This window comes from Pyxicephalus adspersus, chromosome 2 (assembly GCF_032062135.1).
Source record: "Pyxicephalus adspersus chromosome 2, UCB_Pads_2.0, whole genome shotgun sequence".
NCBI classification, from domain to species: Eukaryota; Metazoa; Chordata; class Amphibia; order Anura; family Pyxicephalidae; genus Pyxicephalus; species Pyxicephalus adspersus.
Window position 1 is genome coordinate 31515469 of NC_092859.1, and position 127329 is coordinate 31642797.

The 127329-nt window shown below is 37.8% G+C and overlaps 2 protein-coding genes across 3 annotated transcripts in view; one reads left to right on the forward strand and one right to left on the reverse strand.

Moving 5' to 3' along the window:
- The first annotated feature begins 7539 nt into the window (after positions 1-7539).
- On the forward strand, positions 7540-83426 carry PHF21B (PHD finger protein 21B). 2 transcript variants are annotated; one of them, XM_072400281.1, is made up of 13 exons: positions 7540-8011; positions 41006-41290; positions 54609-54701; positions 60425-60769; positions 60876-60998; positions 61555-61606; positions 67446-67522; positions 69191-69242; positions 71660-71682; positions 74942-75100; positions 75979-76051; positions 77159-77262; positions 78394-83426. In XM_072400281.1, the coding sequence occupies exons 1-13, from the start codon at positions 7958-7960 to the stop codon at positions 78622-78624; spliced, it is 1671 nt and encodes a 556-aa protein (XP_072256382.1). In that variant the 5' UTR covers positions 7540-7957; the 3' UTR covers positions 78625-83426. The 2 variants fall into 2 exon arrangements, with proteins under 2 accessions (XP_072256382.1, XP_072256383.1); XM_072400282.1 differs by lacking the exons at positions 69191-69242; positions 71660-71682.
- A 15377-nt stretch (positions 83427-98803) lies between these two features.
- ARHGAP8 (Rho GTPase activating protein 8) overlaps positions 98804-127329 on the reverse strand; it is a gene marked incomplete in the record, with an annotated part of 39847 nt that continues 11321 nt past the window's right edge. Inside the window, 9 exon segments of the mRNA XM_072400285.1 lie at positions 98804-100009; positions 103068-103171; positions 103634-103762; positions 105074-105151; positions 109759-109832; positions 115000-115110; positions 115895-115993; positions 117652-117738; positions 120199-120329. Coding sequence (XP_072256386.1) covers positions 99812-100009; positions 103068-103171; positions 103634-103762; positions 105074-105151; positions 109759-109832; positions 115000-115110; positions 115895-115993; positions 117652-117738; positions 120199-120329 — 1011 coding nt within the window.

The following is a 127329-nucleotide window of genomic DNA, read 5'->3' on the forward strand; positions in this document are numbered from 1 at the left end:
TATCTATCTATCTATCTATCTTTCTATCTATCTATCTTTCTATCTATTTGAAGCCTATATAATATATGTCTAGCTTTGGCTCATATAGGAAATTGACACCTTATTACTAGAACTTTTCAAGTATGCAGGAATTAATAACTGATTTTAGTAAGATAATTAGCAGTCAGGTAGAAGAAATGGACAAGCAATGTCTTCTGCAATAAAGCATACTTACCTGCTTGTTCTCTTTGGTCTTATAAAAAATGCTAAGCTGTCAATGTTTAGCTCAGTGTGTGATGCTTGGATGAAATGAGCAGGAGCTATGTAATCCCTGCCTGCCCAATCAAGATGTTCAAAGATCTGATACCCAGAAGAGAAGAAAAAGAAGATGACTATGACAGAACATGTTGTGTTCTGTGTGCATTTAAAAAATTGCTACCAGTCAGGTATGTTTATTTTATTACAGAAGGATATTGCCGGTCTGCAGGGAGCTGGTGGTTGCAGTTTTTCAATTTTCAGCTTCCACTTTAACATGCATGTGCATAATTTGCACAAATCTCTCTGTTGCTAGGTGTACTTTTTGATTGACAGATGTACAGTACTTATGCATGGGCACACAAGAGCTTCTTGCATCTGTGGTTGCATGCCCGCACTGCATCTGTGATTTTCTCCAAGAGAGCTTCAGCTTTATTAGGAGTTTACGTGGTGTGATTTTCCATTATAAACAATAATGTTGTATTTGTATATTTTTTATCTTTTTCGGGGTTAGCCTTCTTAGTATCAATTACAAATTTATTCAATACTGACTCATAATTTGCTTTAGCAAGATCTATTTTTCTAGAATAATATTATATTATTTTTGTCATAGAGAAAAAAATAATTATACATATATGAATGTGTATGGTGTAAGCAGCCTTAACCTTTTCTTCCATATGACAACTTTGCCTACACATCCACTTAAAATGCACCCCAGCCAGGTTTTTGGTAGTTTTGATCCCAGTCAATTGCTACCTAAGGCTCCAATGCAGTGGTCTCTCCCCAACATACTGTCATAGTGAAAACAGTTTTAAGAAACAGGAAATAAGGCAAAGAATGTGTATATGTTAATATAGTGATGTACTTTCTGCCTGAAAAAGCTCCACCTTCCACATGAATACCAATCCTTGGAGCGGCATCAGAGCTCTGCCCAGCTAGGTTCTCTCTAAGTTTGCCAACCTAGGCACTGGCCCGACTTGGTATTTTTTTCTTTTATTTATTCTTCTGAATTCTTCTGTATAGTTTTACTAACTGCTTCTGCCAATAAATCTGTTATTTTATTAGTTTTATTTTTTTGTCCTGTAACAGCCCAAGTTGATCAGCATAAGTGACAATTACAAGGATTGGGACAAACCATACAACACCAATGGTAAGCTTTTATGTATAGCAAATAGTTTATACCCATTTTCCAAAAGAAAAAACTGCTGCTATAACAGTTTAAAGTGGATTTCACACTAAAATAAAATGCCTACTTCACTGGTTGGGCCACCTCAGTCCCCAAATCACCCATTACATGCTTGTGAAAAATCTGTATCAACCTGTAATGAATAAAAATTTAGGGTTATACTTACATTACCTCTGACTTTACTGTACCTCCAGGCTGAACTCTTCGGAGCACAAAGCAGGTAAAATCTTTAGGACATCCCTATCCATTATATGAGATTTCAACTGAATTTTGCTCCACTACTAGGGAAGAAGGTGAATTCATCCTTGAATATGTGTCTGTGGCTAGACGATGAGGGTTCAGATAAGTACAATTTTTATTTACTCCTATAGAGGTACATATAGTAGGTGATTTAAGGGTAGGTGGTCTTTCCAATTCACCAAATGATAGGCTTAAATACATCTCTTACCCATTACCCAAGGTCCATTTAAAACCACATGTCTATATGTCTATATATTTGCAATGTACTACAGTACAGACAGAGTTGTCACATTGCTATAGAAAGTATAAAAATAATTAAATCTACTGGGTGAATTAACAGGTAATAAAACTATATGTACTTCTTCATGATCTGTAGGCCCCTCACACTCATATGAATCACATGCATATTGCTTGTCGGTTTGCTTTTGGGCAAAAGCAGTGATGTCATTTTCCTGCTAAAAATATCAGCAATGTGTGTAAAATGACAGTGTGGATGTGTGTCATGGTATTCACACTAATTTTTCTTGTCTTTTATCTGTAACATATCACTCATTTGTAATATGTCATTAACTAAAATTTACTCAGCCATGAAGATATGTGACTTACATAGAATGTAAGGAGTAGGCTGCTTCCTCTTCTCCTCTTTTTTAATCTATTCGGATTGTTAGCAGGGTTACACTACCCAAGAGTTGAATGAAGGAGGTTTTCATCACTTGACGATATATATCATTTCACCAACCCTGAAACAAGAGTTAACACACAACAAACAAAACACATGTTCTGATCGGGGAAAAAGAGAAACATGGTACTCAGAGGAACAGCTTGGCAGCATTTAGATTTGGCTGAGATCATGTGCAGCAGTGGGAAGGATGATATCTTTAAAGATGTATTACCTGGACTGAATTCACCTAAGAATTAAACTTTTGCTCATGTTTGCCCATTCTTTCATATTTCTTGTGTCTAGTAATTAAACTTTATTTCAAATTAAAGCAGACTTTGCACTAAAAGGAATTGTCTGCTTATACTGTATGCACCCCTGTCTGAAAAGAAAAAGATTTTTTTCACACTTACTTGCAGTGCACAAGTGGGAATAGTGTTAACATCATTATGAAAAACTTCCTGGGAAATACGGAGCTGATAAAATGTTTTGAAAAGTCTATTTTGCATGAGATTGTATTTGTTCTGCACTCACCAGGAATCTGGTCACTATTGGAAGGATGGTAAAGTCACTGCTAGTGTGTTAAGTTGCACTAGTGAGGGAATACATTATATGTGTATTTTATGATTTTGTCCATAGTTCCACTTTATGTGACTATCAGTACCATGGACAGTACTTGTATACCAAATCACTGCTTTCTGGACGTTTTATTGCTTGTGATATTGTTCTTATTTACTGCCTAAAAGTCATAATTCACCCTGCTCAATGCTACCAATTTCTATCCTGAATGTTTATTGTTTTTCAGATACTACAATAAAATATATCTATTTTCAGTCTGAGCTGCCATGCCGTCACTTGCCTTTCCTTTACTACATGTACAGTACATGTTGCTAGGATTTCAGCACAAACTTTCCATTTTGTGTAATTCACATTTAATTTCTGATGTTGTGACTTCTCCCAGTAAGATTTGCTGTCCTGCGCACTGCAGTATAAATTACCTTGGTACGTCTTTCCCAGCAATAAAAATCACAAATCTTAAGTGAATTAATAATTGAACAAGAGTTTGGTGCCGACTGATTTGCAGTAAATATTATCTATCTCTCCCAGAACTCAATGACATCAGTCAAACTTGTCACAAGCCTCCTTGAAGTATGCTGTGTCTCTTAGCAACATGTATTAAAGAAATAAAAAGTGGTGGTGTATACAGGCAAGAAACACCTTCACGTCAAATCACGGAATGGGAAAGTGTTTTCATTTTAAGGCAGAATAAATAAAAAAACTAATGCAGTACATCTCTGCAATACATGCTATTTTCCAAGTTCTTAAAATGTGAGAGAGATACTTGTTGATCTGCCAAAACCAGTAAGTTTCTACCTTTGTGTGTAGGCTGACTAAGTGGTGACGTGACTGAGCTGAAATCCCCAAAAGTTTTGGACTTAAAAAGTAAAAATGTTTAGATAAATATAATCATTTTTCTCTACAAAAGTAATGTTACTACCTTGGCTCCAGAGCTTGATCACACAATGGGTCTGATTTATTAAAGCTCTCCAAGACTGGAGAAGAAAAACTTTCATCAGTGAACTTGGGTGATCTAGCAAACCTGGAATGGATCCGGTCCAGGAATAAAAACATTTGCTATCAAATATCAAATTACTTTTATGAAATCCATTCCAAGTTTGCTGGATCTCCCAGGTTCACTGTTGAAAGTATATCTTCTGCAGTCTTGGAGAGCTTTAATAAATCAGACCTACTGTGTATAAAGGGCTCTTAGAAGATGTAGTTCTGGAGGATGAGACCATGATAAAGCAGACCTAACCTAAAAAAACAAACACCACTAGGTAGTACTATTTGACAAAAGAGACATGCAGGCGCAGTGGTTATATTATACATTCAGTGAGGAGAAACGTCTGATCCACGGAAGTCTGCTGTGGATATGGCAGTGAGGATGACGGTTCCCATCCCTAAATGTTGCAAATATTCTGGTACAATGAACCCCAATGACAGCAGAAAGCAATGGTGATGATAATCATGATTGCTTTACAACAAAGCTGTGCACACTAAGATTAAAATCCCCGCCTGACACAGACCTGGCCTACAAAAGTTTTCAGTAGTATTCAGTAAGTACAATACCATCCTCTCAAACATCCCATCTCTAACTATTTCAACAGCAAACTTTTGATCAAGTATCAACATTTTTTGATTCTTGCAGAACCGAACAGAACAACCAATTTTGTGCTCAAAATTGACTTAAACCTGAATCCCAACAACAACAATCTTTGATTCATCTGTTCCCATCAGGTTATTTCAGGAGTCATTTTTACCAATACGTTCAGTGGCAAAGGGTAGTCATGTTAAAATATTCTTTTTGCTATGCAAGTTAACTTGATATAGTCTCTAACTGTAAATTACACCAACTGTAAGTGTTTTCTTCAGATCATCCCATTATATTTTGGGGTCTTGGATATTCCTTTTAATATTTTTGGCTAAATTTGCAAGGACGGCCAGTCCTAGACAAATAGGCAGTCATTTAAATTCACTTTTTTGATCTTGACAGGTCCGATCTACTGACTTCCTAAGAAGGTTCCTATCATTAGCACCTAATCGGGAACACCTACATTCTATCCTTAGGGTTTTGAAGTGGTGGTAATTGTAGGAGTGTATTTACTTTTTCCATGTGACAAATCTTCATTCTTGTTAACTTAGATTTGGAGAATGAAAACACCATGTAAATTTTCTGAGTCTTTTGTTAAAGAATTTCATTTGGAGGCACTGCTTAAATGTAGACATTTACCTTCAATGCAGATCTGTCCACCAGGAAAGGTTATTATTGCCAAGAGATTGCTAGACCCTGTCTACCTAAGCTAAGCCCAGTGTAGTAAGTATAAGTAACACTATAAACAGTACAACTTTCTCTAAATTGTTCAAATGCCTTTAAACAAATCTGTTGGGTATAAATTGAAACACGTAGTGTCAGTACAATCAATGAAGTCTTTTTTAACTGGAACTAAACCCCACATTACTCACCTGTCCCCGTTCCTTCTTTCTTCGCTTCCTCCTTGCAATCTTTGACCATCTTGATTGGCCAGCTCAGTATTAACATTATTACTACTATACAAGAATTAATATAGTGCTGACATGTTACGCAGCGCTTTACAAAGTACATAATCATGTCACTAGCTGTCCCTCAAAGGGGCTCACAATCTAATGTCCTTTCCATAGTCATATGCCTTTAATACAGTCTAAGGTCAATTTTAGGAGAAGCCAATAAACCCAACTACATGATTATGGAATGTGGGTGGAAACCAGAATACATGGAGGAAACCCACACAAGCCACTGAGCCACTGTGCAGTTTCTGAATTTTGCCATTTTTTTAATCAAGGTGTGTGGAACTTGTTGGTGTGTGTAACTCATTTTTACTCTAAAACTTTATTTTTTAAATGTATACAGTTAATTTTTTAAGGTGTTCTTAAAAAAATTGTGGAAAGATTGGAACTTATGTATGTTTTTTTGCTGTTAATGCCCTACTGCCACAGTGAGCCTTTCTTGAAGAGGAAGGGGCAGAATTTTTCTCAGTGGGGTCACATTTAGAAATAAAGCATTTATAAAGTAAATAATTATAAAAGGCATTTTTAATCACAACCAAAAAATCCTCCAATCACAGAAGTTCGCTTAAAAAGGGATTGTATTATTAAAAAGTAGCTGTGGTCTGACTTATCCAATATACCTGGAAGCTTTCAACACGTATTGAGCATACGCAACAATGAACTTGTCCTGGGATGTTTACTTTCTAATCTCATACCTAATACATGATTATTGATATTTTATGTCACATTACGTCATGCAACAAGGTTTTTTTTTTTGCTTTCATGATGAAGTGCGTATGTATGAAGTGCCTTGAAAGCTTAGGCGTATATTTAAAGGGGAACTGTCACAAAGAAAAAACACTTATCTTACAGGTGGGATACTATTGATCCCTCAAGGATTCTGGAAAAATTGGTCCCATGCCTTCCCATCTTCGTCTTGGCGTGGGCTGGACACCGGGTACTGCCATCTTTTTCCTATGTCACCCAATCTTGCACTGTGCAGGCCTGAGGATGGGTGACTCGTTTCTGGAAAAAAAAGTACCAAGACGTATGGATCCCTGGGGGCTCTGGGCCTTTGCTTTACTTCTGCATTGGTAAGGACTAAATGGGAAATTCAGTCTTTACCATTGCAGAAGTAAAGACAAAAGGGAAGGGGCCTTCCTTCTGTTAAAAAAAAAACAATTTTTACCTTCTATAAAAAAAGTTATTTACACTGTTATAAAAATTGAAATGTACTAATAGGTGCTTTTTAGGTGAACTTTTGTGATTGGAGGATTTTTTGGTTTTGATCACAAAGTGCCTTTTGTGATTATGTTTTAAAAACAATTTGTTTTCCTGATTTTTTTCTTTTTGACCATTTTGATTGTGTAACTTGTTTTTTTTTTTAACAATATTGCATATTTTATTTATTAAAAAAAATAATTTGTTTTGTTTGTATATAACACATTTAAGTCTCTTGCTGCTTTGATAATTTGTGTTGATTTTCTGCTTGCCCATTGCACTCAGTGGTTCTTCCCATTCCTGGTCATCACAGGACAAGTATGTAGTAGGGGTCAGCTCTATATAAATGCAAGGTAATTTATAAGCATTTTGATAAATGGGGTTCAAGGGGAGAACCATGATGGGCTATGGTGACCTGGAATCCCCGGTGGAGTAAATATTATTTACTAAGTAAATAAGTACATTTTTGCAACCTTCATAGCAGAGCGCCATTTAATAATTTCATGTTAGTGTCACAAAATATTAACACTGTATGCTATCTTCATTGATACAAAGTAACTTTATTCTGTGCCTGGACCTGAGGAGTCTCTGAGCTGACATTTGTTCCTTTCTCTTCCTTTTTCTGCACCATTCTGGCCGAAGTCTTAAGAAATGAGCCCAACTCACACACAGCATCTCCATCCCTGGGTACCACCCCTCCCAGCATCTTCATCACTTTGACTGAGAATAGACACTGCGCCTGCGCACGGCATCCCACTCCTCGACCAAGCCCCCTCACCATCACGTCACATTCAGCTCCAATACAAAACATAGGGAGCGGGTTGTGTGCGCGCTCCCGTGCACGCCCCTTCTTCTGCTCCTCCGCATCCGGGCATCGCTCGCGCGCGCGCCTCGCTACCAACTTTTCTTCTCTCAGCAGCTTGAAAAAAAAAAGCTTTGCCCCTAGCTCTGAGTATCCTTCCGCGTGCTACGGTCCAGAAAAGTAGTCCCCGCGTCTCCGAGCGTTCTTCAAAACTTCGGCGAACAAGACGGGAAAGAGGGTCTGGCGGAACGAGGGGAGTCGCCTCAGCTGAAGAAAAGCTCTTTGGGGAAGTAGAAAGAAGACGGCTGAGGAAAAGGGGCGACTCCGAGTGGGGGGTAGTGAGCGGATGAGTGCGAAGTGATGAGTCCGCTCCCCTCACAACTTGCTCACAGCGAGTAGTTCTCCGCGGACAGGAGCTCACTCAGCGCCCCGGCTTCACCGGACTCCACCGAGGAGCCCCTGACACGAAGAGACCCCGAGTAGGGAGGGGTGACAAAACTTCTCGGGTGGGACTGACAAGGGGCGGACGGTCATGGAAGTGCAGAGCTTGCAGGAGGCCATCCAAGTGGAGATCCAGTGTCACCAGGTAATGACCCCCAACCTGGGGGGAAGGGAGGGGGGGCTCCCCAGGCTGCTCCCATCATGCACCTCGCCTGGGGGTACTTTGACAACTACTTTATTAGAAATGACTTGTGTGGAAGCGTTGTCACCTGCTCTATTGTTGTCACAGAGAACTCCCTGCACCCCCCTGCAGGTGTAAGTCACCATACTTGCCCCCCAACTTTATTACTCCTTCTTCTTCAGTCCTGTCATTCATAGTTATTAGTTGGCTCTTACTATCAATACTTCTATCCACTCCCCTGGCCTTTTTAAAATACAAGAAAAAATTGTAGGTGACACCCTTTGTAAAAGTTCACCTTCACCCCTCTTTGGATAATATTCTTGAACAAGTTTGAAGGATTCACACAACTTTCACCCAGTGTGGACTACCACCTTTTTTTTTAATATTATTGTTTTCTTGTATCTGTTCAGTTGCTTCCTGTCTGTATGCACATACTCCATAGGTTGCTGCATGTTGTCTCTGTGCTTCGGTGACCAAAGCAGCTCCTGATGGAACCATTCGAACCATCATTCGAACCTTCATGGCATGATGTCAAAGAGATGAAAAAACAACTTAATATTAATAATAAGCAGGATTTATATAGTGCCACCATATTACGCAGCGCTGTACAATAAATAGGTTGCAAATGACAGATACAGGGGACCCTGGCCCGAAGAGCTTACAATCTAGGAGGTGGGGGAAGTATCACACAACAGGAAGGAATAAATAGGGGACTTCTATGATATCATTGTCGTGTTGGAGTTTGTGAGATTTTAGGGATGGGGTTTCAGCTACTCTTAGCTTGATGTACAGCCTAAAATGTAAAAAGAGTTTTTATCTTTATAGTAAGGCCCAAGTGAATTATATTCTAAGAACCTGGCCTCTGCAATAAACTTCACTTGGCGCACACTTTTCACAGACATTGAGCCCTTTCCTTCTGTTCTCATTCCTTTCTAATCTCTATTTATCATCATTTCCTAATAGACTTTATGGAGTGTTCTCTGCCCCTCCTTTATATTAAAGATGTATTTTACTTCCACATCATAATATATTTAATCCTCTGGTCACATTTTGTTGCTTTTTTTTTAACTTTTTTTTTTTCTTAGAAGATTCCTCAATGGTCCCTCCATAGATGCGAATCCTGGTGTTTTCTATCTAGATACACTTTTTTTTATATAAGGCGTTTTGTTGCCTTTTTTTTTCTCTTTAACTTTTTTTTTGGTATCAGAAGGTTCCTCAATGGTCTCTCCATAGATGCGAGCTGCCATTTCACGCGATGTACTCCGGGCTATTCACTTGTTCCACTCTGCATCATTTCATCACTTTACTTGATGGTGTTTACTCTCCGCCTCTGATTTCTGTGCTGTTTTTCTCTGACAACTTCATACACAAAGTCTTCCATTTCCCTGGTCTACTTTTTCTCTTATTCACCTTTCACTACTATAGCCATTTACTTTCTCCCCCTTTTCTTACTCTCCCCCTCCTGTCTTTACTCATCCCCATCCTTCACCCCCTCCCTACTCTTCTTTGCACTCACCCCTCCTTCCCCCTACTCTTCCCCTTGTTCCTATTTCCCCCTCCCCTTCTCCCCACTCTTCTTCCCCCCTCCTCTCCTTTTTTTTTTTTCAACCCCCTCTCCATCTTTCTCACTACTTCTTCTTCCTCCCCTCCCTCCTCTCCCCGCCCCCTCCCTCCCTTGTCTTTTGCTGGAGCAAGCAACAAGGATTTGGAAGTAATATTGCGGTGCTGCTGCGTGGAGATTAGGACGAGACCTGAATATTTATGAGCTGGCTTGGGGGAAACTGCCTGACACACGCACTGTGTGTGTTTACTTGCCTCTTTGTTCCTCCCCATTTCCATCAAACTTGAAACACTTTCTCATTCCTCCTCCTCCGACACTCTTTTTTCTTTTTCTATCTAGATACACTTTTTTTTTTTTTATAAGGCATCCTAGGTTTTATTTTCTTTCTTCCTTAGAAACTAGTTGCACGGATGAAGCAGGAGCCACAGGTAATTGCAGATTTTTAAACATTTAAGCTATTTTTGTGTCCTTCGGATTTGTTGTTTGTGCTGGAGTACAGTGGGAGGATGACAAACTTTATCGGCTCCCATCGTTTAAAAGAGATCATTCCAGTGTAAAGGAAGAGACTTCTGTTATTTTTTTTTAATGGATATTTAAAATAAAAGGTGTCTGGAAATGGCTATGGAGATGAAATGATTACTTGACCCCTTCTTATGTTACACAAGACAAATCACATGAAAATTCTTTTGCACAATATGTTGACTTTGTAGCTACAACAAAGTGCTTCCTTTTATCCTTAAAGTTACAAGTTATCTGTGCAAGACAAATAATGATAGATGTGGTGATGGGACATCAGAATGATGATTTTCTCTACACGCCATACTTTGTAAGTGTTTTATTTTACATGGACAATCATCAGTGTGCAGCATTCACCTCCATGAAATCACACATACACGCACGGACACTTGTCACTTGTAGTTACATGGATTTTTTTTATGTTTTGCAAGGCCTCCATCTTGAGCAGATCATCTTGTTAAAAAAAAAAAGACTCTTGGAGTGAGTTTGTGATGTTGATGTGCTGTAGGGGGATGAGGGGGATGAGGATACAGCAGATGGATGTTGTTGGAGTGTTCTTTGTTGCAGATTGCTGCAGCAGGCATCCATTGAACACTTTCTCCTCTGGCTTTATTGAGACACTTTCACTCTCTTCTTCTTTCTTGGCATCACAAAGTTAACTCTGTGTTTGCCACGAGTGCAGTGACTAGGGGAGGAGGGGGTCCTTACCTTCTCCCATGGCTGTGCCGGAAATGAAAGAAGGGGGGAGGCAGTATGTGTTATGTGCTTGAGCTCCTTTCAGTACCATGGACAGATGCCATTGAAAGCCTTTCCTTCCCCCAGTGTAGTGAAATGCGCAGAACTTTCATGTATGCTGGCTGCTTTTAGGGCTCTGGGTGCTGCTTCCTAGGTTGAATGTGAGCAGTTTGCTTTTCTCTCCTCCCCCCATTTCAATGAATCGATTGCCCTTCCTTAGGAATGCAGCAGCTTTTCAGCACCAAACTTGGAACAGCTCCTTTATCAAGCAACTGATCACAATCCTTTCCTTGTGCAAAGCATTGGGTGATTTCTGCTGTTACTTCTGCTTGAGTTTGGAAGCCTTGTCATGTTAATGAGGGTTTGTCAGCACTCTCAGTTTGGTAGTGGAAGCTTCCATTTTGTGAGGAAGGGGTGTTGGTTTCTTCCTAACATGGAGAAAAGTCTGCAGAGTTTGAGATGGGGGATGGGCCCCATTCATGCTCAACATTACCATTTTGATTGCTTTGATGCCATTTTTGGAGGGGGAGGGGATCAAATCACCCCTTTTACTCGTGCAGAAACACACAAAGATGTTTAATCACTGTACAGAATCAGAAATCAGATACTTTTCTTTTAGCCAAGCAAAGCCTTTCCATACCTAAAGACTGTTAGACCTTTAAATAGGAGTAAAACAGACAAGCGGTTCTTTTTCAAGGATGCAGATTTTTTTTTTTTTTTATCTTTACTGCATTAATGCACTTCTAGGACCAATGTGTCCTTTAAAGAGCATCTGCAGGGATATTCACTGCATCAAAAATAACTACATCACTTGAAACGTTACGATGTTTATGAGGTTTTTACCATTGACGTTTAGCACTTGTACACATATTGCAATCATTTTAGTAACTGGTGCAGTCTGAAGTTTTACAAATATATTCAAGTTAAATATCAGAGTTATAACTCGAAGATGTCAGTTTACAATTGTAACCTTTTTTTTTATAAGACTTGCAGAGTACTAGCTACTAGGACTTTGATGACGTGATTCAAATTTGATCATTTTCAGATTTAAAAGAGTTTAAAGATTATATTTCTGCAATGTGGGGATATTGTATCAGATTTGTGTATGAAAGATAAGCACCTTTTGCATAAGTTCAGCCATGTTTGCTAAATGAAAAGCATGCTGTACACACACTTGGCCAGTACGTCCTTTGAATCTGGTCATTTAATTAAAGGTTGTAGTGTGTAAATATCTAAATTGTGCATTATACCGAGTGCTGCATGGATGATGCAACAAGCTTTAATACTTTCTACAACCCGGTATGATCGTGTTCACTCAGCTGTGCTTGTTTACAAATAATATAGTTTTTATTATTTCCTTTCTCACATTCCCCTTTTGCTTTTGTGCTAATTATCCAGTTTATACGTCGGCTGTATCATTATCTTTTCCAGTTTATGAAACTGCTTCATAAACTGTACTTTAAGGGAGTGATTTATCACAACACATTATCATTCGGTTCATTGCTTCATTTTTATCATTGCTCTATAAATCTTATTGGCTAAGGTCTAATAATCTGATATGTGTTGTCATCTCATCCCAGCACGGACTTAATTCTTGTCACACAACACGCACTGTTTAAATATGGAGCTCGGGAAGAAAAAAAAAAAAAGAGCAAGCACTGCAGCGATCTGGGGGGATTTGGACCCCAGCTGCTTGTTTGCATTAGATTTTGCTTCAATTGTCTTCCATTCTCTTTGATTTGCAAGAACACACATTTGTCTATGTAGGCTAGAATAGTTTAGCAGTTCTAACCATCGAAAGCATTCGGCAACTTAGAAGCTTCCAAGTTTATGAAAACATTGCTAGGCAATGCACTCACTTGTAACAGCCAAACGGCAATCATCTTTCATTGTTCTGATTGTGTTAAGTTCATAGAAGCTAAAATATGCTGGTTGCAGTGAGGAGCTGAGATTCATCGCTTTTTACACGTTGTGATAAGCCGTAACATTAAGAATTGTAGAGGTAGCTTAGTGTTTGTTGGTGCCCATGTTGTGCAATAAAATGTTGCGCAGAGTTCAGGAGCCAGTCAGTCCAATCTAGGAACCAGAGAGCACTTTTAAGAAGCACTCCAGTCAGGCCTAAAAAGTTTACAGACAAATCTTTTAAACTGATCTGGCTTGCTTGCCCTTGTTACACATCTCTTTCTTTTCTTTGCTAAAATTCCTCTGTCTTTTGGTTTATTTAATACTGAATGGTCGTGAATTCTGTTCCATGAACTGAGAAGTTTTTTTTGTTTTTAGCACCACCACGTGTATTTACATAGTAAGTCAGGTTGAAAAAAGACATAAGTCCATCAATTTCAACCACTGTACCTGTCCATCAGTACCTTTTTACAGCAAATATTAAGCCAACAAATGAGGTAAATCTTCTGTCAGATCTAGTTCGTTGTTTTAATCTGTGCAATGGAATTGTGGTATAGGAAGCTGTAGAGTGAAGTGGTGCCGATTTCATGACTTGCAGCATGTTTAATTTAAACAAGGCCAGCAGTTTGATGAACTATGTTGCTGTAGCTCCGTTAACAAGCTTCAGCATATTGTCTTTGGTGTAAAGCCAACCAAAATGGCTGCTGCCTGTGGCCTTCTCTCAACAACTGCTAATTAATATCAGAAATCATAACAGCTTGATAAAAGAATTGCTATTATGGACAGTTCATTATAAATTATAGCCAACAGGCTAAACAGTAGCAAGTAAAGTTTTTGTAGCTAAATAAATACAAGCCTGGTGTTGTTGTTTCTAATAATATTGCTAGAAGCATAAGATTCCAGGAGTCAGCTACCAATAAAAGGCAAATGAGAGTTCTCTAGCTTTTTAAACTGATATATCCCATCATTCCTATCCTACTATACAGCTTAAAGGATCTCTCCTCCCAAAATTCACATTACAGTTTTTGGTAGCTAAACCACATATTGGCTTTTTACATTATTTAGGTACTCTTATAGCAATATTTCTGTGGTGGAATTCCAAGGTCTGTGCACTTACTATGAGAGGATCCCGGCCTGTTTTCCTAGCTGGATTGCACATTGATGTGATAGAGAAAGTAGAGAAGCAGAAACAGCTGAAGGTGCAAGGAGCTTAGTTCATATCCCATCTGATCGTTTTACGTGTGGTGCATTGCACAGTTTTTACCATTGAACTTTGGGTATTACAATAATTATTGGAAATTGTATGAATGATGCAGTGAGCAGGTCTTTTTCTTACTCATTGAACCTTCCCTGCCTAATTACCAGATGAAAATGGTGCAAGAAAATATCACCACTGAGGGTCTTAGTAGATATAGTCTAGGAAAGAAAGGGGGTAGTTCATTCCAGAAGATTCCACCTACTAGTGAGATATCTTATTGGTGAGCTGACTCTTTAAAGGCCATCTCAATCTCTCAATACAATCGGCAGAAGCTGAATAATGTCATGCTATGTTGGGGACAGGCATGTTAAAATAGTAGCCATGGAACAGGTATAGAACATGTAGGCAAGGTACCAGTTATGGTTTTTTTTAGGGTTACCTGTTACCTCAGGGATCTGTTACCCCAGGGATCTGTTTAGCTTGTCACTTTGTGCACATTTTGATATTCTGTCCTTGCACTCAAGGCTGCAGCTCAGCTGTCAGCGGCTGGGGTCACATTTCCCATCAAACAGTGAATGGGAGTGGAACCACTGTTGTACCAGACCGTATGCAATAGCTAGCAAATGTTTAAAACCACAAAAGCAGGATGCTGTCAAAGTTATCCATTTTCTGATATGGACCCAAAACTCTGTGAAACTTCCTTATTTTCAGTCTGGGCAATTAGAAATAAATGCAGACTCTGGATATGGATGATTTATTCTAAATCATATTACTTTCAACTTTTCTTATGGCTTGTAGCTTAGGCCTGGCTAAACTACAGGATTTTAGCAAGAGGTGTTTTGCTTAGTTACCAGTTTCTGATCATTTTCTTATTACAGTGTGACAGTTGATCTAAAGCCTAAAAAATGACAATACAATGTAGCAGATGGTGAATTGTATCAATTTATGCAGGGGTTTGTTTATCAGATGCTTAGTGGATGCTACCATATGTCTAAGAAAGCCCATCTCATGGCTGAAATAAATGCGCCTATGTGCATGAATGATGAAGGAAATGTTACCCATAGCAACCACATTCCTTGACAGAAAAGAAATAAGTTTGGGTTTCTTTAATTAAAATAAAAATGTACATTGAGTGCTATATTAAAAGTGTACTATTAGGCCCCTATCACACTTTGGGTTGCATACCGCGCAGTAAGCTCCTGCCAGGTGCATAAAAAACTGCTGTGCCCAGGAGTGGCAAACTGCACTGTAGGTGAACTGATTTGCACTCATTGCCCTTGTGTTTGCAGACTGTTTTTTCTTTCAGAGAAGGAAGAGCTACTGCAAAGCCATAAGCAACATTCTCTTTCAGGAACTGCAATTCAGTGCAACCGCATACAAATGTTTGCACAAGATGCTTAAATGGGAGAAATTGGGAACTGTGATTGATCACAGCACAATGGTGAAATGGGCCTCACTTTTTCTTGGTACTTGATATGACCACTCATTTTTTTAAATTCAGAATTTTTATCAAGCTGGGTGGGAAGAAATTGTGGGTTGGTGACCTAACTTATCAGTAACCACCCACAAACAGCCGGGTGGTTACTGAAAAGTGCCGGGTGGTGCGCCCAGCTAAAAGGGGCTGGGGAGAACACTGCCACTGACCAACTCAATGTGCCAGTTGTTGCCAAAGATATGTGTGGTTGCACATTGTCATGACGAATGCAGATAGTTTTTATGATCCTTAAAACTTCTCTAAGCTTATTGAGTGTCTCAGTGTACCTCTTGCTGCTCATCAAAGTAATGTTGGAAAGGTCATGGCTTTTTGTGCTGATTACTGACCCCTGAAAGTTTTCAAGCTTGGAAAAAGTTTTACACCCTTGCATGGATTGATTCTTTGTTTCTGGATCATGTAGATTCCAAGGTACCCACTTTTCACTTTTGGATACTCACCTTTATCTGCGTGGGATTGTGTCCACAGTCCAGTTGTGCAGCAAGCCAATGTATGGTGACTTCTTTGTCTTTGTGAATCAATTCATCCACTTGCTGACCATTCATGTCAGTGGTTGCAGTTGATGATCTCCCACTGCTTGGTTTGTCTTCAGTGCTAGTTTCTCCTTCTTCATCCTTGTTTGTCCATTGCTTTGGTCAGTGGTATCAATGTAAATATTCTGTAGCCTCATGTGGATGTCGGACAGCCTGAACTCCTCCTTCATCAAGAACTAAATGACGGAAAGTAACTTTTGTAATATTCATCTGTTAAGAAAAGAAAAAGATTCTAAAAAACCTATATAAGGGAAGAGTTATTCTACCAACATGTGCAATTTGAATGACTTATATTGGTTAATGAAACAGAAAAATGTTGCTCACTTTGCATTACTTTCTGTACAACTCCCTGTGTTTGCTGCACTGATACACACAACACCAATAATCTACTGAAACATGGTTGCTTTTTAGCTTTTGTGAACCAAAAACTTTTAGCAACTGAGACAGAAAAGGTTTGCAAGTAAAGATTGCTGACTTTTCCCAGATTTTTGTGATCTGTATGCTTATACTGGGTCAGTGACTTCTGTCCTAAAACTAGATACTCAAAAGCCAGGTAAGCAGCATTATCACTAAACATAGAGACAATTGTAAGTTTAATTTAAATAGAGGTTTATGATGACATCATAGATAATAAAACTCTTTGAGAGATAATCTCAAGAGATGATTTTTTGGAATTGTGTCACCATGGAAAGCAATATTTTCCAGCAGGCTGCTGACCTTCTATTTAGTACAGCCTTAGAAAACTCCTAGTCCTTTTTCTGTATATCACAATGCCATTTAGAGGATTTAGTTTTACAGCAAAGGCACAGGGAAGTCAATTATCTCATAGGTGGGGGTACTTTGACATACAATCGTGTGAATCTTAATGGTAGCGCTTTGGTATCATACAAACAATATAGTTTTGGGTTTAGTTGTTTTTTTTAGATTTTAATATTTGTGTTGGAGGAAGTAATGTTTGAGTAAATAAGTTTGTTTTAGCAGTTTTTTACAAGCATTGTAGTTATGAGTGATATGTTGAAACATAAATCACACTTTTTGACTAGTTACCGGTATATCAAAGATTACAAATGAGCAATTGTTGGTGCCATCTACATGGCTGACATGGCTGCTAGCATTGAGCATCTGGTTTGAAAAGAAAAAAATTGCACTAATGCCAACTATCTATATTGTTGCACAGATGGGGGGACATCCATAGTTTTGTAGTTAGTAGTTCTTTAAAGTAATGTAAACGTTGTAATAAGTACAATTACTCTTTCCATCTTCTGAAAGCCATAAGCTGTGTAAGTTAACTATGAGACCTCCAATGTAGATGAATAAAATATTTTACCACTGAGGCTTTCCCAGAGCCGTGAAACTAATCTCCTATACTTAGGTTAGTGGTGGTTCTGAGGATGAAAGGTTACTTTAATGCCTATTACACATCTTATAACTGCTATAGACATCCTTCACTAATAATGTCTATTGATCAGATTTTGATATTTTTCATGCATTCACCACTGATTGATGACAAGCAGTATCCTGATTTATAGATTAAGTGAAGCACTGCATTTCATTGTAAATGATTTAAACCCAGCCCTGTCCCACAAATGCTATGTACACACATGCAACATTTATCGATGGAAACAAACGATTAACGACCGATCGTCCAATAATCGTTAACAAAAAAAGTGAACAACAACGTTGATAAAAGAGAAATGTCGCTGAAAACAAACGACTGTCCCGGCGGATCTGATTGAATGACGATCGTTCGCTATCTATTGTGTGTATGGTCATTCAGTGATCGTGGATTGTTCTGCAGTACACTTTCCCTGGTACAGGTCACTTCCTGCATTGTTCATATGATCATATCTAGTGTATGTACAATATAGGTGGATTATTTTTGAACATACATATCGTTACAGCATGTACAGAATCGTGCCCTATACAATCGTTCAAAATAATCGTGAATATTCGTTGATTGGTCGTTAATCGTTCGTTTTCTAGAGAAAATTATTGCACATATATACGTAGCCTTACACTTTCCAGACACCTTTGTGAGGTTTGCATTGTTTACCAGACTTATCCGCAAGGAAGCGTAGTTATTATATTATGTCGTACCTGCTGCAAGAGAGGAGTAAAATTTTGGGCCTGTAGCAGAAAATAAAGCGACTGACAATAATCTGCTTTTGTGTGTTTAGTCGATAAAATGTATTGATTGCAAGCATCCACATATGTAATTTGTAGCATTCTGTTTCCATGTATGGCTGCAGTTTACAGACAAAAAGAAAAAGCAGGTGAAACCTGATATTTAAGTTTGCTGATGCTTTTAGCCTGACTACAGTTCTGCTTTCCATGATCTATATGTAGGGATATGTATTTTTATGTTCCTTTAGGAGTTGCTTCTGAGTGTAGTTTTTTTCATTAGACTGTGTTACGCCATCTCATAAGAGATTCCTCTAAATGTCTTAAACCTGATTCACTCTTGTGTCTTAAATCACTTCTGATTTGATGAGTTCAGCATGGAGTAACGCAGCGTGGAGGGACATGATCTTATGTATGCTGAAAATATTCTACGATGACTCCATGCACAGTGCAGTTATTTTCATAGCCTAGAACTTCCTGTGCAGATTGTTCTATTGCTAGAGTACATTTTGTACACTGACAAACACAGAGGAATCTTACACATGCAACGCTCACACAGATACCCAGATCAGGTGCAGCGTGTATATATATATATTTATATATATATATATATATATATATATATATATATATACATTTATTTAGATTTATTTTTTAAAACAGAAATGTTTATTGGTATTGTTTATATTTTCTTTTATTTATTATAATCAAGTCTAAACAGAAATACAAATAGCATTTTTAGATTAGGCAGCGACAAAATACCACATGGTACAAGGTTTCTCTAACTAGATGGAGAGCTGCAGGTCTTTTTTCTATGCAGGTGGTGGTGGTGTAGGGGAGGGGGATCAAGATGTGATGAACTAGGAATGCCAAAATGTATCTCCTAAAGTGCACTAGGAGATTTATCTACACTGATTCTGCATTAGATGTAATCTCAACCAACGTGATATTGAGTAGAGCATAAGCACAGATGCATAGTTTGTTAGGGTGTCGAGTATTTAGTTTTTTGCTAAGGAAAATTAGTAAAAAATGTTTTTGTTATTTAATCCTTACTTTCAGTTGTTAGTCATGTATACAGCTATCCAGTGGACTCCATAGTGCTCCACACTGTGGAAGAAGAAGTTGTGATTGGAGGGGAGGCTAGTCACATGACTGGGCCCTTGCCACTTTTCTGTTCTTTTTACTTTTACAGTGCTTTGGTATTTGTTGTTATTACAATAAACTATGTTGTGTTGTGTAATCTCATACTGTGGAGTTCACAGACTAAAAAGACACCTGAAATCAGTTGCTGTAAACAAATTTTCCAAAAAGGAGGTAAAACATTTTAGTTGAGCGTATCTTCTAATCAGATTTCGCTGGATGGATGCTGCACTCTGAAGCCTTCACCTCTGTAAGCCTAACTCTGATTTTCAGATCTCTTTAATGATGACTTTTTTCTAATTCACCATTCCTGTGCTGGAATCCTCGAAGACAAGTTCTTCCCTTATCTAAATGGGTAAATCATCCATTGTTTATTTATTAGGTGCATGTTGGTATCCTCTGAAGGGGCCTTTTTGTCCTCATAGTATTCCGATTCCCTGTGTAATGTGTTTAATTGCTGTGTGTGCAAATCCAGTGTCTTCCGATTAGCCTTGCACAGCAGTCCCTTCTCTCTGGGTACTATGTTGTGCTTCATCCACTCAAGGGGTCTGACTCCGATTCTTTGATCTATAGGCAGAGTGAAATTTATTAGCCTTAGAGAAACCATACAGAGGCAACAACTACAGCTGCACCATAGAGGCCAGAACTTCACCACAGGCAAAAAAGCTTTGTGCATAAGTTCATATTTAAAAAATTTACTAAGTAACAACTGCTTTATAACATCAGAATATAATCACTGACTGTACGAATACTAATGATAATGTCATGAGGAGTTAGATCATACCTTTATAGAAGGCTGCTATTGCCTGGTAATCAGCTGAGGAAAACAAAATGTGTTGTTTTTCCTTTAAAGCAGACTTATAGTCTGATCCTAAGGCTAAAGTTCCGTATAAGTATACCGAAAACATGATATTGTCATATTAACAGTTGTTTTTATTAATTTTTTATACTTTAAAACCTGCTGACAGCAACAATACTTGTACTTGTTTTGATTCTTCATGTTGTAGGGTGTCTCTGATTGTTGATTAGTTTGGCTCCTGTGTTGTCACATGGGGTTCCAGTTGTGATCACATTGTTGAAGTGTACATAGAAAGGCTGCGACATCAGTGAATCAGTTTATTAAAAGGATGAAATACATTAAAGAAAATGCCAAATTTCTAAACTTAATGAATGTTGTCATGTCTGTTAACAAGGAGCCTTTTTGTCAGCACAGATCATGTGACAAAATGCCTAGGCTTTTTTTGAGCAGTGTGGTGGCTCAGTGGTTAGCACTCTGGCTTTTGCAACACTGGGTTCCAGGTTCGAATCTCAGCCATCACATTATCTACATGGAGTTTGCAGGTTCCCCTGCAGGCTTCCTCTCACATTCCAAAAAACATGTAGGTTAATTGGTTTCCCCCCATAATTGACCTTAGATTGTAATAAAGACATATAACTATGGTAGGGACATTAGACTGTGCGCTTCTTTGAGGGACAGCTAGTAACATGACTATGAACTTTGTACAGCGCTGTGTAATATGTTGGCGCTATATAAATACTGTGTAATATTAATCCCAGCGCTACTGGAAGCCTGGAAAGGCTTTTCCATGAGAAGTATTTATTCAGCCTCTCTTGTTTCTCTTTATTCGTCACTGCTAGAACATCAGACTCTGTCTTAATTTTGCAGTGTAACAATTCACACTGTATGCAGCTATTTAAATAGTTATCTGCAGCATTCAGGCGCTCTTAACACCATGCTGTTTTATGCTATGAATTTGGAAATGTAAATAGAAGAAGCCAAACTCCTGATTTCCTATTTCTGGTTCCCTTACATGAATAAAAAATAAAAGTGATTTTTACAGAGTTTCGGTGTGCTCTACAACACTGATTCTGCTTCACGCATGAGAGTTTTTCTTCGAGTGTTTAACCTCAAACAGAAGTCATGTTACAGTAGGGAGCTTTTAACGCTTTGTGCCTGAGCGGTGCAGATAATTGTTCAAAATGCCAACTCTTATATTGAATTTACCATGACATTATAAAATGAACCTGGGTGCTTCCAGTTTTGCAGTATCATGTGATTGTAACTAACAAGGGAATTGTTACCTGCAAAAGTGAATGTTTTTATTAGGGACACATTCCTTTAATGCATATATTGCCATGTTTTCTATTCTGAGCCCATGACTGGTGGGGGTCGATGGTATGTGTGATTCCTTTTCTGCTAAGGCCTGCATCTGCTCTCTCAGCTTCATTACAAACGGCGGTGAATATTCCGCTGTTCTGATTGGCTGAACCCCAGTGAATGGAAATGGCTTTCTTGTGAGTAGAGGTGCAGCTACTGGTAACTCAGGCGAGCATTTTGCTAGCTTTGTTATGTAGTTACAATGGTCTGATGCTTCCTGAGAAAATACAAGGGCAACTGAAAGTGCCTTTATCCTTAACACATTTAGCAGGGAGCTGTGTAATGAGCAGGTTTACGCTTTTTAAAAAAAATAAAGACGGCCTTTTATTTCCTTACATTTACTGTTGCATTTTGGGTACTTTCTTGAAGTAATGTTACATTATGTTATAATATGTCACTATTTTATTTATGTATGTGCCTTAAAGCATGTCATACGCACAGTTAAATGGCATTGTGCTGGCCTTGCTTGTGTAGGGTTGTGCAGGATAAATACCCTTCAGCCTGTGTGCTGTACAGTACCGCACATGCTTAGTACTTGCCTAGTACTTTGCTTTGCACAGAGTGACAGAAAAGCCGCCATTCTTTATGACTGATGTCTAAATTGTTAATCTTCCCTGTACTAGTATTTTTATTCTGGTTACGTGCGGCACGAGGATTCGAGGCGTTGTCAGATAAATGGCTTGTTACACCCCGTATTGATAATAACAGGAGGAGTTGGGGTCCTTCTGCAGCCTTCATATAGATAAAAAAAGAACCTAACATGAACATATAAGCACATGGAGCTAAAAGTGAAGCTGGCTGTCGTTCACTTTGTTTAACAAAATTGAAACATCATTTGGCTATATTTGGTTTGTTGTTACCCGTTAAATCCGATACAATTAAAGTCTTGTGGTGTGATACATGAATTTGGTAAAATTCTGGTAATAGAAACTGAAGCCTTGGGTTATGTGTGGTAAGCTCATTTCCTCTTATGACACTTTCATAAATTGATCGACAGGCTAGAGTGAAGAAATAGCTTTCACTTAAAGGGTCAGTCCACCCCAATCTGATATTTCACTCTTTTTACCTGCTCTCTTCAAATTCATGACATTTCTTCTCAAACAGTGCAAGTAACAACCTTATCAAGAAAAACGATAAAGACTGACAATTCTCATCTCCAATCTTTTCACTGATATGATGTTCTCCTTAGTGTTCCCATTACACAGCTTGTGCTCATTGCCATTCCAGAGGGAAGGAGTCGGTTAATAGTGCATGAAGCAGCACCTGGATACTGGAAGTCAGGAAGTCTTAGAGCTGGGCCTGGAATGAACGATGGCTCTCTTAGCTAAGTACATGCAGCTTGGTGCACTCAACATCCCTATTCAAAGCCTGGCTGGTTTCACCTCAAGCAAAGCGGACATAAAAACCCATTCACACCTGCATGTTTTATTTGCGTTTTAACGCATGATCACATCTTATTAAAAAAGAGCTTAGATATATCTGTAATGTGTATTTCTGTGAGAACTATCACATCTGTGTGTTTGGTGCGGTATTATTTGTAAAGATCCTGCATACTGCATCTTAAAAGTTACACTATGGTTGAATGGTACCACATGTATGTAATCATGCAGAAACCACACCATTCAATCTCTAAACTGTGCTGAATGACGTTTGGTTTACCAAAGAACTGTACATCAGAAACAATTGCCATTTTGTTTGTTTTCATAAAGTACTGCTTTAACTTTTTTCTCCTCTAACATCTGCCAGCAATTTTCTGACTACATGCACCTACTCCAGCATCAATGTACTGATAAAATTACTATAAAGTTTCAAAACTTAGCAAGAAAATAATTAGTTAACAAATGTTTGGCGATCGCGCCTTCTCCTTATCAATTCTTATTGTTTATTCTTATCTTTCAGTGGATGCTATGGTCCCAATTTACTAAGGCTCTCCAAGACTAGGGAAGATAGACTATCATGGGAGAAACTGGCTAATCCAGCAAATCTGCAATAGATTTCTTCAAAAACATTGGTTTGCAAATATTTTCAACCCAGAAACTGAATAAAGCTCTTGGAGAGCTTTATTAAACGAGGCCCTATAAGTTGAATCTCCCACTTGTTCCTTTTATTTCTCAGACGTTTCTGTGATTAGATCTGGGAAGAAGAATGAGAAGGCCTTATAATGGGCATAGCAAACTAGGCCAGAAAAAGCAGTTGTGACCTTGCCACAGAATCATTATACGTTAAAAAACAAATGAACTTGAGGAAATCTGCCATAAACACAAATGTTAGTTTTAGGTGAATCCCCACCTTAATACCGGCATTTCGTAAGATTCTATAGAGCCACTAGAGAAGTAACAATGTTACTGTTACATTTTTGGGAGAATGTGTTTTGACATGATTGTTATTACATTTTTTGTAACATTGGTTTCTGGTTGGTTATAAAGATGTATCTGGGCCTTCTGCCACTCGGATGTGATTAAGGATCCTTTCTATCCGTCATCTTGTTTTTCTTTCTTTCACTTCCTTGGAGTGTTGTCATAGCCGGTAGTTTCATGCATTGTGTATAAAGATGCTTAGACTCGTGACCTACTTACTTCTTTTTGATTATGTCTGTGTTTTGCTGTAGTAAAACTCACTTTGCATTGCAAAAGAGCTGATGTTACTTATAGATAAACTACAGCCTCTTTAGACCTTTGAAATATAATATGCATATAGTGCACACTCATCAACTTCCATGGGAGAGCCTAAGTTGCTCCTAAATTAATGTACTTAAAGTGCATGTAAAAGAAGCATTTGCAGCACAAGTTCACTTTTCCTACATTTTCCTCCTATTGCATACATTTCGACATTTATTTTCAATATTCTATAAAATAACTTTTTATCCTTATTCTTCTTTCCGCTGTATTTCCCAATCCGGCCTTGACTACTTTGTTATATTTTACTAATTTTATGCAAACTACCTTGACAATACAATACCAAACCTAAATAAGTAAAAGGTATGCTAATTGCACAACTTTTACTTATTTAGATTTGGTATTGTCATTGCAGATTACAGGAGTTTTACCTAGCTATATATGCTGGGAAGTCCATTCTGCTTGGATCTAATTTACCACCAGAGTAAATTATGGTAGAACAGTGGTCATTATATCAAAATTCATGTTTGCACGGGTGAAACTATTTCAGTAGGTGTACTTGTGTCTAATCCTAAAGTAACCACCGAGTACTGATGTTATCTGAAAATACTGCCACAAAATGGAACTGGAGAGAATGAATTTGTTTGTTGAGGACTTCTCCTGATTCAGGTATCCTGATTATTGGAACTTAACATACAATACAAAATGCTGCATTGATAACTTTTTATCTGTGTCACGAATGTTTGGAAAACTAGATGGTGTGCAAACATTCCATTATTAGTTACAGATAGTTGTACTTGGCAAATTTCAGTCAATAATTTATACACCTGTACAATGAAATCAGAAAATAAATATTTTGTATATAGGAAATACAGATCATAAAATTTTTAACTGCCTCATCTAACTTGTGGCAAAAAGATTTCCGAACACACGTATAGCATGCAGCTTTCACCCGTGAAGTCTTAATAGCGAGTTGCTGTATGCTAGTTTACAATAAAGCTACGTACATACGTCAGATTTTTATCGCCCGATAATCGGCATCGGCCAATTATTGGGCGAAAATCTGCTGTATGTACAGCATCGTTCATGCATCGTGCACTCCCTTGTCGTTGGAAAGGATCGTGAAAGATCCTTTCCAACGACAAAAATTGGCAGTTTGTACGCAGCTTTAGAGTTCAAATTTAAGTATATGGACAGTAAGCTGATGTGTGGATTGTGGCAATTACGGGCTTTGGAAGGTCTGTGCTATAAAATATTGGGTGGAATGGAGTAGTGTTTTTAGGTAGTTTCATAGGAAGAGAAATGTCAGATTAGCAGCACAAATGTGGCATTGTTCTTCAGTGTCCCAGGTAAAGGCAATAGCTAGAATTGTGGTGCTGGATTGGTAGAACTGCAGTTTCTAAAAAGTGTTTTCTTCTTCTGTAAACATTTCTTAGGTCTCTTTATGTTTCAAATGTTTATGAAGCTGTGAGAAGAGCAAACTATGACTGGCGCATTTACTTTTTGCATGTTAACCAAACCGAAATGCAACTTCTCTTACAATGGAAACATTAATATTGCACAGCCAACTCCACATTTATAGATTCTGTCATGCATTTTGTAGGGAAAGAAGTAAGGGGGATAAAAGATATGGAGAATAAATTACTACGTGTTACTCCATCTGCAAACGGGTTCTCCTGATCCGCGATGTAATAATATGTGTTGCTAAGCTACAGGCTAATAGAGAAGTTCATTAAAGGACATTTTAAACAAAGCTGGCAGACATTGAAAACTAAAGACAGGAGATTTGGAATGTGTTAGGTCTGAGTAAAAGAAAGGCTGTCCTATGGGGAGAGCACCAAATTTAAAGCTCCATTCCCTGTTTCTATTTATGTTTTTCTTTCCTATCGATTGCTAAAATTTTTGTTTGATGATTGTTTACTGGAATGATTGTTTACTAGGAACAAGCTACCCAAAAAAAAAACAGTTTTCTAAATTAGATAACATGAAATATTGTTGTCACAATATGACATAGTATCTGCTCAGGGTAACTACTTATTAATAACTTTACAATGCAAAGCATGGCATGGCAGACATTTCTATTACATATCTGGGCTGAAGACCACCCCAAGCTTTGGGTGTACCTGGATGTGCTCAGTGCAGCTCCAACAGGAGCCTGAATGTTCATTTAGTGGTAATTGAGCCCTCTGATTATTGCTTTGGAGCCGCACACTTGTGTATTGCTCATACAGTGTTCTCCCTTTTAGCTGGGCGCACCACCCGGCACTTTTCATTAACCACCCGGCTGTTTTTATGTGGCTACTGAAGAGTTGGGTCACAATACAGGGACTGCCACCCACCTACAATTTCTTGCCACCTGGCTCAAAAAAATTCCTGGGTTGAGCACTGCTCTTAGTTCTGCTCCATACTCTGTCAGTCTGCTGCTATATAGGGGTATTTGAAAAGACTAATAATACAAACAATACAAAATATATATGCTCTTGCAGAAATATCCTTTTCTTGCCTTAGCATACAGTTTATAAAAATTACCCGCCAAAAAACTATTCAAAACTACTATACTGGTGAGGCACCACACTGAATTGTTTCATGGCAGGGAAATGGCGAAGCATTGAAATGTGTTTAGTGATGCAGTCTATGTATGTGGATTTCAGCAAGGGTTGGGATCATGGGTGCACAAAATGAAATTTATGCAGGCACTTTGTCATGTGTCCTATGTACTAGTACTAAAAAAAATTGAACTATTTAAAATATTCTATACCCTTTTGACTGCCAAGGATTTGAACCATACATCATGCCTGGTCCTTTCAAAGGTAGCTAATGTAGTGCAAAATACTCATAAATGATCATTGACAACACATGCACACAATCACTTATATAAGCTGACAAGAGTAGGCATCCTGTCATCACTGTCATACCTGTTACCTGCAAACCAGAGCAGGGAAATATTTACGAATTACACTTTATTAGCTGACAAAGGATTTACTAATACATGAGCACCGGATAATCTGTTTATAGGTAATTGCATTTTTAGTGAAAGCAGCGTTGTAAAATTGGCTGCTCACTTTTCTGTAGGGTACTTCTGTGCTAGGATCTTGTCTATTGGGGCAGATATACTCCTAGGTCTGAGTTCTCGGAATAAATTTTGTTTCTGCTGTTTCATGTTCTCCCCTGCATGATTCTTTGAATGTATGTGTGCTTAAATTGTAGAATAAGTTACTACGGTGCATGCTAATCCTGCACCATGTTGTGTTGTAGTGTCATTTATATGGAATATCACCCCAAGGAATTATGTACCACTGAACATCAGAATACACATGCCATGCATTAGGGTACACTGCGTTAGGCAAACAAACATGCTTGATTGCATTAAAGTCTGCTGTCAGCTTATTCTGCCATTTATTTATGTAGATGATAAGTTTAAGCTATTGTCACTTGAGTATTGACTGGTGAATCTTTTGAGTGAAAAATTCTCAAATATGTTTGGCTTTGCTTGCAGTTCAGGCTCATTTCCACTTTTTCCCAATAACATACGTCTTGGTTTACATATGTCTGCGTTTTTTTTTAGTTTTGTTACCAGCTGGCATGTTAGACTATTGAAACTGTATGCGTTGTTTTGTTACCCACAGATAAGTGCAAAGTGTACCAATAAATACAGACTTGTTTCTTACCAAAATTTAGGCAGACATTAGTTTAAATGTATATAGTGAATACAGCAATTATATAGCTTGTACAATTACAGAAAAAAATATGGTGCAGGATGAGACTTGGTAAAAATATCAGTTGTTGTCTTTTGGAATAGACATACAGGTCCTGATTTACTAAGGGGCCAAGGTTCTAATGTATGGAGTAGAGCAGCGGACACTGGAAGCTTGGTATTGTACTTATCACAAATCAAATACCTACTTTTTTAGGCACTGTAATGTGACATTTCAAGTTCTGATCCCTGTACTTTGAGAAGCCGTGTAACTGGAAAGCATATCATTCTCAGGGATAGGGTATGTGCAACCAGTGGGTGTTATCCTGTGCGCTACAGAAATAGCATACTTTGATGGCATCCACGAGACATCTGAAGACTTAGAAAAATAAAAAAAATGATGCAAAATATGAAGGTTGTTCTGCTGGCTGTAACAAAATGTATCTGACTTTCTTGTTTACTTGATTTCCGCAAAAGCATTTTGGAACTAACACTTTAGAGTTGTATATCATATAAAAAGGGTTAAAACAAGACCCCTGCCCCTTATCCCAGTTACAAGCTTACAAGTTAAATAAAAATGGTTTATATGTGTTAAAGGAAATTTTGAAGATTTTAAAAAAGGCTGTGCCTCAAAAACCACTGAACTGAATCTTAGCTAAATTTTTGTATGACTTCATTTGGTTGTGATACCAACAAGTAATCAAACTAGTAAATCAAATATTTTGTTGAGCTTCTTATTATGCAGGTGGCTTTATTGGGCAGTGAAATCTGAACTGGAAGAACTTTTGAAGACAATAAGCACTAAAAAGCTTAGGTTATAAAACCTGCTTTATTCCTTTAGATCAGCCTTTCTCAGTTTTTGAGGGAACTCTTGAAATTACTTTCAGGTTCTAGGGAAGCCCTGCTATAATAATTATATCCACAGTACATTAGTGGGAAGAATGCCTCTTAAATTGCTGGCCAGTGGGAAGAATGTCACCTTACATATAGCCAAAAAAATCATTGTTAACAGTCAAACTGACCTGAGAGGCAGAAACTGCTCATTGCTGAAGAAACCCCTAGCAACCTCTAGAGCAGGGGTGTCAAACTCAAATACAAAGTGGACCAAAAGGAAAAAGTTGGACAAAGTCGCAGGCCAACCTTAATATTTATTGATATCTGGTAATGAATGTGCCGGCAGAGCATTCTGGGATTTGTAGTATTAGCAGTGCATGCAATGTCTACTGACGGGGCAGCTCTAGTAGACATTTTGTATTTTCTCGCGGGTCAAATATAAATACAGTGTGGGCCAGATTTGGCCTGCAGGCCTGAGTTTTGCACCCTCTGCTTTAGATAAACCAGAGACGCTTAGATATGATTAGACAGCTTGTTTATTGTTTAATAAATCTGTTTAAAGTCAGCATTCAGATAAATATATAGTAAGAAGTGTAAATTGCAGCAAGGGTTTATTATTATGTTACTTTAGATATTGAACACTATCTGATTCTGAATCTGATCCTGTAAGGCAGGGAGCATTGTAAGTTGACTCACAGTAAGTATTCAGCAGTCATTTTTTTTTCATCTGTACAATGGCAATATGCTTTTATTTGTTTTTATGGAAATATGTGTTACACATAGTTATTTTTGATAAATAAATAAAAATGTGTTGGTTTTATATAGCCCTTGAAAGTCCCACTCTCTGAACTTTCTTGATCAAAAAATCCCTATACGTATCTATTTGGGGATGTGGCTTCTTTCCTTTAATATGTGTTATCTGTTCAGTGGCAGTAAACTGGAACTAAATTGGATTTTGTGGATTACTGTACTGTTTGCAATATAAATGTTATACCACTTTGCTGAATAGGTTCAAAAGTAATGAATTTCAGTGCAGCGGGGTGCCACTGCGTCATTCTCCCCCTTCCCTCTCCATAGAACAGAACGGTGATGTATGCACAGCACTCGTTGATGCATCTGAAAGGATCGTGAAAGATACGTTCCAACGACAATTATTGCACGTGTGTACTTAGCCTTAAAGCCTTCCTCTGGCAATAAAGTAATTTGTTTTTCCTGCCAAAGTATTTGTAAATTCTTTTTGAATTCCTTTATTTATAGATCATTACTTACTATTCACAAAGTCTTTTAATACATTATGGCACAATAATGGAGTATATATATGAAGTTGATGACATATATACAACTAGAATCCATTTAAATGATTAGGTTGCCCTTTAACATGTTCTCAGTAAATCTCTATTTGGATTACTTGTGGTTCTTTTATAACTTCCTACATTTTTGCTTAAAGACGAAGTGTTTACATGTTAGATAGCAGAGTATAAGTTGTAATACAATTGATATAAAATTGCTGCGTGTCTGTAATGCACCAGGAGATGGCAGGGTTGATCCAATAGTACAGAAAAGAGCATTAATGTTTCATATATTAGAATATATCCAGGCAGGTTAAGTCCTTGTAACATCCCTGTTTATCCTGCAATCACATTCTTATGTACATATATATATCTTATATATGTGAAAAAAGATTAGGTTCGTTGCCGCATTTTACCACAGTTATTCTATTTCCTTTAAATAGTAAATATTGGTTTAAAAGTCCTGGGTATGGTGTGAACCTCCTCAACAAGATTTGCCATTTATAGCTAGTGTGAAGCAGATTGTCATGTGAACGTGGCTTTCTGCACATTATTGTTGGTGGTATTTTTAAATAATAATGTGTTATCTTGAGAATTAGACATGTGGAATGATTGTGTAGGACGAAACATAAGGTGTCAAAAAGTGCTAGAATATATTAAAGGAAGGCAACAAATTTGTGAAACAGGAAAATGGAGAAAGCATGACAATTACAGGTATGTTTAAATCGTTTATTTATCTACTATGCTGTGTGAAGAAAATGAGAGTAAGTTCTTAAAAAACCCACTTACTATTTATAAATGCACTCCACGAAGCTTGGTGTTGCTGGGTAATTTTTAAAGAATGGAACAATAAACAATGATGGAGTAATTACTGTAGCGGTCAATTTTATAAACGAGAATTTAGGAAACTATCTGCATTTCCCATAGTAACCTCAAATATAGTTATCAACCACCAATACTTACTTTTTGCAGGTTGGAAACTTAAAGGTCCGCTGCAGTCATAATTAAACAAGGCTAACTTTGAAGCCATTCATCTGTGTTATGAAGGTAAAAGAATTGCTTTTGGAACTGACTTTTTCAGATTCAAAACTAACAATACAATTGGGTATCTGTGTTTAGCTGTCCATCTATCCACTCCTAGGACCTCTTCTGCAGTCCTACACACTACCTATCTCCTATAAATACAAATTCTGCCTCCTCATGTGTACACATTGTTTTCCCTGACACACTCTACATTTTAATGACCCATACCATCACATGATGTGCTGCAAAGCTGTTGTTTAATCATGTCAATGTCCGCAAAAATAAAAAATTATTATTATTAAACAGGATTTATTTAGCACCAACTTATTACACAGCGCTGTACATTAAATAGGGGTTGCAAATGACAAACGAATACAGACAGTGACACCGGAGGAGAGGACCCTGCCCGGAAGAGCTTACAATCTAGTAGATGATCAAGCAAACCAAGGAATGATAGCATGTGGAATGTTCCTAGTATTAATCACAAACAATCTCACAATACTCTAGAATTGTCACATTGTTCATTACTAGATACAATTCCTGCTGGTTTTACTTACACAATCACACTAATAAAAGACTTGGAGGTCTATGTTGCCGGCTGCTTAGAAAAAAGATTGCTTACATCACATGACCAGAAGAGTGAGATATTTGTTATAAAAACATGTTTTGTGTTCTACAAATATCAAGCTAAATCAGCACCGTGGAATAGAAGAAGGCTGGTTAATCTACAAAAATTCTAAATGGTAACTTAGATGTTAGTTTAAGAATATATGTTTATTCCATGCTTTAAATTCCAATAGGCAGTTTAATTACTAAACAGCCCCATTATTTGTGTTGCTTTCTTCTTTCAGGTCAGGCTATTGGAAACTTTTTTCTTTCATGTACCTTTAGCAGATGCTTTATATGGTCTTTTCAACTTTGGGATGCCTTTTTTTTTGTTCTACTCTCCATTGTTGTGCTTGAATAAAAATAGATGCTAGAGCATATTATCTGGGGTGCAGTTACATCTCATGACCTTTTGTCTCTGCTCCATCCCACTCTAAATCCTAATTGGGGGAGAGTCAGGGAATGGAACAGCTGGCTGCTTATACAAATGGCTTTAAGGAGGGGGCAGCTACATTCTGGCAGATGGGCCTGTGCTTCCAATTACCAAAGACAACAGTAAACAAGAAAGAGCTTCGTTTAGGCTAACTTGTAGCAATCCCTAACACATGTGAATCTTTGTTGACTCAATTTATGTAAACTTCTGGAATGATTTATACCGAAATCTGCTGGCTGTATCTGTAAATGTTCATTCATACAACATCAGCAGATTATGCTGCAGAGTGTGAATATCAACAGTCAGTCAGCTTAAATTAAGTAACAAGTTTATTTTCTTTAAAATGTGTAGTTCTGTCTTATTTTGCTGACTTGTATAAAGATTGCAGATTAAAGGAAACCTTTTCTAAGAGAAACATGGAAGATTCTATTGATGACTTTCCATTCTGCAAATGTTAGTTCCCTGGCTGTCTTTCTTGCTTCAGTATTTACTTACCCAGAACAACAATGTGGATATGAATGTTGGCCTTTCCTGATCTGACCACTCAGTAAAATGAGAACTTTTATTACATGGCAGTAATGTACAACTTCATCTAACAGCTTATTGTTTAATGATGATGTCCCATTAGTAAGGAAACCATTATAGGTGTCATTTGGAGATTAGAGCGGAACTAAACCCAAAAAAATTATTGATATTGGGCAAAAGTCAGCAAACCTTGGCAACTTTATTTTGTTTTTAGAAGTCACATCTTCTCACAATAATATAAGATGTATTCTGATTGGCTGCTGTTGCTTATTGCACTTTGTACATTGAATGTTTGAAGATTTGTCCTTCCTTCTGAGACATCATGCCTAATGTTTATTCAGGGCCTTGATTTCTGTGATCTATAAGCTGTGAAAGATATTGAACAGTCTAATCCATCTGATCATTATATCATTTAGATAATAAATGCTTGGGTTATTGAACGGATTTCTATCACTAAGCTGTCATTATGGAAGTAAATCAGTACAAATTGTTTTGTGTGTATGTTTTATATAAGGAGCGCCTAAAGCTGCGTACACACCTGCAATTTTTCTCGTTGGAAAGGATCTTTCACGATCCTTTCCAACGAGAAAAGACTGCACGATGCATGAACGATGCTGTACATACAGCACCGTTCATGCTCTATGGAGAGGGGAGGGGGAGAGCGACGGAGCGGCACCCTGCTGCGCGCTCTCCCCTTCCCTTTCATTAGGATCGGTCGTCGTCCATCGTCCATGGATCCGCCAGGACCGTCGTCGGACGATGGATGACGACCGACTGTACACACGGCAGATTTTCGCCCGATAATTGGCCGATACCGATTATCGGGCGAGAAAAATTTGCCGTGTGTACGCAGCTTTAGTTTGACGTGTGTTTGTTCCGCGTGAATTGCCGTCAATTGGCAAGCTTCCGGAGTTTGAATTAAAACAGCTGAACGAAGTACACAAACTTAACTTACCGACAAGCTAAATATAGTAGAGCAAGCCTTGTGTCGTTTAACGTTTTCTGAAATAGCTTCTGCGTTTTGTTTTTTTTCTACTGCCGGAATGAATTGATTCAGTGCGCTCTCCTGGGAGATCTATAGTAACATTGGATATGTTTCCATTCATTCTGAGCCTTACAGAAAACTGCCTTCAAGAGCACTTTTTCAAATGGCATCATGTAGCAGCCTGGATCCCTTCAATATCTGGTTTGGGGAAATGACTGTTTCCCTGCAGCTGCTAATTATTACTGTATGGACGGATAACACTGCAGTGCTGCTTGTCTGTGTGCCTGGCATATAGTTCAGCTTTCTTTGACATTGTTTATCATTAGCAGATTGGGTGAGTATACTGTAGGTGATTGTTAAGACGGCTTTACCTGTAATGGTGGGTGGGGTCTAGCTTTTATAAATAAATTCTCCTCATGGAGCCAAGCAACAGGTTTACTCTAAAGAGGACCTGTACTTAGAAGGCTGTGCCGAAGAAAGACATGTGCAGGGCAATGGAGGAGTCACTGCTATTGCCTGTAGGCTTTCCCAATTACTGAATTAGCATACCTTGTTCTGCACTGTTTCTTTGTATGGAGGCGACCATTTGGTGCATGTCAGACCGTCTTCCCTGATGACTGGTGGGTTAATAATAAAGAAGCAGCAGAAAAGATGAAGCACAGATCCACAGAATAACCGAAACTGAAGCAGGGAGATAATTACACTTCTTGTCTTTGAGTGCAGTTTTCATCCAGCAAGCAGAAAATTAAGCAGCACAGAAATATATTACTACATCTCACTTCAAATGTGGTAAGACTAAACAAGAATGGGTTATAAGGTTCAGGAGAGGGGGGTGTTCTGTAGTTTAGTAGGGGAGAACTTAAACCGGTCTGACAATAGTAACATGCTCACTTGATTTCATCCAAACGTATTCATACAGTAACCCAGGTAAATGGTGTGACTTTTGGTAGGATACAGCAGCATTTTATTAAACAGTTATGCCCTTACAAATATTATTAGAAATATTATAGTATACATTTAGTGTATGCCTGGTTACATATTCCAGTGATGGTTGATACAATTTGTTTTTATAACCTTCCTTCTCTGAGGTTTGAACACTACATTTCCTTTTTAATGAATACTTGGAATCTTTCTTTGGCAATACATTGCCTCCATACAGGGATGTGTCACAGTAAATGCAATAAAACTGCATTAATGCCAAGTGTTTTTACTAGGGATTGATTTACTCCAAGGAAATCATTTCCCAACCATTCAGGGGTGTGTGATTCATAATACCAGCAGTGCAGCACTGATTTAAGGAGAAATGGCAGCCTCTCAGGAAGATAAAAATCAAACAGATTAAGGAGTGGAAGATCCTCTGTCACCTGAGTCAAACAATTGTCTTCCATATTCATTGACAGGCTGTAGAAACAAAAGCAGACAGGGCTTGTGTGCTGCTGTAATAGGAATACTTGATAGAAGAGGACAATATTGATTAGGAGGTTTTGTTGAAATTCAGTTTACATCCAGAGAATCCCGCACACATTAAAGCAGACTTCTTCTTAGATGTTAACTTAAAGAGAACCTTAAGGGAAGAAGTATAGCAGCAGCCACAGCTTACTGAGGAGGCAGTCACATATCACTGGTTCATTGTCTTTTTTATATGACCACTCCAATGTTAATTTGCATTGTATTAAGACAGCCCATTTACTTTCAGTGGGGAATTGTTATTTTCACACAACACATTACTGCATATTTCATTGCTATCATCCTCATTTTGGCTACACAGTGAGTCCCATACCTATGCTGTAGGATGAGAGCTTGAATGCACTAGAAAATCAAAAACTGTCACAAAAAGTCAGGCTTTTCAAACTCTTTGACATTTCATCCATCAGGGTAAAGCAGTCATTTTGCATGCAGAAATTTGGTGCTACAGTTTGCTTATTGTATTCATTAGAGCAGAACATTTTACACATCTGAAACAACACATTTAAGTTGGGTTACCATCTTTCCACATATGTTCCTGTTCTTTAAAAATGGCATTTAAAGCATGTTACCATATGAATGTTTACTTGTATTTATATAGCACTGGCATATTTACTGTCCCTTAAGACACTTTCATTTTAATGTCCTTACCATAGTCATATGTCATTACCACAGTCCAAGGATAATATTTGAGGGGAAGGCATTTAATCTAACTAAATGATTTTGGAATGTGGGAGGGAACTCACAAAAACATGGGGAGAATCTGCAAACTCCATGCAGATAGTTTCCTGGCTGAGATTTGAACCTCAGACCTAGCACTACAAAGGCCAGAGTGCTAACCTCTGAGCCATCCATGTTCATTAGTTACACCCCAAGAACAAAAATTAAATTGTTTACAGAATAGTAGTCTTTAGATGTGGTGGCTGCATTATTTACTCTTTTTGGGCTTTTTTCCCGTTATTTTTTACCTGGTGATCCTGCTAGTGATATACTTACAGTGCTAGGACAACATACACGTTCACTGTACTTTATCTGTTAAAGAGCAGCATTTTCACCTTAGGACAGGACATCTGTTAGGAATAAAACACCCCTCCTCTCTGTGACAGATTAGACAACAGTGTTTGAGATTTCAGTGCAGTATCAGCAACTCATTACACAATGGGCCGGACTCATTAAAGTTTAAAGACTGAGGAAGATATACTATCATAGGTAAACGTGGGCGATCTAGCAAACCTGGAATGGAACTGGTTCGTCAACAAATAGCAAAGGATTTTTAAGAAACCCATTCCATAATTGCTGGATCACCCAGGTTCACCTTGTGATAGACCCAAAGGGCCTGATTTAATATAGCTCTCCAAGGCTGGAGAGAATACACTTTCATCAGTGAAGCTGAGTGATCCAGCAAACTGAAATAGATCTAGTCCAGGATTCAATACATTTTGCTAGCAAATGACTGACGAAATCCATTCCAGATTTTCTGCATCACCTAGCTTCACTGTTGAAAGTGTATGCTCTCCAGCATTGGAGAGCTTTAATAAATCATGCTCAGTCTTTTCTTTTCTAGTATTGGAGAACTTTAATAAACCAGACCCAATGTCAGAAGTTCACTGGATTTTAAGCAGGAATCATTATGTGTGTTTTTTCACTTATCAAACACTTGTAACAAAACCCTTTTAATGGCGTATTTAACAGCAGATATCAGAAGTTTATTGTTAGGGTTTAATCTTGTAATGTATTTTTATGTAAACAACCATGAAAACCTAAACCAGTTCTAATATGGGGGAGGTGGCACAGCAAAGATTTGTGTTTTGAAGCCTATGGTCCACCTAGAAGTACTAAAAGTTGTTGAATTTGGTAGTACAAAGCTCAGCTTAGTTGAAAATGGATTTGTAGCATATTTTAGGGTTCCTGTGGCATTAACTATTTATCAATCAAATATATTTGTTTCCTGCATACACTCTTGAATTTTTTTTCTGATAATTTTTCAATGCATGTGGTAGGTAATTTTATGATTTTTAATGTAGGAACATTCAGTAGTTGTGTAAAGGAAAACATAAATAAAATTTGCGACCTGGCAGTTTGCCATTGCACTCAAAATGAAGTGGGTTTTGCCTTTGTATGCTTACATTGTTGCATGTTGCTATCTGCTTTGTGTTTGATCATTTGTCTTATCTTAATTACAGGCTTGTATAAGCAAACATGTCTGTGTGATTGCTTACATATGCATTTCAAGTGGCAATTTATTACCAAATGAGTGGAGTTATACATGAAACTAATACATTCTTAATTCACTCGATAAGACTAGAGGGTATTTATGGCCATGCTTGCTTGTAAATTTTCTCTCTCTGCTTTTTTTTATTTTTTTATTTTTTACATTCCATGTTGTATTTTAATTTTGCGTTGTTGGTGATTTTAATCACAGGCCTGCCTACTTAAATTACTGGGACATCAGTGGCGATATCCACTTAAAAATATCTGGTTCCCTTAATGATGTGGCCATTACAAATCCAGATACATAATTGCATAATTTCTTACATGGAAACAGATATATTTTCATTTTGTGTGTATAATTTTGATCCCCATGAATGTTGTGAGCTTCAATACACTGACCCAGTTGTGATTGCTAGCATAAGATAAATGCTTGATGCAAATTTTGGGGAACAATTGTACTTGGTATGGACAAATGTTTAAAGCTGCCCAGGGCAGTCATACAAGTGTATTCATGTAGCCTTTGGAGCTTAATGTCCAACTTGCAGAATGTGGCTCAATTTTATCACAAATCTTGGTAGAGCTGACAAGTTTTATTTATTGGAGAGGTGAAGGAGATGTAGGTGGTGCAGAGAGGATGCTCTGGTTTACTAAAGAGAACAATTGTAATGTGAGATAGGCAGAACCCAGTAATTCAATGAGATTATCACCTGATTCAGTCATTCCAGGTATTTTATGTTTGTGGGTATCCTTGAGGTATGTGTATCAGCAGGAGGAGGGATGAATGAAAAGAGACATCAATAAAATTACAAACTCACAACTACTACCTACTGCTGAATTAACTCTTCAAACTGTAAATGTAAGTACAAGGGCCCAGCACAATGGGCCTTATTTATTAAATCTGTCTATGACTGGAGAAGATACATGGTTATGGGAGAACCTGGGTGATCCAGCAAACCTGCAAAGGATTTGGTCTAGGATTGAAAAGATTTGCCAACTAATAGCAAATAATTTAAAGAAAAACAAAACATTCCAGGTTCTTCCCATGATAGACCCATGATAGTCTATCTTCTCTAGTGGAATAAAAATCCGTTCTAGGTTTGCTGGATCACACAGGTTCCCCCATGATGGTCTGTTTTCTCCAGCAGCATAGGACCTGATAGGAGCTGGGATTTCTGGAAGGCCCCAGTTCCTCGGATAATTAAAGTTACAGACTTTTATTGGAAATTGAGCAGTTAGTTTTAGGCAGACTTATCCTTTTGCCAAAAGTTTACTTTAAGGAATAACACCAATTTTAGGCATACACATGACAACGATTAGCTACTGATCGAGAAATTACAGGCTTTTGATTCTGCATTGACAGTGCTGACAGCCATACTTACCTAAAGAGGAAGTAAACTCAAAACTCACCCAAAACAAAAAAAAATACACTTACCTTCAATCCCGCAGAGCAATCGATCGGTCCGAAGGTCTCTTCCATCGGGTCCAGCGTTGTCCTGGTATCCATCTGTCCTGGTATCCTCCTTCTTCCTACGACACCTGAGGCAGGCACGAGATCTGGTGACGTAAATGGGAAAAAAACGTGCCGATCTCACTGCGCATGTGAAAGGGCTCCTAGAGCCTCCCGGGATGCTTGATGTAGGTATCCTGGGAGGCTCTGCGCTCCCATTTATGCTTGATCGCCTAGGGTGTTGCACAAAAAAAAAACAGATTTTTAACTTTATGTAAAAGGGTTGTCTACCTTTTAATGAAAAGTGAAAATTCTGAATGCTAGAAGGCACAACCTACACGAGGGCAGCAACACTTTTATTGAGATACCACCCCATCACAGGACTCTGCATTAGGTAGATTTCACTTGCAGGGATCAACAGATATTTATGGGACTTTGCAGAGCGCACATATAAGTATATGAAGGCAAATGCACCTATAATTATATGCTTCAGCTCATATATATTTTTTCCAATGTTAAGCCATAGTTCTACTTTAACAATAGTTCTCATTTTGACCTATGCTGGGACTTGGTCACTTGGTCACATTACTAAGGATGCTCAGAGATATAAAGTAGATTAGTCACATCTGCAGGACGATCGCGGGACCTTCCTAATCCATAGGAAACTGTTAGGTGGTTTAACTCCTTCCAGAAACATGAATAATAATAATAATAATTTTTCATTGTACTGCTATACACATCAGATTGTAATCTAATGGTGTTACCAGTACATTAATGTTTGTTTTTGCATGAAGTAACTAACATTTTATCACCTCCTTTCCTGGACTTCATCCATTAACTATTAGTGTTCATCAAGTGGGAACGTGGATGTCTGGTTAAAGAACACATTTGTAATTTTTTATGATTCCTAAATTAGGACTCGGATCCAGGAAAGATTGCGGTCAGCCAGTGTGTAATCAAGCGTGCTAGCCTCCTGCTGCTCTGCGCTGCTTGAAAAATGTGCGCGGTGCACAGCACTGATGAAATGTATGTATCACTGCTGTACGAGGAGGAAAAAAGACATCTGGATGCTTCACGTTGTCCATTGAGAAAACAGAAAATAATATCACAGATATGAATGTACAGTGAAAGCACAGGCTGAATAATTCATACTAATTACACCAAAATAGAGCAGTTTCCCTATTAGCAGAGACATCTGTGACAACTAAGGGCTTGTTTAGTGTTTCTCACAAGCCCAACGTAATATGATTTTAAGCTTAATTACTCTTTATTGACAATTGAGATACCGTAAGGTATAGTGGTCAGATAATGAACTTTGTAAACAGCGTTTGTTACCAGTTTTATTCTATCATGCCTAGCTGCAGGCTTTTGAAGTATCCATTGCACCCTGTGGGAAATGCTTAAATTCTGCTCGTTGCCATGGTTTCATGTCCTGTCACCGGTCTACAGGGCATGGTGCATACACATTTCAGAGGATCTGCAGTTCCCACATGGCTAAAAGCGCTCTCTTAGAAGTCACAATAAACATTTCAAGGGCCTGTGAGCAATAAGTGAACAATGTAAGAAAATAATTTATTTACAGATTTGATTATTGTGCAGTGCTAACTCCATCATGTCTGAAAAGGTGCAAATAACTTTGAGATTAAAAAGCTAAATCATTTTTTCTATCACTTTTTTTTAACATTGGGTGTTTAGTAAATTTGCATTGCCAGCAAAAAATGAATTTTATGTAGCATGGTTTACACTCATTATAAACATTCTGTCAGGAATCACAGTATGTTAACAAAGCACACAGATACATTGTAAAAGCCCATTTTGTTTGATTCCATCTAAAATGTGCACAGAAATGGTATATTAGAGTACTAGCAGTAGATTAATCCTAAAATGTCAGCTGAATCTATTCAAGTGCCTCGTAAAAGAAGTGTATTTTGGTTTTTGATTTTTTTTTTTTACCTAGCTTGAAAGGAGGAAAAAAAAAAAAAAACTTGTTGAAGGAATAGAAAAAGCAAACGTCCATTATTTTCCCCAATCAATGAGACCACAGGGAGATGTGTATTCCTGGTTGTGTATCGCATGATCTCCACAGGTAGCGCAGCAGAAACAGAGCCTCTTGTAGTTAGCAATAAATACAGTGAAATACATGTACGAAAATCAGATTCGCCACCTAAATTTGCCCAGTTGGAGCCATTTCATCAGGAGGATGCATGCTGTTGTATGATGTGGCTCTGTTCGCTTCTGTGCGGGACAAGCTGTCTGAATCAGTTCTTCTCTGTTCTGAGCATGGAATCTTAATGCAACTAATGGAGCCAGATGGTGCACGCTGAATCTTTGCAGCAGTGCCCCTTTGTCCCTGTGATTGCTCTAGTAGGTGGTGTAGAAGGAGGTGCCTAGAGACAAGTAGGAGGGTGCTGGGTTTGTGTCTGTGGCAGGTTACACTCACCACTTTCTTTCTCTCTTCTGTCTCTTTGCCTGGCAGAAGCTGGCGGTCCGGAGCTGTCCTGTGGGGAGTGCCAAACCAATCCCGCTCATCAAGGCACCAAGCAGTCAGGGCATTGCCATCTCTGTGGTCCCAGCCAAAGCCCCTGTCACTATGGTGACCGCACACCTAAATGGACAGAAGACAGCGACGGCTTCGGCGGCCCCGGCAGGTAGCGCAGAACCCCCTCAGACTGCCCCAATAAACTTACAGACAACCAGCAAACTGGTAGGAGGAACCCTAAACATGGCAGCAAGAAGAGTGTCAGAAATGCCCCACGCACAGGTAAGGCTGATTAAAGTTACACAGGTTGTTCTTTCAACTGTATTTTTTTCCTAAAATTTGCATATTTTGATAAAAGTGCTGCTAAAGGTAAAAACTATGAAAAGTTTTCTTACAATTGTGTCTGTACAGTACTTTAGAGTGCTTTGGAGTTAACAACTTTTGGTATAAGAAAAGTTTTGAAGTTAAGCAAAGTTGAGCAAAGTTTAGAGCAAACATCTAACATAAAAAGTAACAGTAGTTTGTAACCAAAGATAAATCTGTTAATTTCAAGTCAGTGGTATTATATATATTTATATATATATATATATATATATATATATATATATATATAGTGGTAGAATCTACATATAGTCAGCATTTGCAGTAGTGCCTGCTCTTATTGAATTTTTAGGTGATATGTTAGTCATATAATAATAATATATATTAACATAGTTGGCTGAGTTGACTGACATGCTTATTCAATTCAGTCAATAGAAAAACAAATCAATGAAAACTTGCATCCACAGAACCTTTAATATCCAGTTAATCCAAAAGAAGGCAAAACATCCTTAAAGGAGGGGGCCAATTTACTTATTTAAAGGCTCTGATTTATTTATTAAGGAAAAAAGTAAAGAACTTAACCCATTGCAAGCACTTAAGATGCTCTTTGCTTTGTCTGATTACAACAAGCAGTTGAAATGTTTGACCTGAATAGTTCCCAGGGCTATGTATACACTCCTTCCCTATACACTGTATGGTTAAATACAATGAAGTAACGGTAAACTGCTTCCTTTGTGTTTGGCTGTACAGTGTAATAAAGGTTTAGATCCAGTGGAAAGGCACTTTGTTTAAAAATATTATTCCTGATGACCACGGTTTTACCTACAAGCACCATGTCCATTTGTGGACCCTATATCAGTGTTGTATTTGGATAGCAATGTTGTTTTAATTTCTAAGATTTGTCAAACTTTTATTCAAAAGGTACGCATTCTTTTTTTACATTAAGTTCAGTTTGAAAATGTGTGTTTAAAGTTTTTTTGTTTCATCAGCAAATGTTTTTTTTTTGTTAACTACTTTCTGTTATTTCTAATGACACATTAGTTATTTGCGTTCTCTTTCATTCTAACAATAAACTAACATTTACATTGCATGCCACCATTAGAGTCATATTGTATATTTGTAGCCAGTCGGTTATATAAATATATTTTTAATTTACTCCTACCTGATTAAAATAGATCTATTTTAGCTGCTCAGCTACTATGTAATTATTATATGAGTTTGTACTAGTAATTTACTCGATTTGGTTCTTCATGGGGATAAATACAATGGACTTCCATACTGGGGAGTAAAATGATAATCCCAGGCAACACTGAATAGTATTGATTGTATAATATGATCTACATGGACCAGGAAAGAATTTGAAGCTACATTACAATACTAAATATTACATGCGCGTATTCAAGAGTGTACTGCAATAGCAAATGTAACCTGGATCTTTCCATTAGTAGAAATCTAATGATTGGGGCATTATTTACATCTCAGGTGGGAGGGGCATCTGTGCAAGGATTAGGAAGGGGAGGGGTGGCTTTGTTTCTAAATTGGTTTGTAAAGAATGATAACCATCCTGGCTGCAGGTTACATTGTTGCATTACACACTTCAACTATTCCAGCACTGGAGGCTTAGATCAGGAAGGATATGGTTCTTCCAAGATGGATTTTTTTCAGTAGGACTTTGGATCTTTCTTCCCAAGGACCTTCAATTATATCAGATATTGTTAGGGATCACAAGTAAATTTGAAAAAAATCTCTTTTATTATATGCTTACGGACATTCTGCATTTTCAAGTGTGTTTAACACAATTAAATGCTGCTTGTGTTGGGATATAAGGTAGCTTTTGTTCACAAGTTTATTTCACAGTATTTCTGTATGCCCATGGGTCATGAGGCCCAGCTTATTACATGCACACTGCATGAGTGAAGACAGAGGTAAGGGACAGGGCTATGCATCAGGAAATAAACACTGTCTACATGAGTCTGGACTCGCACCCTAGCATTTGTCATATGATTTTGGAAAGTGTTTATGTACATTGGTATATACATATTCACCTATGTCAGATTGATGTGAAAGCTGTGAAAGTGTGTTCCAGTGTTAAGCTATATACACATGCTATGTAATTGTTGCCCAAGAGAAACAGTTGTCATCTCTGTCAACAATTCTGCATGTGTCCATCAGTTTCGGATGCCGTTTGTCTATTGTTGAATCATTGAATGACCAAGTGGGGAAGTTTGCTTTAATTCTTCTGCTTGTCCCCCTCCCCCGTCCTTTACTGAACAGTGTACAGTGCTCATTCTTTCTAATGTCTCTGGAAATAATAACAAAAGATTGTTTCCAGTGACAGAGATTTGATGTCAGTGCACAGCTGTAGTTGTCATTTTAGAATGAAAGATACTATCGTATAACATTCTTGGATGATGTGCTATGGGTCCCCTTTAAACTCTTTACACACCTCAGATAGTCATCACCTGAGACGAGCATGGTCGTTCGCCATGGGCGATGATGATGAAAATCAGAATGTACAGCGATCCCCTAGCCACAGCAGATTGATGAACAAGCATCCGATCAGTAACAACCACTGTTCATTCCTATGGAGGAGAGCAGCGGGGTACTGCTTGCTTGTCCCCCCACCATTTCCATAGAACAGAACTATTCAGTGTGTACAGCATTTGCTCCTTCATGTGTAACTGGAAATGATCACAAAAGATGGTTTCCAGCAACAATCACCTGACGCCTATCGGACGTCTGTACAGGGCTTTACAGTTGTCTTCCTTTGATAACAGGTGTTACACGTGGGTACCTTTCCTTACCTTCTTGTTAATATCTACAACAACTTCACTTGTCAGAGCGTATCAAGGAAACTTAGGGGTTGACATCCCAGCTAGCTAAATACTTTAGTGGAGCAGAGAAGGATTGAGGATTCAAAGCACAGCTCCATGATTAACATTTTGGCTGTGGATCATCAGTTCCATATTTTTCAGGCTCTGCCAAATAGAAAATCCGGCAGAAGCATATCTGAGCAGATTGTTCGAATAAAAAATTGTGCATGGAACAAGATGATTTAATTAAATAGCATTAGTAATTAACAAACGTTGCAAGCTATATCTAAACTCCTGTCCTCTTTCAAGTTCTTCTCATGAATTATTCCATGGCCACACCTTTTGTAAGAACACACAATCAGGGTTTAATTCAGTGGGATATAATATCTTGATTATCGGGACTGGACAGAAAGTCATATAGCCATATAGTCATATAGCCATATAGTGTACTGGATAAATTATGGCTGGCCATCAGGACTATCATTAGAAGTACATAGACTCCTAAAGTAGTAGTAATGGACCCATACATATTGGTCTTGTTCCCTCCCTTTAATCACTCATGAATTCTGGATAATCAGTCAGACAGCTCATCTTATCAATGCATCAATAGGAAGTTTTTGGAGGTTGGAGGAAACTTGCCCATACTTTTACAGCACAAGTTAAAATTTGCAAACATCTTCAGCCTCTTGTATTTCCTGTATCTCGACATATTATGCAGCCAGAATACAGAATATCCAGAATACAAAGTCTATAGTCGTGTCACTAGCTTTCCCTCATAGGGGCTAAGAATATAATGTCCAACCATACTCATATGTCATTAATAAAGTATGAGGTCAATTTTTGGGGGAAGCCAATTACTCTAACTGCACGCTTTTGGAATGTGGGAAGAAACTGGACTGCCCAGGAAAAACCCAAGGAATCACTGGGAGAACCTGCAAACTCCATGCCGATAGTGTCCTGGCTGAGAGTTCAACCTAGGACCTAGTGCTGCGTACACCAGAGCGCTAACCACTGAGCCACCATGTTCCTTGTTTTCTATTTGCATAGTTGTGGTGCATAGGGTATTGTAACCTACTAGCCAGTAGTAGAAACAAAAGACAATAAAGAAGCAAACTTTCCCCTGTATTGCCTGAAAACTTTGCAGCTTTGGCCTTTTCTTAGGTGTCCATATTTGGATTACACCAGGAATTGCGCATATTGGGTTGAATCATGGAGGCAGGGATGATGGTCTTAGTAGCTTGGGGGGTTTCTCATACTTTTGATTGGTATCTGGCGCACACTATCCGTTTCTTTGTAGAAGTCCAGAAGTTATTAACAGTTCATAATAGCCGCTAAAAAGAGGTCACATACCCCTTCCTTTCCTGGACTCCCTTCTGTTGCTGCATAAGGACATCAGAGGATTGGAATTTTACTGCAATATAATGTTTGCTCTTTTCTGTGAAGCATTCCTGAAAAAAGACAATTTCCATTCATTCTTTTCTAAAGGTTCTGTGAAACAGACAAGACAGCACTTAATTACAAGCTTTTCATTAACATGACTAATGACATTTGAAGTCAATATTCTCCAGGCACCAGAGCATTAGTTCACTTGACTATGCTGTTCAGAATTTAAAGGCACTACATGGGTATAGAAAATATAACACTTTGCTGGCTGGATTAGCTTTGGTTGCAACTCAGGGGCTTTGTGATTTTTGCAATCTGCTTGTTGTAGAAATTGTCAACTCTTGAAGCACATGGCCAGTCAGAAACAGACTGGTAATTACACAGAGGAAGTGATGGGAGCTGTCAGCCTTGACATGAAGGGGCTGCATCCTTTCATAAAGTGTGACCCTGGCTTAGAAAGAGCAGGTGCAAGAATAATAAATTGCCACTGAGGAATTTACCATGGCTTTCTTTGGTTCTAAGAAAATCTAGGAGATATTTTAAAAGAAGTCCGCAATGAGAGAAATACAGTGTGCGTGTTGCTACTGAAAATACCAGCTGCCTGGTTGTCTTTGACTTTTGAATCCCTCGCCTGATACAAGATTGTCTTGAATGTCAAGAAGTCTTGATATGTTTTCTTGTTCCTTGCACAAAATATTGAGGTCAATGAACATGCATTACAGCCATGCAGCTGGTATTTGATGTATGAAGTGTCTGTAGCTACATCATACACATTTTACCCATTACATGCTTCCAAATCAGCTAGGGTTTTCCCTTTGGTCCTTGTTATTTTGTGCTGTTTATGAACAAATAAAAACATGATATTGACTAACTCCAGGCAGTAATGTAATACAAAAGTCACAAAAAATGTTGTTATTGGAATCCTTTGCATTCTTGCCCACCACTAGTGTCAGTCATGAGACCAAATGCCAATGCATTGGTGAATCGATCTCTATTAAAGGGGAAGGATTTGCTGACTATGTCGTTACTTCACACTCTCAGACTGCTTTTAGTGTGTTAATGTGACCATTTCCCAGAGATTTGTTTTTGTGTCTGTTTGAAAGAAGAATTCAAGGATTCCGGGTGTTTGTAAGAGTAAGGTTAATAAGGAAAATAGCTCTTGTTTGAGTATGGTTATGTATCAGTTATGAATAATATACAGAAAGTGCATCTTGGCTTTGTTTTGTCAATGCTCCTATTTTTAAAATCAATCTTTTCTGATAACACGGATGATGTTGTATATCTAATTCATGTGTATTTTTTCCCTTGTGTGGATTATAAGTTACAGGAAAATGTGGCTTTCTTCAAGCGAGAAATGCTTTTAATAGAATTTATGAATTATTGGAGATTCATAAGAAAAAGGGAAAAAAACAAGCACTTATCTTACATCTCGGTTATTGTAATAAAGGCTCCAATTTAGGAAATGAAAGTCTTTGGAGGAAAGCCAGCTGTCTTGGTTAAATTTGTTCTGTAAAATTGCTTTCATTAATAATGAGAGAATATGAACAATCGGTAGAGCAAACTTCTAGGTTTAATGTCAGTTTTGCAGGTGTAAGCATCTGTTCTTAACTTCATCTGCCAGTAGAGCATGGATATTTTTGATTTGTAACAAACTAGTTTTCCCCTTCAGCTTGTCTTTTAATGACTAGAATTCTAAAATAGCTTAAAAAGTTACACTCCTAATAGAATAAAAAATTAAAGTTGATCTAAACCAAAGAACAATGATTTAATCCTCTTCAGTTTAGCAGTCTTTGGATATGGTGGTTGCATGTTTTTTAGGTAAAATATATTTCCTTCACAGAAAAATACCTGGTAATCCTGCCAAAAATCCACTGTCCTTGTAACCCATGTATTGGGCTTTCCAGTTGTCTTGAATGTACTAGAAAATCCCTCCTCCCTATGCGATAGAGATGAAGAAACGAGAAAGTGTTCTATAGTCCAAGCCAGGAGAGGGGCTTAGGTTAACAATGTTGCTCCTTCTTACAGTTAGTACAGTGAGTAATGTCATGCTAGGATTGGATTGTGTTATTTGCAAAATCCAGAGGTGAAAGAAAGTGTGGGGAGGGAAAACTGTAGGGCGACCAACCCAGAAAATTTGGTCTAGGGAGAACCTTGTGTAAGGATTCATAACCTGTAATATATAAAATTTATGTATAAATACACTTTACTCTTACAGGAAAAAGCAGCATTTAAAATATCCAACATGTTGATCCTTCTAAAACTCCAGTGGCCTTGTAAATACTGGACCAATAATAAGGGGCATCGTACAGGAATCAATGTGCCCAGTGTCAGTGACCAGGAATCTGATCAGCACTTACTTTAGTCAGCACCCAGGATTTGAAGTTGCAATGGTGCAATACCGGGGATAGGTGCCTTAAGGTACATGGTATTTGTAAGTATTGGTTTAAAGATCACCACAGATACCTGGGCTGTATCTCTAGGGCACCACATTTAGGTTTACATTAAAGTATCTTGTACTAATAAAACAATTCAAAATACACAAACGAGCTCTAACACAGCAAACACAAGTTTGCCCTGTGCTGTTCTTTCTCTGTAATTCCACAGCAGAGCCATGAGAGCAATCTTGATGTGGAACACAATTTTGTACTAATAAATATTAAACATGACTTGTATTAGCATACAGTGTGTGCTGAGCTTCACCGTGCACATCACTGCCTGCGTTTAGTGCAAGCATCAATAAACTATTCATCTAGCAGCCCTGTCAATTAGTAACTTGTGTGTGGATTGTAACAATTTCCAAGCCTAATGCACAATCACTGTAAAGCCTGATGGATGTCTTATTTGGATGTGCAGTGTTTTAATAGTTCATCAACACAGTTATTCAGTCTGAGCTGAGTGAGATAGCACAGCGAGCACAGCTGCTAATCATTGTATTCCAGGAGAAGCCAGATCTGTTCTCTCATGTAATGGGATGTCAGCAATAGGGTTTTATTTGCAAGGGCAGCTTTATGTAACAAGTTGATAGTATCGCAAATAAGCATTTAGGACCGGTGCAGCTATGTACTACGTATTCCAAAATGCATTCATTGCATTCGGTAACCCATACAATTGAATGGCCATACGAATGGACCACATAAATTTAGTGCATGCAGGTGCGTTTGGGGCATTGATAGTATTTATGGATTTAAGAATGAATGGCAACTCAATATACCAGTCCATGTCATGACCCCCAGCACACTGCAGTGCAATGCACAATATTTGGGGGTGAGGTAAATCAAGAATAATTCTTCCAGTGGGGACACCTATGCCAGTGACATCTATATGAGAGGGGCATTCCCTTTCATTTTGAGGGCAATTTCCTCTTAAAAGCCTCATGCATCTCTGACAGCAAATGAAGGAAAATCTCCCCAACAGTGTGTGGATGGAAAAAGATTACCTAACATGGTTTCAAGCTTAAAGGTATTTGGCTAAACAACCATGACCCTTTGAGTTAATTTTTGAGTATTTTTTATTATTTTATTTTAAGTATTTATTATTAGGGAAATGTGTATAAACACATTAGTAACATGTCCTTTAAATGAAGTTGTCCTTTATAGTATTTAAATGACCTGTAAATGATGTATCTTTAATTCAGGCCATGTTGTTTTTGGAAATCAGCTGGTCCATAGGTTCCTGACACAATGTTCACATGCTACTACTACATACACATAACAAGATCTCTAGTATACAGTGTTCTGTCTGTTTACTTACTGTGATCAATGCCAACAAAATCCAGTGGTGATGTGAGGGATATAATAAACCATAAAAACACTCGAGCCATACAGGCCAATTGGTTTGGTCTGAAACAAGTTAACACATTAATATTACCAAGGTACTGTAAATACTTGAAGGATTCCACTTGAAGAAAATTCCATTATCTCGATGACAAATTCAATAGCTTGGCATAAAATCAGGAATATTGGTTCACTGTTAAAGCAGAGTTATTCTTTAAACAGTAATAGAAGCTTTTACATAAAAAAGCAGTCAGTACTTTCAATGTACATGAATTATTTGCAGCTGAATATTTTCCTTTGTAAGCCTGACTTCCTCGCCATTAAATTTTCATACGAGGCTTCCACAAACCACATCAATTCCCTGCATGGCAGTCCCCACAAGGCATGTATACATATGTAGGAATGCTAATATGCTGTATTCCTTCCACACATTACACTCTGCCACAGCGTCCTTTCCCTGAAATACAGCATCATTCTCTTATCCAAACATCATTTTTACCCAAGTGATAAATGTGTTTCATGTTTAATGACCTTTAATTCTTTGGACTAATGGCTTAAAAAGGCACAGCAGCCTTACAGGAAAAATACATTTTCTTTTTTTTTTTTTTAGATTGGATCTGTCGCTTGTCATCCTGGTGTTGTAGAGCCGATTGGAACAAAGTGCTTATTGCTCATGATTTTTGTGCTGCTAGTGTGTGTGTGGATGTATGTATATAATATTACACATATTCAGCAGTGAGATCTGCTTTAGGGCTCATTGCTGCACTACATTTGGGCTTTTGGTAACCCATGACATTTTTAAACTTTTGGGTTTACTGACACTTATAAATACAGACAATATATACATGCATCTGATTCCATTTATATATGCATGTTCTAGAAAAAAAGCGTTAGATTTCCCTTCCCTGACTCCGGAGTTTATCAGTGTTCTGATACAATAGGTGACCTTGCACACCTGTGCACTTATCTCCATCACGGCAAGCACAGACAATTTCATTTGCAATTTGTATCCCGTGTTGTTTTCTACAAACTGCCTGCAGTGTATTGAAATGTGGCTTTCTACGCTATTGTATCTGCAGCTCAAGGCTGAATATAATATTCAGGCAGGAAAAAAAATGGATGTTGAAATGACTTTAGTAAATACCCATTCATATTAAGCATTGTCATCTTTGTGGTTGCCATAGTATCCCCGTGCTGCTAAAGTACAACCAATGCCTTCTGCACTGAATAAACAACCACTATGAAAAAATTTGTACTTAATGTGCAGCATGCGTGCGTGATAACCCAGTGTACTCCTCCCAGATGCTGTCATTTTATTGAATGGAGGAACTGAAGAGAAACATAGTGTACACAGAGAAATACAATGATAGAAAGGAACGACGTCTTTTTGGATAAATGTTAAAGGGTTCTTTCTAAAGTACATCTGAAGCCAAACCTTTTTGTTTCAGTTTTGGATTGAGTGGGGTGGATAACCCTTTTTTATTTGTCATATAGTAGTAACCACAAAGTGAACATTCAATATTTTGAGTTGTCATGGGAACAAGAATAGAGGAAGTGTCACTATGGGGACACATAAAGTGGTGATGGCTATCTATGGCCCAGTCTCCACCACTTTTGCCCACTTGAAGAGCTTTAAATGTGCTTTGTTTGTTGTAGATTTTCATTCACGACAACTCCAAAGTCTCACTGAATGCTTTTTGTTTGCTTTAAAACAAAGAATGCTGCATTGGTAATAAAGCAAAGCAACAATAAACATCCTGGCATTTCCATAGAGAATGCTTGTAGAACGTTGTGGAAAGACGTTCCTAACTCGGGCTCTATTTAGGGCTCATCGGGTCACAGGGCATAAGGGGACTGAGCTTAAGGCTGGGTTTCCACCATGGCTCTGTGCTATGAATGTTCGAAAAAACATGCACTTTACCGTTTATGTTTGCATGGGTTATCTTAGGGCAATGCATTTGTTTGAATGTGCTACCAAGTGCACGGCAACACACAAAAAAGTCAGGCATTTTCGTATTCCTACAAAGGCATTATTCCTACAAAGGAATACACACACAAGTATGTAAGCCATAATTTCATAATACTTGTTGGGTAAATTTCTGCTAGGGATCCACTTTAAAAATCCATTTAAAGCAAAATATTTAAAAATATAAATATTGTACCCCTGATAATTTATACATCATAACTGAAAGGATTGTGTGTTTTATGCAGCAAGATTATGGGTAGGGAGGTTCTTATAATGTGCCGATGTTCCCAAGTGGATGTCAAAATGATTGCATTGGTATATTGTAATGTAACATATTGCACATTTTGTGTATGTATATAGCAGAAATATGTAGAAGGAAAGAACCATGCTTTCTGCTTCAGGATATGTGAGAGGCTTTTAGGTTTCCCTGCTCTCTGAGTGATCCGAATAGATCAGATCAATAAAAACATATTTGGCTGATCTGCATGGTTGCTACCTTTTTATTAGGATGCTTTGAGCAGTGGTTGTAGTGATGGAAGATTAATTTATCTGCTCAGCTCATGCAGTAACCTTTAATGGTTATTTTTGCTGCCGTTCTTAATTTGCTCATATAAAGGGCAGGCAGTTCCGAGTCTGTTGTTTTTCTTAATTTGCTGTTTAAAGAAAGATGATCATAAAAACCTTCTGCTGAACACATCCCAACTGCTGTGATATGGCAAATAAATACCAACTGCTGGGATTTAGTTAATGGATAGCAACTCCTGGGATACACAGCTATTGTTTGGTTGAAGCCGTGGACAGGAAGTCTGCTGAGTGTAGTAATAAAGGTCACCCCAACACACAATCACATCTGGCCTTAAATGTAAAAACCTGAGAACCTTCCAAAACATTGCAAATCTATCTCTAAACTAAAATACACCTTGTGTTCCTTGTGTAAGGTTCATGCTAGTTAGCTGGCGGATGATACCTGTGCTTTAGGCAGCATTCACACTTTCATCTAGTTTCTTCAATGTATTTTTTTAGAAGTGTATTTTCAACAATCATGTACTTTCAAGTTAAAAGCTTTAGGTTCTATAACCAAAAAATAGACAATGCATTTCAACACAATGCACAGATGTGTGAACTCACACAACTTTCTTTCAATAGTAAGTTGACTCTTGAATGTTTTTTTTTTCTGACAGTTTATTGGATCTGAAATGTTCAATAATTCAGATACAGTTTAAAGCATGTCTTATCCCAAGAACAACAATGTAATATATTGCAGTTTACCATTTCTTGTGGTGGCTGCATTAGATTCCCCTTTTATTTTCACTGATGATCCTTCCAGTTACACATTTCCTTATGCAGGGTGACAAGGTTTACTCACTGTACCCCAGGCCAGGAGGTGTGTTAGGGCTAAAGAACACTTTTTCTATTCCTTCCCCATGACTAAGTGTAGATTTGTTCTGTAGTCCAAAGGTGAACTGGGCAAGGGTACTGAAATTAGGAATACTTAAAATTTCACTTCAGAAAAGGCAGTGTAGAGGTAGAGGAAAATAAAAGTCCATTGGATTTCCATCAGTAAGTATTTTTTTTCCATTTTTCCAACAGGTAAAACAAAACATTTATTGCCAGGTTTACATACACTTTAATATTTTTGGTTTGGAAATGATAAACTTTGTCTTTATTTATATTCATCATATAGAATTAAGAAAATAAGCAGTTGAATGTTAAAGATAAGTTAAGGTGAATAAAGATAAAATAATTCCAAATACACGCTCACTGATCAAGAACTGTATTTCTGTGCTGCTGAATATCATTGTGTCCTCACTTTAAACTGATGCTAAGCACCTGGCAGCAATTTTCCTAGACTAATTATGAGAGACCATTCTGAAACATGCTATTCTAAGCCATTAATTTGTCCTCCTTTATATACAAAGGCAACGTTAAATCTGGGCCTGTGGTGCAACATAATAACCTTGATGTAAATCTGCACGATCATTTTAGCCACTTAGCTTATATGTATGGTAATGTGTTTCTTCCTTCCTATGCATAGAATAGCATTTCCTGACAAGTTTATTTTGTCCATCTGAATTGAGATAACAGTATAATTTTATCACTTATATGTTGCCTTAGCCTTTAAGAAACAGGCAGAGAACTAAGAAAACCAAAATAAAAGACATTGGGGTTAGCAAATTAAAGATATCTTGTGTACTTTAGTAAATGAGATAGAGCTCTGCTGACTTCAACCCTCCAATCATATGCAAGAAAAATCCTGTTCGAATGTATTGCACGTGATTGGTTGTTGTTTGGAAAGTGAACCAAATACCACATCACCACATTCACTAATCTAAGTGAATTAACACTTGCACAGTGATTATTCACCTTTGTAGGTCAAAAGCCTAAATTCCATTGGTAAATCACTGCCATTGACTATTTTCAATAGCCTCTGTGGGGATATTGTTAAAATATATAATATTCCTGCTTGGCTGGCTCTTTGTCTTTGCAATAATCAATTTTAATACCCGTAGGGTTGAAAATGATGCATTTCCACTTTAAAATAACTACTGAAGGATATACCAAAAAACAAAACAAAAACAGAACTATGATTTCTAGAATCCTTAAATTTTACACAGTTCTGGGTGTCAGATTCCTAGTGCCCCACTACATTCTGTGGTTGTGTCTGCCAGCCCCTTCAAATCTACAGGACCACAGCACACTGATGGGGACAGAGACATACAACACTTGAGAGTGTGCTGGATTCTAAATTTTGCCAGAGGCCGCAGCGTGTGAGAGAACAAAGCTATGAAAGACAGGCAGCAAGACAGGTGAGTATTCATATTCCTACTTTAAAAGAAAATGAGAGCAGGTAATACCGATTAGATATTGGATAGCCGGCAGACAGTTGATTAGCACAGCAACCAGGGTGGTCAATCCCCCTCAAATCATTTTTGCTATCGGCACTGCTGAAATGATCCCCTCTAGTGTCTTTAAGATATGTCCTGTTGATATACGCCCACTTTGGTGTTGGCTGCACATCATTGTTGTGGACCAGGTCTGGTGGATTGGCACAATCTGCTTGTAGTTTACAATAGGGGTGCATAACAGAACCTACTTTGCAGGATTTTCAGGTATTATTTTGATTAAATATTCAAATTTAGAAAAATTAACATTTTTTTTGTGACTGTATACAGTTTCAGTGTTCCAACTTTTTATCTTTAGGAATGTTTTATTCATAGAAATCCAACCAGGCATCCTGCATCTACTGTTTAAAACTACTTGTTGCTAATACTAACAGTGACTAAACAACATTATTTTTTTCTATATTCAACAAATCTAATGTTTTTTTTCTGTTCTTTCTGCAGACGTTGGGCACCATTACTGCAGTGCCAATTAAAGTCCCTCAGGTCAGCTCCTTGCATAGATTGGCAGGACATGGACCAGCAGTGCTACCTCAGGTAAATAGAGTGGTGGAATAACAACACGTAACAACATATGGGCACATTACACAGATTATGTCTAATTTGCATACACATTGACGGGAATAAAAAAAAATATAGTATAAAATAATCTATATTTATTATATATATAAGTATATAAACCTTTCAAAATTGAATGTAATCTGTTATAGTGGCACATAATGCAAAATCTTTAATTTCAGTTATAAAACTAGACATCATTGTATCTAAACAGCTCTGACTGCAAATAATTACAGGGTTATGCTATTTACTTGACAATTCAGTGCTTGTATTGTGTACATTCCTGTCAATTAAGTGCTTGTACTGCACCTCATTCCTAGAGTGACCTTTCTATGTATTTTTAAATTGCTTTATGGGATTCAAACCATATTGTTATTTGAGAGGCACATACATTATGATCAATGCACAACACTGTTTGGGAAAAAAACTGACATGATAACATTGATACCCCGACATTGTTCATTGATCTATTCTGGGGGGGTCAAAGAAAGACGGAATAAGCGATGTGCATTTCAGTGAACAAGAGCTCGACAGGAGTGCTACTCACTTGTTGCCCCCCTACTCTGTCCATACAACAGAACAGGTGCTGTCCATACAGCTTTCATTTATTTATTTGTCACAAAAGATTTTTCCAGCAGCATTCATGGCTTTCTGTGTAGAGATTGCCTCACTCCTCTTGTGATTAGATTAGGCAGTTGTCTGTTCAGTCTTTCCTATCATGTATCTAAAACTGGACAGGTGCTACCTGGGGAGGTATAGTAAGGAATTGCTACCCCTAGACATTCCCACACCTGTGAGAATTCATACACAACTGAGAGTCATCCTTCCTCCCCTCTCTCCTCTGTCCCATTGTGATATTTAAATTGGTCATGCTGATTTGCTACAGGGGTGCCTGTAATAGCTGTGGAGAGGTAAAGAATTGAAGGACAGGTGGACTTCTGTGTGGTGTGAGCTTTGTAACAATTGTCTGTGTAACAAAGATCCTAGAGCAACATTTCCTAGTTCATAGATAAAAAGCACAAATGAAAATGTGCAACACTTCTGAAAACATTTCTGTTAAAAAAACTGATGTAAAATATGGTCCTCTTAATAAAAACAGATTTTCTGCAAGCATGTTGCAAATCAAGAACCCACTGTCTGTGGGCGTGGTTGTGCTAGGGACTTATTATGCTCCTCACTGAAAGCAGTTACAATAATAACACTGATGCCATAAAAAAATTACAGAGGGGGTTTTTTACCCTCATTGGTTGGCTGCTTCCCTGGAGCCCATGCACAGAGGTGAATGGAGCCCTGCACATAATTGCCAGGTGTATTCCATTAGAATTCAAATTAACGTGTGTAGACGATTATTACTTAGGCTTCTCATTTAAGCAGTCAACCACTTATGCAGATTCACAAGGACAAGAGCTGCAAGTATCATAATGACATGCTTGCCAACACTGCAAATTGTTCTAACAAAGACTGCGGTTTAATCAAGAATTAACAGTTTAAAACAAATGCACACTTTTCTGTAACAGCTAAATTGATATTAGTGATTAAGATTTCCAAAAGGTAATCACTAGACCTGCTTAGTCTGATCATGGAAATAATAAACCTAATCATTTACATGTTTTAATTCTTCTGTTATGCTGTTTACTGTTTTTTTTTTAACAATTCTTTTTATATGCCATTCACTTTCATAATCTTCTGGAAGTTTATTACACTGATCTTGATGCTGGCTATAGCTTAATCTTTCTTTAAACATGTAAAAAAAATTTTAAAGAGTAACTAAACTAAAAACTGACAAAAAAAAAATACACTTACCTTCACTCCCGCAAGGCAGTCCAATTACCTTGGGGGTGGCCTGCATCTGGTCCCGCGTGGTCCCGGCATCTGTCCCGGAGCCGTCTTCTCCTCTTCAGTGTTGTCAACCTTTTATGTAAAGTGAAAATTCTGAGTTTAGGTATGTATGCTTTAAGCAGCAATGAAGTTTTCTAAAAGCCTGGCCTATCAGAATAGAGATGTGCATGCAGGGCCTGGAAGTGCTTTAAGAAAGCAGCTTGAAGCTTTTGTAACACTTTGTAAATGTGTGCTTTATACATTGTAAATACTAGTGTAAGCAATCTAATTCCCTGTAAACTAGACAGTCAGAGGGAGTTTTTTTTTATTATTTGGGGTTTATTTTATAAGGCAGTGTATATTGGCATATAATCTCAACCAATTTATTTAGTTGTTTGATCAGTAAAAGATTAGTTATGATTGGTTGATATAGGTCACAGTACTCTATATTTCAGTGGTACTTCTTGCACTACTTCAGCACATAAACTCATTGATATTTCGGGGTTCATGCAGTCCTTTCTGGGATCCAATAAGCTCTGTCAACTGCAGAAAAGGTTTGGAACAGTAAAAGGAGCGCCATAGGTTTTAGGTACTTTGCAAACTGGGTTCATACCAATTGTCTCATCTTTTGTTAAAGATGTGTTAATGAGGATAACAATGGGACTATTTATTATACCAGTATATGCATTTGTGTATTTTCCCCATAATTTTTTTAAGCTGAGTAGGAAGAAGCTGTAGGCAGGTGGCGGCCCCTGTATTGCGATCCAAATTCAGTAACCACCCAAAACAGCCAGATGGTTACTAAAAAGTGCCGGGTGGTTCGCCCCCCTGTTAAAAAGGGCTGGAGAGAACACAGGTGAGGTTTACCAATGATCTAGAGAATGCAGTACTGTATGGTGTACAGGGGCTACTTCATTTTAAAATAGGGATAAGACCCAGGACAACCTTGCACTCCACTAACATTACCACCCAGTTTCTGCTGGATAAGGGAATGTATGAACAGGTACAATATTTTAGCTTGCGTGGCAATGGGTAAATGCAGACTGTTACTCAGGCCCACTTTATTAACCTGCATCTGGTTGCTTCCAACTGTTATGGCTTTTCCATATACTTATATACAGAGAAAATCAGTTCTAAAGCTAAGGCTTAGTCTACACGGACTGTTTTCCCAGGGCTTAACCTGCTAGCAACGTTTAAAAAATTAAAACGTTTGGTTAACGCTGAAAAACGCCCCAAAACATCTGCGTTTTTGACCTCTTAATATGCAAATTAGTTAAAACATGGTAAAATGCAATAAACCGCAAAAAAACATGATAAAAATTGCAGCATAGGCGTTTTCTAGCATTTTAAAGGCATGCTTTAAAAAGCTGAAAAAAAGTGCATAAAATGCATAAAAACACAATAGGAAGGTTTACATGCCTTTTTAAAAAACGTCCATGTAGACCCAGCCTAAAAAGCCTGTGCACAAAGGCCACTAAAGTAAATTGAATGTACATTTCACAAGAGCAGCACAACTCAGATTTGTTTTTTTCTGAAAGTGTAATCTGGAAGTATGTGAGACCTCGCATCAGGTGTTTCCCTTTATTGGAATTTTTGAGCATTTTTGATAATTAATTAATTCACAATACAAACAGCCAAAGAGCCCAAGAATGACTTGTTTTTAAGAATATGCAAACTATTAAATGTACACAGTCTGGGGCACAAGTTCAGTTTAAATAAATACAAAGTTACAGTACAGTACAGTTTGAGAACCAATCTATCTGCTAAAATATATATAATCAAATATGTAAAATTTTTGAACCATCCTCATTTGCTTTGTAAATATATCTGCTTAACATAAGTTATTAATTTTAGGAGATTGAAGCCTTCTGTAACAATGCCCCCACCTCTTGCCTGCTCTGCTACGTATGATTACTTGTTGCAGTTCATTATACACAGAGCTAAAGTTGTTCTGTACTAACACTATGAACTTCATCAGAGGTTTTAGTATTATTGGCAACTAGGTAATAATATTTTTCAGAGTATGGATTAAATTGATGGATACAGTTTACATAGAAAGAAAAATATACTCTGAAAAATATATTCTTCTTTCTATGTGAAATGTATCCATCAGTTTATTCCGGATGTTCTTCCTGAATCCAGCACTCAGTCTTTGAGTGTTCAAATTTGTTCATTACATTTGTATTGTAGAGTAGCTGAGACTAGGTGAGTCTGCCTTCAACCTCAATCTCCCAGCATACGTATCGGTGAGTAATATCTAGTAGGCATACTCCCATTACCAGGAGCCCAGCTAGATGTTTTTTTCTATCTTACAGGAAGATGACAGTATAAAAGTCTTAAAAACTAGTGATGCCATCTGCTAATGCAAACTATGCAGGGTTCCGTTTTTGGGTTTTGGTACAGTTCAGGGTAATTAAGCAAAACAGGTCTAAAAATTATACTGCGGCTTTTCAAGGAATTAAATAATGCCTTAGTGTATTTGCCAGTGTTCTTCAATAGTCAGACTGTCACTATATATATCATAACACCATCATGTAGAATTTTCCTAAGCTAATAAGATTTCATTGAAATTAGACAGCAGCATGTGTGTGTCAGTTTGTAGCTTCTGCAGTTCATCAGTTGTGTTGTCAAATTTTATGCTCTGGCTTCATTGAAGAAAGACATTTGGACTATTGACATGAAACTCACATCCTGTGGGCAAGGCTCTCCTAGGATTCTGCCGATAGTACATGGAAAATCTTGTGCCTTTGCCTGCTTCATTAAGTTACCGACACAGCACTGCCTGGGTAGAAAAGACACAGATTCTACGACTCTGCTCCAACAGACTTTTAAACCCTTTTAGTCCGTCTGATCTAGCGGATGCTGTGGCGAGCCTATAAAATTATAAACACTTCATTTTTCTGCATCACTGGCTAGATTCACATAAAGGTTTCACACAAGGCTCTGTTTAATACTTCCATAAAAAGATTATGACTGGTAATGCAATCGTGGAGAGGATAGTGATAGGTCAATGTGACTTACAGACTTGGTGTTAACAATCTGGTATGTGGAGCATTGAATGTTACCAAAGGTAATCTAAACCATGAACATATTTGGTAGCTTTGGATATAGTTGGGAATGGCTAAAACTTATTAGGGTTTTTTTTTTCATTCCCTTCCCACCGTTTTCATTCCCTTCCTCTTATTTGGACTTAAGTCACTGTAAATCATAAAGTGAGGGAAAGTGCCAGGAAAGAAATAGAGAGTCAATTTTTCAAGAAGGGTCAAAAACAACAATAAAATGTTGTAGGGACTAGTCCAAATTTGGATTTCATTTTGATCTTTTTAAGAGTTTGCAGTACGTCTGACTGACAGACAACTTGTTGAGTGAACTAATATCCAAAGTGTACAAACAAATAAACTTCAGGAGTAACCACTCATTTAAAACCTACTCACACAAAAACCTAAGCCTTAATAAGGGGGGATTTGTGCTTAACATCCAAAATGTATTGACCATCAACCCTTTCATTTCATACAAGCTGATTTGCTCAGTGGTTTGGGGCTCAGTTGAACAATAGAAGGCTTCCACATTCCAGTGACGGTTCAATTTATTTTCAAAACACCATGTTTAAGAAAAACAAGCTGTGTCTTTAGGTATGCTTTCAAACATAGGAGGAACAGCAGGAACATACATTGGGTTATAACACATTTACAAAATAACACTGCAACAATATTAAAAACATAAGGAATGCAAATATTTGCATTTTCATTTCCAGCCTTCCATTAAAGTTCTAATCTTCTTTTTTGCAGTTTTACCTCTCCATCTTTATGAACTTAGAAAGAGGCCCCTTTGATATAATAATTTGCTTTGTTATTTATGCTGTATGTGTCATTTTTTGATTGCAGGTTAGGCCAAAGACACTGATTCCAGACAGTCTCCCCATCTCCCTGTGCAGAGACCAGCCTTTAAAGCAGCCGACCACCTTTCAAAAGGCCACAGTGGTCAGCATCAAAAATCCCAGCCCAGCCCTCCCAACTGCCAACAATACAGTCAGCCACCTCCACACTTCCAATGGTCAAACACAAAGCTCAAATGAACCCACCATCTCCTCACCTCTGAGCAGCGGAGGAGTGGCCTACGCTATCATATCCACGTCGCCCAGCAATGCAAATCCAATCAACACCAGCACCATGTCTGTGGTCAATGATGGTATCAAAGTTCAGCCACTTCTTATCAGCGCTGACAGCAAGGTAGGTCTGTAAGACATTCACTGAAAACTACAGTGAACCTAACAACTCGGCCAATTAGTATTTTACATGTCCTTCATGAAAATTTATTTAAAAATTTTTTTTATAGGTTATCATCATACAGCCTCAAGTTCAGAGCCAACCAGAAAGCAAGACAGAAAGCAAGAAGCCTTGTGAAGAACCGCCTCAGGGACCCCCAGCTACCAAAAAGAAAAAGGAGGAAAATCCTGAGGTATAAAAGATTCATGGTGTTTACAACTTTTATTACAGCAAAATGTCTAAATTGTCTAGGTTTGTGACAGATTTACATAAAGTAACAAGTAAATATTTTATAATCAACTTTTTTAATTTAAAGAGATATTATCACTTTGCCCATGCGTGTGTCCACAAAATAAAGTGAGGGTTCTGGATATGAAGTGTGACTTCCCTTATAGGGAGAGGCAAGACATCATCCAGATAGGTAAGCGCCAGCATCAGCTGACTAAAAAGCTTACCTAAGGTTAACTTAGGTAGCCGAAAGGCGGCAGGAAGGGGGAGGGGAAATATAGCTCTGTTTGTATACTTTACTGAGAAGTCATCAGGAATACGAAAATTGGGTAAAATGACAATATCTCGGTACAACTTAATAAAATTCTCATGCTTGCATTGTTTGTCTATATTATATTTTGTAAGCTTCAGTTGGATGTGTATCTGAACATGACCCATCTATAGAGAGATCTGTAATGTTTATATTAATTAAGGTGTTTGTTCATATTTTGTTTTTCGTTTCGTTTGTTTTTCGTTTCTAGAAAATTGCTTTCATGGTAGCACTAGGCCTTGTTACAACAGAACATTTGGAAGGTAAGTTAAAATGAATGAAGAAGGTTATGTTAACATACTAAGCTATAAACATTCAATTGTTCAAACTACTCTAATTCTATTTATGTTCTATGGATCCAAAATGATATTCACATATGTGGCTCCATTCTCCATAGAGAAGTGTTCCTCAACCTTTATTATTTTATGGAAACCCCTTGAAAAAATGTTCACGTCTTTGGGAATCCCCCACTATAATTACTATATCCGCAACTCACAGTACATTCGAGTGGTGGTCAGTAGTAAGAATAGTTCATACGTTGCTGACCAGTAGGATGAATGTCACCCTTACAGAGAGCCAAAAAGGTCATTGGTATCTATTAAACTATCCCGGGAGTCACAAACTGCTTGTTAGTCAAAGAACCCCTAGCAACCTCTGGAGGAACCCTATGGTTCCACAGAACCCTGGTTGAGAACCACCAATGTAGAATAGGTAAAAAACTGTGAGAGATTTGAAAGCTGATGTTCCAGAAGCTACCCAAAATTAACTTTTTGGGCAAACAGACGTATCAGAACCATGATATTGTTCTAGTTGCAGGGACCTTGCATGCTGTCCAGCTCATATTTTACTTTAAAGTCAGTGGACCCTACAGACTTGGATAGGTGGGATTGGGGAGAGGAGTCTGCCACATAAATAACCATCTACAGTCTACATGTGTTAGAACAGTAAAATGAGACTAGATTGCCTATACTAAACACATGCAATAGGTGTGGTGGCACTTAGGAATTGCAAATTGTCACATCTCACAGCTGTCATTTTTATGCAGCAAGACAGGGAAAATTATTTGACTATACTTTGCCTTGATTTCAGAACTCAGTTACTTACTGCATATCTGCAGTTTTACAGATATGCTTTGCAGAAATCTCTTACAGCTACCAAGTTGCTGACTTGGCTGAATTAGCAAACTGCTCGTTTAGCAGCTATTCTTGCAGCAGCTGGATTCTTTGTGTCCCCTTTACCCTTGTAAAAAAAAGGAGACCTGAAATTTAATATTTCAATATTGATATTTATTTAGTTTGATAGTGCACGTATGAAATTACTGCATAAATGTGAACTGGTAATGAAAACTTGTAGAAGAAAAAACAGTATGTTAAATCCTACCTAATTAATTGTCTCCACCCACATTCAGTATAGCAGTTTTCAGTATAAATGTTATAGCAACATATAATGCTTTTTTCTGACTTTCTAATGCACCATGGTAATTGTAAGTGCAGCGTACATTCTGAAATTTATACCAACGTTGTCCCTAATTTAAAGTTTATTATGTATTGCCCTTTTTTTTAATAAGTTTTACATTTTTTTTTTACGAAAATGATTATTGGGGAGGAAAAAATGGCTGTGATTTGAGTACAGAATAGCTAGGACCTATTTGTCATAACTATAAAATCCCATTCTCCACACCAATCAACCAACTTACAATTGTTCCTTTCTCGATAATACACACATTGCATTTCCAGTTAACATAGCAGTATATTTTTGGAGAATGACTTTAGGATGAATGTACAAACACTATTACCCGCTTCTAGGAATTCTCAGATGCAAAACACTCCAGCTGAACTGGGGGCAGATTTATAAAAACACAAAAATACATGAAGTTATGTATTTCCTTAAAATATATATAATATATAAAAGTTAAAGTAAATGTACCTTTAGTTGTTATATGTATATATGTTCAACCATGTATACAGTGGTGCAGAATTTGGGAGACTGAGGACTGTGACTACAAAACCTGAGAGCTTCCTTCTGCATGTCATTGATGTCTCTTCAGTAAAGTGACCATATCTGGACAATAAGTGGTATAACATCTGAAAAAATGTTTCTCCTGATAAAGCAGTTCTTGCGAAACGCGTAGAGGAACACATGACATATTAAGTATTTATGAATGTATCATGATTCTCACTGTTGTAATTGTGTATACTGATGGATTTATAACATGTTCTAATTAAAAGATAACGGTTGTATTTATTGTATTAAAAAGTCGTTTTTGTGAAAAGGTGAACAACCGGAATATGGTATAAGGAATAGGGATCTAATTCTATTTACTAAAATTAAAGTAAATACTTGCTGATTTATCAGAAATCCTTTGAGCAACTTTGTGTTTGAGCTGATAGTCCAAATGTCAGCCCTTGTCCACTTCTCCCATGATGGACTTCAGAAGACTTACTCTTTTTACTAATACTAGGTGCATTAGATAGGGCTGGAAAACACTGATTGGGATTTCAATGTATTGCAGGCAGAATATGAACCTCAAGTAGCTTTCTAGTAGATCATTAAGTATCTGTACTTGCAATATTTATGAAGAGGCAAAACATACAGAAATGTTCATATAAGGCAGAATGTTTTTCTTTTGTCCAGGCATTCACTTTTACATTTTTTTATACAAGTACCCAAATCCATTAGGTTGTGTCGCAGAGCACATGTACTGACAAGGATCATGCAGGCAGGAGGGGATAACAATTACATATCTTTGTGCCTCTGTTCTGTGTCCAGTTAGCAGGCTGCAGCCATAAAGGTGAAACCACTGTATTCCTTTAATATGGCAGAGAATGTTAATAAATCCACTGCTTGTACTTATATATAGAAGTGCCTATGGAAAGCATTAGTCAGAGTACTGTTTGTAGTTAGACACTGGAATACTTATACCTAGACACTATGCTGTCCATAAATCTAAGGCTTTACCTCCATAGGACTTTGATGTCTTGTCAGTATCAGGCACATCAGCAGAGCATTTAATATTACCTGTAATATTTTTTGATAGCACACATCTGCTGCAGAGACTAAACTGAGTGCATATTGTATATTATTCTCCAGGGAGCAATTAATGAAGATGCTGCCCACTTTCAGCCTAACGTGCTTCTTCAGAAAACATTAAAGACAACATGAATGTGTTATTCTGACTCTGATAGAATTAACTCTCGGGCCATGCTTGTAATGACAGCTGCAGACTGACATAGGCTTTAAGATACTCCGATAGATTCTCCAGTATTTCCGCTGAGAGCTCTTAGCCTCTGTGTTCTTCCTCTAAAACATGGCCTTTTGTGCAGACCGCACAAGTCTTCAGTACAAAGTAACTAGCTCTTCCGTTCCAGGGTCTAGTAATTTTCTGCTTCTCCCTCCCTGCTCCATTTAATCAGCATAATGTATATGCACATGTCATGGCCTTTTGGCAGTTGTTACATGTTTGATGCATCTGCTAATTTAGGACTTTTTGCTGATCATTCACCTTTTTGTTTTTGCGCTACACCAACGGAAGCTACTTGTTTTCTAGATATAAAGGTTGCAGGCATTTTTTTTCTTTTCTTATTCATCATAACATAAAAACACTATGGTCTCAATAGTTGTTGCATTTATACAGTAGGGCTTTCATATATAACATTTTTACTATTCAAATGTGTATTTGCCACACTGAATTGTACAGTATGATGTACATTCACCCACTTGCTTATACTTGGCCTTTGTGATGTGTTACCAGTGTGTTGTATGCAGCGTCTAAATCAGTGGTTGCCAACCTTTTCGGATCTACGTACCACTAAACTTACGGGCTCTGGACCGAGCATGCGTGGGGAGCCGTGTGTCATGGAAGAAACTTCCCCCTGAGTTACGTCATGATGCCAGATCCCACCTACTCTCCTATCGCATGGGAAAGTGGGTGGGTTGTGTCCAGAGACACAACCCGCCCACGGCTCTGAGGATGCGATCCTTACGGGAGACATGGTCCGCAGCCCTGGCCAGTTTGCGCCCCAGGTGGGGTCCTTCTCTTGACCCTGCTCAAGGGCGCACTGACTAGAGCTGCGGACCACCAAAATTCTCTCAAGGACCACCGGTTGGCGACCACTGGTCTAAATGAGTCAGCATTGCAGCTTTTGTCTCCCATTGACACCTAGAAGTTCTCCGTTACAGGCTTTCAGTGGGAACAGCACATTTTGTACTGTTTAACACAATATGGAAGGGGGGGCATCTGCAACTCTGCTTGACCCCTTCCACCAGTTTAGCACCCCCTACTTCCTTCTGCAGCTTTGACTCAGCAGATTATCTCCACCTTGTTCCTCTAATCAATTTTACCTCCAGGTTTCTCTTATCTGCAGTGATTTAGCTGCTTACTAACTCTATTGTAATGATAGAGCAGAAGTTCTGAGAGGTAAGCTGCCAGGTTACTGCTAGGAGGAGGTTGAACAGAGTAGCTGGGTTACTGCTGGGAAGAAGAAGAGCTGCTGAGACATCGCTAGAAGCAGAGATCAGGGATAACTGAGCTACAGAGAGAAAGACTTGACCTACTACAGTTCTTCTGCTGTTAACTTTAGACATTACTTACTCCACAGTGTCTTCTGTTACAGCAGATTGTGAGGTTTGTGTTTAAAGTTCGTGCCTTTATTTAGTGTTAACCTACATTACCATGTTACTTCAGAGGGTCTAAATACAGCATTGGTTTGATATTAGAGGAATTTTGGGAAACATAACAGAAAGCAAAACTGCTCTTTAAGTGTAAAAATCTGCACAACTATTGTGGTCATTTAAAAGGGTTCAAAAGTTTGGTGGTACCAACAACTCCCCAAATACAAAAAGAAATGGACCAAACTTTTTCTGCTGGAGGCTGGCATAACATTGGCTAAAGCTTGGAATAAGGATACTATTCCTAAGGATCCCTTAACTTCAAAGTTGAATTGGATTATGGTCAATGACAAACTGTCTCACACTTTTAGTCACACTATAGACAAATGTGATCTTAAATGGGAACCCTGGCAAATGTACAATGGGTCCCAAATGGTTTTAGTTTTTTATTAACAGACTTTCTAGATATGTAAGTCTCCCCATTTCCCCTTTTTAATTTCTTCAATGTCCTTTCTGTTTTTTGATGTTGTTATTTTCCGGATTTTTTTTTCATTTTTGTTATAGTTTTGTTGTCTAAAAACGTTATATTTGTGTTCTATCCACTTGCCTGATAAGGGCAATTTCTGTAACGTCTTGTTGTGTGTGGTTTTTTTTTGGTTGTTTTTGTTTGTTTACTCTTTTTGGAAAATTGTTAAATCTTCAATAAAAAGATTGAAATACAAACATTTAGTGGAAACACCCCCCAGTATTTGTTGAAGAACACCCAAGACTCTGAGATGGCAGGAACAGATCTAGGGCCATTAGAGAGTAAAAATAGTGAGTCCACAAAACTTAGTAGTAGTTTTTTTTATAAAAAAAATAACATTTTATTAAATTATTCTATTATTATTCTTTAATTCGTTTAAGAAAGAGGAAGGAGGATGTGATAGCGGATAAGTATTGGTTAAGAATAATCCTAGTTCCCTTATATTTACGCATATATAAGAAGGATGGAAAAAAAATCTTTTTTTTTTTTTAGGAAAATAAACAATTTGTAATCAGTCATCAACTCTCATAGAATAGATACAATAGGAGCATAACATTGTAGGATCATACATCTGATCTAGTTCAGAGGCCAATCAAGTTGGTTCTATAGAAAATAAAAAACTAGTTGTGGACACACACAATCAGATGTGTATCTACCGCGAGTCCCATAACAAACGTAGTAATATTTGCGCAACCCGTGAATGTAACTACGTTTGTTACGGGACTCACAGTAGATACACATCTGATTGTATGTGTCCACACTTAGTTTTTTATTTTGTGTAGTGCCAACTTGATTGGCCCCTGAGTCTTTAATAAGTTTATTTATTGGATTAATCTGATTCAGTAAGCTTATTTCTCCGGTTGTTTTTACCCCCTCAACATAATTTTTATTGGCAACATTTGTAACATCATCATTGCTCTTAGCTTCTTTTGGAAAATCCTAATATAAGTTTGTTTTAATGGTTACAGAGATCCAAAGCAAACGTCATGAGAGGAAAAGAAGAAGCACAGCCAACCCGGCCTACAGCGGCCTTTTGGAACCAGAGGTATGACATAAGTTATTTTATAAGTAATAGCAACATTTCTAAGCAATTTGTATGACATAGGATCTATGACTCCACCTTTCTGTCAGATTTGAGGTTGTAAGGCACACAAGAAATTTGTTGTTCCCATGCTTTTACAGTCACTTGAAATTATCCATATAAAAGTTAAAGGCTTTCAGTATACAAACATTACACTCTCTGCTACAGCCCTCCTTGGCTTACAGTTGGATGGAAGACAAAGGTGCTACATAACAATATAGTAATTTGTTATAAATTAATTAGTTTTGGTTTTTTTACTTTTAGATAGATCTCCCATACCCATTTTTGGTGTCCTTTTGATGCATTCTTGTCAGAATTATTATTAATAACTTTTATTTATATAGTGCAGACATATTACACAGAGCCTTACAAAATCCATAGTTATCCGAGCTAGTCCTGTTCATACAGTTTATCCTATTGTCCAATAGAATTAAATGAAGCACATCCTCCTAGATCAGGGCCAGAGGAATATACAATTGGCAGGGGAGGTTGAGAGCTAGAATAAAAGACTTCAAGATATCAAAAGAACCTTTTTTTCCTTCTAAAAAAAAAGTTTTAACTAGAGATCCACTGTAATGGCTATTCACATAATTTTGAAATAATGGCAAAGCTTTCAAAGCACATTTTTCTGTATGCAAATCACACCATTCATAGTGCCCCATGCCTTAAATACCTAATATGATTACTTTAAAAGGTATTCGTAAAGTCTTTATGCACTATGCCCCATGCTTGTGAAAGGATTGTTTAACATTGCAGCAGAGAACAACGGATGCATGCCAGTGTGTGCATCTAGACTTTAAAACATGCTGTCAAATGAACAGATCATTAAAAAAGACATTCAATTGCTTTAGGTGGAATTTATACAGCACAGGTAGAATTTGGCAGTTTTTGGTTACAATTGAATTGTCAAAAACAAGAAATACAAAATACAAATACAAGAGTTTGTATTTGTGAACCTGATCAATGTGACTTTGTGAAATGCATAATGCAATCCGCCAGCGGGTTTAAGAATTTTGCCATGTATGACGGGAAAGGGAGGGAGGAGCAGAATAAAATGAATCGTATGTTTTACTCATGCATATTCACAGCCCCGCGCTCAGTGACTCTTGACGGCCAGAAATAAATTGCCAAATGAATGGAAGTCAGCATAATTGCTTTGTGTTTTGTGACAGCCGGCATATAGTGTGAAATATTCACTGCAGTTTATTCAGTACCAGGAAGATTACATCGTAAAGCACTCCTAGCCCTCCGCTCTGAAATCGCTGAATAATCAGATTGTACATTCCCAGCGTGAGGGATGGAGGATTTTTGCACTTGCACGCGATGTAAACATGAAATCATTGACGACTAAGCAGTACAAAATGCTGACAGGAAGCAGGAGTCTTGTGGATGGATTGTTAAGGTTATGCCAAACATTTGGTGGGCTTCGGGAGATGTAATGGCTAGAATCTTGTTTTCTCCACTGTTTTATTCATATACCCTTTTGCCCGTTTGTATTTCTTTTTTTTTTCCTGAAATGTGATATTTCAAAGGGCATTATGTTGGAATAACTTGTTTATAAGAACTAGTGTTTGCGTAGAATGCCAGGTGTCTTGAGTTCTGTGTCTTATGGCGTTCTTATTGTGTCTTCAGCGGAAACGCCTTGCCTCAAACTATTTGAGTAACCCGTTCTTAACAGGGAAAGGTAAGTCCCCCACCTTTGGGACTTTACTAAATTTCTATTCGCATGACTATGTGTGATTAGAACACTTCACCATTAAGGCCCCGCCACTTTATTAAACTGATCTGGCAAAGCGACACAAAAGGGATTTGAGGAATTTAAATCAACTTAGTCATTGTATCAAAGATCCAGCCTGCAGGATCCTAAAGAAGATACTTAATTCTCTGGTTAGTAAAATGTCTGTCTTCCTCCACAGATACCAGTGTTGTCGCTTTTGGAAACTTCTGGGTCTGTCAGATAGCATGTCCCTGATGGGTGTTGTAGTGATCTCTGCCAGTCCTTACCTTGTCACTGTGTCCATTACTGACTTAGGACTGGTGGGATGCACCACAGCACCCCAGGATACATGGTATCCCATAAACCTGGGAGTGTTCAGTGGTGGTAGCACTGTCTGCTGGAGGATGCTGCAGGCTGGATTTCTTTTTTATACAGGCCAAAGGTGCACTTTAAATTTTAATTTTGTAAAATACACATACTTTTTTTTTTTTTTTGGAGAGTAAGGAACGGTTAAAACACCTTGTGAGGTACTGTAGCCCATTTGTACATGGTGCAGAGAGTGAGAGCACACAGATTGCAGTTAAAAGATAATAGATATTCTGACCTTCTCTGACTCACAATGTATATCTTTGTATCCTTTCTCACTTCCTGTTCTGGGGATAATTAGGTTATTACAACAGGAAGCCTTTCTAACAGAGTCAGAGACAGTAATCAAAAACCTGACTGTGGCTTTTCCCTAATCTGTCAGACATTTAAAAATGGAGATCTGGAGTTCCATTTTTATCACTTTGGAAGACTTTTGGAGGGGACTCTATAGTACAGTTTACAGCTCTGTAAACAAATATTAAATGGAATGTCCAGCTGTGAAAGACTGGCATCTGTTGTACAGGCTATTCTAAATTGTTAATAGTGTTACAAAGTGACTTATTTTATAACATGAACTTCCCAAGGTCTCATTCTATAACCTTCACACTGTTGTTGTGACACATCTCCTGTATAAATTCCATGAGTTTACTAATTAAAACTGCTATTCAGCGTATTACCAAAGCCACAAGATTAATAGTCCAGTAGCTGTTTTGCAAGAAAATTGATTATCTTATTAAGTTGCTAATCATAAAATGTTATACCTTAAGGTGATCTAAATCACTGGTTGAATGTCATAGAAGGTCAAGACCATAATCCTTAAGAAGGTCCCTTGTAGCTTAAGCTAACCTTGCCTATTACAGTTAATAATTACATTGTTAAAAAACAAATAAAAAAACAGATACCCTTTGCTTTGAGTGGAAGGTGATGCATGTAAAATTACTTTTTTTTCCACAATTCCAGCATTTTCAGTACATGTTCCTCCCTGTCTCTCTCTTCCTCTCTACACACATACACACTTAGATTAAACCTGTCTGTGCTCTGATATGAAACAGGCTGCAGCCTACCATACAGACACCCAGAGGTACTTACACATGCATTTAGATGCCCTCTGAAGTATCTCCTGTGCCCAGAATACAGTTGAACTATAACAATGTCAAAATCCTATATACAGTATACAGATGCTTTGCCTTCTCCTTCTTTTCTCTTTAGACCTTTTATTTTGACCTTTCACCTAAGTAACCTATAGGGAAATAAAGTAAAATATTATCAACTGTATCAGATATGGCTTAGTAAAAACCTTGGTGTAAAGGCTTGAAATGTTTTTATAGGAATATTTACATATATATGTCCATGGTGGACATAAATATACTTTTCTAATCAAATCTATATTTCTAAACAATGACAATGGTCGTTACATAGATACTTTACCCTGAAAAATATATTGTTTATTTCTCAGATTAATAGAAGTTTTAATATTTTCTGGTAAGCCTAATTTTGAGGGGTTAAGGCTACCTTTTGCTACCGAACCAGCTGGCCTGATTTCTATCTGAGATGCCTGCTGCCACTGGCTATTTTAGGACAGTATAATGCCATTTCACCCTCAAGCAAGTAAGAAATAATTACAATAATGACAGGCAAGGGAGGAGTAGATGGATAGAAGGAAACTTTGCCAGGAGGGATGAGGGAGGTAAAAGAGATGGAGATACAAAGGTATATCTGTGGTATATAGCTTCAAAAAAGTAATTGGCATAGAAAGAATATTGAAACACTTCAGTCATCAAATCTTTAGACAGACATATTTTAAAATTGCAATGGACTTTTTATTGTAGACAGTCATCTAAAATTCTGTCCAGACCTAACAATCCATCGCCTCATTAGGTACTTTCAGCATGCATCTCCTGCATCTTCTGCATACCCAGAACATATGCATAAGTTTTCCTCCCCCTCCATCCCCACTGTGTTGCACATTTGCTCACATTCTTTCCACTAACCTGTTTTTACCCTTCTTTATATGCAAGCCTTTACGGATTCCTGTTGGAAGGTATGTTTGTAAGGTTTACTTAAAAAGAATACTTTTCTTTTAGAGGTATCTCCTATCGTGTTCAACTTTCTATTTATGTTACTTTTAAAGTGACAATATTAAGGCGAAAATAACTTTTGTAAAGGGGTTGTTAGCTGACATTCAGTATCATAGGTTCTGGGATGTGGTAGAAGTTTAGATATATACACCTAAGTCACTTAAGTAGTTTCTTAGAGGGTTCCAGGTTTTACATGTATGATGCTGGTCACATGTGTATCCATGTTGACTGGTGCTGTATGCTAAATGATCTAAATATGTAACCCTACATGTGCGTGGATTAGGGGTTGTATTGTCTTTTTTTTCTCATTATTTTAGGGAATAACTTTTCATTACCCACAAGTTTTACACTGAATTTTGTGCGTAGTAGTCATCCTGTGGATCTTCTGCAATCAGAAATCTCTCTGTACGTTAGTATTAACAGCAGTTTATAGTCCCCAAACAAAGCGCCTGTATGATTGTTGTCATCACCTGCTAGTAAATATTTTGACTTCTTATAGTTCATGTTTAAGGTATTAAAGTATATCTAAAGTTAGAACTGATTTCTTTCCTTGTAGATAGTGGGGGGTATGGTAAATCCCCAATCAGGTTTTTTCCTCTGTGAGCTTTTGGGAAAATTTATTAATATTTCCTGTCCAGTAGACGCCATACAAGAACCTACATGAAAAAGAAACGATACATCTTTTCAAAGTGGGGCAAATCTTGCTAGAACAGGTGTCCTATTGGAAGTTTTCCCCTCGATTCCTGTAATGGAGACTCAAAATTTTGGATTTAACATCACATTCAGTCCTGGTGAAAATGGTCAATAAAACATCTCTAAAATCTCCATAATGGGGACATCATTGGAAATGTGAGGTCCTAATCATTCGCCACTACAAAAAAAATATATATGTTTTAACACTTTAAATACCTTTCATGGTTGGGTACTGTATAGGTGTATCAAGTGAGAGTGATATAGCAGGGTTTGAAACACGTAAATAATAATACTTAAATCATAATTGATTTATTTAATGTACAGCGCTTTGTAATATGTTGGCGCTATATAAATCCTGTTTAATAATAATAATAATAATAATAATAATAATAATAATTTCATGACTAGTGTCTGCATGTCCATACTGCAAAGGAAACATTCATACACTTTAAATGTGGTATTTACACATGTATACAGTTTCAGTAACAGCTTTATAAACTCATCTTTAAATCTCATTTTGCTTAAATAAAAAATATTATTTGCACACCCTATATGCTTAGCACAACTGAGTATGAGCAGCAAATTATACTAATATTCTGGTATTATTATTTTCCTTTTACCTAATATTGATCTATTGCTGTAAATTGAGAACATCTACTTTAGAAGCTGCCAGGTGACTGGCTCAGGTTATTTCACATAGACATCTAAACTGAAAGATACATTACACATCTTTGATCAAAAATGTGCTGTGTCTGTGAAAGTCTGTCATTTATTTATTTTTATATTTCCTTTTTTTTCTTTTATTGTTTTTTTTTTTGTTATATAAACTTAAATTTAGCAGTGGTATAAGTGGTTGCCAAAGAAAGTGTCAGGTTATTTTGTCATTTTTGCGGAAATCTGAATTTTGATGAACCTGAATCAATAATTTTCATCCTGCACTGAATACAACATTGCCTTTTTAAATAAAAGGACCTATCACAAAGCCGAAAATAGGAGATTCTAAAACTTATTTAGGAACAGTGTATAGAACCATGTAATATATTTATGCTTTTAATAAAGCCATCTTTGATTAAAACTGATTTATATCAATGATACAGCCTGAATTATTTACCCATTTATGTAACTTGCATCTGTTCCAGGCTTGTCTTGCTTATCTGCAGGATAGGTAGAGCTTGGAAAGTCAATACAACCATTAAAATCATTTTGTCAAGTGTCTCTTTTTTTTGTCCCCGAATCAAACCTAGTTTACTGATTCTTGCTCTTTGGCTGCCTCCGCACTGTAGAAGTCCACCCTGGGTAAGCTCCACATTCAGCTTACATGGGTGGATGACATCCCTGTCCCACATATAGCCGCGGTTGTAGACATTCCAATCACAAGTCACCTTTTGTCAGGGTGTTAAAAGGAACCAAATTACTATAAAGTACTAAATGGCCTTCTATAAACATGTGCTTTTATATGCGTTTGTATGGGAAACAGTAATATGTGAATTTATTTCAATATTACACAGTATTATGACATATAAGGGGAACATTATGCAGTGCATAGTATTTGTTGGCTTGCATTGTAGTCACACTCTGAGCTTGATTTCTGATGATTAGAAAATCATGGGACATAAAAGAAAACCTTTTAGTGTTTTGTAGGTATAGTCCTTATCAAAAATAGTAAACCAGGATGTGTGGGGGCCACATAACATGCATTGATGCACTGGGTTGACATTCATTGTAAGTGGCACTCCAAAAGCATCTTACCAGTGAACTACAGCACAACCTGCTGCTGTGCATTGCTTTTTCAAAAAACATGCATTACATTTCAGGGCCATGCAGTGTATCAAATAAATGAGCCACCAATTGTGACATTTCAGCCTTAGAGTTGGTATTATGCTTTTTTTTTAATCAGACTGGACGGCTTTGTTAATTTTCTTGGCCACCATAAGACGGAAGTAGTTTTATCAAAGCTTGGTTAACTTAAGTGACTGGAATATCCAGTTATCTATACCAAACATTCCGACTTCAGCATAAAGTAGTGAGATTTCTTTAGACTGGTTGCTGTTGGATACCAAATCAGTGTTCAACCCAGAATTTTTTAAGCTGGGTGGGCATAAACTGTAGGCAGGTGGCAGCCCCTTTATTGTCACCCAACTTATCAGTAACCCCCCAAAAAATGCCGGGTGGTGCACCCAGCTAAAAGGTACTGGGGAAAACACTGCATATCATTAAGCTTGCCTTGTTTTATTTATAAATATATATATGTAAGCCTCTTTTGTTCACTATGATCCACCTTTATCCCAAAATTATTTCAGTTATGGTTGCATAAAGTCAGATTCCAGTTGTCATTTTTATTTCATGCGTTTTTTTTGTTTTTATTTTTACATAATTATTTGTCTTATTTATAAGTTTTTGAACTCTGACGCGGGTGCTGTGAAAACATTTCGTCTTAATAGTTTTATGACAATACTTGATGATTGTTATTTTAGTAAATAAAAATCAAACATCTGTGTAATTCTTTTTTATTTTGTTATTTAATAATAGGATCAGATTATTCATGATGAACACTGCTCGGCATGCAAACGTGGCAATAATTTGCAGCCCTGTGGAACTTGCCCAAGAGCTTACCATCTAGACTGCTTGGGCCCAGCTGTGAAAATAGCACCCAAGGGGGTCTGGATGTGTCCTAAGTGCCAGCAAAAGGTGAGAAGCTATGAACCACCCCGGTAATTGTACTTTTTTCACTTTATTTAAAGTAGACCTTCCATTAACTTTGCAATTCTGCTTGAACTCCTCTCATATCACAATATACAGCTTATGTAAGAGGCAAGTAACCCATGCTGTCACCATAAATACATATTTAACCTATATGGCTAGTAATTTTCCATAATAAAAATCAAGATTTGGTGATAGTGGCCAACCTCCCAACCACCATAGACCACACTTTGTAACCCCCCACCCCACCCCCCGACTACTGTACAACCACATATTGGATAACTCTTTTATTTATATATTTTTGCATACATAGATTGTGACAAAAGAAGAAGAAATTACAGAAAGCTTTTTTTTTATTTTACCCTTTATATCAGTTCGTACCACTTCATAGACATCTGTACATCTCCTGATTTATTTGTTTAAACCTTTTGTGGTATAACAGCATGCTCATATCTTGGAGAATAATTCTTGCAGCAACCCTTCACTTTAAGGCATTTAAGTGAGTCTATTGCTTTACTCCATATCGGTAAAGCACTTTTTTTTTCAGTTTTTCAGCGTTGTAGAGGTTTTTAAATTCAAGATTATATGAGCTCTGACAGGGAAAGTGTATGAGTTTTTAAAGTTTGTATTTTCAGTCTGTTGAATAAATTGTAAATGCCATTACTGTGAAACAAAGTACATTGTTTGCCAGCCACATTGTAGACAAGTAAATGATTGGTATTTTAGACAGAAACTCAGCTGTATGTTGGATAATATTACTCCCTAAAATATCCATGGGTGTCCTTTGCCTCCAGTTCTATTTGTGTTATCATACCTTGTTTTTTGTTTTTTTTCAATGTTTGTCTATTTTCTCTGTTGACTTTTAGGTATTAAAGAAGGAGACCGCACCATGGAGTGGAGCTGTTGCTATTGTTCAGTCCTATGTAACACATAAATCAGGTATGGTCCTTTTTAACATGACTGCAAACCATGAAATTGACATAGCATGGTGTGTGCAGGCCCTTAAACTTTGATATATTTACTAGTGACTGTGAAAGGGTGATACCTGTATGGTAAGTGTGTTCAGATAACATTTGGTTCAGATATTAGCAGAAAAGGAAAAAGGTACTTGGGTTTTACCTGTGGCATGACACATAGCAAACTGCAGGATAATAAGTAGTAAGTAATCATTTTTTTCTGCACTTCCTCCCATATAGTCTCCCATTCAAGTACTTCCCTCTCTTTTTTTTTTTTTTTTTTTTTTTTTTTTTTTTTTTTTTTTACACAAAGATTGCGAGAACATACAAATTCTATGCTGAGAGCATCCTGGTGGGGTTTTAAGCCTAAGCTTTTACTGTTGCTCATATAAACAGTAAAGAAAAAAGTTCCTCCCAACACCAGGCCATTTTGCAGGTTGCAAAGGAAAGGTGTAAGATGGTGGGACAGTACAATGAATAATACAATACAATGCAAACATACCCTGGGGGTATTCACCTGGCTGAACTCAAATCTGGACTTCTGGGGTGTTCCGGCTCTTTTAGGGAAATTGGGACCAAGTCCAAGTTAAGCCTATTCTTATAGTCTATAGTTAAGAAAACCCTTTCCAGATGTCTTTTGGTTCTGCAGTAAGGCTCCATGTCAATTTGTAAATGTAACATCCTCTGGGAGTTCAATGCTTTCCCCACCTACATATACCCTTATCCTGTGTTTTGGAGTAGCTGCAGTTTTTTGGTTTGTTACTTTAGCTAAAATGTCAAATGTTCCCCTGAAATTGGTAAAGGGCTGTTTGAGACACGCTAACTACAAATCAATACACCTGTAATGGTCATTGTGGTAGTGTTCATGCGTCTAGGTTCATTTGTCATGTTTCTAGAAAAGACAAGGTCTCCTATACTGTATTGAGCATTTTTATACTGCCACTGCCAGCATGGGTAAAATTATTCTTACATGTTGCTGCACTTTTTTTGAAAGCTTCTTCTTTTGCATTTGTGTCTGTTTCTGACCTCCTTTACAGCACAGTTAAACTGCCTTTGTGTCAGACAGCTGACCCTCTGTGTTATTTTTCAGTGAAAGAAGAGGAAAAAAGAAAGTTATTGAAGAAAGGCAATGAGTTAAAGAATGAGCAGAGACAGCTAGAAGATCAAGAGAGACTTCTGAGAGAAGCTATAAAGGTATAGCATTGAGTTACATAAAAATCTTGATGGAGTTCCTTGACCTCATTTTACATTATTGCATATTTATGATGCTGTCAAATCTTCCACAGCATTAAAAACAGAGCTGAAAAAGCTTAGAATGGTATACAGTGTAGCAGATACACACATTGTGCCCCATTGTAAATAATAGTGTAAGTAATAGTAATCACTAGCATACCAAATCTATTAAGTTGGGCGAGCGGCACCCCGCTGTGCTCTTCTCCATTGACTTGTACTACAGTCATTTATGAATCCGTCAGGATGGATCCATGAATGACGTCGGACACCACTGTACACATGAGAGATTTTCACTTGAGATGAGCCCGACCCTTCTTATCGGACAAGAAACATCTGACGTGTGTACATAGCCTTACCTCAGGAAGGAGAACCGTGGTGTCCCCAACACACCACACACTTCTACCATACGTCAAGCACCGTGCTATTTTTGCTGTATCCAGTCTAAAAATATTCACCTGGTGACCATTGTCCCTGGAACAAAAAGTGGTGAGGTGAGATCCAAAATTCAATGTTGCAGCAAGGTCGCAAAGAAGACTTGTGCAAAGACATTTAATGCAGACCTGTGTTAGTTGACAACTGCCTAAAAAAGTGTTCCTGCTCACTTTAAAGATATTTTCTATCAAGTCCTGTTCTAGGGATGAACAGGATGAAACACTTCTTAGTGAAAACATTTGGTTAACCATTTATGCAAAAACAAAGAATTGTATTTTTGTTTGTATTCATTAAACTACTGCATTGAGGGAAAATAGCAAAGCAGCAGGAGAAAATCCCAAACAGTTCTGCCTAGGTTCTTTATTTTTTATATTTTTGTCCTAGAGCACTATTATTACCAGCAATGAAGATTAAAATAATAGCCACCCAGCAGTGTCTTATTTATTTTGCATGCAAAAGTTTACCATTTGTCTGGAGTGTGCCTTTAAAATTCTGTTGCTTATTTAGAGCAGTGTTGATAGTATTGCATTCCCTGGATACAGAGCGTTACATATGCAGTTTTCACATAATGGTCCAGTCTCCACTTATTCATTCATGCACCAAGTTTTCTTATCCAGTTTCTAACAATAAGCAACATATTGTATTCTATCCCTGTCACAGAAATGCTTGGAGCTGAAGAATAGCTTGCTGGCACAGCAGAGAGGAACTCAGTCATCTCTGGAACGCCTCAAAAGTCTCATTAGACTGATACAAAACGAACAGATGCTTCAGGTTACCATGACAACCACGACCACCTCCTCCTCCTCCTCATCCTTGCTAACTGTCCCCTGGATCAAACCCTCCACCCCTGCTTTACACAAAGGCCTGCAGCAGCCTCAGACCAACAACTGACACAGCCAGATGGAACAATAACTTTAAAGAAAATTTTGCCAAGAAGGAGTACATGAGAATAAAACAAAAACTAAAAAGAAAAAAAGAAAATGAAAGAACTGCCTGTCACTCTACAAGTACATGTTCATCAACTCGGAAACACATTAACGTGGGTTTGGAACGGCAGCAATAGCGAAGAGAGCAGGGCGTGCTACGCTACATGCCAACACCTTCAGTGCTTATGAGTTTCTTCATTTTACTTTTTGGCCTTAATTATGGATCCTTAAAATATGAAAAAAACTAAGCAAAAAAAAAAGGGCCAGACTAAAGCAAGAGGCATGGGGAAAGTTGGGTCTTGCTTATTAACTCAATTCAGCTTTTCTTTCATACATGAGAAGGCTGAAATATTGGAGTTAGTACGAATGGGGCTTCAGGACTGTATTTTGGGGTTATGGATAGATAACAGAAAATTTAAGAGTAGTTTTTCTTTCGGACTCCTAGCCCTTTAAAGTGAAATTTGCCACGTGTATTCAGGTTCATTGTCTAAAGGGGCTTCTTTTTTAAAATAAGAAAATAGGTGGTTATGTTAGAAACTACTCAGAGCCTTCAAACAAAAAAGATATGTTTTTTTCAGTATTATTACAGCTGATATATTAAGAGAAAATTGTATAAACTTAGCGTTTCTAGTGGGATAACGAAGTATTTTCATGCTGATGCTTGTGTATACGCTCGCTCGACTATTTATCGAAGTACGACTGTACAACTCCTTAATTTCATTAAGGTCCTTTCTACTTATTTTGCTATTGATGTCTGTCATGAAGCTTTTCATTTTCCCATTTCCTTCTTTAAAAGATATAACAAATGACAAAGTGAAGTAACTTTGCTAGAGCAACTTATTTTACATTTTGGTAAAAAAAAAATAATTTTTTTGCTCTTTTTTATTTTTTGAACAGATATTTTTATTTCAATTTTTTTTTTGCCAGCACAGACAATATGCCAAAAAAAACCTTAAACTTTTTTGTACTGCATTTTTATTGTAAAATATGTAATGTGAATGGAACAATATGCGTTTTTTTATTTTAGGGTGCAGAAGCTTCTGCTTTATGGTACAGGAGATTTTAAAAAAAACTGCCTCAAGTTGAGTTTTACATATCAAATATATCATTTTGTTTTGCATTATAGTTTTTTATGTTTTTGGTTATTAGAAAAAAAGGGATTGTGAGGACAGAGAAGTTATTTGTATTGTGTTTATAGGTACAGCTTCTAAAACAATGCATTTGCTGTATGCTAGCTAGTCTTCCTGATGCAACAGTGGTCAGCCAAGCCTAGCTCTTTATTAGGCTACCGCCCATGGAATGTCAGGGGTCACATGACTATGGCTTGTCTGTAATCAGCAAAATAGTTTCTTGAAGTCAAGAATCCAAATTCATTAGCCCCCTTCAGAAATATATTTATCTTTTCACCTGAAGATTTAGGATATGCTGTACTCTCACTTTTGAAACACAAATTCATCAATCAATTTTGTGCAGGTATTGACTTTGTTATTTACTTGCTAAAACTAGTTTGTTAGAACTGCCTAGCCTGGTGTTCTTTTGAAGAGCCCAGCCTGTTGTGTCCATTGTAGTACACTCCTTCTCTCAACTGCTGAACAATTCTTATATTTGATTTCTCTCACATTATCTAGCAGAATTATTTTCTCTTTGTTACATTTTGCTGACCTTGTAAGTTTATTAAAAAGTTGAAATTTGGAAGGTTTGCCCTAAAAAGCAAGCATAAGGCAAAGGTTAGGGATAGTCAACAGTATTGTCTACTCTCCACGATTGACCTATGCTTTGTTCTCCACTGTCTGTGGAGGCAGTTATTTTGATAGAAGCAGGGCTTTGCCTATTCCTGACAAATCCTCCTCCATAGCAATGTGGTGACATGGGTGTGAATATTCAGGTCATAGCAGAAGAGGTTCAGACCAGATACACATAATGGATGAAGCAGAAGCATGAAGATCCTTGCACTGCTAATCCGCAGTTACAAATTTTTCTCTATCAAGCAGAACTATGAGCAGCACAATAGTTATATCACTAAATCTTATTCTAAATCTTGTGATTCTATCAGAGGCTGTAATGTCTCACAACTAAAAGATTTATGGCACATGGACTGCACTGCTATTTATATTACTACTTCAGCACGTTTAACATTTGTAGATGTTCACTAAAAAATAAGAAATCTTTACTTTTTGAGTTCAAGTTAAGTCTGTCCCAAAATTTTACTCAGAGAAACTCTTGAATTAAGTTTCAGGTCATAGTGAACCCCTGCAATTGAATTTATCAATAGGTAATGATAGAAAAAGTGTAAGCAGAATGTTCTAAAAAATATTATATGAAAATATGACTGTAACAAACTCATTACAATGTATTTGGAACTTGGGGTTAAGGATTTTTTACCACTCTTGTTTTTTTATAACTCAATCTTTAAATAAAAATTTAAAAAACAGTTCAGTAATAATCACAACATGAAACAAACAATAAAAATTATGTAAAAATACAAAGGCAATGAACATTTATAGAGTTTTGTATACTGGTGGAGAGTGAAGGAGAGTCACCTTATATTGGAGGCCGGTAGAAAAGTGTCTCCTTGCTTATGTGGCCATTGAAGAAGTTTCTCCTTGCAGTGGAAAAAATATCTTCTTAAAAGTGCAAAACCTCAGTTTCATGGAATTCAATTTAGAAATGCTGCTTTAAGTGATGTTAGGCAGGACAGGGCTGCAGAAGAATAAGTGACTTCACAATGAAATTGTGGGGATTTAGAAAGAAGAATAAAATGGAATGCAAATAAGAAGAATTGCAAAAATGGACACTGCAGGCTGAGTTTACAGTCAAAACAATCTGTTAAGCATTTCTGAAGAAATTTTAAAAATTGCTATTTTAAACAATACAAATGTCTCACTTTGCCTGATTGATGAATAATATATTTTAAAAGTGATTTTAAAGGGGCCTATGTAGGAATATGGAAGGTCCCTTTTTTCCTGTATGTGCATTTAAAGTGTATGTAAAGACACTTTTGTTTGTTTTGGACACAAGGGGAAAATGTTAAATCTTCTACCAACTTAGAATTGCTGTCTGTGGTACCATTACGCCGCATTGTGTCTATTGACCATCATCACTGAGATAAAACGTAAGAAACTAATTTGTATTGGTGACATGTTCTGGTAAGAAATCATTCTAGCAGAACACTGACAGTGATAGGGTTAACCCTTCCCTTCTCCTTCCAAACTACAAAAAAAGGCTATACGTACACTATAAAATGGCCACTCGTGTTATAATCTCATCTTTCAGAATTACCAACAGCTATGTAATGGCAGGGCATACTGGATAAAAATAAAAACAAAATGGATTGGTTGAGAAGGCCCTGTTAGTTTTTGTAAAAAATGTCTTCTTATATTAAAACTAAAGACCCTCTTATAGGAGTTTTATGCTTTAAATTTAAGGGGGACTTCTGCTTTAAACATTGCCCTCTCCTCTCACAATCCTTTTCTTTTAGAAATAGATGTGCAACCACAGTGGTGTTATATCCAAGCAGACACACTAACATCCCACTTTACACCTGCATTGGCACTGTTTCTAATCCAGCAAAAAATCAAATGCTCTTAGAAGGAAGAGGGAGACTTCTCTGTGTTCTTGCAAGAACATCTTGCATGACTTTAGGATCACAGTGGGACACTCCTTTAATTCTTTGACTGTGCAATTATCCAAGTTTATTCAGAGTTAGAAATCATGCTTTTCCTAAATGTAATAGTTACTAAAGATCAATCCACTCAAATCTAATATTTTGGGTCAGATCTTGTTGGTAGGATCACCCACTGGCTTCTTATATCCCAGGGGTTGAGCAGTAAAATCCCTGAATTTAAATGACGTCCCACTAACCTCTGCTGTCATTTTATTTTTATATCACCAAAATACAGCGTAGGAAATTAGGCATCTTGATCACATATCAAAAAACAGGGATTTCCCTATGTGCAGTCCCCCAGAGATTTATGCAGTATAAGTTATAGCAGCATCCATTTATAATTCAGATGTTGGTTTTAGGTGGAATGGTTTGTACATTTGTTCCTGGGGTGTCCTCGACTCATCCGGGCAGCATGCTCAACTTGTATTTTTTTGTTTTCTTGTTTACTGTTGCAGTACTTGACGCTAACATATATGCTTCAAAAACAGCCTGCTTGTGAAAGTATCACACTGATCTCATATTGAGAGGAAATTTTAACACGACAGTACAGCCGCACAGAGCAGCTCAGTCGCAAATCCGCATATCACACAGTTGTGAATGTCTTACAAAATGGGGTTTTGGTGGTCGATCGCTAATAACGGGGCCCCCGCCACCATCTTCACAACTCCGGGAGAAACTGTGCAGTACTATACAAATCTATTTTAATACACCTAACAATGGGTTGACCAAGATTTTTATATTCTTTTACTGATGAACAAATAAAAGTAAAAAAACAGACTTGACATAAAGATAAAAAACACAGTTGTTATACATTGGTTATTTAACACCAATTATGCATTCAGATAATGGCTTGCAATGTAGTTTTTTAGGTTACAAAGGTTTTTTTAAGTTATTTTTTTCTTGAATAAAATTTAAAAATGTGCAGCTAGAAAATGTGAGGGGAATATATGAAGAAATGTATTGGACTGTTAAAAGTAGTCTTATTTATTTTGTTTTACTTTAAGGGGACAGTCCATTTAGTGTGCATAGAAAAAAAGTGTTTGTCCTAAATATGCCAATGTAGTTTTACTTATCTATGATGCATTAAAACTTGATTGACAGTTTCTTTGTCGTCGGTGTTGAGATGTGTTAATAGTTTCATTATTGGGGTTTCAAAGATTTTATTGGAGGTGGTTCATCAACCTATATACTGTGACTTTTATGTGACCATCATAGTATTATTTCAGGTTTATATAAGAACCAGACTTGGAACAGAAAAGGTTTTTACAACTGGTCATTCTCTTTTCATTTCAAGACAATATCATACTGAACATGTTTCATAAGTTGAGATTCTAGAGAACACCTACCCTCTGTGCAAGCCTCTTCTTTCCACAGAGTGGTGTGTTCCCTCAGGCTTCAGTTTTCTGTGTAGCTAATGTACACAATGTCACGCTTGGGTAGACAGGGCCTCTAGGATGCGGTACCGTATGCACAGATGTGGTGTGAGCGCTGAGAAGGGCCAAGGCGCAGAGTCTAACCAGTAACCACGTCTTCTCCAGAGCCTCTAGTGTTGAGGATGTTGCGCTGCTGAATACTTCCACATTTCAGTTCTTGGGCACACCAGGGTGGGCAGGATGATTCATGGTACCAAATCACTAGGCAGGGGAGTTGTCAAAGAAGGATGAGTTGAGGCGGGCAGCAAGCAAGAAAGGTCAGGAACAAGCCAGGGGTCAAAAAACAGAAATCCAAGAAAGAGGCAACGGTAACACGGGCCACCGCAGACACAGGGAACAAAGGAAGCGATAGGAGGCCCAGGTGACGCGGGTACACTGCAGACACAGAGGAACACTGAAACAGCACAAGGGAACAGGCAGGGAAACATCAGACTGGACAATAAAGGGTATACAGAGGAGCTGGGCAGGGAAAGCACTAAATTAAACAGCAGGTGTATAGAAAATGCTTAGCTGCGCTAGGGGCCTCGGCACTATTGGCACAAACGCAGTGCTGTGTCTGAGCTAGCTAAAAAGCCAAGGATGATTAACAGGCTGATTGGCTGGCAGGAAGGGCAATACTGAATAAATTTGGAAGAGAAGGTGCACCCAGGCTCAGAACTGCCCGCATGTGCAGGAGAGAGGTGCCTGCGCTTTAGCGAGGAAGAAGTAAGTGTGGCACACATAGACAAATTAGTAAAGCTATATCACTGGCTGTAGTGTTTATTTGCATTAATCTACTAGAGAGCTTTATTCTGCCTATTTTATCACTTTGACAGAGTTAAAAATCACTGTGGATTATGTTTCACCTCCCTCTCTTACCCCACTGTCTAATGCAGTTAGAAATTAGGTTTGTCTTTGCATACACTACCATTGCAGATACATCACTTCCATCCAATTGTGGTCTCTCCATCAAATCACAAAGGCTTCTAAACAAAATCCTTAAAGAAAAAAGAAAGAAAAAATGTCATGTATTGCAGCCTGACAGTCATTAATGTGACTGCATACTTTTTTTTGTCTACCTGTTGAACATGCCAATAACACACTTATTGACAACAGTCATTAACTGTATTGTATCTATGGAGGAGCAACATTGTCAGCATTGACTAGGACAACAAGACCTTCCCCTTTACCCTATTTTCCAAAACAGGGATGAGGTCTTCAGTTATGAGAATAATGTAACCGATAAGTAGGCAGCACAGGCAAAAATCAGCCCTTTAAACACATTTTTTTTTTAAAAAAAAGCTTTCAGTGTTATATTTAACAGGCCAAAATGAACCAAAAATGAAAAATCAATTCTAAGGGCTTACTTGCCTTTCATGTCAGCAACTCAAAAATATTTTTAGCCCTCATAGCCTGCACTTTTTCAGTTCTTAGTTTTATAATCGGGGGTGGGAAGTTAGCAGAAATGTAACAGTTGCTGCCTTATTGACTGTCCATCATCCCACAGTCTCTTAGATTCTAAGTGCTTAATAGCGTGCTTCATAGTTTTATATATATTTGTATATATTTATATATTAATGTAGTTGTCATCTTGAAATTGAAGATCTGCCACTGGAAATTATTAGGTACAAAGCTAAATGACAGGCTGCAAATTCAGACATGTATAGGGGAGCTATGTGTTACCTTCTGACTTGATGAAATAGATAAAGCTAAATAAAAGTAAAATAATAATAAAATAGAATTTTTAGGGTGTGATGCCAAAATGTATGACAAAAAAAAGTTTTTATTTTTTTAAAATTGTGTTGAACATTTTTTTTGAATCAAGCTATAAAAATAATGACCAGATATGGAATTTTTGTTTCAGTATAGAAATGGATAGACAGAAATACAAAGTATTTTGCAAGTAAAAGAGCTGACATATATCCATTTTATCTTTGTATTTAGTTGTTTGCCTGTAGTTACCAACCTTTTTACTATGGAGGTAGCCGCAACCTGTGGAATGGCTATTCTAGGATGCTGTGAGGGTACTTCTCAGTTTTTTACTTATAAAAAATTGGCATTTGTATATACAGTAACTGTATTGCCATTTCAGGAATCCACACCATATGGTGGAAGGTAGCAGAGCGTTGTCTATGCATACCTCGTTCTTCCTCAGACATTCCCACTTACCCACACATATATAACACCTATATGGCTGTTGCTAGGTGTCAATGTTTGTGGAGGCTGTTTAGGTATTAAGGGCTTTTCTGGTGATTGGTGGGTTTGTGGATGCGACAAGATCACATTTTCAGTATCCCAAAGAAACCATCTCCTGTTCCCTGCTATCTAAAAGCTGTTTTATCCTAATAACAGGTTCATTTTCATTCACTTTCAGTCTTATTGGACTGTAGGAGTATAAAAAGCTTTGAACTCAGCCACAAACAGAGCAGATGCACTATAGACCTTTATTTTCCAGCAAATGCCTTGGTTAGCGCCAATCCCGCTTTGTTTCCTTTGGACTAGGAAAGACTAGAGCTTCAAAAAAAAAATAAAAAACGACAACTGTATGTTGGTTCCAATCCGCGTGACTGTTATTTGTATTCATTAAAATAATCCCTTTAAACCCAAGATGAAAATCAAATACGTTTTCTAATGTTAACTTAAAAAAAAATCAGTACTCCGCTTAGACAGCAGCCAATTACATTTCGTGGCAGGGTGCCTCAATAATTAATGTGGATTCAAGAATATGTAGACTTACGCTTAGCTTTAATCTCCTGAAATATTTTCAATTTTTCTTTCCGCAGCGCCCAGGAGGGGTCAGCTTTTTTTCAGTAGTTTCAGATTCGACACTGAACACTGCTGTGAAATGCAAACTGTTGAGTCAAATAAAATAATAAAAAAAGCTTTATTCCTGGAACTGGCTGAGCACTGTGATGGGGGAACTGTGCTGAGTTGTTTATATTGTTAAAGCTATTTGATCCATTTTTTTTATAGTCCGTCACAGGGATCAAATCAGTAGGAACATGTGTTATAAATAGTGCAATTGGCTGTTCGATAAAGTTTTAAAACATTTTTTAGGTGTCTGATTTTCCTGCAGACTGACAGACTGAACAAGTCATCTTTTACCCTAGATTTACAGTATTGTACCAGTATATCATATATTAATTCACTCATTTCCTTGTCATTCTAAACCATGATGAAGGGGGACTATTGAGTCCCTGTAACATGTTGTTTTTTTTAGTTTGTTTTTTTAACATTAAGTGGAGAATAATTATAACATTTACCTTAAAGATGAATTTCTAGCCACCATCTGATTACATGGAATGCACATATGTGAAGTCTATTGTCAACTAAAAAATCTGTAAGTATGTCTGGCCACACAGGAATTTATTCACCTCTGTCAGCCAGGTGGGTGACACTTTCTTTGTATAAGTTAAAACCAAATTGTGTGTGTGTGGGGGGGGGGGTCCATAATATTAATATCTTTCTTTCTTAGCTGGCTGATGTGGGAGCATGCTGATATGTCTTCTGATCTTAATTGGTGGGATGTCTGGAAGCTGAACATGAGGGAGGGAGAAGCTACACAAAATGGCAATCAGTTGTGCTGCAGTTTAATCATCATGCTGGTAGAAGGAGAGAATAGAGTGGCAGAGAGATGAGGTCTTTAGTGTGCTGCTTGTACTGTCATTGTCCATTCTCATCCTAAAAGTAGAGGCCAATAAGTCAGTGTAGTTAGAAAGTTGTGCTGCAATATAAGCCTCACAAACCCATAAGCTTCTACACTCATAGCATGTGTTTGAGCAACACTACTACATCTTAAGACGTTTCTTGATAAGCTTCCTTGGTACTATATTCCAGCAAGTTGCGTAATGTCAGGCACTGGGTCCTGTGTTACTGAACCACAGGAGAAACCTCTGGCGCTCCTTTCCTGCCCGACAGGAGTGTACTGTGTAAAGTGTAAATGTCAAGATTGGATAGAAACTCAACAGGCTAAATACTACAATTCCTGGTGTACTGCCCATAACAACCTGCAGATTGGAATTAGGGAGTCTCTGGGCTATTATACACCCTCTAGGGTGAGGAAGCAACCTTATCTCAGGCAGTGAGTGGGGCACAGGAGAATGTGCAGTGGATGCTCCCAGCTGAAGCATCAGTACTGGATGCAGGCAAAGACAACAATGCACCAATATCAACATTCCTGAGAACGATTCAGTTTCCACCATACTTGTGGAGCAGGGTGGTACCTGCAGGATATAGAGCAGTGGCAACCTTTTCAGTGTGGAACTTGACCAAGAATGATATTCTTTGCGGTTCTTTATGATCTTCAGGACATCATTGCTAGAGATCCAACAGGTCCTAATGCACCACTTGATCATATGGAGATGTGCGAGTTCAGCCAGCTCTTGTTGTAGCAGGGGTTGCTTGAAGACCAGAAAGTCATTTTAACCTCCCTAGCGGTTCATTTCTTTTCAGTTTTTATGTCTAAAAGCAGTACATTGTTTTTCATGAAAATTTAATTTACAGTATAATATAATAGTATGAGTATAATAATGTTTGAAACACAAAATCATGTAAAAACAATAAATTGAATAAATTAAAAAATCTATATATTTTAAAAAAAATTAATTTTTTAAAATTAAAAAAAAAAAACATTATACTCATACTATTATATATACTGTAAAATAAATGTTCTTGAAAACAATGTACTGCTTTTACACATATAAATCTAATGTATTGCATTCAATACAGTTATTTTGTATTGAATGCAATACAAATAGTTTTTGAATTTCCCGCCCCGCTCCGCCGGCAATGTACACACGCACTGATGTCACCAGGAACTCCCCGGTGACTCATCGTGTGCAGAAGCCAGCCAAAGGAAGAAGTAAGAAGACGCTGGCGGATCGGGTAAGAGCTCTATTTACTAACCCCCCCCCATAGGTTTACCTACCCCGAGTGTGACTCGGGGTTACCACTTTTAGCAACTTTTTTCTACCCCGAGTCACACTCTGGGTTACCTCTAGGGAGGTTAAGGGGTTCCAACCATGTTGAGAAACACTGCCTCAGATGTTCCATGCAGACATTAGTTTTACAATATTAAGGACAATATCATGTGAGCAGCCTGGAGGAAGGGCCCAGTAGATCCCAACAGCCGGAATTCCTCTTTTACCTGAAACATCTTGGAAAATTCTCTAGATGAGGCATCATCTAATACCAATACTGGATGACTGGCTCTAATTTTCTTTTATGCTTACACCTCCGACTAGTCCATCTCCCCTCCCCCCAAAAAAGCAATGGCTGAATGCCCCTGGAGAACACACTAGTATCTATTGTCTAATAAAGCAAGTTCACTTACCTTTTCCCAAGGAGCTCTGTATCTCATCTGATTCTGAGCAGTCCTGCTATTAGTATAGGATATCTTGGCATTCTTTTACCTTTACCTTCCCCCTCCCCTCATCTTCTCCATATAAATAAATAATTTATTTTCTAATCAAGCAAAACGCCTCTCTATCCTTTCTATTACACATAAAGAGAGTGTAACCAAATGGCCATTTTCTGCCCTATTTGTTGTTGCTTTTCCCTGAGGTTATTTGGCTTGAATGTCATACTTCTGTAGACATATCATAGGGTCTGTTTGGTCACCCCCATCCTTAGATATGCAGATTGCAGACTGTTACTGCATTTTAAGGAGGTTCTAGTGCAATGATAGTGAAGAGGAATCTGTCCCCAGCCTAAAAAGTCCATGGACAAGCAGCAGTTCCCCTTATACTATATACCTGAACATATTCAAATTTATTGTCAAACGCCAGAAAAAAAAGTCTATTGCAACCAAATCGAGAAAATTGTATTTTGCAGGAATTGAACATTAAACCGCAGATAGAGTCCAGTCATTTCTCGGTTGTGTTTTCATGGCTGTTAGAAATACCTGCATTAAAGTGGCACATAGCAACACATTAAATTCAAATTAAAGGATAGTTAGCTTTAATTTTCTTCACTAAACAGAACCTGCACAAACAGCAGGGGCTAAAACTATCAATACAGAGAGACAATCTGTCAGAAAACATGGCAATAGTGAATCATTTCAGCTCTGTGCCTTGAAAATTCTGCATGCCTGTTTTGCAAACAACCGGTAAAAACACTTAACAATGACTATAGCAACATATTAAATACCAACAGGCAGATATGAACGAGAGACAAATTTATTTAATAATTTAATAATTTATTTAATAAGCAGATATTTTGCTGACAGATTCTTAAGTAACAGGTACTCTAGTGACAGGCAAAGTAACCAGTACCAATCTCTTTAATAATAGGCAGGACCTTTGGAGAATTTCCTGGGTAACAGGTACCCTAATGACATGCAGGTATCCCATTGACAGGCAGATTCCCCAGTAACTATCTCTAAAGTGACAGGCAGGTATCGTGTAGACAGACAGGTTTCCCTAGTGACAGGTACCCTAGTGACATGCAGGTATCCCAGTGACCTGCAGATCCCCCAATTACAATTTATCTTTTGACCAGTAGGTACCCTGTAGACAGGCAGGTTTTACCTGTAACAGGTACCCTAATGACATGCAGATATCCCGGTAACAATCTCTCTAGTGACAGACAGGTATCCTGGAGACAGACAGGTTTCCTCAGTGACAGGTACCCTAGTGACAGGCAGGTATTCAATTGACAGGCAGATTGCCCATGTACAATTTCTCCAGTGACATGTAGGTACCCTGGAGAATGCCAGGTTTCCCCAGTAACGGGCACCCTGGTGACAAGCAGATTCCCAAGTAACAATATTTCTCTAGTGAAATGTAGGTTTCCCCAGTGACAGGTACCCTAATGACATGCAGGTATCCCAGTGACAGGCAGATTCCCCAGTAACTATCTCTAAAGTGACAGACAGGTATCATGTAGACAGACAGGTTTCCCCAGTGACAGGTAACCTAGTGACATGCAGGTATCCCAGTGACTTGCAGATCCCCCAATTACAATTTATCTTTTGACCAGTAGGTACCCTGGAGACAGCCAGGTTTCCTCAGTGACAGGTACCCTAGTGACAGGCAGGTATTCAATTGACAGGCAGATTGCCCATGTACAATTTCTCCAGTGACCAGTAGGTACCCTGGAGACAGCCAGGTTTCCCCAGTAACGGGCACCCTGGTGACAAGCAGATTCCCAAGTAACAATATTTCTCTAGTGAAATGTAGGTTTCCCCAGTGACAGGTACCCTAGTATCAGGCAGAGTCCCCAGTGTAACATTCTCCCTAGTGACAGGCAGGTATCCTGGAGACAGGCAGATTGCCCAGTTAAATCTCTCTAGTGACAGGTAGGTTTCCCCAGTTACAGGTTCCATTTTACAGCCTAGTTTACCCCGTGATATTCTCTCTAGTGACAGGCAGGTTTCCTCAGTAACAGGCACCCTAGTAAGAGGTAGATTCCCCAGTAACCGGCATGCTAGTGACAGGCAGATACCCAATAAAATGTATCCCAGTGACAGCCAAATAGGTGCCATTCACTTTGTGGTATAGGGGCACCTGTTGCTGAGTACACCTCTCCTTTGCTCCTGGAGCTTTCTCTCTCTGTGGTGGACATGGAAAGGTGAAGGGGTCAGTGATGGACAGCACTGTGTTCCTGGTCTCTGGCATTCCACGCTCAATCAGTTCAGTGGCTAGTTAGGTTTCCTATATGCAGCTGTTCCCTCCAGCAGTTGCAGCCTTGGAATCAAGCCCAACCTTGTACCTGGAAATCAAACTCCATTGTCAGCACAATGTGCAGCAACTAAATCACAGGACAGCAGAGACAGGGAGAAAGGGGAATTGGCAGTAAAACTGAACATGAGAAAAGGTTGCTGACTGCAACAAGGGGTCTCACAGACCATGTGCAGGGTGAAGGTTGGACAGTACTGTACAAGTCAGATGTAAACAATCAAAAATCACTCATCATTATACTCATTAAAACATCATTATCATTTTAAAGCAAGCAGAGAGGTATTTGAATTTTACTTAGTATCAGCCTCTTGCAGTCCATATAGAGCAGAGCTCAGATATGGGGAGGGAAAAGAAGCACAAGGTGCCAGTTAGTTGTGTTGCAGTACTCATGTTTTAACAAAGAGTATGCCAGGATAAGAGGGCAGAGGGATGAGCTCATCAATCGGCTGCTTTGACACCAGATTGCACTCTGTGTTACATGGTAATCAGTAAAAAATTGACCCAACATCATTACTAAGAATGAGGTTCAAATATAGTTCTATGGTGGGTTCAATTTGATTATGTTCTGCTATATATTTATTCATATTAGTTCTGATTTCAAGCAGAGAAGACTTCAGAGTGGTTGGCAATCTAATTTGCACTAGACAAGGTGAACACCAGCTGGTAACCTGGGCAAATTCACCCATCTTGAATTATTACATTGACCCATAGACAGTACAGTGACATAGGTATCAAGAAACCATCTGCAGCTTGGTGGGTTTGCTTCTTTGGGTCTCAGTCATATATAAGGAGTTTACTATGAGTTTACTTTTCTATTTGTCCTGATGGCTATTGTAACCACAACAAAAGTGAAAGTAAAAACCTTTTTGTTTTTACAGTTTTCTTGATAATGAGTCAAGATAAATCTTTATTTGGGGACACCTGTACCTGGTGACTACTGTCTAAACTGGAAAGACAGTACAGAATAAACTATCCAGAAAAAGTTTGGCCTATACATATACTTTACCTGAACTTGTTGCCTTGGCCCACAAACAAGGTTTTCTTTACAGGGTTAAGGATAAATGAAGTAAGGAGTTAGATTTTTGTAATACATATACAATTTTCCTCTGCACATGCAAGATAGCTAAAGGCAGCTGAAATTATCTATTATTTTCTTCTTAAAAACTCAATACTACATCATCCATCCAGAGATAAATCTCCGCAGTAGGGGTCCTAACATTGTTACCGTGCAGAACGCATGGGAGGAGGATTCACAATGTCACCAGAGAGTTTCCACCAACCTCCCAGCCGGGAGACCCAATTCCCTCTTGAAAAATTCTATCTCATTGACAGAAATAAGGGAATATCTTGCAGTCATATCTCTTTCAAGCCATCTGCTGTAATCAGCTTCTCCATAGCTGAAGAGATGATCTGAAAATTGTCCTTTGATGCAGGGGGAGATGTTGGAGAAGGTCTGCGGTAGGGAAAGCTGCTATTGCACAATTATCATTTGTGAAGAGAAACTGTTATCAGAGCCACGGCAGGGGACAACCGGCATGGCTCCTCTATCTCTTTGTGGAATTCCAAACACATCATTTTACAACACCAATTCTGTGCTGGAAAAGTTTTTTGAATTATGGATGAGAGGTGATTCAGCGCCATTCATAACCCAGACCAGAGCCGGAGGCAACTTCTTGAAAAATGTTGGATTACCTTGAACAGTCTTTGTTTATAAAGGGGAGGGTTGGAAATATTAACAGCAGGTGCCTTTCTTTTAAAAATTTTAAATAATATACACTTACAACATTCCCATTTTCTGTTCTTTTGCAGTGCCGTATGTTCTTTTTATTTTCTATTTTTATTTTCTTTATGTTCTTTTTATTTTTCTATTATTTTCCGTATGTTCTATTATTTTCAAAAACAATTCTACCTGTTTCCTGATGGGGGTCACATGCTAGAAACTACTTGTTCTCTTTCAATTCTTTCAAATTGTCATTTTGGCATTCAGGTAAAGAAATGAATTGAATTTTAAGAAATGTTTTAAAATCGTAATTGTGTTATCAGAACATTACCGTATGTATAGTTTAATATTTACAGGACCTGCTATATAGCTAAACTTACTTTTTTGCAGCTGGCAAGGTAAAATAGGTAATCTGTTTGATTGGTTTGAGATGCAATAGTTTTTGCAGGCTGATGGCCCACAGATATAAAAAAACATGAAGTAGGGGTATATTATGTAAAGAAGCAAATCTAACATCACTGGTTAAGAATCAGTTACAGCCTTTAAAGACACATGGACCTGATAGATTCTTCACCAGAGATTATTTGGTGAACGTCAGATTCACTGCTTTATATATATAGGCTTCCTGGTCTTTTTTGTTGTATGAATTAAAAAAAAAAAGGATCAGCTTAGCACATTGCATTTCATCAGCAAAAGCATATCTTTAAATAACATTTGAGTATGTAAAATAATTTAGCTCTTGTACCTTTATACCTGGCCTTTTAATTCCGCAATTATTAGTTAAAATAAAGTAATGCATGAATTTTTTGTTACGTAGGGGTGTATTTATAAAGCATTCAATTCGATTTTAGGACATTTCCTGGTGTTAGATTCACTGCCTTTTAAATAGACCCCCTGGACATTATTTTGGCAATACAGTTTTGTAAAAATTATTTATTCTCTATGTAATCCATAGATAAAATAACAAAACGTTTTGTCCTTCCTATTTTGAGCAGTTATAGTTATAGTTAAACAAATAGACGTTTTATTCAGTAAAGATTAAAATGATGAAGATAAGATAAAATTATGTTTCTGGTACAAAGGAGGACTATGTTTATTTTGCAAACGAGAAACAGCTTTTTTCTTATTTGCAAATTACTTAAAAAAAAAACAAATATAACAAGTAAGTTAAAAAAAATATTGAAATGAAAAGACAAATAACTGCTAAGGGCAATTACATAGTTATTAGTGCTAATTAGGATTCAGTTTTTATATATGTACGGTCTTATTAACTGCAGAAGCTCCTGTCATCTGCTGAAAAACATTGTAAATATTTACAAAGCTTCACTGAATGATTACTGCAAGTAGTAGCTTTGATTGTTCAATAAAGAGGCGCTTGCTTAGGTGAGGGCATGTGTGCAGGAGCATAGCCCCCTCCCTCTCCTTATCTACATTACATAAAGGGGAGAAGTATTGTAGTTCACAGAGGAGAAATTTGCAGGATTTTAACACAGAATAAGCAGTGTTCTCAGCTCCTTACAGAAAATGATAATCTCAATGGAATTTTAGCACATTAACAAGTATTTGTTTGCTATATGTGTTTTTTTTTACAATGCATTTCTTATTAATTTAAATAAAGTTCACCAACACACTGGAGCCCTTTAACATGTCCAGAAGTGTTCCACAGCAAAGTAAAAAGTTGCGGTGGTGGTGGGGGTTACAATGTGTACCTTGTTTCAAATGTATAAATTGGTATTATTCTAAAAAACAATGCATAAAAAGATGTAAAGTGGAAGGAAAGAAAGGTTTGTGGGCAAAACTACAAGGAAGAAGGAAGTGCTAGGATATATATAAATATATATATGAAAAAACATAAATCTTCAGATGGAAAGGCAGCCAACTGCTTAGGCAAATTGTGTCTACCAACAAAGTTTAAGTAACTCTGAACAAATACATTCCTGACATGTTAGTATATACAGGACCACTATAAAAAATCGCAGTTTTTTAATATGAAAAAGCTCTTCTTGAGCTCCAGTAAGTTATGTTACCTAGGCGAATATGATGTTATTCAGTCTGCTGCAAGCCAGAGGAAGCAAGTTACGAGGAGCACAGAGACTGCAGCAGGGCCTGACCCATGACAGACATTTGGAAACACAAGCAGGACCTGCACACATACCAGTACTAGGATTTATGTGTCATCTCTAAATCAGCATCTTATACCAGGAAGTAGCAGAGTATGAATATAATTCAAGGTACGTATTTTTTCTTGATGCTGAAATTCGGGTGTTGACACCAGTATAAACAGCATCTTATACCAGGAAGTAGCAGAGTATGAATATAATTCAAGGTACGTATTTTTTCTTGATGCTGAAATTCGGGTGTTGACACCAGTATAAAGCTATGGGACAAAATGCAACTATCATTGCCAAACCAGTAATCAATAGGGATGCCAGTAGAATAATGTGAATTAATTCATCGAGTTATTTTTAAATCATTTATTTAAAAGGAAAAACAACATTTGGTCTGCTTTTGGCCAACTTTTTACTTTGTACTTTTGATTTAGTTAGCATGTCTAACTTGCTCATTAATGATGCATGGCTGTTGGCCACCAGTAGATGGTACTGTGCCCTCGCTTAAAGTATGTAACAAAGTTTGTTACTCATTTTTCTTGGACACAGCACCATCTACTGGTGTGACCCTAGTACTAATGGCATTTATGGTTACGTGGGAAGGGGGGATCTTCGTTTACACTTGAGTATATTTGGTGGATCTTGCATGATATTTGAATAAAGAAAAGAATATAAAAGCAATGTCAGGAGAATCACTTTGATGTATGTGTAAAATAATAAATACACTTACACATGAGTGGTGCTAGGTCCACTTTGCATACAGTATTTGCAGACTGTATTTTATCATTGATTCGATGAAACTGAAAGTTGAAAGTATTTGCTGAATGAAGGATTTTGTATCAGGTCACTCGGGCCTCCATCAGGAGACAGAACAGAGCTGGTAACAACTTAATTTGGCATTCAGTTGTGCTGCTTAATCAGCTCCCTTCCCTTCTCTGTTTAAACTGGCCTACATTTGCATAAACCATAAAGTTACAAGTAATTGAAGGCATTGTTTGTGGAGTACAGCGTGTACATAGCTAGCAGCGATTGACTTAATATACACATTAACTCTGCAGTGTATCATTAATCACAAGAACATAGGAGGAGACGGGCTAACAATCACTCCTGAAAAGAGCTGACGAAATTCTGGGAATGAGAGTGACGAGTTTGAATTGAACATGTTATGCTGCAAACATCACATTCCTTTCCTGTAATGACAATTATGTTGTATCTCAGACCAGTGTCAATGTGACAGTATAATGTTCTGGGTTCCTACTGACACCTACTGGGCGACCTGGGAATAACCTTCACCATGTCTACTGCACTAAGTAGTGCAGAACTCCTGAGATAGAACTCCTTTAAAACATCAGTATACCTATTCAGGAAGATACCATGATGATATGAAAAAGTAATTTATCTGTACCTAATATTTATCTATACTTCAGATTTCAGTTTACTATACTCTGTAGAAAGATAATATCTGGTTGACTGCTATGGGTTATGTGCTGCTTAAATTTATTTTTATATGTTGCATAAATGCTAAGAAATGTGCAAATATACAGGCTTTGTATTAGCCTTGTTCATAAATGTCTAAAACAGATGAGCTCTTGCTATAACCTCTCATTTGCTGCAGTTACAATGTTGAACTCTGATCACTGGGGAGGAGAAGAGTGAGTAAATGTTTCCTGTAGCCAGTAGAAGACTGATGACATTGACTCGCCTAGGAAAGTCCCTGGACTGGAGCTCAAGAACAGTTTTATAATATTAAAACAGATCTTTTGAACCTTAGGAATCCCCAACAGATCCACGTACCAATAGGAAATTATTATTAGTCTTGGCAATCATGCACATGAAAGCTAGACAAGTCTTTTCTCCTGAAACCTGAATGCTGAAAATCAGACAATATATACATGCACACTGTAAATAAAAATATGTAGTGAGTCTTAGCTGGAAAAGCTTTGCAATTTTGTTTAACTAATCTGGTAATTCAGAGACCCCACTTTCAGATTTTGTTATGTTATTTGTGTCCACTGTTATGGTAATTGTGCCTAAGCAAAACCTTTAAACATGTGCCTTTTGGCTTAAATTATTCCTAAAAAAAAACAACAACAGTGCTATTACTGCTATGTAAATGTGCTCAGGCTCTCCTGTGCCTACAGCCTCAGTTATATATCTGCAGGGTGAGATCTAAGGCACTGCAGCCTCTTTTAGGAGATTTGGTGATGTCACAATTCAGCTTGTAATGATCTCATTGCTGGAGGATCTGACATGAGAAAGTGAAGCCCTCCCTCTACCAAGATACTCACCTCCACACAGACACAGAGTAGGGATGGCTAGTCAGTAATAGGGAACAAATTAGCCACATGTAGACTATAGGTAATCGTGATCACTAGTTGCTTGTAGTTTTAGGGTAAAGCTACTAGAGTTCAGTTCATTAAACCAAATTTAAAAGTAACAGATGAATACAGCCCTAAAATAGATAATTTTGACTTGAATTTGACCTAGTGTCGGCTTCTTGTGGTCTTCCTTTATAGCAGAGCTGGAGTGTGAGCGGAAGAAGCAGCACAGGGAGCCAGTATGCTCACAAAAAGCATGTTGATGGGAGGAGAAAGTAGAGTGACAAGAAAAGTGAACTCATCACTTTGCTTTTTCCTTTTACTGTCCAGTCACAGACTGCAAACAATCCAGGATGAACTGGGCTCAGAAGAAGTAAGTCGAATGATGCTGGCCATCAGACTGAGAACATCTAGTGGTAGAAAAAAAGAACTGCAAAGGAACTCTTTGACTTGAAAGCAGTTAATATTGTATGTTTTAACTATTTATTTTTATTTTGTTACTTTAAGCTTAAGTTCCTTTTATAAATATATATATATATATATATATATATATATATATATATATATATATAAAGTGTTGTTTCACATCTTCCCCTCAGTTTCAGCTTTGTGATTGCTCTTTTTAAAAAGGAATTTAGGGAATTTAGAAAAAAAAAATGTAATGATCTGTTTACTGTACTCGGGAAAACATGATTGCTGATTGGCTGCTGTGTGTTATTTGTGAGGTTTTATAGATTATGCCTGATTCTTAATCAGTTTTATACTCATATATTAAACAGAAAAACATGTTTACACAAGCACCGGCTTATCAGCAAATATGGAGGAAAAATGTACAAAGTGACCCATCAGGTAACAGAAAGCTAAGAATAAGCCACCCTTCATAAGAATACCTCCTGGGTGTCCTGTATGTCCTGTATATTCCCCAGTCCAGTGCTGCAGTCTGGCCATTATTGTTTGATATATGGATTGGATAAGTTCTTGGAAAGAAATCAGGACCCATTAAGACTACTGCAGTGATATGCATTACTGTGCATTGTGTTATGGCAAACTTTTCTTTATAAATGGGCTGCCAATGCACTACAAGGTACAGAAAAAATGCACATGACCTCCTTTGTAACCAACACAATGGTAGTTGCATTGTGGTTGACAATACAAATCATTGCAATACAGTGCACAAACAATGTGTGTTGTCATAACTCAACATACTATAAGTAACTACATACACCAGATCAGAGTGCATTATTTAACCCGTTTTTACTTTAAAAAAAAAAACATTCCTAAACACTTTGTAACAAAACATCAAATATAAATAATATGATGTGACCTTAAACAGTGCAAATCTGTGTAACAAATAAAAGGCAGGAATACTGTCTCATCTTTAAATAGCAGACCTCAGATGTTCCCCTTATATTTTGACCCCTCTAAAGTTGGATGAATCCAGAATTATTGGCTGTTGGCAACACAATTCCTCTATAAAAAGTCACAAATTCAATGTAAATAAATTAGCAACACAGTGCAAACCTAATGTCAAAATATAAAAATTGAGCTTCCACTTTGAGAATCCCCCTATTCGTGATCCCCTGATGATTTGACATGTAGTGTTTGCAGCTAGCAACCTATTTTATTATTTTAGTTTGTTTTTGTAACAATGTTTTTCCGAACTGTGCCTTAATACATATTTAAAACACATTGTTAAAAGCTCTTCTAAAATAAGGAGTCCTCTGAGCTGCTCTCACCTCTTCGTCTAACCAATTTAGACCTCGATCTTACCATCACACCTTCACATAGAACCAAGTCATTTCCATTGGACAGCTGGAGGTAATCAGTGAGTGATTGTTACATGCTATGCTTCAATTGCCATCTGTAATAACAATTAGGAAAAAGAGCCAGAACAAGCTCCATTTACAGAGTCCTTCCTTCTAGGAGGAAAGGTGAGAATCCTGTCTCACATGGAGCCCTCCAATGATGACAGAAGATAAGTTTTTGTAAGGGGTATTATGACTGTGACATGGCTTAGTGAGTTTAGCACAGTGGTGAAGCTTATCACAGGGCAGAAGGGCCAATAGGCATGGAAATACAGTTTCCTTCTTTATTGCCAACTGAGACAGCTTTAGTGTAAGCTGCGTGGGGCCAATAGAAGCTTGGGGGGGGGGGGGCAGAAAATTTGGGAATCGCACTAGAAGTAGTAACATTTTCTCTAAAAGTGGATGAAAATCAAAATGTTCCCATTTCCATGAAAAATTCACAGTGTTTATGGGAGTTTCTCGCCTGTGACAGTCCTGGAACTGAAGATTTGAGAGTAGAATTCAATTAACAGTTCCGTGAACATGTTTACTGGGACCAGAGCATTGATGGATGGGACTCCTTCCTGTGGCCATGCCAAGTTCAGTCCAAACACGCAGCCCAGGTTTGACGCGGTCATCTTGTTGCTGATGTTCTGCTGAGATATCTGCCAAGGAAACAAATAGTGAAGTGACCATATTGATTGCCAAAACACTCAAAAAATCTGCAAAAAATATGAGCTACGCCCAAAAGAAACCCTCAACTTCAGTTACTGGGTCAGTTATGTCCCATCAGGCCTCCTTCCTGGCCAGACAAAGCTGAATAGACAGAAATACCAATCATTTTGGAAGGTAAAACAGCTTCCATATAGTGTATGTATTTTATATGTGTATTTAGCACCTTGCCAGCAGTTCAGTTTTCAAGAATTTTCACTCTTTTTACTCATCTGTAACTGGAAACAATCATGAAAATTACTTTTCAGTGATTATAATCTGACTTCTATCTGATGTTTGTATGGGACTTCAGTCTTAATGTCAGGTTGCTTGTCAGTAACTTCTGGAACTCTCATTGCCCAAAGTTCTTAGTTCCCGACACCTGTCATTGGGTAGCTGATATCACCTTGCACTTATCTAGCCATAAACACCCAATCTAATGTAATCTAATTAATTCACCCAATCTAATCTAATTAATTCTACCTCTAAGAAGTGGACATTTTGATTTTTCTGGTTATCTCAAATCAGATGGACGCTTTGATTTTAGGGCGGTTGCAGCTTTTGCTAGCTAATGGTTGATAGATTTTAATTATTGCCTGGAGGTGCTCTTCAAATCCATATAAAAAGCATATTATCATGAAAAGGGAATTAAGTGAAAATTAATGGTTTATCTATTTATGTCGCTTTCCCATAATACATTCTGCCACAATAATGCGGTTCCACCCGCGCGATTATAAAGCTAATGACTTTAATGTGTCACATGGGGAATCGCTAATCATTCTTCTAAATGACTAATCAGATTTACATTCACATTGAGATAAACATTTTTGTCAAAATGACTTCTGTTCAAGCTATCAGAAATCACCCTGTGAGTTCACTGCAACCTCAAAAAACAAAACAAAAAACAACTGCCAATACATTAAATAGATTTCAGAAAACCTTACAGTACAGCTATAGGCTCTTGTATGGCTATGTCTGAAGAAATACCAAATTCAGTTACTGTGTGATGCATAAGCCTTGTAAATGAAGGTTTGATCAAGCAAACACTAAGATTGTGGTGCAGTTACCACACCACAGGCAATTGATGCTTCATAGAGAATGAATGGTGGCCATTGAAGAATACTTGCTGATTGCCCATCCAAACCACAGACATAACCTGATTTTACGTTTTTGATAAAGTGAGGAAAAAGTAAAACCCCTGTGAAGTGTTTATTGCTGTGTGGGTAAATTTGTCCAGGTGATCATTGTCAGTGAAACAGAGAATGAAGGGGCAGCACAGACCCCATAGGCACCCTTACCTGTTCTACACCTCCCTACCATATTCAGCAGTACATTTATTCCTTTACTGAATGATAAAATAACTCATGGCATGTCACAGGTGAAAAACATTATAAAAGTAAAATGGCTTTTTTATTTTAGGAAGCTGAAAGCGATAATGAAGACATGGATTTAATGCGATCTTTGCTTTTAATGGACTCTGCTCTGACCATACCGCAAGGCTCTGCGGGCTAATTACCGGTGGCATTATGGAGAAAGCGTGCACACCTCATTAGTGCCTCAAGTACCTGAGCTCTTAGTGCCTGCATAGAGATGATGCATCTGGTGTAGAACAATGTCAGTCATTGTGTGTACGATTGTTCTTCAAACAGCAATCAGTGACATTAGGGGATTTTCTTAAGAGTGTCCGCTAACAATAATAAATTGCGGAGGAGATTAACTGGAACTGAACCTATTACATTTCTTGATATTCTAGTAATGGAATTTTGTTAATTCCATTATGGAGAGCTCACTGAGGGGTAAATGTGTAAAAATTTAGAAGGAAGGTCTCTTTGCTTCCTTTTACTAATGAAGGTTTTTTTCTTAAAATGACAGATATTAAGAAAACCTGAAAGAAATAGGGGGGGTGCCACCACTAACCTCCACAGAGATTTGATGTGCCTCCTGGCAGAACTGCTGATGACTAAATCTCACTTACATGAATAGAATTCTTCTTTACCTCCCAAAAACAAAATTGGACTGGACTTTTTACAGGGAGACAAAGGAGTAAATTGCAGCATGTATGTGGCATGTAAACACTGCCTAGTGCACATGTGAGCTGGGCAATGTGGAGTTCTGTGTTTTATAATGATATATAGAAGGAAAGTGGGGAAACGTGTATAGGATATTTAGTACATAAACTTACCAATACTTATGTACTAAAGCTCCAGAACATGACTTGGTCTGCTTATGTTCTAAAGCACCAGAACATGATATGGTCTGCAAATGTACTAAAGCACAAGGACATGACTTGGTCTGCTCATGTACTAAAGCACAAGGACATGACACGTGTACTAAAACACAAAAACCTGATGCGATCTGCTCATGTACTAAAGCACCGGAACATGACATGATCTGCTTATAGGAGCTTCCATAAAATACACTGTGACCATATTGTTACATTGTATTTATGAATGAAATCTGTTACTTTACTCATTCACACAGGGGCAACTGGCTGCTGATGCCACATAGCCAGGGTCTTGCTGAGTTGGGTATTTGTACTTGGTACTTCTATAAAGTGTAAATTATAAAAAATAATTTCTGACCTACATGAGATTGCACCAAACAGCTGTACGGACATAGTGAATACATACTTAGGACATGTTTAGACTAGTGGTATTTTTCCGTTGAATTTATTGCCTCTGGGTGTCCATTGTCAAACAACAGGTGGCAGGAAGAACTAACATGCTGTCACTGCTCGACATTTTTTTAGACATATACACAAGTGTTTGCAAGCAGCACCAACTTTGGTCTATGGGGTGGCATAGGGTAGGCAGGGGTGACATGGATGCTGCATGTTGCGTCCAAAAAAAAAAAAACATGCCGCAATGTTCCTACTTACTTTCAAATGAAGAAAAAGATCAGACCCATCTGGAGTCAAACTATTTTGTGTGTTTTAGGAGGTAAAACCACTTGAAATTGCTTGAAAAAAAAAGTGTGAATATTCCCAGACTCTCTACTCTGCTGTGAACTTACCATGTTCAGGAAACAGATCAGATATTTCAGCACAGCATAGTTATGATCAGGGAGTCTCTGTACAATCTCCTTACAGCTGTTAACACGTAAAATACTCTCCACACCTAGAACAACAAATAATAAATATAGAGCAGTGAGATGGGGGGATCAGCAGAGGAACACAGTGTACCATATTCACAACTGATTTCTGTTTTTCTTTAGGTAGCTGCTGAAAACCCCTCCTGAGTGCCCCAACACCCAAAATAGAATCTTTTCCATTAATAATTTCTTTTAGAGATTTGAAACTACAGGTCACATTCTGCAGAGTAGCACTTTATGTGACTGTCTGACACAGGTAAAGCTCTCCAATCAGCAGGGAGCATAAACTTAACAGTGGGGAGTACATAGAACCACTGCAGAGAGACCACTACAGAGGTTGTCTCTCAGCTTTCATTATTTCTAATAAATATTTTAATCCAAAAAATAATTTTGTCATTTTTATAGATACCAAATATGTATGCCTACTGGCCATGCTGTATTCATTTACCTAGAGATCTTTAATTCAGTATGTGTATCTGTAAGCTTACTTGTGATCCCCAGGATAGGCCAGTAAGAGTTGAAGGTCAGCAGAGGTTCAGGCAGTTCACGCAAGAAGGTCTTCAGGATTGCAGCAGGTATGTGCGGATCACCATACTCATCAAAATTCACTGCCTTTCCTGTGGAGAAGCAAGAATACATTGATTGGTTATGCTCATTAATATTTAGCTGTTCAACATACAAAGAAGCTGCTGAATAGTAATTGGATGTTATCAGCAAGTGAAGCATTAAACTCATTCAGATTCACATAGTGAGCCATTATTGTATAACTTCCCCGCTTATTGTTTTTTTTATATAGAGACATAACAAGGGTGTGCATTAAAGAGAGTAACCTGCAATAAATGTGAATTTCTATGTGTGTGTCTGATAGCAGCAAGGTGAAGATAACTAAGGGTTATTTGGCTTAAGTCAAAAACTCATCTTAAGTCATAGAAACAGATATGCTTATAGTTAAACATTCTACTAAACACCTCGATTTGTATCATTTTTCTTTATCCATTTTCTTGGACTGTGCAGTTTAAAAGACATCAGAGGTACCCAGTGCCTTCTACAACAGACCTAGTCTGTAATCAGCACTCAGAAATAGACCTACACAATACAAGTCTATGTGAGTACAATTGTTCTGAGGGGGGTGGCTGTTACTTAGAGTGTAGGAAAGTAGGAGGAAGCATTTTGACTGAGACAAAAAATATTTTAAGGCAAATCTCTGAATAAAAAACAAAGGATATTATACACATATGCAGACCAAATAAGTACTGATCATAAAATTGATTGGTTGGTCAAAACTAAAATTGGCAGTGGATTTGAATATATGTACCATCTGATCTGTGAGTATAAGCCCCTATGAGGTACAACCAAAGTGACTCAAATTATACATTTTTGGTAGAACCTCAAACCTTGATGGTAAATTTGTTGCCCATGCATTGTTTCCATCAATAGAAAGTGAGATGTGAGATGAGGCTGAATTACCCGTGCTGCATCCAGGCAACAACATGGGCATAAAATAAAACGGTTGATGGCCTTTAATTACCTGGCTGCTTGTGACATCTCACCTGTTATTACAGAGAAGAATGAGATCAAGTCAAGAGAGAAAACAATTTATTCTTGTGGTGCCATTTAGCATAGCGGACACACTAGGTAACTTCACTTCATATTTTATGTAGGAAGGTAACCTGCTTCATCGAAGTTCATAATGGCCAATATCTCTTCTCTATGAATCAACATCCCCCCCTTTCCCATTCAACAAACTGTAAATTCCTACAGCTGTGTCCCCAGTGGCCTCCATACATCTCCTGCTAACGTGACATCTACATTACAAATGGCTTTATGATTAACTAATTAAATGAGCGGTCATAGCAGCGGTAAAATAGATTCATTATCAGCGAGGGGACTCGCTTCGGTGCTTTCAGAGTACTCGGGGAAATACTGACCCAGATTATACAGCTTCTGAATGTCTTTGGTGATGTGAACGGCGACTGATCTTCGAAAGAGACCTTCTGTGTGCAGACCTAGAAGACAAAAAGAGACATTTGTAGATTTACTGCTGAACACATGAAAACAGAAGAAACTCCAAGATGAAAACAGAAGTAATAGATAATACTATGTACATAGGGCAAGGCAGAGAAATGGTGTCACCAAAAAAGTTTGCCTGCGTGAAGTTTAGAGTTCTTCCTAACAAACATTCCTATCTGTTATACATATCTACAAACTTTATACTTTGTTCTACTTCCTTTAGCACACAGTCGAATATTTTTTAATAAAAATCCAACTCAAAAAAAAAAAAATAGCTTTTACTATTTACTTGCAGAACTTCAGTCCAGAGCTGTCTACTGCAGTAAGTTCTCTCTTCCACTAGATGTCACCAATCTTGTCTCATTCTACCAGCTTCCTGTAAATTCAGGGTATTATGACCCCCCCCCCCCCCCCGGGGGTGTGCCATCAAGCAGACTGGGCTCTGAGCAACGCTGCACTACATGGGGCTCACACATTAATACATGTGTGCTGTTGGGTACAGAAGTAAGGACCACCCACTGTCATAGCCACAAGCCAGAAAAATATCTATCTATCTATCTATCTATCTATCTATCTATCTATCTATCTATCTATCTATTTCTCTATCTATCCATCTATCTATCTCTATCGGAGACCCACTGTTCTAGCCCTGTATATATGCCTATGTCATCCCTGTTCTCTTTGATTGTTTTTAATATAATGCCAGTGATCAGTTAGAGGGGATGTGGAGAGTGTGTACATTCATGGAGGTAATAGGAGTGATCAGCTTGAATTTAATACAACACATACTTCATTTTGACCAATAATATATTGTCCCACTACAACATAATGGACTATTTTGGTGATTCCTTTAAACAGCAAATCATTTTCAGCTTTCCTTTTTTTTGTTATCACAGGTTAAAATATAAAGGAAAAATCTGCTTGCTAGCTGCGTCTACATATCAATCTCCACATTGCTTTAAAAAACAGGAGGGAAAGACACATGGCTGAAACAAAAGAATCATTACGAAAATTTGCAAACAAATTTGAAATAAAAAAAAAGAAAACCATTGCGACATTGTAATAATGCTGCTAAACCAATATGTACATTTTGCTCTGTACAGAATGAACATAAACACTGGTGGTCATTAAAGTGGCAATTTGTATACCATGTAGGAAAGGAACTCGCTGTGCTTGTACAATTTAATATGAACCACTAAATCACAAGAAAATTGTTTAGGCAATGAAAGCAAATAACAGCATCTAAGGAAGAACTCCTGGCAGATATTAAATTAATGCCGTTCTCTATTTCTATATTTGATACCAAGATGCTAAATTGAAAAGCAGAAGTATTGTCATAGCTCTGCTTGAAAGAAAAACTCAAAAAACACAAAATTTATGTGTGATGTCCTCTGCACTCCAACAGTCCAATGTGCATTACAAAAGACAGGACAACCATGTATCCTCTCAAAGTCACATTACTGGCTCACTTCCAATAAAGAACTCTATACTCAATTAAGCAGAACAAACTTCTTTACATTGCAGCTCAAATTTTGGGCTTGAGTTGCGGGATGAGCCATGTTTTGTTTAGCCCAGCAGTGAGTTGAATAGGAGTAGTTAGCAATGTATTCTCTCTATTACAAATGAGTCCCTAAATGTAATGAGGGGCTCAGCACCAACACACTAATATAAGGATTCCATACCTAAAATTGAGGGTGCTGAGAGCCAGATTAGGCAAACATAAAGGGGTTGGGGGTTTGAAGAGACCACATAATCAGACCATTTATTTCAACCAAAGTCTTTTCATATAAAATATGAACAATTATGTTATTTACATGTAAAAGCCTTGTGTAGATAACTTAAAGATCTCATCAATCATTGACCATCAACACTGATGTCAACAGCCCCAGTGGACTCAAAGCTGTATCTATATAGCATTCTCTTTCACTTCTCCAGCACCTGGCATGAAAGGTTATGTAGGTAGAAGAGGGGGCCAAGGAACCAGAAGCACAGAGAGCAATAGGGCTAGAGGATGAGAAGGCTATGATGTGTAATGGGAGAAAGGTCTGTGCTAAGGAATTAGATCTCCTGTAGTAGCCATTTTCTGGCTACCCAGATCTCAAGTATGTGGAACAACTATTTTCGAGAAAGAAAAAATATTGCAAGTAGGCATATAAAATACTTGAGCTTGGGCTTTTACCAACATTCTTTTAAGCTAGAGACAGGCTCATTTTAAACCCCAATTCAGTAACAGGGGGACTTTATTGGGCTGTTACTGCCATCTGTTACTGTAGGGAAAATTTGGAGCCCCCAGCAAAAATGTTCTTTGAATCTGGCAAATTTGTTAGTTTTAATTCCAGTAACGAGGACAGAGAAAAAGAGTGAGGACAGAGGTTCTATGTTTTTGCTATTTTCAAAACGGGTTTAAAGCCCTTTAAATTCTACCAAATGCTATTAGGAATAATAAAAACATTATTGACCTGGGTAAAAAATAAATAATGATTGAACAAACAGTATATCAACAAGGACCATATAATGATCATAACATAAAGAATGGCTCATTCACTGACATCAGCTGAAGAGGACTCCAGAAAAAGCACTTCAGGTTCGAGGATTGTGAGTCACCACAATAAACGCAGTAATTACGTATGTACACCAGCACGGCACCTTGCCACATGTAAGGACAGCATAATATGGAAGGTAAGTAAGTGCTTGGCCTTTAGGGGCCACCAGTAATAAGAACCACTTGACCACTAATTCATGATAGGATTCATATTATTCTTATATTTAACAAAATTGTATGGCAGCGTTTGTATGTGTTTATGTGCAATGTAATACTACAGCACAGGCCTAGAGTCATCTGCTTTATAGATATAGATTAGATAGATAGATAATAGATAGATAGATAATAGATAGATAATAGATAGATAGATAGATAGATAGATAGATAGATAGATAGATAATAAATGGATAGATAGATAGATAGATAGATAGATAGATAGATAGATAGATAGATAGATAGCACTGATCCTATATCTACATGAACAGAGGTTTTTGGGAAGTACTTATTATGAATAAATGACTAATCTATTCACTAAACAAATACACACCAATTAGCTAGCACTATATTTAAATATTGCCAGCTAAGGAATAATCTATCATTGTAGTGGCAGTACTTGGTCATTTAGGTTCCGTGCTTGTCATCATTGACATGGATTTCCAAGTTAGGTTTATTTGGGAATAGGTAAGGGGTACTTATTTCCCAAGGTGGGGGGTCAACTATCTGGGAGACTGCTTAATAAAATAACTTCACCAGTAGACCCCCACAATATTTTGGGGGACAGGATGTGAGAATGAAGCTCTCTAACCTGAACCCCCCAGTGTTGGGGAAAGCAGGCGGCTGGTTCAGCTATGATGGGGAACTGTATACTCTCTGCCCTCTTCTTATCTGGCCAGCAAGATTTTAGGGACCCTGGCAGCATGGGCAAAAAAAAAGGGGGGGGGGGCACACACTTGCTGTTCTACTTTTCTATGTGTAATAAAATTTAAGAGGAACAATCTTGTTTTTATTTTATATCAATAAAAATGGGAGGAAAAGGGGAAAAATGGAGGAGGGAAGGCACCTTATATAGATTGTGTAAGTACCAACCCCTTTAGGCATTATACAAGAAAATATCAGATAAACCTAAATCAGGTCTATCTAAAAAGAGGGGTCTTTTGGTTAACAATATTACCAAAATATATTTTAAAATATTAAAACGTCAAAAAAGCAAACGGTATATTGCATCTCATACATTGAGCAGACAATACCTGGAGTAGAGTCATTGGTATGCAATCATTTGAATATATATTCCATTAGAAAACAGTCATGCGAGTACATAGTTCATAAATAAGTTTAAAACAATCCCATGCAAGGTGGTCCCAGCTTCAGACCTACCAGTGACACATAATTCAGACATCTCCAAATGATAGACCACCAATAGGCACACAGAAAAGGTGGTACCAACTACTAGAATTTTCTTAAACTACTAATCACCACAAATGACTCCCAGAGATATACCGCTACTATTTTGAACAGAATTTAATCTCCAAATGCTACCTTCTTTGGGTCACATAAAATCCCCACTAGGTTCTTGCCAGACTAACTCTGTGGCAGCAAGACCATATTTTCACAGGTTGCAAACATTCTAAAATACCATAATGTTTAGTTTCTTGAAGGCAGAGAGCAATGCAGAACTTCCTATTTTGCTACTTTTGCTTCTCCTACCCCAGAATACTGATGGCCCTTCCTGTCAAAAGAACTACTCCACCCATTAATGAAAAACCCCAAATATTATGAAAGGGCTCCTAACCATAACACGTACACACACTTTCAGTTTGGAATGTTCTTGGTTACAATACTGGGTTTTCTGCAACATTAGGATTTGGAACCACTGAAGTGGTCCGGTCCAGGTCATGGATTACCCTGGCCTATGTAGACCTGTTTAAGTTAGAGTTAAATCAGGCAAATTCAAAGATCCCCTTTGCCTGTCAAAGAGGACTGTGCAGTAAATCCAGGGGAGGATTTATGTGAGTTACACTGTCACATCCACTTTAAACAATTAAATCATTTTTGAGACTTTACCTTTCACCTTCAGGTATGTAACAGTCTGTTCTATCACCAGAGGGATCAGCTCTCCTTTGTTTTTGTTCTTTAGACTGAATAAAAAAAAAATTAAAAAATAAATGATGCAGCAGAACTGAAATATTCTCCCCATTATTCCACAATGACCAGTTTATAATGAAATTATTGCTTTACCCAAATTTGGCTGCATTTACTGGTCATGGGTAAAAAGTCCTCTTCAAAGCAGACCTATAGTTGTAAAGTTATAACCACCTCGATACTTGACCCCCAAACTAAAAGGAAACCTGGAGTGATTCAAAAATATGGGGCTCTTATTACTGAACAACTTCTGAAAATGCTAATTGTCTGACTTCTTGTTCCAGGTCTAAAACTTTTGACCTTTCCATTTCAGGAAGGAGAATTGAGAAAGTACTAAACCTGCTGGACCGGAGGAACCAAGGAGCTAGCATTTTTAGAGGAAGGGTTCAGAAATTGGTCCAATGTACATGCTTCCGGAAAAAAGAAGAATAATGACAGCGTCCATCAGCAGGCATAGGATGTCTAGATGTCTACACAAAGACAAATTTTACAGGTAAGTAATGTAAGATTTAATAAATGCATATGTATATATATATATATATATATATTGATATATATATATATACTTCAGTTTCATTAGAAACTCATAGCGGTAGTACTTGACTGGTGGCCTGGAATTGGCTAATAGAGCTTCCTTTATTTATTAGAAAATCATTTTCCAGTGTCTGTTTTGAAAAAGCACAAACATTCTTTTATGCAGCTTATAAATAGTTCAGAGAAAGTAAAGATTTCATGGAACTTGGTGTAAATCTGTTTCTTCTTCCGTATCTCTGCCTCCACCTTCCTGCGATAATAATTTCTGAGTAACGATCTGTGTAGGTAGTATGGCTAGCTGGGCCACGGAATCTCACAAATTACTGTTGACCCCAAACGGGTCAATAAGCATCAGCTCATCTCTGGATGAGTAATGAGAATTGAACAGTGTGTGTCTGTAAGGACTGGGGAGATCTTGATATCTGTGCAGTGAGAGAAGGAAATCTCCATACTGGGTACATACAGAGTAATTTGATCAATGCCCAACTCCAGCCATAATATTTTTACCTTTCTGGGGGGTTAGAAATTTACTTACTGGTTTTAAATGATGTCTGTGTCCTGATTAAAATCTCTTCTCTAGAAATGGGTGAACATGTCCAAGTTCCGTGAACAAACAGTTTGAATTTGCCAAACCAAATGTTCTTTTAGAACCCCACTGAAGTCTTTGGAAAACTAAACTTCCACCTAAAGTATGCAATATTTTTGGGGTATGCTGCAAAGAACTTGAATTCTGTTTTTTCCTTTTCAGCAGAGATAAAAGATGAGCTTTAGGTTCTAGTCAACCATAGCTTTTGTAAATTCCAAAATTTAAAGCCCCTAACTTAACTTTGGTCAGCAGGGTTGCAGTGACCAATACTTGGTGCATTGTTACAAAGCTGGAAATTCTGGGTGGTGTTAATATTGGTCATGGGATGGAATGACTTTTGGCGATATTTTTTTGACTTTATCTGTTATTCAATGTAATTAAGGACTATTTCTGTATGGGACTGTGTGTGTGTCCTGTCATTTTTTTACTTTAATTCTTTGTAGAAATGGGTAAGGGGTGCTATCTGGTCACTTCCTTAATAAATGGGGTTAAACACCATCATAAGTCCTCCCCCTTCCCTAACAACCTTTATGTAGGACCAGGTAGGGTAAAGAGACCTTTGCCCCTCAGGGTCCCCTTTTCTGTATCATACAAGGACACATTTCATATTGTGTGCAAGGTGGGCACAGCAAACCTTTCCTCCTTGCAATGTACCCTTCTCATCCATGTTGAGGGGCCACCAGAGCTCATGAGATAAGATGCCTAGACTTCTAGTCATGTGAAGTAAAGATTAAAAGACATGAAGAAACTCTTTTCCTCCCTTTCAGCATGGATAATATGATCAAAGCCAAGGCTCTTGGTCATCTGACCTAAAGTCCAATGGAAGTGCGGCTGAGTATCTGAAATCTGCCTCTTACGTGACCAAACACCTAACCATTGACATGGAATTGGCTGAAGTGGATCCTAATTTCTGCAGCCAAGCTATGGGAATCAGGCAGGATAACCGATGGGTATTTTCCAAGATTATTTGAGATCTGGTTGACGTCAATGTAAGGTTGGACATACACTTCATATCCTGATTGTACAATACCCTTCAGATCCGCCAGCAAGTGTTGCATGAAGATCTAATTGGATACAGGCAGAATGGTTGGTAAAGTCAGCCTCCATATACCATACCTTTTGCAGATTGCACATTGCAACCTGGTTCTACAATTCATGTACAAGGTCAAATTAATTGTGCACTGTTCTACAAGACTCGATTATCATTCTAAGCATGTCCATCATTTATTTTTTGGTAAACTGACGTCATAAGCATACCATGTAGCTTGTCAATAATTTTATTGTCTTTAGTCCAAGTATCATTCTCCATACTCATAAGATGCAGCAGCAGAAATTACAATCATGAAAATGAAGTCATCGTGTAACTTGTAATATTCCTTCAGAGTGACAAAGCCATTTTCAATCCCCATTTCGCAAAGCAAAAGGCTTCGCCGTCCGCACAAATTCAATTTTACTTGGCAATGAATTTCTTTTATCAAGTGAATCAGTTCCCTCAAATTGCCGCCAGCGATGACACGTTCCTTCCTGTTCTAACAAGCCCTGGTAATTGGATGCTTTACACTAGTTGTTGAGAACTAATAAAGGAAGCTTGGAAATGTCTTTGGCTGACCCTTTGTTTGGAGGGATCAAGCCTTTCCGTATTTATGCCATTAGAACGACATTCAATCATGGCGAACGCTTTCATTTCTTTTTTTAAATAAATAAAGTAATTTCTCGGTGTGAGCGCGATGGAAGTGCACCCGGAGAAAGACTTGACACTGTAACACCTCGGCGATTTTCAGCGCTCTACTGATTAATTGTCAGCCTAGGAGGCCCTTGAGAGAGCTTAGCTGAAGTGTATGGGGGGCATTAAACCAAGGGATCAGGCTGACCATGATGTCTCTACAAGCTGCGGTCAATCTAACCCCCGTTTTGGCTGGATGCAGAAAAAAAAATACATTTTCAAAGGTTCCTGTTTAATGAATGAACTAATTAATTACCATAGTGTGGGAACTGGACCATTGCAATATCTTACAATCTCCCAGTCCAGTTAGTGCTACAGTGATTATGTGGTTATATATGATCATACTAGAACTGGAAGCCCAGGAGATTGCTGCTCTTCCAGCTTTTAAAGTAGAATCCTGGGCAAAATAAAAAAAATGGTGTATATGATGCAATCTGTCTCTAGCATTAACCAGGATATCTGTTATTTTTTAAATTCCTGTAATCGCAACAATGCTGTCCAATCCTTTTTAAATCATGTAGCTATGTTGTCACCCTCTGGACTGGGTGGTTTTAGATGGACATGTAGGTTTTATTGGAATCTAATAATCACTGAAACTTTCCCTGGTAGAATCTTCCAGGTCCATGTGTTTTAATGGCAGCAATTGATTCTTCTCTAGGGAATGTTTCAGACAGAGTCACTGCTCTATAAATGAACTTTTAAATAACAAAAAATTGAAGCATAACTTTAGCTACATTTTTTGGTTTGTAGCAGTTTGGCTTTGATGCAAATGTGAAGAAAAATTAAAAAAGCATAAAATAAAATAAAGAATTAAATTGATTAAAAATATTTACTGCATAGCTACCAAAATGCAATTTTTTCCTCCTTGATGGAGACAATGTGGCCAATGGAAATCTGAGCATTTATTGACTTAAGGAATTGTTCTAATTTAAAAAAATATTACTACTTTAAAATCTATAGTGATTGGCTTTACATATACATTAAGTTAGAACTGTTTCCTTTACCAGCACGGGATTGTGAGCTGTATGGGTATACAACAGTCATGGCATTCTGCTGGTGGTAAAGAAATGAACATTGTATTTATCCACTGTAGAAAATAAAGCTGACATTATTTGTTGTATGTGAAATTAGGAGGGAAGGATGGAAGTATAACTACGCCATATGTCCTGACAGATAAGGGGTGATGGCTCACTACTGAATGCAAGTCTCTGCCGCCTCTCTACATGACCTGCCTGCCTGGGGAGAGTGATAAATGAAAATGGAAAGAGCTCATTTTACATTATCCAGGAAGTGATGATCTGTTTTCTGCTCCCTAATACAAAATATGCCATTTAATACATTTTTTGTCTGTTGGATCAGACGTTCCATTTTGTTTTAGCAGCATTTGCCACCATTTTTTTATGAGCACAGTAAAAATGCACTAAAGTAACTAATTAGGTTAAATGGTGCATTAAAGTCAAACAAAACAAGTTTTGTATTCAACTATTTACTCAGTTCCAGTTCTGCCATAAACTGGTTTGGTGAACATGGTACCTGCTGGGTGACTATAACATTCATCCTGATATTATTCTTCTGCAGATGGATGGTATATAGCTAAATCTCTGTAGCTGCCAGTACCCATATCTGAATGTTCCCAACTTGGAGGCTTGTGAAAATAAAATACTTTTACCCAGATTTATCACCTAAAGAGACCCTGTCACTAACTGTTCATTTCAACATAACTTTTCTTTGAAGAGTATCAAGTATGTGCATTTAACATATTTCATGCATGTTGTTTGCCTGTAAACGTGTAGACATCCAAAAATCCTTGGCTGCTGCCATCTTTTATGTGAGCAGCCCCGAAAGGCTCAAAGTTAGCCCCGAAAGGCTTAGTATTCAATCCCCTTCACTCCTACCACAGTTGCTGCATTTAAGCCTATGTAGGGAGTTGATTGGTTGAAGAGCTGGGCCAGCATAGACGGCACCCTCCAAAAAGAGAGGTCTATACCTACGTCTATAACTATGTACACAGATCAGATGATTGTCTCCCAACCTAACAGTTGTGCAGCCCATGCAGAGTCTTGACAGCATAATATAATGGGCCTGATTTAATAAAGCTCATGAGGATACACTTTCATGAGTGAAGCTGAGTGATCAAGCAAACCTGGAATGGATTTCTTAAAGGTAATTTGCTATAGGTTTTCATTCCTGGACCAGATTCATTCCAGGTTTGCTGGATCACTCAGGTTTCCAGGTGAAATTGTATCTTCTCCAGTCTTAGAGAGCTATAATAAATCTGGTCCAATTACTCCAGAACACAATAAATATAATGGTTACTCACTACTCCAGGCTGACACCAAACTGCTGCGTAGGGAGTGGCGGTCGTGGTGGTGGCGCTTTAGTAACAGATGTAGCTTTTCCTTTATGCTGAAGACGGAGCTTCTCATCATGTCTGGAAGGCAAATTGTAAGTTGAGCATCACCATGATCTGTACTTTAGTTATCTTTGCACAGTAATGGAAATCTCTTTTTTCTAGTTGACAACAGTCGCTGATTTCTAGGGCCCTTGTTTTTGATGTTATACCCTTGGAAATGTGATACCTCTTTTTTCCAAATCTGGTTACCATTATTGTACAATCATTCTTAAAAAATTCTAGAACACAGTAACACAATATTTTCAGGATTTATAGTATGGACAGGACTACAGTCCACAGCACAGGCTGCTTCCATATATAGATTGTAAGCTCTTCGGGGCAAGTTCTTCTCCTCCTCCTGTGTCACTGTCTGTATCTGTCTGTCATTTGCAACCCCTATTTAATGTACAGTGCTGCGTAATATATTAGCACTATATAAATCTTGTTTATTAATAATAATATAATAATAATATATTTCCTGTCTTATAGGATGAAATCCTGATTTCATTAATGATCCATTAATGGGTTCCTTCTATAATCACTGATACCAGAAAAAATGAACATTCACTCCACATTTGACTTTCTTTGCTCTGTGTGCATACAGCAACGTAAGGAGTTGTGTGAATGGACAGTAATTGCTGTGGAATAAAGCCATGTCCGTGCACTTAAATTTTTTATTAGATTGTAAACCCCTCTGAGAGACCTTTAGTAACGTGAGTATGGACTGTGAAACATGTGACACTGCTGTATAATTTATTTTATATAAACAATATGTGAATATAATAAATATGTCCTTAGTGTTTTGCATTTTACCAGTACTCACTGTAACACTTCCTTTGGAATGATGAGACGATTAAAGCAAAGATGCTCTTGAAGGTCACTTAGGTGGTTCATGTAGGAAACCTTCTTGCCGAACTTGTGACTGAATAAAAAGAAAACATTTCTAATAAAGAAGACAATTTAATTTAAAACAGCCGGCACATATGGTGTTAACAAAATATATTAATATCACAAAATATAAACAAGTAAAATTTTATCTGCTTTCTTGCAATGAAAGTGAATGTGTAATTTCAGATTTCAGATCTGTGATAACACAGTGAAAAAACAACATCTCTATTTGCCTCCAGTCAGCACATGTGCATGCAGGATAATTAATTGGCTTCTTGCTAGGTATGAGCGAGCGAATTTTTAAAAATTCAGTCTCGCAGCGAATTGGGCTGTTGTGGCTTACCAAACATGTAGGCGAGAGCCGCCTTTGTATATTCGTCAGGCGAGACCAAATTTTTGGGACCTGCAAGACCAATCAGGGGAGCGGTCTAGATTGCTGTTGCAGTCCAGTACTATGTGTTCCTGGATAGAGTTTCTCTATCCAGGAACACAGTGTGAGTCTCGCTGGCTGCTCATGAATTAATGCAGCGTGGGAAAAACGCTCTGATTTTTCCCACGGCCTTGTTCATTCATAAACGCAACTTCCATGACTCGGGACTCTGAGAGGAGTATTGCGGCTGCATTTATGAATGGAGCCATGAGAATCCTCCTCTCCCCGGGCACTACAGGACTTGCCCTCATTCTTACCTGTAGTGCCTGGGGATCGCTCACTGACAGGAGGATTCCCGAGGCTGCTTTCATGAATTCATGAAAGCAGCCGCGATACTGCTCCTATAGTGATTTCTTATATTTTTGCGAAATGCCAGAGGCATTCTCGCTCATCCATACTCCTTGCTGCCCCTCCTATTCTAGCCTGAGCACTGCTATACAATCGGTTGATATCAGGTTATATCTGGGTACTTATATTAGCTGAACTTATAAAGAAAGAAATGTCACACTTAATTATTTAGGGCCCTTTAACTTTTTGTCTGGAGTTCAACTTAACCTAACTGAACTATAAAATGGTTTCTGAAGGAATAGGTGAGCGATCAGACCTGTCTAAGTTCATTCTTTAATACATCACCATAACAGCAGAGATGTCCATAGTAGAGAGGAATCTCTTGTTAATGTTATCAAACCGCACAGTATGAGATTCCTATACAGTGACCAATTTATCAGATGAGTACTTTACATCTTGTAGCCCCTACAGAACTTGTCATTTTCATCAAATCTAATTCACAGCAAGGAGAGCTGCACAAAAGATGAAAGGTAGGAACATCACGACATGGATTCACGGGGAGAGCTTATGATAACTATCACACCAAATGCTTATCACATAAAAACTTAATTGCATACAAATTCATGGAAGGCAAAAGCATGCCGCATAAGGGACTACGCGTTTTATAGTGGAAGCCTAAAATTGTGTTTTTTTACCTTCACTTTGGGTGTTGATGTTTAAAGAGAACCTGATTGTATAACTGTAGATTGTGAGCCCCTTTGAGTGACTTGACTATAGACTTTGTAATGCACTGTGTAATATATGACACTATATTATTTATCATAATAATAAAAGTTTAATCAATTTTTGGTGACGTTTAAATAAAAGCAGAGGATGGAAGCATTAGAAGGATTTTCAAGATTGTATTGCTGATTACGTAGCCATTAAGATTCTAGCAGCAATTATGAACCCACAAAATTACCATGTTCACTTACCTTATTACTGGCTTGAATATTTTCCACAGAACTTTGATGAAGTTAGTTGGATGCACAACATAAAGCGCCTTTAGATTCTTTTTGTACCTGAAGAGAGAGAAACAAGGTTCTTAAAGTGGAACTACCACTGAGAGGTCAAGAAAGCTGCCATTACTGAACTCATTCTAAATAAGGCTTATTGCAGGAATGGGAATTTGATCTTTTGGTTGAAACAGTTAACTGTGCGACAAGCTTGTGGCAATTAGCTGAACACCTGAGCTGTATATTCATTCTTGGTCTATGATTCACACATAAATGCAAAGAGAACACCAATGCTGTGTATTTTTGAATCAAGTCAGCAATGGCATCCTACATAATGTTAGTATGCTGAGTATAGGTCAAATTTATTGATAATGTCAAACCACTTTCTTTTCTTGTTTTAGACAGAGTAGGGAAAAGAGTATACAGTAGATACTGTAAAGTAAACAAATCCAAACAAAAAATGAGATACTTTTTTGAAAATACAGGAAAACACTTTGATTCAAGTATAAACCTAAGGCTCAAACTGCAGTCACTACAAAATAACAAAAACAATTTCATAAAAAAATATATCCATAGTGTAAGATTTTTTAAAATAAAAAGCAGACAAAATATAATCACATAGTCTGTATTTACTTTTTTTTTTTTTTTAAAGAATAAAGTATTTTGTACCATTGTGTTGAGTAACTTGCTGCTAAATCATCTTTTTTGGCCACCAGTAGATGGCACTGTGTCATCATGTAGCATGACAGTGACAAACTCATATCTGCAAAGGCAAGAGTTTGTAATACACTTAACACTAGAACACGGCACCATCTGCTTGTATGACCTGAGTATAGGCCAACATTCTTTTTCTAATGGTAGAAGAATATTTACTTTATATTTATTTTATTTTTATTTTATTTTTTTTCTATATGGAAGGGGTAAAAAACTCAAGTATATATAATAAAACATTTTGTTCACATGTATAGGATTGTATAAATAAATATATATTTATATTTTATAGTAAAAACAATTTATCTGAAATCACACTACTCATCCCATTTCATTGTGGTTCATGTTATCTGTCCGTGGCATCTGGCATATGTGTATATTGCTCAAATCTTTCCATCTTTATTAGCCATCTCTGAAGTTTGAGAGATACATGTAACTTTACCAGATGACAAAAGGACTACAGGGCATTGTCCTTCACATGTCCTTAGTCTAGACCGATCTCTACAAACAAATCTTTTGCAAACAAAACTTAAAAAAAGTTTTCCCTACTCAGTCCCTTCATTTCTGTTTTTATTACTCTCTCGTCGCTTTGAAGAGTGTATGCCTGACACACACAGTTCCCCTCTATGCCAACAACAGTGAAATTATTGGGGTTATTTTATCATCTGTCCCTATGAAGTCTCGGAAGGCTGTGATTTCAGCAACGCAATTGCCAGGGAAACAGACAAGCACAAAAGAGGCCATCAAAGACTTTCAGCAAAAAAATGCAGTGTTTGCTAATAGTTTTCAGCCAAATAAGATGAAAAGATTGTTTGAAGGGCCCTGTTCTGTATACATGTCACGTAGTGTATTTTCAGCCTTCTAGATAGTGATCTGCATTGTTATTACAGATGATAGTGAGCTGGTGAAAAGTGGATTTATAATGAAATTCTGTGCTACTGTAAACTCCAGAGATGATCTGACAACACATTCCTCCAATGTCCTTCCTATGAACCTAAATCTTGCTGTTCCTATTTCCTCCAGGAATGTATCCTTTTTATTTCTGATATCTTTAAATACTGCTCTGTAAATGACTACACTCCCAGAAGTAGATTCTCTTTATGATGTGGGGTCATTGGGAAGAACTGCATGCAACCTCTCTTGGCTGCTCAATCGTTTCCATAGAATAGCAATGTTTTCTAAATGGCTGCTATGCAAATCTTAAGCATTTCTTTTAAAGTTTTTGATAGGTGTTTATAGAGGATTTAGGAGAAAAGGTGCAAAAATACAGTTGTGCAAAACAACTATAATGCTAGAAAACGGATCCCTTGTTTTTACCTCCTGTAGTCACGCCAGGGTACCTAGTCGTGAACAGTATTGGCTCTGCAATTGGACTCTCTTTTTAACAAGATATTTAGTTCAATAAAGTAATGTGTATTATAAATAATTCTCTTATTTTTTTAAATATACTGTATGCTATTTCCTTTGTTTATTGTTTGTTTACCTCTCAGCTTTGCTAATGTTATGCAGCCCATTTACAACCACTGGTTATTTACATGCACTATAAATCTGTGAATGGAGAGGGTAGGTTAGATTAGGTCAGGGCAAGGTGGTAGTGGAGGGAATAACTGTACATTGCTGGAACATGATTTTATGTATTAGACAAATACACCCTTGTTAAATAAAATCTATACACATAGATTATATACATTTACAGGCAATCTTATTTACTTGTTATGCACCAACATGCATTAAGAGCATAAAATAGTTCTGCCTATTAGTCAAATAATGCACAAGCAGGCACAATGCATGCACACTTCCATACAGGCAACATACTTTCTGTCAAACGCCTTGTAGGCACTCTGCAGCCAGCTCAGACGGGGTTTATTGCGACTGTTCAGGCCATAGTGAAAGTAGACAACTGTGTAGTCATTCTCCACATACTGATCAAATGTATATTTTAGGTATCTAAAAAACAAAAAGAAGAGATGTTATTAAATACAAATCATGAAATGTTAACAGGAAAACTAAAACAATTAGGTTCATGACCGATGCTGACCGATTATTAAAGATGCAGGCTTTATATTTTTCTGACAGAAACAATGAACACGCAAGTGAAGGCTTGATGTTGGTTCCTAGCCTCAGAAAAAACTTGATCTTCAAGAGGGTGCATTATGTCTAATAAATATTTGCAGCAAAATGATGTATGGATGAGTGCACAAACAAGGTGAAAGTGCGAACTGTACAGCAAAGAAACTTCACAAAATATTGCAATCCACTGCAAAAACATCCCGAATATAGAAACACACTTACAAGAAATAATCAGGCAAATGAATAGTTTGACTGACAGTGCAAGACACTAAGGAACACTTTACGAACAATATTCAGGAAAACTGACAAATATTATATCATATTGGTAAGGAATCCAATAAAGCAACTTTTACACCCAAAATGGAACCTCTACAAAAATATTCCAAAAAGTTGCTATCTATTGGACAAAAACAGAAATACTATGGGGGTTAATTTAAGGGTTTCTAAACCCTACTAGATATACCAATTATAGAAACAGATGAAACAAAAAGATCATTAAACACAGGTCCCTAGATCTACATGCTACATTATGCAAAGTGTTCAATCTGGTCCCGAGTATTGGTTCTGGAAACAAAGCCTCATGACATCCATCCAATAAAACCATGACCAGTAAAATCTAGGGGACAGGAGGGATCGTCAGCAGCACACTGATAAAACTGTTTAACAGAATCATGAACAATTCTTAGCTTCACACAAATCATGATAAGCTCTGATATATGAAATTGACCATCATACCACAGATCACAACCTGCACATCCTCATTAAACACCACAAAATATTTGCCCATTTTGGGAACTTTAAGAAGGCCTTCTAGGCACCTAGGCCTGTTTCTCACACTAATAAAGAGAGAAGTAGGAGGGAAAATACATTATGTAATCAAAAGGCTATAAAAATAACTGTAGCATAAAGAGGAATGAGAAGAGCACACGTTACTTCTGGCAGGTCTGTGGAGTTAAACAGAAATGCAGACTAAGTCCATCTCTCTTGAACTTAGCCATCCATGACCTAACTGTACATGATAATAAATCTCCTATTGTATATAGATCACCTACTATTACTTACTTACTATTAATTAAAAATATGGTGTTCCAAACCATGACTTTAGAACATGTCAAGAGTGCTTCCTTTACAGGAGATAACTTGGCCAAAACGTTACCAATCAGGAAGCTTCAAGGTTGTAGATGTCCCAAAAGACAAGACTATCAAGAGGCAGCTGTACCGCCTTAAGCCGCGTACACACGTGCAATTTTTGTTGTTGGAAAGGATCTTTCACGATCCTTTCCAATGACAAGGGACTGCACGATGCATGAACAGTGCTGTACATACAGCACCGTTCTGCTCTATGGAGAGGGGAGGGGGACAGCGACGGAGCGGCACCCTGCTGCGCGCTCTCCCCCTTCCCTTGCATTAGGATCGGTCGTCGTTCATCGTCCGTGGATCCGCCAGGACGGTTGTTCGGACGATGGACGACACCGACTGTACACACGCCAGATTTTCGCCCGAAATCTGGCCGATGCCGATTATCGGGCGATAAAAATCTGACGTGTGTAGGCAGCTTTAGTGAGCCTGACTTATAATCCTGACACTACCATAATTTTTTCATGACAGTAAAATATGGGGTTCTCTTGTCTACCCAGAGCAACCCAAATGAGACTTCAGCCTGAATAAAAAAATCCTTTTCCATTTGGAATTCTACAAGCAGTGCTTCAAAGGTATTTGGATCACTTCCAACAATGCTTTCTGGGCTGGCCAAGATCCCCTTACCGCTTGTAGTATAGAAATGGATGCTGACACACTGGGGCTACTTACAAAATAAAAGCCCCAACTCATACCACCATAACACCTGGCCAACGAGGAGCAAGTAAAACCAACAGCCTTGCTACAACTCATCAGCCCCTTGCCCATCCAAAACTCCCAAAAAAGTGGCCTGCTAAAATCTCAACTAAAGTAAAAAATACAAAAAACAAAGTCAAAAAATAGAAAAAATTAATAAACCTGCAGAAACTAACTCACCAATATACAAAGTGGCACCATGCCTGGAGATGTTACAAGACCCCAAAGACAGACAAACCCTAAGCTTGTACAGACTGAACACCCACAGCCTGATAATGCAGTAATAATGGTACAAGTAAACCTACAAATCCTAAACTCTAAGGACATATTTCTATTAATTTTATATTATTATTTACCATATCATGCCATAATAATGTCATAGGACTTATCACTTACAATCCAAATGTATTTGATTCTGCAAGGAGAGAGGGACGATAGAGAGAGACTCAACAAATGTGAATATGAAATAGCAATATAAAAATATGGAGGAGCAGAAAAGTAAAATGGGATAACCTACCCACAAACTATTATATATATATATTGCAATAATTTAGAGTGTACTCAGTAGAAATACTTAATGGTTCCTCTTTAACCTAACTGATAAAATCTTTTGGAATGTTTTATTCCAATCTCTTAAATAATATAGCCTATAAAAATCTACTAATGAAGTAGACAGTTTGTTGCCTGTAGCCCCTGTACAAGTTATTACAAGTTGCCCTTAATTGACATGATATCTGATGTCTCTCCAAACATACTTATTAGACGCGTCATTACCAGATGGAAACTGTAACTTCTAAGAAAATCAAGTTTTTTTTTTTAAACACCGTTCAGTCATTAGTTGTCAATTCCCTCGTGTTCAATTTGCAGAAAACAGGTTAAGACAGCAGGAATTTCAAACGCTGAAAATCTCGCAGAGAACATTTCTGTCAATAGACTGCAATGTGACATTTTAGTAACATAGAAGTCACTGGGGCAAATGGGTTTTATACCTCGAGCCTCAGGCTATAATGTAAAGCAGATTCAGCCTTTCCCAGAAAAGCCAGAACTCATAAACTTCTATTTGACCTGCAGGTCGATTTTTTTTAGAATTAAATATGAACTGCACATTAAGAATATTTATTGAATAGAAACGAGAAAGTCAGGATTTTTTATAAATGAGAAATTCCCTCGGTGCGGCAGATAAGATGAGTAAATTCATTTACGTGGACGAGTTAGCTCTGAGTTATTTCATGCAAAGTAATAAATTGTGAAAGGTGTATTTCTATTCAGAGTTATTGGTAAATGTATTCATTTTTATGTTTTGTTTGTACTTCGGCTGCCACATAGAGTGCTGTCAGAGGGGCTTCAAGCCCCTGTCATTATACTCATTTCAACACAGATCTTCACATAAGAATATATGTGCATTTAATCTATATATTTTACATGGTATTCATTATTATTATTATTATTATTATTAAACAGGGTTTATATAGCACCAACATATTACGCACCGCTGTACATTAAATAGGGGTTGCAAATGACAGACTAATACAGACGATGATACAGGAGGAGAAGTCCCTGCCCCGAAGAGCTTACAGTCTAGTAGATCTGTAAATACCTTTGTTGTGTATACATGCAAAGGCCCTGAGACTTCTTCTAGGTGCCACCATCTTAGATGTGATGTCAGCAGCCCCAGCAAACACTGGGATATAAAGTGACACTCTGTAGTATTCTCCTATATTCCTAATTTGTTTTTATATTGGATATGGTAGGAGATGAATAAATCCCCTTTAAACATTGTTTTTGCTATGTCCAATTGGGTTGACATTGTCTTTATTATTTCTCAGAGACACGACAGAAAGTGGTAAGAGAAGCCTGGAAAGATATCCACATATTTATATTCTGGTGATAACTCTATATACACTGTGCGTTATGTATTCATCCCCCCAGCATTTGTACTGTTTTTCCATAACACAACCTGGAATGAAAGCACCATTTAATTTACACATGACTACCACTAATAACCCCCCACCCCCATGTCAATTGTTTGCAGAGCAATCTTTTGCTGCTTACAACTGGAAATCTCCCCATTAGATTAGCATATTCAGCCATTGTGATTCCTGTCTATTTCTGACTCCTTCAGGCTAGATGAGATGCATTAGTGTACAACAATCTTCAAGGCATGCTACAGATTCACCAGTATTTTTAGGGTTACTTGGGCTGCTGGAAATCTTTCTGGCTGATTGAAATAGGCTTTTTTATTATTATTATTATTATTATTAATAATAATAATAATAATAATAATAATAATAAACAGGAATTATATAGTGCCAACATAATATGCAGCACTATACATTAAATAGGGGTTGCAAATGACAGACAAATACAAACAGTGACACAGGAGGAGGAGAGGACCCTGCCCTGAAGAATTAGCCCGTATCATCCATTTTTCCTTCATTTGTGACCAGTTTTCCTGTCCCCGCCAATAAAAGAACATACCCCTAGCATGATGCTGCTACTAATATTCTTTAATATTAATACTAATAATAATTTAATATTAATACTAATATTCAGGGAGGGCCTAGAGCCTGTGAGAGAGGAGCTAGGTGTGGGCCAACATGACTGTGGGGGCAAGGCCAAAGGTCAGGTGATGGTGTGATGGGGAAGCTCAGGCATTAATAGTGTATGATTGGCTATTAATAGGAGAATGGGTGGGGTTATGCAAGGATATAAAAGAATAGGGGGCATAACAGTTGTGTCAGGAATTGATGACATTGCTGCATCAGTCGGTTGTGAGATCGACTTGGTTGGGATACCTGTCAGTATGGAGGGATTGGTGTCAATTTTGCGGTGAGTTTGATAATAGCCAGTCTGCGGCTGTATGTCTTTGGTGTTATGTTTTATTTGTAAATTGACTGACAAAGGTATTTCGGTGTCGGTTTTAAATAAAAAGATGTCAGGTTTGGCATTTTGGTTCAAATGTTGGGCTGTTCCTGATGTGACTAAATCTTTTGTGGTACGTCAGGTGTTAAAAGGCTATCAGAAGGGGAGAGTAGTCACGTATAGGAAGCGGCCTGTTTCCTATGCTTTGTTGTTGGAGCTGGTGGGTCAATTGGGTGCAATTAATTTTTTGGCCTATGAGGTGACGCTGTTTAGGACAGCTTTTGTCTTGGCATTTTTTGGCGCCTTCCGGATTGGGGAATTGGTGGGTGCAGCTGGATTGGTGAGTGGTGGCATTCAGTTGGGTGATGTGGATTTAAATTATAATATGGTCAGGATTTTTATCCGAGGGTCTAAGACGGATATGTCTAAGGACAAGGGTTCCATGTGCATTTGGGAAGGGTTTTACATAACTCGGCATGCCCTGTGGAAGCGGTGGGTTCCTTTTTGAAAATTAGGACTGCCATTGGGGGTTCTTTCTTAGTGCATGCTAACGGACAACGACTGACTAGGTTTCAATTCTTGGCGGTTTTTCATAAATCTTTGGGTGGAAAGGGCTTAGTGGAATGTGAATATGCATCGCTTTTTTTTTCGGATTGGGGCCGCCACAGAGGCAGCCAGGTAGGGATTGGGGAGGATGCTATTAAGCGGTTTGGCAGGTGGGAATTCAGGTGTTACCAGCTATATGTGCAGCCTCATTTAATGGAATCTTTGTGATATGGGTGAGAATGAGGGTATAGGGGTGGGGGGGGGGAGTTTCTGTATGCACACTAGTTGGTACATTATGTTTTCTGTTTGTTTGAGAACGGAGCTGTGTATGATCTGGATCATGGGCCACTCATATGTATGGGGGGCCAGGAGAGCAGAAGTCAGGGCTGAAGGTTCGACAGTTAGGAGTGCCATGAGAGGAGGGCATACTGTGATTGATTGGGGTCCCTTGTATGTTGTGGTGCAGAGTGTTGCCTGAGATCCACAAGTTCGCTCCATTGGAACGGTTATTCATGCTGAGGGCAATGATTTGGGGATTAGAGACGGAACCTATCCGTGACATAAAGTGGGATTTCCTGTGCTTGCATATGGCTTTTCCAGAGCTTCTAGTGGTGTGCTCAGAAATAGTTGCTAGAACACATTGGCGATGGGCTCGGTCAGTGGTTCGTTTGAATAAAGCGAGAGCAAAAGTAAATAGGGAAGTAAGTAGATTTATTGCTAGAAATGAGGATATTGTAGTTAGGCACAGGCATTTGGAAGTTGATTACCAGCAGTTTTTACAAGGGGATGGCATTCATTTGAACGCAATAGGGAATGATCTTTGGTTTCTTAGCTTGCAGGAGGGGATTCAACAGGCCCTGTGGGTTTGAAGGGGCACACAAGGGTAAGGTGTTACCCTTGTGGCACTATGGGGGTGTGAGGTCCTCGAGAGGAAGTGTGTTGGGTAGCTGTGTGGTAAAAAGTGATGGAGTGTGGAGAGTCATCTGTGGTATGGGGTCTCCAAGTTTGTGTAACGTGGCTGTTGAGGGGTTAATAGCAGGAGTTATGCGTCATTGATGTAGTTCCCGAGGCGGTGGAGTGGCACCTGGGAGCAGTTGGTATGAAAGGGGTTAAGGATAGTCGAGGACCTGCCACCTGACTATGGGGATGTCTGCTTGTTATTTATTGCTGGAATTTATTGTTGGTAACAAAATGTTATAAAATATGTTTTAAACAAGTTGTAAGTTAATAAACGTCCGGAAGGCCAATTTTCACCATGCCCGCAGGTGTTGTGGTTTTTTAAGGGGTAATTGGGGGTGGGGGAAAAGATGGGTAAGTAAGTAGGGGATGTCTCGGGATGGCTCTTCCATGCAACAGTCATGGGGGAATTGTGTTTTCAGGGTGATTGGAAGAGTTGGGTCTGCACCATACAAAATTTCAAAATTTCATCTGACTAAAGAACATTTTTCCATTCACTTGGGGAGTTTATCCATGCCTTTAGGGAAACTCAAACTGTATTCTTTTTTTCCCTTAACTATGGCTTTTTTCTGGCCAGTCTTCCATAAACTCATGCCCTGTGGTATGTACGGCTTAAAGTAATTCTATAGACCTAGATTGTAAGCTCTCCGGGGCAGGGTCCTCTCCTCCTCCTGTGTC

What these genes read in the sequence shown, in the direction of transcription:
- PHF21B (XM_072400281.1), top strand. Translation starts at nt 7,958, where the DNA reads ATGGAAGTGCAGAGCTTGCAGGAGGCCATCCAAGTGGAGATCCAGTGT. An exon ending in TACAACAGAACATTTGGAAG is followed by an intron (nt 61,607 to 67,445) that starts GTAAGTTAAAAT and finishes TAATGGTTACAG; the next exon opens with AGATCCAAAGCAAACGTCAT. An exon ending in CCCGTTCTTAACAGGGAAAG is followed by an intron (nt 69,243 to 71,659) that starts GTAAGTCCCCCA and finishes TTTATATGCAAG; the next exon opens with CCTTTACGGATTCCTGTTGG.